The sequence below is a fragment of the Salvelinus fontinalis genome, chromosome 9 (genome assembly GCF_029448725.1).
Source record: "Salvelinus fontinalis isolate EN_2023a chromosome 9, ASM2944872v1, whole genome shotgun sequence".
Classification (NCBI taxonomy): domain Eukaryota; kingdom Metazoa; phylum Chordata; class Actinopteri; order Salmoniformes; family Salmonidae; genus Salvelinus; species Salvelinus fontinalis.
The window spans coordinates 60,431,342-60,575,520 of record NC_074673.1 but is presented as its reverse complement, the minus strand read 5'-3'; the positions used below and the strand labels follow the sequence as shown (position 1 = coordinate 60,575,520).

Genomic DNA, 144,179 nt, shown 5'->3' with positions numbered 1-144,179 from the left:
ACAACAGGTCTAAATATATGTGTCATGACAGAGTTATGACCATATTATAACAGCTTATGCATGAAAAGTTATCTCAGCTGTTTTGACATATTATGACATGGTTAAGACCATGTCATAACGTGTTATGAAGCTGGGTGTCAAGTAAAGTGGTACCCAATTTTGTTTTGCTCATTTCAGTTATATCGTTTGTCCCTCCTCTCTTATTAAGAGATGGCGTCCATAACAGGCTACTTTAGGAAACTTTCTGAATGGACATGGAGAGAATTAGCTAACTTCCACACACACAACCACCCTAAAAGGACCCGTCAATCAAAGCCACCAGAGCATCTCAGACACACACGAATCACATTTCTTAAAAACGTGTTCAAAAACGGTCTCACCTTCAAATCTGTTGTCCATCAGAAAGTAGGCCTTGGCTACATTAAGCACAATGCAGCCAGGGTGATATTAGAGAACTATACATTTTTATTGCACATTTAAGTAAACTGACGCATTTGGTGATGTTCAACTTCAATTAATTGGCTCATATGTTTTTGTCCCTGGCTTGCATAGCACAAGTGATGGTCGCCTAAATTCACAATAGTAGGCTAGCATACAAATGGTGGATGAATAGTCCAGCCTATGAATCAATTCCTAATTTACACGTGTCTTCATTGTTCCCTGCCTGCGTTATTCATGCATCTCCACTGGCCTCTCTATCTTCCATCCTCTCTCTATTCCTCTTATAGCTCTTGAACCAACCTAGCTGAATTTCATTTGACCAGGCAAGCCTGTTAAGAACAAATTCTCATTTACAATGACGGCCTACACCGGCCAAACCTGGACGACGCTGGGCCAATTGTGCACCGCCCCATGGGACTCCCAATCATGGCAGGTTGTGATACAGCCTGGATTCGAGCACTGAGATGCAATGCCTTGGACCCGCTGCGCCACTCGGGAGCACCTACAGTGTGTGTGTCCCAGAAGTAGCAATATGGCAACTAACTTTGAGCAATTAAAAAAAATATATATATTCCAGGAAAGAAGCACCTTGCTCTTGCTTGCTGGATATAAAATAGGCCACAGCCTTCACAATGAACTGTCAGGGAAGTTTGAATGGCGAGAGCTTCTCTGGCTTGATGTGATCACATTGACTGGTGGTAAAAATGCAATAAATGGGAATCCTATTTCCCTGTGCCCAATATATAGGATAAAGCAATCCTTCTGACCCCTCCCCCCCCCCCCTTAAAAGATTTAGATGCACTATTGTAAAGTGGCTGTTCCACTGGATGTCATAAGGTGAATGCACCAATTTGTAAGTCGCTCTGGATAAGAGCGTCTGCTAAATGACTTAAATGTAAATGTAAATATACAATTAATGTATTACGTCAGAATGCCCAATTTTAGAATGTTTCCAATCAAATGTATGAATTTATCAGTCTAATTTGCATAAACACGGTGATTGATTGATAGCTGTGAGGGTTCTCAAATCAGGATCAAGTCCTTAGATGTTCCTATTTGAAGATTGACAAAAGGCCAGCCTCTTTGGCAAATGACAGGAGTTGCAAGGAGTGGAATGTAACAGCAGAGACGGCAACCAGGCTATTCCAGACCTGCATTTTTTTGTTGAATTGCCAGAATGATCACAATAGGGAACCTGACAATAATGCTCTAAAAGAATGCTGTATTTGAGTTCAACAGTAACTGCACTTAGTTGCTTTACACTGTTAATTCAACACTTTCCTTGGAGTTCCAGTATGACCTCAGCGAAGCCTTTGAAGTTTTGCCCATGCGGTGTGGTCACATTTGATGGAAATTCCTCTAAAGTTTGGAAATTCAATATGGAGCCTTTCCTGTTTCACAGTGTGAGCCACCCCAGAAGTCCATCACGGTGTGCAGCACGCTGGGAATAGTCTCTTATTCACTCCGATCACCCCTTCTCACCTCTCTGACTCAGAGGGGTTGGGTTAAATGCAGAAGACACATTTAGGTTGAACGCATTAGGTTGCGCAACGGACGAGGTATCCCTTTTTCCCTTTCCCTTTCAACGCGTGTGTGTTTGTTAGAGAATTACTGACTGAGTCAGGTGAGTTCAGCTAACCACGCTCATCGTGTCTCGTGTCCTGGCTCTAGTCACAAGCTATCTGTATCCACCAGCAGCCATCCCCATATGACTCTGCCCTCCCTTCAGCCCACTGATGCCCAACATCAGTATCAATGGGTAGTTTAGTTTTCTTAAAGAGCGTGGTCACTGTGTTTACTTCATATGAGGAAGAGCGAGAAGTATCTTTAGAATTTTCTCGTGGCACGAATGGTTGTTTTGTTTTTCTGTATCTGACATAATGCCAGAGAGGTTTCGTAATCTGTGCCACCCATCAATGACTGGGCCCAAAGTTTTAAGCACATGGCCTGTTTTTGATGAGGAAGTGAGAGTGTGTGTCCCTCGCTTGCCAATGCCACCAACTTGCCCAATACACTTTTTTAGCTGTTTGGGCAGAAAGAATGTCCATTGTGGTGAATGCATGAGATGCCACCATTGTTACCTGCGCAACACAAATGTTATCTGTACCACACAAATGTTACCTGCGCCACACAAATGTTATCTGTGCCACACAAATGTTACCTGCGCCACACAAATGCAGACATTAAGTATTTTGATTCATTTTCTCTATTCCATGGATAAATTCAGTTTTGTTGGAAGCTGTTGTGTTATGAATTGGCCAAGGAACCTCCTGTCTGTCTGTCTGTCTGTCTGTCTGTCTGTCTGTCTGTCTGTCTGTCTGTCTGTGTCTTTGTGTGCAGCTGTACTCTGCTTGAAATGTGTCAGGCCATATTGAGACCATTAACATTATTCTATTGTCTTTATAGGTTTCTTATGTTTTATATAACAGCTATTCTGAGCTTTCATTCTGTTTTTAGTGTTTTGTGCAGTTCAGCAGATGTACACGGCTACATGGCTTCCATTGGAAGACCAGCAGTGGCCTTGTGAATTTGAAAAGCGTTTAAATACTTGTACATTGTAAAACTTTGTCTCTCTCTCTCTTTCTGGACTTTGATATTTACTTCTGTTTGATTGAGATTCCAGTTTTGTTTTTTTGTATCATAAAAAGGCTGAACAAGACAGACAGAGTAAAGCAGGAACAGTTGGTTTAGCTGCATGTCGGTTCGTTGCGCGCGGTGTCGCTTCTATTGTCTTATTATGTGTTGACCGGGATGAAGAATGAAATGATTAAACTGCATCATTTCAAATGACAAGGGGAAGTTAGACAGAGGCCATAAGATGATCATCTCATCTACAGTACAGAATGCGTTGGAAAACCCTGGTCCAGAGCCAAATCATTTCTAAGCCTATATCAAAGATTGCAGAATGAAACGGATATTCCACCATGGTCTAACAACCTTTTTGTTTGGATGTTGCCTGAGTGTAAGTCAGCCTTACGGATAGATGGCTGGTTATTACCGACCTATGATGTCATGGAAAGATGTGCCGCTCGCCTATGGTGGAAAATAGTGCCAAAGTCTGTCGTTTAATGAGGATTTATAGAGTGTGGGGTATCCCTGGTGATACAGGAGGACAGTAACATGTATGGTGTTGGTGGTGCAGGAGGTGTGGGTTAATGGCAGCAAGGTGATGGATGCAAAGATATACGTTTACTCTCGTCTCTTCTCCTCTCCTCTCTGCTCCTCTCCCCTTTCACTGTTAACGGAAAGCTTAAGGTCTCTATTAAGATACTGTATGTAAGTTGTAAACATTGACAATGTTCTCCCTTTTTTTCCTAATGCACGCATAATTTCATAGACACAAAAAATATTGCCCTTTGCCTATATATCATGAAAATGTAGCTTTATGTCAAACTGTTTGAATTACTTATTTGAAGGGAAGCAGTGAAAGGACAGTATAAAATGTGCTTTTATTTCCTTACAATCTGTGCCGTGTAAAGAGACACGCTGTATCGCAGACTATTCATGTGACTAAAATGAACAAATAGAACATAAGATAACGTAAGATTTCTATAAGACAACAGGGAAACCATTCCTTCTAAGTTTGGAAAAACACAAAGAGCTTCATGGTATAATGCCTTAGAATAACATATAGAAATGAATGGGATCTCTGTCCCATTTACATAAAAAAATACTAATGGACTCATGAGGTGAGCAAATAACAAGCAACATTGATCTATCATCCATCTCCAACAATGAAAGAAAAAGAGAGGGTCAAATGACAGATAATTTCAGTGTGCTCTTTAAAGGGGGAGTAAAAATGAGAAAGTCTTGGTATTAAAGCTACACTACTCACCCTCACTTACCACTCTATTACCCCCCCCCTTTCCCACTACTCTATCTCTTTCTCTCCATGAAAACATTCCCTCCCCCTCTATTTCTCTCTCCCTCACTATCTCGCTCACTCTCTCTTGACCGCCCTCGATCCCTCTTTAACTTCCCCACTCTCTCTACCCCCTTCCTTCCTTCCTTCCTTCCCTCACTCTCTCTACCCCCTTCCTTCCTTCCTTCCCTCACTCTCTCTCTCTTATCGCCAGATTACCAGATGCTGCCAGTTTCACACTCCATTAATCCCGGTAAGATTGGTCAATCAAGTGGACTGAGAGCCATTTAGCAGCGGGGGGCGGATGACAATAAAATCCCTTAATTGGTTGCTGTTCCCAGAGACGGGGGTGCCCCCGGGTGGATCCAGACCTCTGATTGGTCCAAGAACAAGTAAGTGAGTGATGGGGGGAGAGGGGTTGGGTGGAGGTGGGGGTGGGTCATACACTCTTAGAAAAAAAGGGGCCAAGTAGAACCATATAGAGTTCTTTGGTTTATCCCCATAGAGGAACCCTTTTTGGTGCTAAGTAGAACACTTTAGAGTTTTTTGGTTTGTCCCAATAGGGGAACCCTTTTTGGTAATGGGTAGAACCATGTAGAGTTCTTTGGTTTGTCCCAATAGGGGAACCTTTTATGGTGCTGGGTAGAACCATATAGAGTTATTTGGTTTGTCCCCAGAGGGGAACCCTTTTTGGTGCTGGGCAGAACCATATAGAGTTTGCAGGGTTAAACCAAAACTTAAAGAGTTAATTTTAATACTATCTCAGAGTACATATGGTCCCACTCTACAGAGTGTAAAAAGTACTCTGATTATAGTGTTACATTTTGAGTGTTAATGTAACACGCCATAGTTTTAAAAAATGACCACTGCATTACACTTGCCAGTGTTACTCAAATGTATGGGGTAATTAACACTCAGTGTTATTTGTATTCAACACTAGTATTGATCTAGAGTTAACTCCTATTAGTGTTAAAAAAAAAACACTGTTACCGTAAGTCATTTTGGGGATTGTTTTAATTTTAACACTGTATGTTGTAAAGCCTAATTTGCATATTTCCAATGGTTCCTTTTCTTTTCGAATGATATGTAGAGTTACCACCCATGACTGTATAAGTGAGTGACAGAGACATGGTGTGACGTCCCTCCCACTCAGTCTGCTGGGTTCTCCTGTTCGGTAGTGTGCTTGTTGCAGGAGGCCAGTGGGCAGACTGTTTTCACCATACAACACCCTCTCTACATACGGCACACACTATGCTATGGATGGTGCTATGGATACTATGGATGTCCACAAGTCATGTTACATTTTTGTATTTACTATTATTTGTTAAATAAATGTACAGTTGAAGTTGGAAGTTTACATACACCTTGGCCAAATGTATTTAAACTCAGTTATTCACAATTCCTGACATTCAATCCTAGTAAAAATTCACTGTCTTGGGTCAGTTAGGATCACCACTTTATTTTAAGAACGTGAAATGTCAGAATAATATTAGAGAGAACTATTTATTTCGTCTTATATTCATCTTTTGGCGAACACCAAACGTGTTTGCTTATTTTTTTCTTTAAGCAATGGCAATGGCTTTTTTTTGTCCCCTCTTCCGTAAAGCCCAGCTCTGTAGAGTGTACAGCTTAGTGGTCCTATGGACAGATACTCCAATCTCTGCTGTGGAGCTTTGCAGCTCCTTCAGGGTTATCTTTGGTCTTTTTGTTGCCTCCCTGATTGATGCTCTTCTTGCCTGTGTCGTTAGTTTCCCTCTCTTGGCAGGTTTGTTGTGGTGCCATATTCTTTCCATTTTTTAAATAATGGATTTAATGGTGCTCCGTGGGATGTTCAAAGTTTCTGATATGTTTTTATAACTCAACCCTGATCTGTACTTCTCCACAACTTTGTCCCTGACCTGTTTGGAGAGCTCCTTGGTCTTCATGGTGCCGCATGCTTGGTGGTGCCCCTTGCTTAGTGGTGTTGCAGACTCTGGGGCCTTTCAGAACAGGTGTATATATACTGAGATCATGTGCCAGATCATGTGACACTTAGATTGCACACAGGTGAACTTTATTTAACTGATTATGTGACTTCTGAAGGTAATTGGTTGCACCAGATCTTATTTAGGGGCTTTATAGCAAAGGGGCTGAATATACACTGCTCAAAAAAATAAAGGGAACACTAAAATAACACATCCTAGATTTGAATGAATGAAATATTCTTATTAAATACTTTTTTCTTTACATAGTTGAATATGCTGACAACAAAATCACACAAAAATTATCAATGGAAATCAAATTTATCAACCCATGGAGGTCTGGATTTGGAGTCACACTCAAAATTAAAGTGGAAAACCACACTACAGGCTGATCCAACTTTGATGTAATGTCCTTAAAACAAGTCAAAATGAGGCTCAGTAGTGTGTGTGGCCTCCACGTGCCTGTATGACCTCCCTACAACGCCTGGGCATGCTCCTGATGAGGTGGCGGATGGTCTCCTGAGGGATCTCCTCCCAGACCTGGACTAAAGCATCCGCCAACTCCTGGACAGTCTGTGGTGCAATGTGGCGTTGGTGGATGGAGCGAGACATGATGTCCCAGATGTGCTCAATTGGATTCAGGTCTGGGGAACGGGCGGGCCAGTCCATAGCATCAATGCCTTCCTCTTGCAGGAACTGCTGACACACTCCAGCCACATGAGGTCTAGCATTGTCTTGCATTAGGAGGAACCCAGGGCCAACCGCACCAGCATATGGTCTCACAAGGGGTCTGAGGATCTCATCTCGGTACCTAATGGCAGTCAGGTTACCTCTGGCGAGCACATGGAGGGCTGTGCGGCCCCCCCAAAGAAATGCCACCCCACACCATGACTGACCCACCGCCAAACCGGTCATGCTGGAGGATGTTGCAGGCAGCAGAACGTTCTCCACAGCGTCTCCAGACTGTCACGTCTGTCACATGTGCTCAGTGTGAACCTGCTTTCATCTGTGAAGAGCACAGGGCACCAGTGGCGAATTTGCCAATCTTGGTGTTCTCTGGCAAATGCCAAACGACCTGCACGGTGTTGGGCTGTGAGCACAACCCCCACCTGTGGACGTCGGGCCCTCATACCACCCTCATGGAGTCTGTTTCTGACCGTTTGAGCAGACACATGCACATTTGTGGCCTGCTGGAGGTCATTTTGCAGGGCTCTGGCAGTGCTCCTCCTGCTCCCCCTTGCACAAAGGCGGAGGTAGCGGTCCTGCTGCTGGGTTGTTCCCCTCCTACGGCCTCCTCCACGTCTCCTGATGTACTGGCATGTCTCCTGGTAGCGCCTCCATGCTCTAGACACTACGCTGACAGACACAGCAAACCTTCTTGCCACAGCTCGCATTGATGTGCCATCCTGGATGAGCTGCACTACCTGAGCCACTTGTGTGGGTTGTAGACTCCGTCTCATGCTACCACTAGAGTGAAAGCACCGCCAGCATTCAAAAGTGACCAAAACATCAGCCAGGAAGCATAGGAACTGAGAAGTGGTCTGTGGTCACCACCTGCAGAACCACTCCTTTATTGGGGGTGTCTTGCTAATTGCCTATAATTTCCACCTGTTGTCTATTCCATTTGCACAACAACATGTGAAATTTATTGTCAATCAGTGTTGCTTCCTAAGTGGACAGTTTGATTTCACAGAAGTGTGATTGACTTGGAGTTACATTGTGTTGTTTAAGTGTTCCCTTTATTTTTTTGAGCAGTGTATATGCACACACCACTTTCCATTTGAATTTTTTTTAATTTTATTTCACTTCACGAATTTGGACTATTTTGTGTATGTCCATTACATGAAATCCAAATAAAAATCAATTTCAGTTGCAGGTTGTAATGCAACAAAATAGGAAAAATGCCAAGAGGGATGAATACTTTTGCACTGTATCTGGGCAAAGTGGTTGGTCAGGGTGTAGTTCGCCCAGTGCATGTCAAAGTTGAAGCAGTGTCCGCCTCCCATGACTAATAAGGAGCTAATGCACTTTCTTGGTATGGTTGGTTATTATCGAAGATTCTGTAAGAACCTCTCCTCAGTGGTAGCACCCTTGACCAACTTGCTTAAGGCTCAGGTGAAGTATATTTGGTCGGACAGATTTCAAGCTGCTTTCGAGTATGTAAAGTCTGTTCAGCCCCAGTGCTTGTTGCTCTTCATTTGAGTGATCCGTTCATACTCCATGTAGATACTAGTAATGTAGGTGTTGGTGCTGTTCTGTTGCAGGAGGTCCAATTACTTACTTCTATAAGAACTTTAACTCGTACCAGCTCAATTATTCTGTGTGAGAGGAGGAAGCGCTTTTGGTTATTTGGGCTCTCCAACATTTTGATGTGTATGTTGATTCAGGTGGCACCTCTCTCTTGGTGTACACAGATTATAATCCCCCGATGTTTCTGCGGTCCTTGCAGAACCCAAATCAGAGGATATTGAGGTGAGCGCAGCCGTACCCCAAAAAATATGTGTTCTGTCCAATGTTTACCCAAATTAGTTTGTTTTTAACCCAGCATGTTTTAGAGTGTGGAGAAGACCATGGTGGGAACCCGGTGTAAATCAGTGAGCCCTCACAACATGTCAAACCAATCAAATGCCTTGCTTGGATGATGGGTTTTCAAAAGCAGTATGTGGTTCCTGTCACACATATAAAAGAAGTGCCAATGACGTGGGAAGAATTGGATGTTTTATGAGGGAAAGAGCAAATTCTAGAGTTATAACGAAAAGATGTGTCTGTCTGGAACCCGAGATCCCCAAATCCTATTGAATGTATTTAACTGTCAAGTTACAAGCTTGTGACAATTATTAAATCTTTCAAACAGCATGATATAAGCGTACGAAATAAAATTACACATTTGCAAATCATACTTGCAACCACAAATATCAATGTGTGACCACAAAATTCAAAATACAAGAAAGAAAGACAATAGTTGAACATTTTTGAAACGTATATAAAAGTATAAAAGTAGCAGAGAGACAGAGAGAGATGTCGTTGTATTTTTTCTCTCACTTTCATTTACACTAGTTACTGCAGCTCAGTTATTTAAGTGACTTTTTCAAACTTTTCTTTTGTGTTTATGACTGTACGTTTGTTTATGTGTAACTCTGTGTTGTTGTTTTTGTCGCACTGCTTTGCTTTATCTTGACCAAGTCGCAGTTGTAAATGAGAACTTGTTCTCAACTGTCCTACCTGGTTAAGTAAAGGTGAAATAAAATAAAACAATTTTTTCAAATCATCATTAGTCACATCATGCAGTCTCACAATGTATTACAAATCTAAACATATAGCCCAACATTTTAGAACAACTAAAGTTACATTAATAACTATTTGTTAACCACTCAACACAGAATAGCCGCATGTGCGCACTCCCTTAAATCGTTTAGAGAAAATATCCTTTCTATTTTATTCAGTTTTGTTCAGCTTTGTTCGTGTGTCTGCTAAATGAACTAGTGTAGCCCACAGCCATATAGCATAGCCAGATCAGGACCTAACATAAGGACAACTCAGACTATGCTATTCTGTTCTTCTAAAATAGACTACATTTTCTTCATATCATGTTTCTTTAGACCTGTCAAAAATAAATAGATTTATTGTGAAGGTGTAGGCTATATTACATGGATTTCTAAGACTTTTTAAATTGATTTTATTTTTATTTAACCTTTATTTAACTAGGCAAGTCAGATGCAGTGCCTTAAACGCTGCGCCACTTGGGAGCCCGAAGTAGCTGTTCCAAAGGTCTGCATCAGCGGCTTGTAGGTGTGGAAGCCAGGAGATGCAGAATGTGTTTATGTTAATGAACAGTCAGTTACCATTAGACCGACAGTTATTTGCTTGACAATCACCGACTGACGAAATTTCATGAAGGCCACAGCCCTAGCCCCACCCATCTCTTTAAGGATTCACATGTGAGGCCATGTGCTAAACAGAGTGAGAAGTGTAGTAAACAACCAAAGATTATTAAGACTTAAAGTGGTTAAAGTAGTAGCTTACGATAAAGAAAAACTCCAGGTAAAACTACATTTTATCTAGTCCTTGGCCTAGATCCTAATCTGACTATGTTGTAGGTCACATTGTTCTTCACATTACCGTCTTTGGTAAATACACACTATATCAAATAAAATCTACGTTTATTTGTCACATGCACAGGATGCAGAAGGTATAAACGGTTGAGTAGAATGGTTACTTGCATATTTGCATAGTAGCAATATCAAAAACAAAGTGTCCAGATAAAAATATTAGATGACGCTTACCCAGACACACTTGTTTAAATTGATGGGTCATGTGAAAGAAATGCTATAATCCCCAGCCACATCTAACTAAGTGGATGGGTCTCTACAGAAGGTGGAAACGGTACAGTCAAATGGTTACTTACATATTAGCATAGTAGCAATATCAAAAATAGAAAGTGTTAATATAAAAAAAGAACAAAAACTGTCAGTAGAGAAAAAACTAAATGATATACAGTATGTACAAGAACAATATAAAAACAATATCAGTGATACTGGAGATAGACATGGTAGTTAAACTCAGTAAAAAAAGAAACGTCCTCTCACTGTCAACTGCGTTTATTGTCAGCAAACTTAACATGTGTCAATATTTGTATGAACATAACAAGATTCAACAACTGAGACATAAACTGAACAAGTTCCACAGACATGTGACTAACAGAAATTGAATAATGTGTCCCTGAACAAGGGGGGTCAAAATCAAAAGTAACAGTCAGTATCCGGTGTGGCCACCAGATGCATTAAGTGCTGCAGTGCATCTCCTCCTCATGGACTGCACCAGATTTGCCAGTTCTTGCTGTGAGATGTTATCCCACTCTTCCACCAAGGCACCTGCAAGTTCCTGGACATTTCTGGGGGGAATGGCCCTAGCCCTCACCCTCCGATCCAACAGGTCCCAGATGTCCTCAATGGGATTGATGTCTGGGCTCTTCGCTGGCCATGGCAGAACACTGATATTCCTGTCTTGCAGGAAATCACGCACAGAACGAGCAGTATGGCTGGTGGCATTGCCATGCTGGAGGGTCATGTCAGGATGAGCCTGCAGGAAGGATATCACATGAGGGAGGAGGATGTCTTCCCTGTAACGCACAGCCTTGAGATTGCCTGCAAATGACAACAAGCTCAGTTGGTCCAGCGACCAGATTTTTGCGAATTATCTTTGAAAGACAGGGTCCTGAAAAGGGATGTTTCTTTTTTTGCTGAGTTTATATGCATACAATAAAGGTTAATGTGGCTGAGCAGCAGGATAAAAAAAATAATAGTAGCAGCAACGTATGGTGTGTGTTTTAGGAGAGAGTCATGTGAATGTGCATAGAGGCACTGCAGATAGTCTGGATGACTGGGAACTCGCCCCCAGTGATGAACTGATTTGTTCGCACCACTCATGAACAAGGGAATAAATATTCGGAGAGCCTATTTCGATCCTGCCCTTAATTTTGGTGCAGTGCATGTGATGTCCACGGCCTCTTCGTCGCAAAACTCCCTTCTCAAAAAGATACGTTTGTCTATTTGTCTCCAGTCCAGGTGGTGCTTGAACAGGCAGACCATTTATGGGAAGAAGGACGTCAGCCTTGCACAGCAGCTGAAACCTGGTCCTGACTGAGTCCGAACGCTTCTTGGTGTCAACAGCACCAGGTTACAGAGCATCGACGACGCTGTAAAACAGGAAAATATATATAAAAATTGAGAAGACATTACAACCTTGCATAACATCAATTGACATCCCAAGTTCAGATAATAAGATTAACCTCATACAATGCAATGAAAATGATATATGCTGGTACTGCTTGATCTGTGGTAGCGGTCTGAAGTAGGTAGTCAGGTGTTGTTGCCAGCCATAGCTTTCCACTAGCACTGTACAATCCTCCAGTCCCAACCAGCTGTGGGATGTTGAGCCCTGTCACAGTGCTGTCTTTCACCACACCAGCATTCTCTCCACAGATTCCTGACAGAAGACAGCTTGACTACACGTACCTTTGAAAAATAATGTGAGATCAATAAAAAAAAGTAGTGCCAATCGTGTCTGAGGTAAGTTCAATAATCAAAAGATGTGTTGTTTATGCTTTACATAGCAAGTGTCATTGATTCCTTGCAGATACGCCACTCAGCTGCTTTTGTCACATGAGATGGCAGCAGCTTTCCACCAAAGTGTTTCTGTCCTGGTGACGTCCTGGTAATACTATTACATTATCCTCTGCATAGATGTTGATGAAGTCCCCGTGCATCAAGTGTACCAAAATTGGGCCAAAATTCACCCAACTTATTGTGGGAAGCGTGTGGAAGGCTACTCGACGCGTTTGACCCAAGTTAAACAATTTAAAGGCAATGCTACCAAATACTAATTGAGTGTATGTAAACTTCTGACCCACTGGGAATGTGAAGGAAAAAAAGCTGAAATAAATCATTCTCTCTACTATTATTCTGACATTTCACATTCTTAAAATAAAGTGGTGATCCTAACTGACCTCTAACACAGGGATTTTTTACTAGGATTAAATGTTAGGAATTTAAGCTGAGTTGAAATGTATTTGGCTAAAGTGTATGTAAACTTCCGACTTCAACTGTAGCTATATTAGGCCATAGATACATTTGGTGTAGTTGGCAGGCTTAGCTGGGGCTGCAGGTAGCCTAGTGTTTAGAGCGTTGGACTAGTAACTGAGAGTTTGCAAGATTGAATCCCCCGAGCTGACAAGGTAAAAATCTGTCGCTCTGCCCCTGAACAAGGCAGTTAACCCACTGTTCCTAGTCCGTCATTGTAAATAAGAGTTTGTTCTTAACTGACTTGCCTGGTAAAATAAATAATAAAAGAATGTTCATCAGTAAATCTCATACATCAATTTTGTTAAACAAAATAGGCTGTCTACCTCCCCTCTCCTATGAGTGTGGGAAAGCCCAGCGACATGTTTGTTGGCAGTAAGAGTTGCAGTGGCTCCTTACCTCTGGAGATCTGGTGTGGTGTACCATACTGTTCAGTCGATATGCAACTTTCAACACTGATGCAGCAATTGGAATATAAATGATACACCAACTGAAAACAAAAACAGCCTTTCTACTTTTCTTATCCTGTTTTACTCCCATGAGTGAAATAAACAAACAAAACATGCAGTGAAATGTCAAATAAAATCAATGTGTATTTGTCAAATGCGCCGAATACAACAGGTTGAATACAATACCTTACAGTGAAATGCTTACTTACAAGCCCTTTACCAACAATGCAGTTTTAAGTAAAATAAGTGTTAAGTAAAAAATAGATAAGTAATTTAAAAAATGTCACAAAAAATTAAATAACAGTAGCAAGCCTATATACGAGGCTCTATGTATACACTGGGTACCGGTACAGAGTCATGGTGCCGGGGCACCGGTTAGTCGAGGTAATTGAGGTAATATGTACATGTAGGTAGAGTTATTAAATTGACTATGCATGGCTAATGAACAGAGAGTAGCAGCAGTGTAAAGCGGGGGGCAATGCAAATAGTCTGGGTAGCCATTTGATTAACTGTCTTATTGCTTGGGGGTAGAAGCTGTTCAGTAGTCTTTTGGATCTAGACTTGGAGCTCTGGTACCGCTTGCCGGGCGGTAACAGAGAGAACAGTCTATGACTAGGTTGGCTGGAGTCTTTGACAATTTTTAGGGCCTTCCTCTGACTCCGCCTGGTATAGAGGTCCTGGATTGCAAGAAGCTTGGCCCCAGTGATGTACTGGGCAGTACGCACTACCCTCTGTAGTGCCTTGTGGTCGAAGGCCGAGCAGTTGCCATACCAGGCAGTGATGCAACCAGTCAAGATGCTCTAGATAGTGCAGCTGTAGAACTATTTGAGAATCTGAGGACCCATGCCAAATCTTTTCAGTCTCCTGATGGGATATAGGCTTTGTCGTGCCCTCTTCACGACTGTCTTGGTGTGTTTAGACCATGATAGTTTGTTGGTGATGTGGACACCAAGGAACTTGAAGCTCTCAACCTGCTCCACTACAGCCCCGTCGATGAGAATGATGGTGTAATGGTGGTGCCTGGCCATGCAGTCGTGAGTGAACTGGGAGTACAGGAGGGGACTGAGCATGCACCCCTGAGGGGCCCATGTGTTGAGGATCAGCGTGGCGGATGTGTTGTTACTTACCCTTACCACCTGGGGGTGGCCTGTCAGGAAGTCCAGGATCTAGTTGCAGAGGGGTCCTTAGGGGTCCAAGGTCCTTAGCTTAGTGATGAGCTTCGTGGGCACTATGGTTTTGTACGCTGAGCTTTTGTCAATGAACAGCATTCTCACATAGGTGATCCTTTTGTCCTGGTGGGAAAGGGCAGTGTGGAGTGCAATAGAGATTGCATCATCTGTGGATCTGTTGGAGCGGAATGTAAATTGGAGTGGGTCTAGGGTTTCTGGGATGATGGTGTTGATGTGAGCCATGACCAGTCTTTCAAAGCACTTCATGGCTACAGACATGAGTGCTACGGGTCGGTAGTCATTTAGGCAGGTTACCTTAGTGTTCTTGGGCACAGGGACTATGGTGGTCTGCTTGAAAAATGTTGGTTTTACAAACTCAGTCAGGGACACGTTGAAAATGTCAGTGAACACAATTGCCAGTTGGTCAGCGCATGTTCGGAGTACATTTTTGATGCTCTCATGCATGTTTCAGTGTTGCTTGCCTCGAAGCGAACATAGAAGTGATTTAGCTCGTCTGGTAGGCTCGTGTCACTGCGGCTGTGCTTCCCTTTGTAGTCTGTAATAGTTTGCAAGCTCTAACACATCCGACGAGCGTCGGAGCCGGTGTAGTATGATTCAATCTTAGTCCTGTATTGGCATTTTGCCTGTTTGATGGTTAGTCGGAGGGCATAGCGGGATTTCTTATGAGCTCCCGGGTTAGAGATCCGCTCCTTGAAAACGGAAGCTCTACCCTTTAGCTCAGTGTGAATGTTGCCTGTAATTCATGGCTTCTGGTTGGGGTATGTACGTACAGTACAGTCACTGTGAGGAGGACGTCACCGATGCACTTATTGATGAAATCAATGACTGACGTGGTATACTCCTCAAAGACATCGGAAGAATCCCGGAACATATTCCAATCTGCAGAGGTGGGACCAAGTCATTGTTTTACAAGTCACAAGTCTCAAGTCTCAAGTTTTAGCACTCAAGTCCCAAGTCAAGTCCCAAGTCAAGACCGTCAAGTATCAAGTCTCAAGTCCTAAACTTTGAGTTTCGAGTCCTAAACAAGTCATAATGTGCTCTTCACCAAATGTAATACCATTTCACATTTTTAACAACAGTAATAGTATTTTACACTTATGTGACTCGAGTCCACACCTCTGCCAATCCGTGCTAGCAAAAATGTCCTGAAGCTTAGCATCTAATTCATCTAACCACTTTTTTATTGACACGAGTGCTTCCAGCTTTAGTTTTTTCTTTGGAATCAGGAGGATAGAATTTTGGTTAGATTTGCCAAATCGAGGGCAAGGGAGAGCTTTGTATGCGTCTCTGTGTGTGGAGTATAGGTGGTCTAGAGTTTTTTTCCTTCTGTTTGCACATTTAATATAGTGGTAGAAATTAGTTTCCCTGCATTAAAGTCCTCGGCCACTAGGAGCGCCGCCTCTGGATGAGCGTTTTCCTGTTTGCTTACGGCCGTATACAGCTCATCGAGTGCGGTATTAGTGCCAGCATCGGTTTGTGGTGGTAAACAGACAGTAACGAAGAATATAGATGAAAACTCTCCTGGTAAATAGTGTGGTCTACCACTTATCATGAGATACTCTACCTCGAACGAGCAAAACCTTGAGACGTCCTTACTATTAGATTTTGTGCACCAGCTGTTGTTTACAAATATAAACTCAGCAAAAAAAGTAACATCCCATTTTCAGGACCCTGTCTTTCAAAGATAATTCGTAAAAATAAAATAAAAATTCACAGATCTTCATTGTAAAGAGTTTAAACACTATTCATTGCTTGTTCAATGAACCTTAAACAATTGATGAACATGCACCTGTGGAATGGTCGTTAAGACACTAACAGCTTACAGACGGTAGGCAATTAAGGTCACAGTTATGAAAACTTAGGACACTAAAGACGCCTTTCTACTGACTCTGAAAAACACCAAAGGAAATATGCCCAGGGTCTCATCTGCACAGGGAGACAGGACGGACAGCTGATCTTCCTCACAGTGGCAGACCTCGTGTAACAACACCTGCACAGGATCGGTACATCCAAACATCACACCTGCGGGACAGGTACAGGAAGGCAACAACAACTGCCCGAGTTACACCAGGAACGCACAATCCCTCCATCAGTGCTCAGACTGTCCGCAATAGGCTGAGAGAGGCTGGACTGTGGGCTTGTAGGCCGACAACAACGTCACCTATGGGCACAAACCCACTGTCACTGGACCAGACAGGACTGGCAAAACGTGCTCTTCACTGACAAGTCGCGGTTTTGTCTCACCAGGGGTGATGGTCAGATTTGCGTTTATCGTCGAAGGAATGAGGGTTACACCGAGGCCTGTACTCTGGAGTGGGATAAATTTGGAGGTGGAGGGTCTGTCATGGTCTTGGGCGGTGTGTCACTGCATCATCGGACTGAGCTTGTTGTCATTGCAGGCAATCTCAACACTGCGGTTACAGGGAAGACATCCTCATCCCTCATGTGGTACCCTTCCTGCAGGCTTATCCTGACATGACCCTCCAGCATGACAATGCCACCAGCCATACTGCTCATTCTCTGCGAGATTTCCTGCAAGACAGGAATGTCAGTGTTCTGCCATGGCCAGCGAAGAGCCCGGATCTCAATCCCATTGAGCACGTCTGGGACCTGTTGGATCGGAGGGGGAGGGCTAGGGCCATTCTTCCAAGACGGCGTAGCAGTGTAGACGTCTTTGTCCTGTCGTGTCCCGTGTCCCTTGTATATATCTTTTTACATCTTTTTCTTCGCATATCTTTTAAAAATACTTTCTTAAACCTCAACTTCTAAATACTCAACTGCAACCCGCCTCACCCAATGTGGCGTGGATCTGCTTTTTTCTAAAGTATTTCTATTTACTTCTGATCTGGAATCCATCTACTGAAGATAGCCAGCTAACTGCCTACCAGCTATCAGTTAGCAAACCATTGCTAACGGTCATCAGCTAATCTTTAGCTCGGAAAGCTCTCGCTAGTTCGAACAACGTGACTAAAACCAGAGCATAACGGACCTATTTCTCTCCATATCCCCGGATTCCTACCGCAAACTCTGAACATTTTCATCTGGATCTTCGCAACTAGCTAACCACAATCCCGGGTGACCACTCCTGGCTAGCGTCTCCATCCCGGAGCAGGCACCGGAGCAGGCACCAATTAGCCTGAAGCTAATTAGCCTGAAGCTAGGGCTCCTGTGCTACCACTGAAGCCCACTCCTGGGCTACAAGACCCGGATCCATTTACTGCCGGTACGGAGCACGGAACCCCGCCTATCCTCTACGACTGGAATACCGACATAATCTGCCCGGGGACTCCAACAGGCCCCTCAGGCGTGACGCCCGCTGAAGGCCCATTCTGCTAACCTACTAGGCCTGTTAGCTACCTAGAGCTACCTGGAACCCTACTAATTCCACGACTGGTCTATCGACGTCACCGCACGAAGAGGCAAAAACAGACTTCCCCCCCATCGCGACGTCCCCCAAAGGCTAACTTGCCTGCCCCGGTCTGCTAACTGCTAGCTTATCTTGCAGCTAGCGCAGCCAGGAAGCTAGCACCAGTTAGCAAACACAATTCTACAATTCACAACCTCTCTTTCGCCATCGCTATCCGGCTTGGATTCTCTGTCGACACGACCACGTCTGGTTTGCAGACGTGCCCTCAACCGGCCTCCGTCTGAGCAGACCCCCTCCGTCTGAGCAGACCACCCCCCCGGGCTACTAACTTTGAACGCGTGCTAGCTTAGTGGAGGCCTCACTACTCCATCTACGGCTGCCCCCTGGACACTATGATCACTTGGCTACATAGCTGATGCCTGCTTGACTGTCCATTAATTCACGGTACTCCATTCTGTTTATTTGTGTTTTATCTGTCGGCTCTGTGCCTTAACTCAGGATCTGTGTGTAGTTAATCCGACCCTCTCTGCCCAGTCGTCGCCATTTTTACCTTCTGTTGCTGTGTTAGCTGACTAGCTGCTGTAATTTCACCTGCTGTTTTAGCTAGCTCTCCCAATCATGACCTGCAATCACTTTATGCCTTATTGTATGTCTCTCTCTAATATCAATATGCCTTACATACTGTTGTTCAGGCTAGTTAACATTGTTTTGGTTTGCAATGGACCCCGTAGTTCCACTCTCCGTACCTCTGATACCTCCTTTGTCCCACCCCCCACACATGCGGTGACCTCACCCATTGAGACCAGCATGTCCAGAGATACAACCTCTCTTATCATCACCCAGTGCCTGGGCTTGCCTCCGCTGTACCCGTGCCCCACCATACCCTGGTCTGCACATTATGCCCAGAATCTATTCTACCACGCCCATAAGTCTGCTCCTTTTATTCCTTGTCCCCAACGCTCTAGGCGACCAGTTTTGATAGCCTTTAGCCGCACCCTCATCCTACTATTCCTCTGTTCCTCGGGTGATGTGGAGGTAAACCCAGGCCCTGCATGTCCCCAGTCACCCTCATTTGTTGACTTCTGTGATCGAAAAAGCCTTGGCCTCATGCATGTCAACATCAGAAGCCTCCTCCCCAAGTTTGCCTTACTCACCGCTTTAGCACACTCTGCCAACCCTGATGTCCTTGCCGTGTCTGAATCCTGGCTTAGGAAGGCCACCAAAAACTCTGAGATTTCCATACCCAACTATAACACTTTCCGTCAAGATAGAACTGCCAAAGGGGGAGGAGTTGCAATCTACTGCAGAGATAGCCTGCAAAGTTCTGTCATACTTTCCAAGTCTATGCCCAAACAGTTCGAACTTCTAATTTTAAAAATTAATCTCTCCAGAAATAAGTCTCTCACTGTTGCCGCCTGCTACCGACCCCCCTCAGCTCCCAGCTGTGCCCTGGACACCATCTGTGAATTGATCGCTCCCCATCTAGCTTCAGAGTTTGTTCTGTTAGGTGACCTAAACTGGGATATGCTTAACACCCCGGCAGTCCTACAATCTAAGCTTGATGCCCTCAATCTCACACAAATCATCAAAGAACCCACCAGGTACAACCCTAAATCCGTAAACATGGGCACCCTAATAGACATTATCCTGACCAACTTGCCCTCCAAATACACCTCTGCTGTCTTCAATCAAGATCTCAGCGATCACTGCCTCATTGCCTGTATCCGCCACGGGTCCACGGTCAAACGACCACCCCTCATCACTGTCAAACGCTCCCTGAAACACTTCTGCGAGCAGGCCTTTCTAATCGACCTGGCCCGGGTACCCTGGAAGGATATTGACCTCATCCCGTCAGTTGAGGATGCCTGGTCATTCTTTAAAAGTTACTTCCTCACCATATTAGACAAGCACGCTCCGTTCAAAAAATGCAGAACCAAGAACAGATATAGCCCTTGGTTCTCTCCAGACCTGACTGCCCTCGACCAGCACAAAAACATCCTGTGGCGAACTGCAATAGCATCGAAGAGCCCCCGTGATATGCAACTGTTCAGGGAAGTCAGGAACCAATACACGCTGTCAGTCAGGAAAGCAAAGGCCAGCTTTTTCAAGCAGAAATTTGCATCCTGTAGCTCTAACTCCAAAAAGTTCTGGGATACTGTAAAGTCCATGGAAAACAAGAGCACCTCCTCCCAGCTGCCCACTGCACTGAGGCTAGATAACACGGTCACCACTGATAAGTCCGTGATAATCGAAAACTTCAACAAACATTTCTCAATGGCTGGCCATGCCTTCCACCTGGCGACTCCAACCTTGGCCAACAGCCCCGCCCCCCCCGCTGCTACTCGCCCAAGCCTCCCCAGCTTCTCCTTTACCCATATCCAGATAGCAGATGTTCTGAAAGAGCTGGAAAACCTGGACCCATACAAATCAGCTGGGCTTGACAATCTGGGCCCCCTATTTCTGAAACTGTCCGCTGCCATTGTCGCACCCCCTATTACCAGCCTGTTCAACCTCTCCTTCGTATCATCTGAGATCCCCAAGGATTGGAAAGCTGCCGCTGTCATCCCCCTCTTCAAAGGGGGAGACACCCTGGACCCAAACTGTTACAGACCTATATCCATCCTGCCCTGCCTAGCTAAGGTCTTCGAAAGCCAAGTCAACAAACAGATCACTGACCATCTCGAATCCCACCGTACCTTCTCCGCTGTGCAATCCGGTTTCCGAGCCGGTCACGGGTGCACCTCAGCCACGCTCAAGGTACTAAACGATATCATAACCGCCATCGATAAAAGACATTACTGTGCAGCCGTCTTCATCGACCTGGCCAAGGCTTTCGACTCTGTCAATCACCATATTCTTATCGGCAGACTCAATAGCCTCGGTTTTTCTAATGACTGCCTTGCCTGGTTCACCAACTACTTTGCAGACAGAGTTCAGTGTGTCAAATCGGAGGGCATGTTGTCCGGTCCTCTGGCAGTCTCTATGGGGGTACCACAGGGTTCAATTCTCGGGCCGACTCTTTTCTCTGTATACATCAATGATGTTGCTCTTGCTGCGGGCGATTCCCTGATCCACCTCTACGCAGACGACACCATTCTGTATACTTCCGGCCCTTCCCTGGACACTGTGCTCTCTAACCTCCAAACGAGCTTCAATGCCATACAACACTCCTTCCGCGGCCTCCAACTGCTCTTAAATGCTAGTAAAACCAAATGCATGCTTTTCAACCGTTCGCTGCCTGCACCCGCACGCCCGACTAGCATCACCACCCTGGACGGTTCCGACCTAGAATATGTGGACATCTATAAGTACCTAGGTGTCTGGCTAGACTGCAAACTCTCCTTCCAGACTCATATCAAACATCTCCAATCCAAAATCAAATCTAGAGTCGGCTTTCTATTCCGGAACAAAGCCTCCTTCACTCACGCCGCCAAACTTACCCTAGTAAAACTGACTATCCTACCGATCCTCGACTTCGGAGATGTCATCTACAAAATAGCTTCCAATACTCTACTCAGCAAACTGGACGCAGTTTATCACAGTGCCATCCGTTTTGTTACTAAAGCACCTTATACGACCCACCACTGCGACCTGTATGCCCTAGTCGGCTGGCCCTCGCTACATGTTCGTCATCAGACCCACTGGCTCCAGGTCATCTACAAGGCTATGCTAGGCAAAGTGCCGCATTATCTCAGTTCACTGGTCACGATGGCTACACCCACCCGTAGCACGCGCTCCAGCAGGTGTATCTCACTGATCATCCCTAAAGCCAAAACCTCATTTGGACGCCTTTCCTTCCAGTTCTCTGCTGCCTGCGACTGGAACGAATTGCAAAAATCTCTGAAGTTGGAGACTTTTATCTCCCTCAACAACTTTAAAAATCTGCTATCCGAGCAGCTAACCGATCGCTGCAGCTGTACATAGTCCATCTGTAAACTACCCACCCAATTTACCTACCTCACCCCCATACTGCTTTTATTTATTTACTTTTCTGCTCTTTTGCACACCAGTATCTCTTCTTGCACATGATCGTCTGATGATTTATCACTCCAGTGTTAATCTGCTAAATTGTAATTATTCGATTTATTGCCTACCTCATGCCTTTTGCACACATTGTATATAGATTCTCTTTTTTCTACCATGTTATTGACTTGTCTATTGTTTACTCCATGTGTAACTCTGTGTTGTTGTCTGTTCACACTGCTATGCTTTATCTTGGCCAGGTCGCAGTTGCAAATGAGAACTTGTTCTCAACTAGCCTACCTGGTTAAATAAAGGTGAAAAAATAAAAAAAATTTAAAAAAAATAATTCCCCCCAGAAATGTCCAGGAACTTGCAGGTGCCTTGGTGGAAGAGTGGGGTAACATCTCACAGCAAGAACTGGCAAATCTGGTGCCGTCCATGAGGAGGAGATGCACTGCAGCACTTAATGCATCTGGTGGTCACACCAGATACTGACTGTTACTTTTGATTTTGACCCACCCTTTGTTCAGGGACACATTATTCAATTTCTGTTAGTCACATGTCTGTGGAACTTGTTCAGTTTATGTCTCAGTTGTTGAATCTTATGTTCATACAAATATTTACACATGTTAATTAAGTTTGCTGACAATAAACGCAGTTGACAGTGAGAGGACGTTTCTTTTTTTGCTGAGTTTACATAGACCGCTACCCCTTGTCTTACCAGAGGTGGCAGTACAAAATAAGTTACAAATAATGTGAAAAAATACAATAGCACAATTGCACAATTGGTTAGGAGACCGTAAAACGGCAGCCATCTTACGTTCGGCGCCTCCTTACCTCCTGGTAAGTGGTGCACCCTGTGGGTTTCATGTTCCTCTACTCCATTAAATATTCATTAAATAGTCCTAATAAAACTGTGTGACAGCAATTAACCCTGAATTAACAGCTGTGTTCATTTATTCATGATGGTCCGAGGATCTATTGTAGGTCTGGCAGTGAGAGACACAGACTGTTTCATAGCCAAGTTTCGCACACAACGTCCTACTACGTGAGCTACATACTGTGAGGTGTTGCATTTGGTAGTGCTGTGTAGTGCTATATCGGTGTTACAAACTGTTGGTGTATGAAGCGACCCCTACCAACAATTCATTAGCTTTGCAAGAGCACAGCCTGCACAGGGAAGCACAAGCCCACTTTTTAAACCACTCTGCTGTACATTAACGTCATCAACGTCACTCTTGCAAACAAAATAACAGGCATTTTGGCACATGCCTCTTTTGAATCACATTAAAAGGACCTTCATAGTTTCACAAAGCTGTGCTTTGTTCTCCATTTAGCTAGAGTGTATTTTTCACAGCCCGTCGTAGGCCAGAGAGACGTGGGCACACATTCATCACCAGTCCCCTGGGAATCAGATGGAGGATGTATGTCACTTAGTAGGTGGACAGAGTTGTTTCTGAGCACACATACAGTGCATTCAGAAAGTATCCACACCCCTTAACTTTTTCCACATTTTGTTGTGTTATAGCCTGCATTTAAAATTGATCAAATTGAGATTTTGGGTCACTGGTCTACACACAATAATCTATAATGTCAAAGTGGAATCATGTGTTTAGAATTTTTTACAAATGAATCAAAAATGTAAAGCTGAAATGTCTTGAGTCAATAAGTATTCAACCTCTTTGTTATGGCAATTTAAAAATATGCTTAACAAGTCACATAGTAAGTTTCATGGACTCACTCTTTGTGCAATAATAGTGTTTTTTTTAATGAATACCTCATCTCTGTACCCCACACATACAATTATTCGAGCGGTGAATATTTTTTATTTATACTTTTATTTTATTTTTACCAACTTTTTCTCCCTAATTTCGATCTTGTCTCAGGGAAAGGTGAGTCATGCGTCCTCCAAAATATGACCTGCCAAACCGCGCTTCTTAACTTCTCTAGGATAGGGGGCAGCATTTTCACATTTTAAGAAGTTAAGAAGCCCAGAGTAAACTGCCTCCTACTCAGTCCCAGATGCTAATATATGCATATTAGTATTGGATAGAAAACACTCTGAAGTTTCTAAAACTGTTTGAATCATGTCTGTGACTATAACAGAACTTATTTGGCAGGCAAAAGCCCGAGGACAAACCATTCAGAATATTTGTTTTTTTGAGGACACTCTCTTTTCAATGATTTTTCATTGGGAATCCAGATTTCTAAGTGACCTTCCTGCAGTTCCTATCGCTTCCACTGGATGTCAACAGTCTTTAGAAATTGGTTGAGGTTTTTCCTTTGAGAAATGAAGAAGTAGCCATGTTCAGAATGAGGCTCCAGTGAAGTGTACTGTTTGTTAGAGGCGTGTGACCAGAAAGCATGCTACACATTGTTTTCCTCCGGTATTGAACACAGATCATCCCGTCTTCAATTCGACCGATTATTTCACATACAAAAATACCTAAAGTTGTATTACAAAAGTAGTTTGAAATGTTTTGAGATATTTTGTAGTCACGTTGTGCGAGTTGGAACCGGTGTTTTTCTGGATCAAACACGCCAAATAAATGGACATTATGGATATATATTGACGGAATTAATCGAACAAAAGGACCATTTGTGATGTTTATGGGACATATTGGAGTACCAACAGAAGAAGCTCGTCAAAGGTAAGGTATGAATTATATCTTTATTTCTGCGTTTTGTGTCGCGCCGGGAGGGTTGAAATATGATGGTCTGTGATTGTTAGCTGGGGTGCTATCCTCAGATAATAACATTGTTTGCTTTTGCCGTAAAGCATTTTTGAAATCTGACACGTTGGCTAGATTCACAACAAGTGTAGTTTCAATTTGGTATATTGAATTTGTGATTTCATGAAAGTTAAATTTTTATAGTAATTTATTTGAATTTGGCGCTCTGCATTTTCACTAGATGTTGGCCAGGTGGGACACTACCGTCCCACATATCCCAGAGAGGTTAACACCCGCCACTTAACCCAGAAGCCAGCCACACCAATGTGTCTACATCCTTTTATAGTCCCGTATGTTCACTAATGTGTCAGAGGATACACCGTTCACCTGATGAACGAGGTCATCCTGCAGGCGCCCAGCCCGCTACAAGGAGTCGCTAGAACATGATGAGCAAAGTTTTAAAAAACCTGGCCAAACCTTCCCCTAACCCGGACGAGGCTGGGCCAATTGCGCCACCCTATGGGACTGCTGATCACGGCCGGTTGTGAAACAGCCCATGACATGGATATTCAGCTAGCGGGATATACGCTGCACCGGCAAGATAGAACAGCACACTCCGGTAAGACGAGGGGGGGAGGTCTGTGTAAGGAAGTCTCTAGATTTTGCTCGCCTGAAGTAGAGTATATTGTGATAAATTGTTAGGCAAATTGTCTAGGCAAGTGATAACTTGCCTAGAGAGTTTTCAGCTATACTTTTCTTGGCTGTTTATTTACCACCACAGACAGATGGTGCCACTAAGACCTTTAACCAGGTCAACATACACAAGGCTGCGGGGCCAGACAGATTACCAGGACATGTGCTCCGGGAATGTGCTGACCAACTGGCAGGTGTCTTCACTGACATTTTCAACATGTCCCTGAATGAGTCTGTAATACCAACATGTTTCAAGCAGACCACCATAGTCCCTGTGCTCAAGAACACAACCTGCCTAAATGACTACAGACCCGTAGCACTCACGTCCGTAGCCATGAAGTGCTTTGAAAGGTTGGTAATTGCTCACATCAACACCATTATCCCAGAAACCCTAGACCCCCTCCAATTTGCATACCACCCAAACTTATCCACAGATGATGCAATCTCTATTGCACTCCACACTGCCCTTTCCCACCTGGACAAAAATAACACTTATGAATGCTATTCATTGACTACAGCTCAGTGTTGAACACCATAGTACCCTCAAAGCTCATCACTAAGCTAAGGATCCTGGGACTAAACACCTCCCTCTGCAACTGGATCCTGGACTTCTTGATGGGCCGCCCCCACATCTGCCACGCTGATCCTCAACACTGGAGCTCCCCAGGGGTGCGTGCTCAGTCCCCTCCTGTACTCCCTGTTCACCCACGACTACATGGCCAGGCACGACTCCAACACCATCATTAAGTTTGCAGACGACACAACAGTGGTAGGCCTGATCACCGACAACGACGAGACAGCCTATAGGGAGGAGGTTAGAGACCTGGCCGGGTGGTGCCAGAATAACAACCTGTCCCTCAATGTTACCAAGACTAAGGAGATGATTGTGGACTACAGGAAAAGGAGGGCCGAGCACGCCCCCATTCTCATCGACAGGGCTGTAGTGGAGCAGGTTGAGAGCTTCAAGTTCGTTGGTGTCCACAACAACAACAAACTAGAATGGTCCAAACACACCAAGACAGTCGTGAAGAGGGCACGACAAAGCCTATTCCCCCTCAGGAAACTAAAAAGATTTGGCATGGGTCCTGAGATCCTCAAAAGGTTCTACAGCTGCAACATCGAGAGCATCCTGACTGGTTGCATCACTGCCTGGTACGGCAATTGCTCTGCCTCTGACCGCAAGGCACTACCGAGGGTAGTGCATACGTCCCAGTACATCACTGGGGCTAAGCTGCCTGCCATTTCTCTGTAAAGTGAACCTGTTGTATTCGGCGCATGTGACAAATAAACTTTGATTTGATTTGATTGATCCAGAGTCTGTAGTGACATCTGTAGTGACAGTGCCTTGGAAAAGCTGTGCCACTTGGGAGCCCATCGAGATGTGAATTTCAAATACAGATTCACCACAAAGACCAGGGAGGTTTTCCAATGGCTCGCAAAGAAGGGCACCTATTGCTAGAAGGGGTACGCAGCTGGAGGTTGAATGTTTGAAGGGGTACGGGACTATAAAGAGTTTGGGAACCACTGTTTTAGAGAATTTGACAGTACGTCCAACCAGCCTCACAACCGCAGACCACGTGGAAGCCCACCAGCCCAGGACTTCCACATCCAGCTTCTTCCCCTGCGGGACTGTCTGAGACCAGCCACCCGAACAACTGATTTAACTGTAGGTTTGCATAACCAAAGAATTTCGGCGCAAACTCTCAAAAAACGTCGCAGGGAAGCTCATCTGCGTGGTCGTCATGACCTGACTGCAGTTCGTAACCAACGTCAGTGGGAAAATGATCCCCTTCGATGGCCAATGGCACGCTGGAGAAGTGTGCTCTTCACGGATGAATCCCAGTTTCAACTGTACCAAGCAGATGGCAGATGGCGTGTATGGCGTCGTGTGGGCGAGCGGTTTGCTGATGTCAAGGTTGTGAACAGAGTGCCCCATGGTGGCAGTGGGGTTATGGTATGGGGCAGGCGTAAGCTACGGACAATGAACACAAAAGGATTTTATCGATGGCAATTTGAATGCACAGAGATACCGTGAAGAGATCCCAAGGCCTATTGTGGTGCCATTCATCCACCGACATCACATAATGTTTCAGCATGATAATACATGGCCCCATGTCGCAAGGATCTGTACAAAATTCCTGGAAGCTGAAAATGTCCCAGTTCTTCCATAGCCTGCATACTCAGCAGACAATGTCACCCATTGAGCATGTTTGTGTGCTCTGGATTGATGTGTGTGACAGCATGTTCCATTTCCCGCCAATATCCAGCAACTTCGCCTAGCCACAATCAACAGCTTGATCAACTCTAGGCGAAGGAGATGTGTCGCGCTGCATGAAGCAAATGGTGATCACATTATATACTGAATGGTTTTCTGATCCTTGCCCCTACCTTTTTTTAAGGTATCTGTGACCAACAGATTCATATCTGTAGTCACAGTAATGTGAAACCCATAGATTAGGGCCTAATTTATTTATTTAAATTGACTTGATTTCCTTATATGAAGTGTAACTCAGCAAAATCTTTGAAATTGTTGCATGTTGTGTGAAAATAATTGTACAGTGTATATGTGAAAATGAACATACCAAAATGAAGTGCAAAGAACACTGGGTGTTATTATTGGACTTGGTTCGGGGTCAGGTCTAGATGGGATATAGTTCAACTGAATTCTCCTCACCTACAATGTTAATTGTCCTAACCTACTGTATCCTAAATCTGCTGGGAAATGTCCATTTTGACAAAAGCTGTGTACTTTCTAGACAAAACCTTGTTTTGGGGAAGAGCTCATTATAATAATACTCAGCATGCTTTGCTGCTCTCCATTTTTATATACACATTTATATTTAGTTAATTTAGCAGATGCTCTTATCACACCATAGTGCAAACAGACTTCTGATACCAATGCAGGGTGAAAGGGGACCCCAAAATGGTGAACCACTATAAAAAAAAGTATTCTGTTACAAAATGAATTGGAGTGGAGTTTAGCCCTATGTAATACAAATTGCAATATTGCTCAGAAGTAATTCAAATAAATATTTCAAACACATGTAACAGAAATACTGCGCATCTCTGATACTGTGTACATGGTATAGAGGGATCTGCCAAACCAGCCTCGAGCCTCTCCCCTTGCCTGCCAAGCAAACACCCTCATGGGATCTCTGGGTGTGTAAGGCTGTCTGCTCCCTGTCCCATGACCTTAACAGTAGCAGCACCAGACCTGTTAGGGCTTGTCTGGGTGAGGAGGGATCCCTCAGCAGTGAGCAGGGACCTTCCTCTGGGTTTTCCAACCTGCACTTAAACAGCATCTTTGAACACTTGTACGGAAGACTCACAGCTGGTTCCAAAGCTCCAACTCCCCAGTCTGTGTTTCATCCCAAATGGCACCGTACTCCCTTTGTAGCGCACTTCTTTGGACCAGGACCCATAGGGCTCTGATCTAAAGTAGTGCACTATGTAGGGAATAGAGTGACATTTGGGATATAAATGATGTGTGCATTGCATAGTTACTTTACTGTGTCTATGAGAACTGTAGCCAACTTCTCCGGTATCGCACTAACTAAATAACTAACTGACCCCTTCCCCCAATTATAATTGTTATCATGATGTAATTATTCCTATTTATTTACTTTTAAGGTCACCCTACAGGTGCTAGATACCATGGAGGTCATCCTGATGCTCACAGCTTGAAGATGGATAATTTCACCAAGATCGATGTCTGCTCTGTTCTCTCTCCTTTCGCTCTTCTGAAAGTCAGCAGCCTGCTAATTCTTGCTCCACTAATTTACGCTCCATCAGGGCTTAAAGCAATAAAACATATGATCCATAGTATACGTTGCAATTTTTATATACATAATGCATTTTTTTGAAATGCATTTTCTTATACACACAATACTGTAGGTCTTATGCGATCACTACAGGGGTATTTTCTGAGTTTGCACACTTTTCAATGTCCTTAAGTTGCCCCAAATGGTAACTGCATGTGTTGAATGTTTTGGCACGTTTCATTTAAAATAGATTCTAACTGTGCATTTTTTAGAACAAACCCTCCATGTCTCTTTGAGCTCTCTCTGTGTGTGAGAGTAAGGGATTCTAAATGGTTCTGTTGTTGATGCTAGACTAAGTGCTCGGATGTTCTCTGCGAGATGAAGCCCTGGGCTGTGGGTGTGTTTGTGTCATGATTTCCATGGTTACCCCCAATGATGATCAAGAGTTTGACATTTGTGTCGCGTTGACAAATTCTTCATGAGCCAATTAGAGACTGGAAAGAGAGAACTGTGAAAGACTCAAAATAATGTATTATTGTAATATTCTGAGTCGCATATCCACTCCATTCTATCTCATCTTTCCTTTAGGCAGCCTCACATCTGACTCCTTTTACTTTTCCATGTAACGGGAATGTTTTACAGGAGGTAACCATTTTAGAATATACTAGATTGCTCATGTCCTTATGCTCTTGAGGCAACGGAATGAGAACCAAATGGCTACTTCAGTCCCACAGACCACCGTTTACCCTGGTTGCCTGCTTTCTTTCATTCTGGTGGCCTATACAGCAAATGTATATGCCACCAGTGTCAACCTGTAGATGAAATAGTAATACACAAGGAGTTCACCATGAGATGTAAAGTCATTCACCGAGGTAATTGCAACAGCAACAGTTGAAGTGCAACATCCTTTCGTGAAAAAGTCTTCCCGCTATCAAAATCAAAATACTTCTCTGAAGATATTCCTTAGGGAAATTCACATGATTTCACATGACATTTGAGTGTTTTGCACATGTGAAATCATGTGAAACCATGTGTTTTTGGAACACGTGTGATGATATTTCACATGATGTTTCACGTGGATTTCCACATGTGATCATATAACCTTTGACATGTGACTTCATGTGAAACCATGTTGTTTTGGAACATTTCACATGAAGTTTCACATGTGGACTTTCACCTTTGATCTCAACCTTTCACATATGGATTCGTGACAATGTGAATATTTTTCACGAGATTTCATGCAGCAGGTGATGTCCTGCAAACAAAAAGGAGCCGTTACGATGTTCCTGGAACATCACAAAATATTTGCAGTGTTTTCAACAAACAGGATTACATTGTTTATGTTTATTTATACAGTAGTTATTTTTCAACATGTCCTTACCTTACCACTTTCTCAGCCCTCTTCTGTACTCCCTGTTCACCCACGACTGCGTGGCCATGCATGCCTCCAACTCAATCATCAAGTTTGCAGACGACACTAAAGTGGTAGGCCTGATTAACAACAACAACGAGACGGCCTACAGGGAGGAGGTGAGGGCCCTCGGAGTGTGGTGTCAGGAAAATAACCTCACACTCAACGTCAACAAAACAAAGGAGATGATCGTGGACTTCAGAAAACAGCAGAGGGAGCACCCCCTATCCACGTCAATGGGACAGTAGTGGAGAAGGTGGAAAGTGTTAAGTTCCTCGGAGTACACATCACGGACAAACTGAAATGGTCCACCCACACAGACAGCGTGTCAGGAGGCTGAATAAATTTGGCTTGTCAACTAAAACACTCACAAAGATGCACAATCGAGAGCATCCTGTCGGGCTGTATCACTGCCTGGTACGGCAACTGCTCCACCCACAACCGCAAGGCTCTCCAGAGGGTAGTGCGGTCTGCACAACGCATCACCGAGGGCAAACTACCTGCCCTACAGGACACCTACACCCACCGATGTCACAGGAAGGCCAAAAAGATAATCAAAAACTGTAACTCGATTAGCAACTCCAATGTATATTTGGCCTTGTGTTTTAGGTTATTGTCCTGCTGAAAGGTGAATTTGTTTCCCAGTGTCTGTTGGAAAGCAGACTGAACCAGCTTTTACTCTAGGATTTGGCCTATGCTTAGCTCTATTCCATTTCTTTCTATCCTCAAAAACTCCCTAGTCCTTGCTGATGACAAGCATACCCATAACATGATGTAGCCACCACCGTGCTTGAAAATATGAAGAGTGGTACTCAGTGATATGTTGTGTTAGATTTGCCCAAAACATAGCGCTTTTAATTCAGGACATTACATTTATTTTTTTGCCACATTTTCTAAAGTTTTATTTAAGTGCCTTATTGTAAACAGGATGCATGTCTTGTAATATTTTTATTCTGTGCAGACTTCCTTCTTTTCACTCTGTCATTTAGGTCAGTATTGTGGAGTAACTATAATGTTGTTGCTCCATCCAGTTTTCTATTGTCACAGCCATTTTACTGTTTTAAAGTCACCATTGGCCTCACGGTGAAATCCCTGAGTGGTTTCTTTCCTTTCTGGCAACTGAGTTTGGAAGGATGCCTGTTTCTTTGTAGTGACCAAAGGGTAATTAATAACTTCACCATGCTCAAAGGGATATTCATTGTCTCTTTTTTTTAACCTTTCTAGCACCAGGGTCAGCGCACTCTCAAATGTTGTTTTTTGCCATCATTGTAAGCCTGCCACACACACACTATACGATATACATTTATTAAACATAAGAATGAGTGTGAGTTTTTGTCACAACCCGGCTCGTGGGAAGTGACAAAGAGCTCTTATAGGAACAGGACACAAATAATAATAATCAATCTTTTAGCTCTTTATTTAACCATCTTACATATAAAATCTTATTTGTTCATTAAAAAGGATAATATTGAAAATGTTGAATAACTCACCACAGGTTAATGAGAAGGGTGTGCTTGAAAGGATGCACATAACTCTGCAATGTTGGGTTGTATTGGAGAGAGTCTCAGTCTTCTCTGGGTGAAAATCCAGTGAAAATGCAGAGCGCCAAATTTAAATAAAATGTAACTTTCATGAAATCACACATGCAATACATCAAATTAAAGCTACACTTGATGTGAATCCAGCCAACGTGTCAGATTTCAAAAAGGCTTTACGGCAAAAGCAAACAATGCTATTATCTGAGGATAGCACCCCAGCAAACAAACACAGACAATCATATTTCAACCCTCCAACCCACAAAACGCAGAAATAAAGTTGATGGAGGATGCACAAATTTGGACTAAAGGAACGTGTTATCAGTTTGGTGCCACCTGAGTCAGCTCCCCTTACTCGTCCTGAGAAGTGTGTTAAAGTTCCAGCACCATTGATGCCGGCTATACGCACCAGGTCTCCAGTACGTCTACACAGCCCGGTACGTCCTGTGCCTGCTCCTCGCACTCTCCTTCAAGTGCGCTTTCCCAGTCAGGTGCGACCTGTTCCTGCTCCTCCTCGCACTCTCCTTGGAGTGCATGTCCACAGTCCAGTACGTCCTGTGCCGTCTCCCCGCACTCGCCCTGAGGTGCGTGTCACCAGCCCGGTGCCACCTGTACCGGCCCCACAAATCAGGCCTCCAGTGTGCCTCCACAGTCTGGTACGTCCTGTGCCTCCTCCCCGCACTCGCCCTGAGGTGCGTGTCACCAGCCCGGTGCCACCTGTACCGGCCCCACGCATCAGGCCTCCAGTGCGTGTCCCCAGTCCAGTACGTCCTGTGCCTGCTTCTCACGCTCGCCATGAGGTGCGTGTCACCAGCCCGGTGCCACCAGTGCCGGCCCCACGTACGAGGCCTCCGGTGAGGAGTCCAAAGCTTCCTGAAACGGTCCACAGTCCGGAACTCCTGAGACGGTCCGCGGTCCGGAACCTCCTGAGAAGGTCCGCGGTCCGGAACCACCAGCGACGGTCGGTGGTCCGGAACCTCTAGTGACGGTCTGCGGTCCGGAGCCACCAGCGACGGTCTGCGGTCCTGAGCCTCCAGCGACGGTCTGCGGTCCAGAGCCTCCAGCGACGGTCTGCGGTCCAGAGTCTCCAACGACGGTCGGCAGTTCAGAGCCTCCAGCGACAGTCGACGATCCACGGTCCGGTTCCTCCGGCGACGATCCACGGTCCGGTTCCTCCGGCGACGACCCACGGTCCGGTTCTTCCGGCAATGATCCACGGGGGGGGGGGGATACTGTCACGCCCTGACCATAGAGAGCTTTTTATTCTCCATGTTGGTTAGGTCGGGGTGTGACTAGGGTGGGTCATCTAGGTGATTGTATTTCTATGTTGGCCTTGTATGGTTCCCAATCAGAGGCAGCTATTTATCATTGTCTCTGATGGGGATCATATTTAGGCAGCCATTTCCCCTTTGTGCTTTGTGGGATCTAGACTATGCATAGTTGCCTGTGAGCATTATTATAGCGTTTTGTTCGTTTATTGCTTTTTTTAAAAGTTTCACTTCATAATAAAGAGGAGGGAACCATACCACGCTGCATCTTGGTCCACTTATTATAACTATCGTGACATCTATCCAAATCTACTAATAATATGCATATCTTAGCTTCTGGGCTTGAGTAACAGGCAGTTTACCTTGGACACGCTTTTCATCCAGACGTCAAAATACCGCCCCCTATCCCAAAGAAGTTTTTTAATAGTTTTCCACACACAGTCTGTGCCTGCATTTAGTTTTCATGCTAGTGAGGGCTGAGAATCAACTCTCACATAGGTACGTGGTTGCAAAGGGCCTCAGTGATTCAACAGCGCAATTTGCCAAGGCTTGACATTCTGAGCGCAGCGCAATCCAGAAATCTGGAAGTGGCTTCTGATTAAATTCAATTTTCACAGAACCGCTTGTTGTAATTTCGATGAGGCTCTCTTGTTCAGATATCGGTAAGTGGACTGGAGGCAGGGCATGAAAGAGATAACGAATCCAGTTGTTTGTGTCATCCGTTTCGGGAAAGTACCTGCGTAATTGCGCACCCAACTCACTCAGATGCTTCGCTATATCACATTTGACATTGTCCGTAAGCTTGAGAACACAAAAAATCACACAATGATGGAAAGACCTGTGTGTTGTCCTTGTTAATGCAGACAGAGAAGAGCTCCAACTTCTTAATCATAGCTTAAATTTTGTCCCACACGTTGAATATAGTTGCAGAGAGTCCCTGCAATCCTAGATTCAGATCATTCAAGCGAGAAAAAACATCACCCAGATAGGCCAATTGTGTGAGAAATTCATCATGCAAGCGGTCAGACAAGTGACAATGATGGTCAGTAAAGAAAACTTTAAGCTCCTATCTCAATTTCAATAAACGTGTATTTTGCCCCTTGATAACCAGCGCACTTCTGTATGCTGTAAAAGCATCACATGGTCGCTGCCCATGTCATTGCATAGTGCAGAAAATACACGAGAGTTCAGGGAGCTTGCTTTAACAAAGTTAACCATTTTCACTGTAGTGTCCAAAACGTCTTTCAAGATGTCAGGAATTCCCTTGGCAGCAAGAGCCTCTCGGTGGATGCTGCAGTGTACCCAAGTGGCGTAATGGCTTGTGCGCCATCAGTACACATACCAACATGAGCAGCAGCTACATTTGGCTACATACGTACCGTTAGCGGAATTCCTTGAAGAGAGTAACGGTTCATGTGATTGGATGTTAATTATTTGACTAGGCTACCTGTATTTGACATTGTGTTGTTATTTCGCTGAACACTAGATGGTTCAATTTTATTTTTGGCAGTGAAACGAGGCTACTCAGGCGCTTAAAAAAACCTCACCCAAACGTATAGACCCCTTGGAAAATATAAATGGACTGTTTGAAAATGTGAAGGAAAAAATGTAAAAAAATAAAATAAATACATTGCATTTTTATTTCAAAATCAAATCTAATTGTATTGGTCACATACACATGGTTAGCAGATGTTAATGCGGGTGTAGCGAAATGCTTGTGCGTCTAGTGACACAATGTAAGGGGATGGAATAAGAATATGTACATATAAATATATGGATGCGCGAGTGGCATAAGCCAGATGCAGTAGATGTTTTTTTTATTTATTTACATTTATTCAACTAGGCAAGTCAGTTAAGAACAACTTCTTATTTTCAATGATGCCCTACAAACAGTTGATTAATTGCCTTGTTCAGGGGCAGAATAACAGATTGTTACCTTGTCAGCTCAGGGATTCGATCTCGCAACCTTTCGTTTACTAGTCCAACACTCTAACCACTAGGCTACCTGCCGTATAAAATTCAGTATATACATATGAGATGAGTAATGTAGGATATGTAAACATTAGAAAAGTGGCATTATTTAAAGCTACTAGAGATACCTTTATGAAATCCATTTATTAAAGTAGCCAGTGATTTGAGTCTGCATGTTGGCAGCAGCCTCTCTCTGTTAGTGATGGCTGTTTAACAGTCTGATGGCCTTGAGATAGAAGCTGTTTCTCAGGCTCTCGGTCCCAGCTTTGATGCACCTGTACTGACCTAGCCTTCTGGATTATAGCGGGGTGCCTTCTGGATGATAGCGGGGTGAACAGGCAGTGGCTCGGGTGGTCGTTGTCCTTGATCTTTTTGGCCTTCCTGTTGCGCCTTCTTCTGTGTGAATGGACCATTTCAGTGTGTCCGTGATGTGTACGCCGAGGAACTTGACGCTTTCCACCTTCTCCACTGCAGTCCCGTCGATGTGGATAGGGGGTTGTAAACAATCATATTTTACAGTATAATGGGATAGTCCTGTGAAAAAACAATTATGTTTGGGAGGGGGGTGCATTTTCTTATGACACCTCGAGATGAACTGATCTGTTCTCCCCATTCATTCTATGGGCCTGTGTATATCACATATATATCTACCCTGTTGTTGTTTGTGTGCTATATTTGGCATGTTATTTGTGGCTAGAACGGGTTCATCTATTCTGCTCTTTTTTCTGAATGATTTCCACACAAAAAAGTGTCCTTAGAAACCACAATAAGACAGAGCAGACAGAGCTGACTGTACAGAAACATAAATGATCTGATAAGTTAGCTTTGACATGGATAATCATTGAACCAAACGTCATTAGGCAGATCAGTAATGAAATAAAGAGGATTATGTAAGGATTTGTTGGTGCGTCATGGACTTATCTTCATGTCCTGGTAAGACCGAGACAGAAGCCATCGGCATATCTTGTGAGTACAAGCTGTACAGAGTAGCGAGCCCGAGGGTAAAGACTACCTACTGTAACGGGCTTCTTCCATCTCTTCATCCGAAGAGGAGTAGCAAGGATTGGACCAAAGTGCAGCGCGGCTAGTGTTCAACATGTTTAATAAAATAACAAGTGAAACACTACAAACAACATACAAAATATCAAAATGTGCAGAAACCGAGACAGACCTATCTGGTGCAGACAATCACAGAGACAGGAAACAAACACCCACAAAATCCCAACACAAAACAAGCCTCCTATATATGAGTCTCAATCAGAGACAACGACTACCATCTGTCTCTGATTGAGAACCCACACTAGGCTGACATAGAAACAGACAAACTAGACACACAACATAGAATTCCCACCCAGCTCACGTCCTGACCAACTAAACACATACAAAACAACAGAAAACAGGTCAGGAACGTGACACCTACAGAGCAAATTGGCCAGTGTTACTGGTTTTTCAGTGTAACATTTCTACTGTTGATTCGGGTGTTAAATTAACTCTGAAGGTGTTAAATTGACACTCATTGGGGTAAAACAACCTAAGTGTTGGTGTTGATAACCAGTGTTAAACCAAAACAACACCATCATTATCATATTCCCAGCATGCTCTACTGCTGGTTGATTTTTAGAATTGTTTGTTTCTATATCCATGTGTACATTGCTACTCAAACATAAATGTTTGTCACGGATCCCTCCGGAACTTTCATTATGCACACCTGGCCCCTATTCCCAGTGTTTAGTAATTGTTTAAGTGTGCCCTTGGTTTACCATTGTCCGGTCGATTATTGTTCCAATGTCCGTTGGTTCGTGGGAGTACCTGTGCTGTGTGTTTTGGCTTTTATGCCATTGTGGATTATGATTACGGGTCTCGTCCCGTGTGTTAATCATTGTGCGCTTGTGTTATTTGTTTGAAGTACTCCTCGCTCTTTTGTTTGGGTTTCAACCCTGTGTTGTCTATAGTGTTTGTTTGGTCTTCGTCCCTGTGCCTTTACACGGCACGCCGTAATTGGGTATAATAAAAAAAACTATTACGCATTCCTGCGCCTGTCTCCCGACCCTTTATACCGACGTGACAATGTTTCTGAACTAATCCAATCTGTGACGTGGACTTACTGCACCCGTTAGCGAAGTGGTTGTTCTAGTTTAGCCGCCTCCAACGTCATTTTAGAGCAGGTATTCACAAACTGGGGTAAGCGCAATGCCATTGTGGGTACGCCAAATATTCTCTGTTTCACGGAAACATGGATCATTCGGGATATGTTGTCAGAGTTGGTACAGCCACCGGGTTTCTTCATGCGTTGCACCGAAAGAAATAAACATCTCTCTGGTAAGAAGAAGGGCGGGGGTGTATGCCTCATGATGCCTCATGATTAATGACTCATACTTCTACACCTGCATTGCTTGCTGTTTGGGGTTTTTAGGCTGGGTTTCTGTACAGCACTTTGAGATATCAGCTGATCTAAGAAGGGCTATATAAATACATTTGATTTGATTTGTGTAATCATAACAACATACAGGAACTCAAGTCCCTTTGCTCACCTGATCTAGAATTCCTTACAATCAAATGCTGACCGCATTATCTCCTAAGAGAATTCTCGTCGATCATAGTCACAGCTGTGTATATCCCCCCCAAGCAGATACCTCGACAGCCCTGAAAGAACTTCACTGGACTATGTAAACTGGAAACCATATATCCTGAGGGTGCATTTATTGTAGCTGGGGATTTTAACAAAGCTAATTTGAGAAAAAGGCTGCCTAAATTCTACCAGCACATTGATTGTAGTACCCACTCGAGCAAAACACTGGACCAGTGCTACTCTAACTTCTGTGATGCATGCAAGGCTCTCCCCCTGTCACGATCGCGTTGACGTGAACGAGAGGACCAAGGCGCAACATGATTTGAATACATCTTCTTTCTTTCCCAAGACGAAGATGATCACCAAACACTTATACAACACTAACAAAACAACAAACGATCGTGAAACTTCAAAACGTAAATGCACACACAAACTACTTACGTCGACATATACATATACATAAACAATGACCCACAAACAGCTAAAGCCTATGGCAGCCTTAAATATGGCTCCCAATTAGAGACAACCGAAATCAGCTGTCTCTAATTGAGAACCCATTCCGGCCACCATAGACTTTCCTAGAAAACTACACCCAACATAGACACAGCTAGACGCATACACTCAACACAAAACCATAAACTACAACCAACACCCCCTCTACCATATAATACCCCAAAATACACACATAACCCATGTCACACCCTGACCTAACTAAAATAATAAATAAAACCAATAATACTAAGGCCAGGGCGTGACATAACCCCCCCCCTTAAGGTGCGAACTCCGGACGCACCAGCACATAGTCTAGGGGAGGGTCTGGGTGGCCTTCCTTCCACGGCGGCGGCTCCGGCACTGGTCGTGGTCCCCACCCCACCATAGTCATAAGGGGCAGCACCGGGATAAGGGGCAGCACCAGGATAAGGGACAGCACCAGGATAAGGGGCAGCACCAGGATAAGGGGCAGCACCAGGATAAGGGGCAGCACCAGGATAAGGGGCAGCACCAGGATAAGGGGCAGCACCAGGATAATGGGCAGATCCTGGCTGGATGACGGCTCCGGCGGATCCTGGTTGGACGGCTCATGGCTGGCTGACAGATCTGGTTTCTCATGGCTAGCTGACGGATCCGGCTTCTCATGGCTGGCAGACGGATCTGGACGCTCATGGCTGGCTGACAGATTTAGACGCTCATGGCTGGCTGGCGGCTCTGGCAGATCCTGTCTGGTTGGCGGCTCTGGCAGATCCTGTCTGGTTGGCGGCTCTGGCAGATCCTGTCTGGTTGGCGGCTCTGGCAGATCCTGTCTGGTTGGCGGCTCTGGCAGATCCTGTCTGGTTGGCGGCTCTGGCAGATCCTGTCTGGTTGGCGGCTCTGGCAGATCCTGTCTGGTTGGCGGCTCTGGCAGATCCTGTCTGGTTGGCGGCTCTGGCAGATCCTGACTGACGAATGGCTCTAGCGGCTCCTGACTGACTAATGGCTCTGACGGCTTGGGACAGACGGGCGGCTCTAATGGCTCTGGACAGACGGATGGCTCAGACGGCACTTTGCAGACGGTTGGCTCAGATGGCGCTGGGGAGACGGATGGCTCAGACGGCGCTGGGGAGACGGATGGCTCAGACGGCGCTGGGGAGACGGATGGCTCTGGCCGGATGAGGCGCACTGTAGGCCTGGTGCGTGGTGCCGGAACTGGAGGCTCCGGGCTAAAGGCACGCACTTTCAGGCTAGTGCGGGGAGAAGGAACAGGGCATACTGGACCCTGGGGACGCACATTAGGCCTAGTGCGTGGGGCCGGAACTGGTGGTACCGGACTGGGGACACGCATCTCAGGGCTCGTGCGGGGAGCAGCAACAGGATGCACAGGACTCTGGAGACGCACAGGAGGCTTAGTGCGTGGTGCCGGAATTGGTGGTACCGGGCTGGAGACACGCACCATAGGACGAGTGCGTGGAGGAGGAACAGGGCTCTGGAGACACACTGGAAGCCTGTTACGTGGTGTAGGCACTGGTGGAACTGAACTGGGGCGGGGAGGTGGCGCCGGAAATACCGGACCGTGCAGGCGTACTGGTTCCCTTGAACACCGAGCCTGCCCAACCTTACCTGGTTGAATGCTCCCCGTCGCCCGACCAGTGCGGGAAGGTGGAATAACCCACACCGGGCTATGTAGGCGAACCGGGGACACCATGCGTAAGGCTGGTGCCATGTATACCGGCCCGAGGAGACGCACTGGAGACCAGACGCGTTGAGCCGGTATCATGACACCTGGCTCAATGCCCAATCTAGCCCTACCAGTGCGGGAAGGTGGAATAACCCGCACCGGGCTATGAACACGTACAGGAGACACCGTGCGCTCTACTGCGTAACACGGTGTCCGCCCGTACTCCTGCTCTCCACGGTTAGCCTGGGAAGTGGGCGCAGGTCTCCTACCTGCCCTCGGCCCACTACCTCTTAGCCCCCCCCGAAGAAATTTTTGGGTAGTACTCGCGGGTCTCCAGCCTTGCCTCCGTGCTGCCTCCTCATATCGCCTCCTCTCGGCTTTCGCTGCCTCCAGCTCTTCACGAGGGAGGCGATATTCTCCCGGTTGCGCCCAAGGTCCCTTACCATCTAAAATCTCCTCCCATGTCCATGAGTCCTTAATGCCTTCATCCTGTTGCCGCTGGTCATGTTGCTTGGTCGCATATTGGTGGGTCATTCTGTCACGATCGCGTTGACGTGAACGAGAGGACCAAGGCGCAACATGATTTGAATACATCTTCTTTATTTCCCAAGACGAAGATGATCACCAAACACTTATACAACACTAACAAAACAACAAACGATCGTGAAACTTCAAAACGTAAGTGCACACACAAACTACTTACGTCGACATATACATATACATAAACAATGACCCACAAACAGCTAAAGCCTATGGCAGCCTTAAATATGGCTCCCAATTAGAGACAACCGAAATCAGCTGTCTCTAATTGAGAACCCATTCCGGCCACCATAGACTTTCCTAGAAAACTACACCCAACATAGACACAGCTAGACACATACACTCAACACAAAACCATAAACTACAACCAACACCCCCTCTACCATATAATACCCCAAAATACACACATACCCCATGTCACACCCTGACCTAACTAAAATAATAAATAAAACCAATAATACTAAGGCCAGGGCGTGACACCTCCACCCTCCCTTCTGCAAATCTGACCATGACTCCATCTTTTTACTCCCCTCCTATAGGCAGAAACTAAAACAGGAAGCGCTGGTGCTTAGGTCTATCCAATGCTGGTCTGACCAATCGGATTCCACGCTTCAAGACTGCTTTGAACACGTGGACTGCGATATTTTCCAGGTACCCTCAGACAATAACATCAACGTATACACTGAATTGGTGAGTGAGTTTTTTAGGAAGTGCATTGGAGATGTTGTACCCACTGTGACTATTTAAACCTTCCCTAACCAGGAACCAGGGATTGATGGCAGCTTTCGCACAAAACTGAAAGTGCGAACCACCTCATTTAATCATGGTAAGGCGACTGGAAACATGACCGAATACAAACAGTGTAGTTATTCCCTCCGCAAGGCAATCAAACAAGCAAAGCGTCAGTACAGAGACAAAGTAGAGTCGCATTTCAACGGCTAAAACATGAGACATATGTGGAAGGGTCTACAGACAATCACGGACAACAAAAAGAAAACCAGCCCAGTCGTGGACATCAATGTCTTGCTCCCAGATAAATTAACTTCTTATGGCTGCAAGGGGCAGTATTGAGTAGCCAGTTAAATGGTGCCCATTTCAAATGGCCTCGTACTCAATTCTTGCTCGTACAATATGCATATTATTATTACTATTGGATAGAAAACACTCTCTAGTTTCTAAAACCGTTTGAATTATTTCTCTGAGTGAAACAGAACTCATTCTGCAGCACATTTCCTGACCAGGAAGTGGAATGTCAGAAATCGATGCTCTGTTCAACTTCCTGCCTATACATAGGCATGATACGTAAGAGTCTACGTACACTTCATACACCTGGGTCCTACTTTTGTTGAGCTTCCATCGGAATCTTGCACAAGGGGTCCTTCATCCAGAACAATCGTTGTTTGGTTCTCGAATTAGCAAGCAAAACTTGCCAAGTGGCGCGAAGCTGTCCATCGTGAACAAACGCAGAGAACGGAACACGCCAAAACTCCCGAAAAAAAATTCAATATTCTGATAAAACTATATTGAAAAAACATACTTTACGATGATATTGTCACATTTATCAAATAAAATCAAAGCCGGAGATATTAGCCGTCTATAACAAAAGCTTTTCAGAAGCCAATGCTGATGTACTTCCTGCGCCTTCCTGAACAAAGGAATTTGGGGTCATGTCATTCCAAGCTCTCTCTTTTGACCATAGAAATAGCTATACACTCAATTTCACCTCTCACAGCCTATTGACATCTAGTGGAAGGCGTATGAAGTGCATGTTTACTAATAGATTTCAAGCAAATGATTAGGGAGGCCCTGGAACAGAGCCTCGATTTCAGATTTTTCACTTTCAGACAGGAAGTTTGCTCAAAATGAGTTTCGTTTTACTCACGGATATAATTCAAAAGGTTTTAGATACTTGAGAGTGTTTTCTATCCAATAGTAATAATAATATGCATATTGTACGAGCAAGAATTGAGTACGAGGCCATTTGAAATGGGCACCTTTCATCCAAGCTACTCAATACTGCCCCTGCAGCCATAAAAAGTTAACTATCTAAAGTTAGCTGGCTGGCTGGCTTGTTAGCTAACGTGAAGTGACGTGTGTGATCTTACACGTTGTTTACCTAGCTAGCTAGCTACATCTCTTAAGCTAAATATGAATATGGCCTGTATGAAGTAAACGTCTGCAAAAAAGCGTAATGAAATTGTTGCCAGCAGAGCTGGTTAGGCTGTTTTCATGTTATCCAGAGGTAAACAAATCATTGGCCAGAGTGTCAAGTGTGCGCTCTGAGAGCAAAATGAGATGGTTGGGGCTAAAGCTGAAGAGGGTGTGAACGATGCTGAATTGGTGTAGACAAAGAGGAGCTCTTCACTAGATACCAAAACATTCAAAGGCCATTTTCTCAAAAGTGAGTTTACAAGTTTATCAACTTTCAAAGAGGAATTACTTTCCAATTGTTCCTCAAAACTGCTACTTTTAAAATGCTACTCTACTTTTAACCAATGTAAAAAACACTATTTCAAATGTATCTACGTAAGACCAAATCCAGGAGGGCAGGTAGTTTTGAAGTAGCCTAATCAGATTAAAACATTGTGACTGGTTGGGTTTATGCCGCATATAAAAGGTAATGCATTTAAAAAATTCAATGACAAATAATTTCTCTATATTGAAACATTAGATTCTAGGTGCGCTAGTAATAGCCGCTCTGATTGGAGAGAAGGCAGATCCCAGAATAACTTGGCCTTCCTGGAGGCTATGTGTCCACATTATTATAGGACTTGGGAGAATGATGATCTGCAACAGACAGCGCCGTATCAGTACTAAAAATATAGCCAGACTGGCCTGCTACTGTGCCTTTCTAGACCTTCTAAACTTTTGTGAATAGACCCATCTACAACTGTCTGACAACAGTCTCAGGGTCAGGCAGTCTCAGGGTCAGGGCAGGCAGGCAGGGGTCAATAATCTAGAGAGGTGTGGCAAGGTATAGAACGGCAGGTTCAGGGTCAGTGCAGGCAGAAAGTTCAAAACCGGAAAAGACTAGAAAACAGGAACAAGAACAGGCAGGAGCAAGGGGACAAACACTGGTAGGTTTCACAAAAGAAAATGAACTGGCAACAGACAGAGAACACAGGTATAAATACCTGCAAACAGGAGACAAAGGGCTGTGAGACATGCGTTTAACCTCTCTTGGGTAGGGGGCAGTATTTTCACGTCCGGATGAAAAGCATGCCCAAAGTAAACTGCCTGTTACTCGGGCCCAGAAGCTAGGATATGCATATAATTGGTAGATTTGGATAGAAAACACTCTAAAGTTTCTAAAACTGTTAAATTATGTCTGTGAGTATAACAGAGCTGATATGGCAGGCAAAACCCCAAGGACAAACCATCCCAAAAATGACTCCAATTTTCAGCCTACCACTGTTTTCAATGGCTTATTATAAGGAGAAATCCTCCCAGATTGCAGTTCCTAGGGCTTCCACTAGATGTTAACAGTCTTTAGAAAGAGTTTCATGCTGTGTTTTGGAAAAATTTGCCAGAAATTGTAGTTTTTCTAGCTGGCTCCCATTTTGGCTGTAGTGTTTCCAAGCGTGTGGAAGAGAGCGCGTTCTTTGGTATTTTTCTCCGGTAAAGACAATAACGATTCTCCGTCTTAAATTTTATAATTTATTTACGTATTAGGGTACCTAAGGTTTGATTATAAACGTTGTTTGACTTGTTTGGAAAAGTTTATTAGTAAAGTTTGGGATTCATTTTGTATGCATTTTGATGGAGGGAAACTGGGTGGATTATTGACTGAAGCACGCCAGCTAAACTGAGTTTTTATGAATATAAAGAAGGACATTATCGAACAAAAGGACCATTTGTGATGTATCTGGGACCTTTTGGAGTGCCAACAGAAGAGGATCATCAAAGGTCAGTGATTTATTTTATCGTTATTTCTGACTTTCGTGGCGCACCTGCCTGGTTGAAATATGTTTTTCATGCTTTTGTATGCAGGGCGCTGTCCTCAGATAATCGCATGGTGTGCTTTCGCCGTAAAGCCTTTTTGAAATCTGAGACAGTGGCTGAATTAACAAGATGTTAAGCTTTATGTTGATGTATTACACTTGTGATTTTATGAAAGTTAAATATTTATAATTCTGTTGTTAGAATTTTGCACTCTGCAATTTCACCGGATGTTGACCAGGTGGGACGCCAATAAGAAGTTAACTCTGGACACATGAAAAGTGTAATGTATGCGGAGGGTACTGGGCAACAGAAGACAAACAGCAGAGGGGCTAAGGACCTTGGAGATGGGAAAAGGGCCGATAAACCGGGTGGAGAGTTTACGGAATTCCATCCAGAGGGGCAGATCCCGGGTGGACAGCCATACCTTTTGCCCGAGACGATTCCGGTGAGCCAGGGTCCGGTGGCGATCTGCTTGTCATCGATACCTGGAGGTGGTCATGAGAAGGGTCAAAACCACAAGGGGACAAGGGGACTGGCTCTCCTCCAGGTACGACGACAGCGGAGAACAAACATCTGGGCCGAAGGTATGTCGAATTCTTCCTGGAATAGTGAGGCCTACTACCCCAGGGAGCACTCAAAGGGTGATAGTCCCGTGGCAGAGGGAGGAAGGGTGTTGCGGGCATATTCATCCCAGACAAGTTGCTGGCTCCAGGTGGTGGGGTTGGCAGAGCCCAGGCAGCGCAGAGTAGTCTCTAGGTCTAAGTTGGCTCGCTCCGACTGGCCGTTGGACTTGGGGTGGAACCCGGAAGACATGCTGGCCAACGACCCAATGAGTGTGCAGAACACCTTCCAGAACCGGGGCGAGAACTGAGGACCCCGGTCGAAGACCATGTCTACTGGCAGCCCATGGATCCGGAAGACGTGCTGCACCATGAGCTAGCCAGTCTCTTTGGCAGAGGGTAGCTTGGGGAGAGGAATGAAATGGGCATCTTTGGAAAACCGATCCACTACGGTCAGGATGGCGGTGTTGCCATCAGACGGGTGAGACCCGTGACAACGTTCAGGGAGATGTGAGACCAGGGACGGTGAGGGACAGGCAGAGGTTGGAGGAGACCAGCCGGAGCTTGCCGAAGAGTCTTGTTCTGTGCACAAACCGTGCAAGTGGTGATGAATGCGGAGAAGTCAGGAACCATGGTAAGCAACCAAAAGCATTGTCGCACAAAGGCCAGGGTCCGACGGGAGCCCGGTGGCAGGCAAGCCTGGAGGAGTGGGCCCACTCCAGGACAGAGGAGCAGACCGCGTCAGGAACAAACATCCGGTTATCTGGGCCCCCTTGGTGTTCGGCTGGGAACGCTGCACCTCACGAATGTGTTTCCCTTTTCCCCAGCTGAGTGCCTTCGCCAGGCATGAGGTGGGAAGGATGGTCTCAGTTTCCGGGGAAGTAGCCATGTGGCTATAGTGGCGTGACAGTGCATCCGGCTTGACATTCTTGGATCATGGCTGGTATGAGAGGGAGAAGTTGAACCGGGTGAACATTAGGGCACACCTAAGTTTCCTGGAATTGAGGTACTTGGTGGTGCAGAGGTAGTCTAGTTTCTTGTGATCGGTTCCACACAATGAACAGATTTTCTGCCCCCTACAGCCAGTGCCTCCACTCCTCCAATGCCATCTTCACTGTGAGAAGCTCACGGTTCCCTACATCGTAGTTCCTCTCCGTAGCGCTGAGAAAGTGGGAGAAGAAGGTGCAGGGATGTAACTTGAGGTCCAGGGCAGACCCCTGGGACAGGACATCCGAAGCATCGGCCTCCACCACAAACTGTCGGGACAGGTCAGGATGAACCAAGATGGTTCATTGGTGGAACAGTGTTTGAGATCCCGGAAAGCCCAGTCAGCAGCTGGGGTGAACGGAACCTTGGGAGAAGTGAGTTCAGATAGGGGGGAAGCCAGGGTGCTGTAGCCCCGGATAAAGCGGCGATAAAAGTTAGCGAATCTCAGGAATTGTTGCAGCTGTACCCTGGACGTAGGCTGGGGCCAATCCACCACCGCTCTCAACTTCCCAGAATCCATCTGTACACTCCCTGCAGCGATAATGTAACGCAGAAAGGAGATGGTGGAGCGATGGAATTTGCACTTTTCTGTTTTTACATAATGCTAGTTCTCCAGGAGGCGTTAGAGAACCTGTCGGAGGTGGAGCACGTGTTCTTGGGTGGAGCGGGAGAGGATGTCATCGAAGTAGATGAAGATGAACCAGTTCAACATGTCACGGAGAACATCATTAACCAGAGCCTGGAAAACAGCAGGAGCGTTGGTAAGGCCAAATGGCATGACCAGATACTCGTAGTGACTGCGGGCCATACTCGTCCCCTTCCCATGTCTGCACCAGGTGGTAGGTGTTCCGTAGGTCCAGCTTGGAGAACACAGTGGCCCCCTGGAGCGGCTCGAAGGTGGAGGAGATGAGAGGTAGCAGGTAGCGGTTCTTCACCGTGTAGTTGATGCACGGGCGTAGGGTTTGTCCTTCTCCACAAAGAAGAACCCTGTGCCGGCGGGGGAGGCAGAAGGATGGATGAACCTTGCAGTTAGTGAGTCCTCAATGTACAGTCGTGGCCAAAGGTTTTGAGAATGACACAAACATTAATTTTCACAAAGTCTGCTGCCTCAGTTTGTATGATGGCAATTTGCATATACTCCAGAATGTTATGAAGAGTGATCAGATGAATTGCAATTAATTGCAAAGTCCCTCTTTGCCATGCAAATGACTGAATCCCTCAAAAACATTTCCACTGCATTTCAGCCCTGCCACAAAAGGACCAGCTTACATCATGTCAGTGATTCTCTCGTTAACACAGGTGTGAGTGTTGACAAGAACAAGACTGGAGATAACTCTGTCATGCTGATTGAGTTCGAATAACAGACTGGAAGCTTCAAAAGGAGGGTGGTGCTTGGAATCATTGTTCTTCCTCTGTCAACCATGGTTACCTGCACGGAAACACATGCTGTCATCATTGCTCTGCACAAAAGGATATTGCTGCCAGTAAGATTGCACCTAAATCAACCATTTATCGGATCATCAAGAACTTCAAGGAGAGCGGTTCAATTGTTGTGAAGAAGGCTTCAGGGTGCCCAAGAAAGTCCAGCAAGCGTCGGGACCGTGTCCTAAAGTTGATTCAGCTGCGGGATCGGGGCACCACCAGTACAGAGCTTGCTCAGGAATGGCAGCAGGCAGGTGTGAGTGCATCTGCACACACACAGTGAGGCAAAGACTTTTGGAGGATGGCCTGGTGTCAAGAAGGGCAGCAAAAAAGCCACTTCTCGCCAGGAAAAACATCAGGGACAGACTGATATTCTGCAAAAGGTACAGGGATTGGACTGCTGAGGACTGGGGTAAAGTCATTTTCTCTGATGAATCCCCTTTCCGATTGTTTGGGGCATCCGGAAAAAAAGCTTGTCCGGAGAAGACAAGGTGAGCGCTACCATCAGTCCTGTGTCATGCCAACAGTAAAGCATCCTGAGACCATTCATGTGTGGCGTTGCTTCTCAGCCAAGGGAGTGGGCTCACTCACAATTTTGCCTAAGTACACAGCCATGAATAAAGAATGGTACCAACACATCCTCCGAGAGCAACTTCTCCCAATCATCCAGGAACAGTTTGGTGACGAACAATTCCTTTTCTAGCATGATGGAGCACCATGCCGCAAGGCAAAAGTGATAACTAAGTGCCTCGGGGAACAAAACATTGGTTGCTCCTTGCAGGGAGACAGCACTGTGGAGCTGGTCTGAGTCTGCTGGGTCAGTCATGGCCAATTCATACTATGAGGTTTCAGGTATGACCCAGAAGTGTCGAAGTAATAAAAGTTTATTTCTAGTACAGGGGCAGGCAAATGACCAGTCAACGGTAGGCAGAGGTCAGTAAACGTAGAAATAAAACGTGAACAGCTTTTTAATTGTATAAGGGTAATTTAGAAAAGGCATACGGAACATCAGAACTGTATTTAGTGTAATTGACATGAAGTCAAATTCCATTATTTTTGAAACATTGAAAAGTTGAACTATTTGATGAACTTCTTATGGCTGAGATCCCGTTAACAGGATCGATTTGACAACAGCCAGTGAAAGTGCAGGGCGCCAAATTCAAACAACAGAAATCTCATAATTAAAATTCCTCAAACATACAAGTATTTCACACAATTTTAAAGAAAAACTTGTTGTTAATCCCACCACAGTGTCCGATTTCAAAAAGGCTTTACGACGAAAGCACACCAAACGATTATGTTAGGTCAGTAGATAGCCACAGAAAAACACAGCCATTTTTCCAGCCAAAGAGAGGAGTAACAAAAAGTAGAAATAGAGATAAAATGAATCACTAACCTTTGATGATCTTCATCAGATGACACTCATAGGACTTCATGTTACACAATACATGTATGTTTTGTTCGGTAAAGTTCATATTTATATCCAAAAATCTGAGTTTAGGCGGGACGCTACTGTCTCACTTGGCAAAAAGCCAGAGAAAATGCAGAGTGCCAAATTCAAATTAATTACTATGAAAATTACTATAAAAATCAAACTTTCATTAAATCACACATGAAAGTTATCAAATGAAAGCTACACTGGTTGTGAATCCAGCCAACATGTCAGAATTCAAATAGGCTTTTCGGCGAAAGCAACCAATGCTATTATCTGAGTTAGCACCATTGTAAACAAAGAGAGAGAAGCATATTTCAACCCTGCAGGCGCGACACAAAACGCAGAAATAAAAATATAATTCATGCCTTACCTTTGACGAGCTTCTGTTGTTGGCACTCCAATATGTCCCATAAACATCACAAATAGTCCTTTTGTTCGATTAATTCTGTCGATATATATCCAAAATGTCCATTTATTTGGCGCGTTTGATCCAGAAAAACACAGCTTCCAAATTGCTCAAACGTGACTACAAAATACCTGTAAACTTTGCCAAAAAATGTTCAACTACTTTTGTAATACAACTTTAGGTATTTTTTAACGTTAATAATTGCTAAAATTGAAGACGGGATGATCTGTGTTCAATACAGGATTAAAACAAACTGTAGCATGCTTTCTGGTTACGCGCCTCTAACAAACGGTCCACTTCACTCGTCCGTCGTTCTGAACAGGGCTACTTCTTCATTACACAAAGGAATAACCTCAACCAATTCCTCAAGACTGTTGACATCCAGTGGAAGCGGTAGGGGAAAAAAACCCTCAATGGTTTGTCCTCGGGGTTCGCCTGCTAAATAAGTTCTGTTATACTCACAGACATGATTCAAACAGTTTTAGAAACTTCAGAGTGTGTTCTATCCAAATCTACTAACAATATGCATATCTTATCTTCTGGGGATGAGTAGCTGGCAGTTGAATTTGGGTATGCTGCCCCCTATCCTAGAGAAGTTAAAGAACCGCTCTCGTGGTGCCCCAGATCCTAATGAGTTAATTGTTACATGATTAATTTAATTGGTTAACAATTAAACATAGTTACTTAACCTCTCTGGGATCGTTCGGGATGCTAGCATCCCACCTCGCCAACAGCCAGTGAAATTGCAGGGCGCCAAATTCAAACAACAGAAATCTCATAATTAAAATTCCTCAAAAATACAAGTATTATACACCATTTTAAAGATAAAGTTCTTGTTAATCCAGCCACAGTGTCCGATTTCAAAAAGGCTTTACGGCGAAAGCACACCATACGATTATGTTAGGTCAGCGCCTAGCCACAGAAAACCATATAGCCATTTTCCAACCAAGGAGAGGTGTCACAAAAGTCAGAAATAGCGTTAAAATTAATCACTTACCTTTGATGATCTTCATCTGATGGCACTCCCAGGTCTCCATGTTAGACAACAAATGTTTGTTTTGTTCGATAAAGTTCATCTTTATGTCCAAATACCTCCTTTTTGTTCACGCGTTTAGTCCAGTAAGCCAAATGCACAAAGTGCGCGCACAAAGTCCAGACGAAAAGTCAAAGAAGTTCCATTAATGTTCGTAGAAACATGTCAAACGATGTTTCTAATCAATCCTTAGGGTGTTTTTATCATCAATATTCAATAATGTTTCAACCGGACAATACTGTTTCCATTAGAAAGGAAAGGGAACGGAGCTTGTGCTCACGGCCGCGTGCGATCAACAACTAAAGGCTTTCAGCCAGACCACTGGTTGAAACAGCTCATATTCTCTCCACGTTCACAATAGAAGCCTGAAACAACGTTCTAAAGACTGTTGACATCTAGTGGAAGCCTTAGAAAGTGCAGTCTGACCCCATTTACACTGTATATTGGATAGGCATTCACTTAAAAAAACTACAATCCTAAGATTTCCCACTTCCTGGTTGGATTTTTCTCAGGTTTTTGCCTGCCATATGAGTTCTGTTATACTCACAGACATTATTTTAACAGTTTTGGAAACTTTAGAGTGTTTTCTATCCAAATCTAACCAATTATATGCATATCATAGCTTCTGGGCCTGAGTAACAGGCAATTTACTATGGGCACGCTTTTCATCCAAACTTCCCAATGCTGCCCCAATGAAGTTAAGTTAATAGAGAAATAACAGTCTTCAAATTAATGTTAAAGTCAAGTCATGACATGGGGTTGGCAGAGACGAGGCAATGAAGAATTGTCACCAGGTCCTGATTGGCTCGCTCCGAATGGCCATTAGATTGGGGATGAAACCCGGAGGACAGGCTGGCCGATGAACCAATGAGGGTGCAGAACACCTTCCAGAATCGGGACGAGAACTGAGGACCACGGAAGTCCATGGATCAGGAAGACCTGCTGTACCATTACCACCAGTCTCCTTGGCTGAGGGTAACTTGGGAAGGGGAATGAAATGGGCGGCTTTGGAAAACCTATCCACTATCATAAGGATGGTGGTGTTGCCATCGGACGGAAAGAGACCAGTGACAAAGTCCAGGGGTATATGAGTACCAGGGATGGTGAGGAACAGGTAGTGGTTGAAGGAGGCCTGCCGCAGCTGCCATTGAGTCTTATTCTGTGCACACACATTCCAGGTCCGGGGACAGGGTAGAATCTGGGACAAACAACCAGTTAGCTGAGCCCACTGAAGGGTGTGATCGAATCCTCTCAAAGTTCTAGACTGGCCCTGTGATGTTCATCAGGTATCTGGCAGGTCACAAAAAGAGTTGTCCCCAAAAGAGGGGACAACATGCAGCTCGACGCCACAGAGATGTGATGTCTCCCATCACAATGGAGGTCCCCTTACTCTCCATTTTCCATCTAGAAGAAGAAGACGATTAAAAATAGGATTTAATTCAGCCTACAGTAACTCCTCGAGTGAATATTTTCTTTCATAGAAGACTGTGTGAAATATTACATTTACAAACTCTTTTTTTTCATTGCCCTTGCCTTAAATAGCCGGCATACTGTGTAGTCTACGAGAGCTGGCTGACATGGATCTATTTGCCAATTTCAGACAACGGCGTGACTGGGAGATTCAGCCGACTGACATAAAATCACCATTGTCTGTCTGAGGGAGAGACCCAGACCTAGGTTCAAATACTATTTGAAATCTTTCAAATACTTTTCATGTTTGCTCTAGTCTGCCTGGAGTGCTAGTTGGGCAGGGTTTGGATTTTGGGGACTTTTTTATTAGTTCCATTGTGTCAGGCAAGCTCAAACAAGGCCAGATAAAGTACCCTATTCAAAATGAGGTCTGGAACGAACGTTCTCAGTCAGCCGTCCCAGCAACCAGGTCTGACGGCCGCAAAAACATCCCTCTCAAAAAAGAGAGGAGAAGTCCGTATGTTATTACGAAAAAAGGGGGAGGAGGAGTGGAGATGAAGAGAGGGGAAAGGAAGATTTAGGTCTCAATTTAAGAAAGAAAGAAAGAAAGAAAGAAAGAAAGAAGAGAGCGGTAGAAAGGACTCTGATGGAGAGGGACAGCGAGTGAAGAAAGGGAGAAGTGGATGGATAGTCATCTCTGTCTGTTTCCCATTTCCATCCCTGCTATCACAGTCCAATGTCTCCTCCTCTAGGGCCCTAAGATTTGTATTGATTAAATATAGAACATATTTCCTTTATTTTACAGGGTGGAAGAGTTCACATTTACATTTACATTTACATTTAAGTCATTTAGCAGACGCTCTTATCCAGTGCATTAACAACAACAACCTGTTTTAATTTTTAATTTTAATTTATTTTAAATTTTACCTTTATTTAACTAGGCAAGACAGTTAAGAACAAATTCTTATTTTCAATGACGGCCTAGGAACAGTGGGTTAACTGCCTTGTTCAGGGGCAGAACGACAGATTTGTACCTTGACAGCTCAGGGATTTGATCTTGCAACCTTTTGGTTACTAGTCCGACGCTCTAAACACTAGGCTACGCTGAAAGTGGAGAGGAGGATGTGGTGACCACAGTAAGTGACCATGGTAAAATGTCTGACCTTTTGCTTCCTTACATTGATTAACATTAGTCTTCCTGTTTCACTTTGTTCAAAACTCTTCAAACAAAGTGATATTTTGTCAATTGACAGGCCAGAAGTCCCGTTCCACTTATTTCTCCACTTTAAAATCTTTCCTGTCTATTGGTTTCTTCTGTCCAGCTCAATGTTAAGAGAACCATCAATATGTTGAATCCAAATGTTGCAATACACCTGCAGTAGTTTGGTTAAATAAGTATTGTTAACTATACTACAACTTTAAGACGCTTATTTTGAAATAGTCCGAATCAGAGACACCAACATGGTCTCAGAGAAATTCACATTATTCTGTACAAAATCTGTGCCACTCAATTTAGTTTGTGTAAAGGCGTCTGTGTGTAGCTGGTGAGAGGAGTGAGGCGCAGGACAGCAGATATGAGTAATAAAATACTTTACTCCAAAATTCAAACATAACACGTAATATACACGGCCACACAATACGACCACAACACAACAATCACTCACAAATACAACATGTAGAACAGGGGGTTAAATAATAAACAAGTAATTGATTAAGTGAAGCCAGGTGTGATAAGACAAAGACAGAACAAATGGAAAATGAAAAGTGGATCGGCGGTGGCTAGAAAGCCGGTGACGTCGACCGCCGGACGCCGCCCGAACAAGGAGAGGGACCGACTTCGGCGGAAGTCGTGACAGTATGATAGGTAACATTACGCTAGTTTACATTATGAATGGATTAGCGGTCGTACAATATCATACGAACTAGATGACGTATAGTATCACAAGTCTTACCTGGTCGTACAATATGGAGGATGTAACTTATCATACATCTTGAATTTACGTAGCACGTTAGGGGAATTGGGTTAAGTTTAGAATAAAGTTAAAATGCTACAATTGTCCCCAAACGACTCGAACATGCAACCTTTCGATTGCTACCCATCTCCCTACTTTCGTTTCTGTTTCAAGTAACTAGACTATTAGTAGGTATCATACGTCTTGGATGTGCTCAGAAATATGTAAAGTATATTTTGTATGGCTCTGAGGCCAGGCTGGAGAAGCAGACACAGTGCCGATTTCCAGATTGCCTGTACTGTATAGGGCCAGTGTGCTATATGGGTGGTCAGAGAGGAGAGCCAGTCATACGGTCTGAATAAGATGAAAAGTGGCATGTTGACAGTCAGTGTGTCAGAAGGATGTGGTGTGTGTGTGTGTGCGCGCGTGCGTGTGTGTGCACGTGTGTTTCAGAAGTATGTGTCACGAGTGAACTCCTTTGACTTCTTAGGAGTTGATAGCTCTTCATTTCTCCTTGGGTGAGGAAACATAGAGGCCCTCTCTCTCACTCACCACCGCCATTAAGTCTAGACCTGAGTCTAAACAACACAGGTTATAATGTGGCCTGGAACGCCACCTACAGACAGACTACAGCTATAACACATTGTACTAAACAGCCTGTTGACATACAGTATTTTATACAGAATCTAAGAATAGAAAGACAGAGATACAATCCAAAGTTCATGTACACTTAGCATTCAACAGACGGTAGAGGGAGAGTGGGGTAAGTTAAGTCATTTTTTTACATTCAGCATCACTCCATTAAGCGAAATATAGTATTCTTTCTAACAAAGATATCTACATATATTCCAAACACAATTCAATACAATCACGGTCACTTTTTGTCTTTGAATCATTTTAAGCATATTTTAACACAGGTATAACACCTAACAAACACTTCGTACTTTAAAAAAAACACTTTTAACATAGACCAGGCCCCGTTGTTACCTCATATCCCAGTGATGATGCCTTGCATCACGCCACGGAAGAAAACACTTCAATTTACTCAGCTTGCCATTGGCTCAACCATTGGCTCAACTCATTAGCCCACACAACTACAAGGGTGCACTTTAATGCTAGGATTAGGAACTCATATCGAAGCTTATGGAGACCCAGCTGATGAATCTAAACCAAAGTATCTACTTTACATGCTGACTGCAGGAAGGTCCACCAGAGCTGTTGCTATAAGCTGCCTCCAACATAATTTTAAAGAATTTGGCAGTACGTCAAACCACAACCACAGACCATGTGTATGGAGGCGTGTGGAGGAGTGGTTTGCTGTGAACAGAGTGCCACATGGTCGCAGTGGGGTTATAGTATGGGCAGGTATAGGCCAAGCCTATCTCCAACCTTTTTAACCTGTCTCTCCTTTCTGGGGAGGTTCCCATTGCTTGGAAGGCAGCCACGCCTCGTCCTTTATTTAAAGGGGGAGATCAAGCTGATCCTAACTGTTATAGGCCTATTTCTATTTTGCCCTGTATATCAAAAGTGTAGGAAAATATTGTCAATGATCAACTGACTGGCTTTCTTGATGTCTATAGTATTATCTCTGGTATGCAATGTGGTTTCCGCTCATGTTATGTATGTGTCACTGCAACCTTAAAGGTCCTCAATGATGTCACCATTGCCCTTGATTCTAATCAATGTTGTGCTGCTATTTTTATTGACTGGGCCAAAGCTTATGATACGGTAGACCGTTCCATTATTGTGGGCCGGCTAAGGAGTATTGGTGTCTCTGAGGGGTCTTAGGCCTGGTTTGCTAACTACCTCTCTCAAAGAGTGCAGTGTATAAAGTCAGAAAATCTGCTGTCTCAGCCACTGCCTGTCACCAAGGGAGTACCCCAAGTCTCGATCCTAGTCCCCACGCTCTTCTCAATTCACATCAATAACTTAGGTCAGGCAGTAGGAAGCTCTCTCATCCATTTATATGCAGATGATACAGTCTTATACTCCGTTGGCCCCTCCCCGGATCTTGTGTTAAATGCTCTACTACAAAGCTATCTTAGTGTCCAACAAGCTTTCTCTACCCTTAACCTTGTTCTGAACACCTCCAAAACAAAGGTGATTTGGTTTTGTAAGAAGAATGCACAAGTGTGATTACTACCTCTGAGGGTTTAGAGCTTGGGGTAGTTACCTCATACAAGTACTTGGGAGTATGGCTAGACGGTACACTGTCCTTCTCTCAGCACATTTCAAAGCTGCACACATTTAAGTTAAATCTAGACTTGGTTTCCTCTATCGTAATCGCTCTTCTTTCACACCAGCTGCCAAACTAACCCTGATTCAGATGACCATCCTACCCATGCTAGATTACGGAGACATAATTTATAGATCGGCAGGTAAGGGTGCTCTCGAGCGGCTAGATGTTCTTTACCATTCGGCCATCAGATTTGTCACCAAGGCTCATTATAGAACACATCACTGCACTCTATACTCCTCTGTAAACTGGTCATCTCTGTATACCCGTCGCAAGACCCACTGGTTGATGCTTATTTATAAAACACTCTTAGACCTCACTCTCCCCTATTTGAGATATCTACTGCAGCCCTCATCCTCCACATACAACACCCGTTCTGCCAGTCACATTCTGTTAAAGGTCCCCAAAGCACACACATCCCTGGGTCGCTCCTATTTTCAGTTCACTGCAGCTAACGACTGGAACGAGCTGCAACAAACACTCAAACTGGACAGTTTTATCTCAATCTCTTCATTCAAAGACTCAATTATGGACACTCTTACTGACAGTTGTGGCTGCTTTGCGTGATGTATTGTTGTCTATACCTTCTTGCCCTTTGCGCTGTTGTCTGTGCCCAATAATGTTGGTACCATGTTTTGTTGGTGCCTTGTTGTTGTCATGTTGTGTTGTTACCATGCTGTGTTGTCATGTGTTGCTGTCTTGCTATGTTGTTGCCTTTAGGTCACTCTTTATGTAGTGTTGTCTCTCTTATGTGATGTGTGTTTTGCCCTGTATTTATATTGTCACGGCACCTCTGCAGTGCAGGGGGCGGTTCCCCCTGCAGGGAGAGGAGGGTCGTTAGTGATTGGAGCCACCTGGGCTCAGGGTATAAAACTGCTTCACTAGTCATTGCTCTCTCTCTCTCTGCTCCTCCAGGTATGATCCTGTTTTGTTTGTTCCTTTGTAGTTTTGCATAGTTTTCACTCAGTCATATTCACACACACAGGTTCATGCACCCATGCACTTTACATACACCTTACATTATGATACATCCACACCTCATTCCTGTTTCTTAGTTTAAGTTAATAGTTTGTTTAATAATAAAGAACATTTTTAATTGGCCTATACCTGTTGTTCGTGTCCCCTCATTTTTGTCACAGGCTATGAGCCGGCCTGTGACAATATACACTGCTCAAAAAAATAAAGGGAACACTAAAATAACACATCCTAGGTCTGAATGAATTAAATATTCTTATTTAAATACAATTTTTTTTACATAGTTGAATGTGCTGACAACAAAATCACACAAAAATTATCAATGGAAATCAAATTTATCAACCCATGGAGGTCTGGATTTGGAGTCACTCAAAATTAAAGTGGAAAACCACACTACAGGCTGATCCAACTTTGATGTAATGTCCTTCAAACAAGTCAAAATGAGGCTCAGTAGTGTGTGTGCCCTCCACGTGCCTGTATGACCTCCCTACAACGCCTGGGCATGCTCCTGATGAGGTGGCGGATGGTCTCCTGAGGGATCTCCTCCCAGACCTGGACTAAAGCATCCGCCAACTCCTGGACAGTCTGTGGTGCAACGTGGCGTTGGTGGATGGAGCGAGACATGATGTACCAGATGTGCTCAATTGGATTCAGGTCTGGGGAACGGGCGGGCCAGTCCATAGCATCAATGCTTTCCTCTTGCAGGAACTGCTGACACACTCCAGCCACATGAGGTCTAGCATTGTCTTGCATTAGGAGGAACCCAGGGCCAATCGCACCAGCATATGGTCTCACAAGGGGTCTGAGGATCTCATCTCGGTACCTAATGGCAGTCAGGCTACCTCTGGCGAGCACATGGAGGGCTGTGCGGCCCCCAAAGAAATGCCACCCCACACCATGACTGACCCACCGCCACATCAGTCGTGCTGGAGGATGTTGCAGGCAGCAGAACGTTCTCCACGGCGTCTCCAGACTCTGTCATGTCTGTCACGTGCTCAGTGTGAACCTGCTTTCATCTGTGAAGAGCACAGGGCGCCAGTGGCGAATTTTCCAATCTTGGTGTTCTCTGGCAAATGCCAAACGTCCTGGGCTGGAAGCACAACCCCCACCTGTGGACGTCGGGCCCTCATACCACCCTCATGGAGTCTGTTTCTGACCGTTTGAGCAGACACATGCACATTTGTGGCCTGCTGGAGGTCATTTTGCAGGGCTCTGGCAGTGCTCCACCTGCTCCTCTTGCACAAAGGCGGAGGTAGCGGTCCTGCTGCTGGGTTGTTGCCCTCCTACGGCCTCCTCCACGTCTCCTGATGTACTGGCCTGTCTCCTGGTAGCGCCTCCATGCTCTGGACACTACGCTGACAGACACAGCAAACCTTCTTGCCACAGCTCGCATTGATGTGCCATCCTGGATGAGCTGCACTACCTGAGCCACTTGTGTGGGTTGTAGACTCCGTCTCATGCTACCACTAGAGTGAAAGCACCGCCAGCATTCAAAAGTGACCAAAACATCAGCCAGGAAGCATAGGAAATGAGAAGTGGTCTGTGGTCACCACCTGCAGAACCACTCCTTTATTGGGGGTGTCTTGCTAATTGCCTATAATTTCCACCTTTTTTCTATTCCATTTGCACAACAGCATGTGAAATTTATTGTCAATCAGTGTTGCTTCCTAAGTGGACAGTTTGATTCCACAGAAGTGTGATTGACTTGGAGTTACATTGTGTTGTTTAACTGTTCCCTTTATTTTTTTGAGCAAGATATATATTTATTTTTAATCCCCAGTCCCCGCAGGAGACCTTTTGCATTTTGGTAGGCCATCATTGCAAATAAACATTTGTTCTTTACTGACTTGCTTAGTTAAATAAAGGTTACTTAAAAAAAAGCTAACAACAATGAACACAATTGCATTTTATTGGTGGAAATTTGAATGCACAGAGATACCCCATGACGAGATCCTGAGGACCATTGTCGTGCCATTCTTCCGCAGCCATCACCTCATGTTTCAGCATGTTAATGCACGTACCCATGTCGCAAAGATCTGTACACAATTCCTGGAAGTTGAAAATGTCCAAGTTCTGCATAATCACCACACACGTCACCCATTGGGCATGTTTTGGATGCTCTGGATCAACGTGTACGACAGCGTGTTCCAGTTCCCGCCATTATCCGGCAACTTCACACCGCCATTGAAGAGGAGTGGAACAACATTCCACAGGCCACAATCAACAGCCTGATCAACTTTATGCGAAGGAGATGTTTCGCTCCATGAAGCAAATAAATGGTGGTCACACCAGATACTGACTGGTTTTCTGATCCACGCCCCAACTTTTTTTTAAGGTATCTGTGACCAGCAGATGCATATCTGCATTTCCAGTCATGTAAAATCCATAGATTAGGGTGTAATGAATGTATTTGAATTGACCAATGTTCCTTATATGAACTGTAACGCAGTAAAATCTTTGTAATTGTTGCATGTTGTGTTTTAGGGATGCAACTTTGGGTCAACGACTAACCGACCCTCACTAACGGCGATTTTTTAAATCCAAAACAGTAAATGACCTACAGAAAATACAAGACAGAGATGCTTTTCATTCAGCACCACGGAGCTCCACTGACCGTATCTGTTTCAGATGAGCTTTGGCACCGCATTTGAAGCGCTGTCCATTCAGAGGTGATGAATCGCGCACCCCAGGCATGGCATTGTATTCGGTGATGTGGCATTCAAAGGCGGCCTTGTTGTGACTTGATAACCTATATTTAGAGGCTTTAATAGGGCCTACATTTCATTTAGATGTTAAGGCTGTGGTCTTGATTTATGGACAATATTCGTTTGATGCATTTGATTTATCAACACATAATTACTTTGTAATAAGAGACTTTTCGTTTCACATTTTTACTCCTTTTCAGCAACCATAGCAGATAAACTTGACCAAATAAAATAATGGTCCCCCTGATAACTTCTGATTCCTGTGTGAGTTGCATACGTACAAGGAACAGCCATTTTCATTAACTGCTTTATTAAAATGAAGCAGCCAAATGTAAAACCTTTAATTTAAGTCTACACTGTACAACAAATATTGTACCAAATAAACAACAAAACAGTAACAAAAACCACAATTTATTATTTAGCATTTCCATTTCATTTTCAAAACCGTTACAAAAATTATATCTTTCGATTAACAGTAGGCCCATCGAAGTGGACTATGGCCCAGATGCGGCAGCCGTAACTCAGCTAGAATTGACCCACCTTGTAAACGCATTTTAGCCAACAACTCAGCAAAGGTTCCCTTATTCTAGTTGGAACAAGGCTATACTGCAATAAGAAAGACTCATTTGGGCCGCAAATTCCAAGAGACACTTTCTCTGGGCTAGATGCCCTAGTGGAAAAAATCTACAACAATATAGACAGGGTTGGACTGTGACTTTTACATTTTATTCACAAGCAAAAGATTGTACGTAAAATGATAAAACTACAATGTGACTATTCTTGAGCTACAACCCCACATTTGGTTGGTCCGGACAGGACCAAGTAACAATCTGATTCACAAGTTGTGAAATCAAATTACAGCAGGTGAAGCACAATTTCAGTATTTAGGACACTAATCTGTATTTATGATATAAATACCATGTTATACACTTTAAAAAAATATATCACTAGGTTGAGTAACTTACTTGAAGCAGTGTTCGTTTTCTTGAGCATCTTCTGGAAATTTGGTGTACGTTGGCAACACGAACAAAGGTTTAAAAAACTCACACATACGTACTTTACAAGCTGCAAAGATCTCGTTATCATGGTGCAGGTCTGTATATTTTGTAGAAACAAAAATTGTGTCACTTGAGACTTTGCACGTTCATGTGCAAACATGGATGCCTTTGTATGTATGTCAGATATTGTCACAAGACGACAAAACTTACTGGCATAGTGTTAGCTATAATATTGTTATAATGCCTTCATTATTAAAGCAGACGTGGTTGTAACACTTTGCTGCACCCCACAGATGAACCAGTTCTGCCTGTGCCAGATACTAACCTTACTCCCACACACACACACAGAGAGATGGCTGACACAAACCATTTATGAGCTCTGACCTCAGGGGGGCGCTCTGACCTCAGGCGCCAGTTGCTGGTGTCTGCTTCAACATCTTGTCAATACAAGAGACAACCCAGACCGGCATGGCACTCAACGAGCATGCGCATGCATACACACACACACACACACACACACACAAACCCCTGTTTCAGGCGGGAGTTCCAAGGACAAAGAACACTACTGAGAACCAATGGAACATTGATATCAGCCTGAAGGGGACCGCCCTCCACTCACAGCGACCAGTCAGGAGAGCAGAACTACTAGAATCTAACTACGTCATTTCACTGTATAAAATGTATTGCACAATATGAGTCGGGGCTCCTCCTGCTAGCTCCCTCTGAGCTAAATGGACGAGCCCGTGCACGTGTTGTCAGATATCTTTGCAACTTATTAAACTGCCTTAAATATCATACCTTATCCACCTGGTCTAGCGTCTCAACTTGGTCTCTCTCTTCTAGTAAATATCATCAATCTTTAACATGGTAGCAGAGGGCGGTTTTCTAAGAACCTGAATTCGGTCCATAGGAGGATGATGAGAAGAGAGAGAGAAGTTGGAGACAAATCCAAAGAGACGGGTGACCTGAAAAGGAGCTGCCGGGGATTCATCTCACCTCAGGAATCTGATCTAAAAGTCGACTAAACAAAAGGTAAGCAGAGCCGGTTAAATCAAAAATCTGCATATTGTATTATAGAGATAACCAAATTTAAGATCAGTGACTGAGTGTGAGTATGAATTTCCGTTAAATTTATTATATAAGTTGCATACTAAGGCATTGATGCAAAGATATTTGTCATATAGTCTAAGAATGAAAAGAGATGAAATGAGTAATGAGAAATGAGAAATGATTGACCACCGTAGAAGCGGGCCTAGTTGCTAGAACTAGAAGGATCCTGCACGGTTGAAGTGTCTGTTCAAGTTGTATCAGTGTCCGGGACTAGAAGTTAGTGTAAGTTGAAGATGTAAGTTGTTGGCAACCTCGTACACGCCTCGGACACCCTTCTAGGTAGCATCGGAATTAAACTGAGCTTGATCATTCGGGAGCTCGTGCTGAATTGGCAAATCCGGGTAAGGTTAATAACTATTTTTTAACTGGTCGCCGCTCGGTACCTAAGTCCAAGCCTGAGCTTTAATGTGGTGAGGACTTAATCCTCTTGGCCATGTTTTAAATTCTTGTGACAGGTATAACTATGTAATTATGTTTTGTTTGTAGTAAACGTTTGGGTTAAGGGGATTTACATGTTCCCAGAGACAAGGTATCTTAAAGGGGCACACTCATATATGGAATATTCTGAGTTTTATTTTCTGAGTTTTAATTAGACAAGGACATTTTTAATTTTTAAAGATAAGGGGTTCTTTAATAGGTCTAGACATGGTATGGAACACGAATGTAAGGGGGTGTTGTAACCTTTGACCTGCATCATGGCTGTCTCTTGAAGTCTGATCAGCTTCGGGGGAGGGCCATGTAGATAATGCATTTGTGGTCATTTGGTGTACTGGTTTTGAGGTAAATTAATATGTAAGGACTCTAGAAATTGCCACCATAGACATGTTTTTCTAAAAATCCATGAGTTTAGATGAAGCCAAACAGTGAGACATTTAGTTAAAATTTGGAAACAAAACAGTTGTTACAGACAGATAAGGGAAAGGGCAGACAGACAGGCCCTCCCTACACTGCTGAGACCTTGAAGGTTTGAGAGCAGAGAGGGGAGTTTCGGAAGGGGCGCCAGGACATGGATAACAGAATGGGTAGATAACAGTTACTGAAAGGAGACATGAAAGGGGCGCTCCTACAATGATAATGTAGAACATAAGAATATTTTACTATTCTTACCTAAGTCATTATTTAGAATAGGTAAGGTTGTTACCTGGCTAGAGCCAGGTATCAAGAGGGGGATGGGTACATTGTGGTCTAGGATAGGATGGGGCCTATTGGATAATAAACTAATTATTAAAAAAATAAAATAATAATAATAAAAAAAAAAAATAATAATAATAATTAAAAAATAAATAATAATAATAATTATAGCTAACAAATAGGTATAGAAGTTAAATATATAATCAGATAAAACAAATGAGAAACTGGTGGTTAACCGAACCTGTATGTCCAGGATTTTATGCGTTACAGATGAATTAAAGGAGAAGGTGATTCACTTGACCTGGGGGCATATCGCACTTGGAGGGTGAGACACACTGGCACTGCCGAATGATCACAGAGTTAAGGAGAAGAACTGTTGCTAATAAAGCTCAGGGGTCAACTCCTTAATGAAGAATTCCCTGACCCCGACCTGTCATCACTGTGAACGTTCATATAAGTGAAAGTGTTGCTTGATCTCTGGCTGATGATGTGTTCTCTGGGAGAGGATGGGGTTTTTCCAGGACTGCTTGTGGTCCTGAGCTGTCTGATTAGGATACGATGGGGATGTTACCATCACAGTACTGCCAGAACAACCACCAGTTCCAACGGACCAGGGTTCAGCCGGCCTCCTCCACCACTTCAAGACCAACTCCCACACCACCACCTAAGCTCTCCAATCTGGTACAGGTAATAAATGTAAAAGACATCTCAGATAGTGACCAATTGGGGACTTAAACTGAATATGAGGAAAGGGAGAATATGTGGTTGGCCTACAAAACAATAAATAGAAAGGACTGTGTCGTATGTGGACATGCCAGACCTATTCTGGCTGCTCACCCATTTGCCCTAAGTAATGGGGAAGGTTGGATGTGTACATTGGAAAGTTTAAGCCAAATTCAACCCTGTGTAAAACTCTGAGTCTTGTGTTCCCAGAAGTCCCTCCCCAGAAGGTACCGTGGGGAGTTAAGGCATATGGGGGATATTACAGCTGTATCACTGGTACAGGTAGGGGTATAGACTATGTGAGGCTCCCTACTACTGCCTGCATCACTAATGTCACTATTAACTAGAGGTGTTGCTGATGTATGGTGGGTGTGTGGACCTGCCAGGCAGTTGACCCCCATTTTGAAAGGAAATTGTCGTTGCACATGTGTTTTGGCCAGTCTGATAACACCATTGCCTATTATTGAGGTTACAGCTAATCAACTTCTGGGAGCTGCACATGACACAGAGGCTCGGAACCAACCCAGGAGACGGCAGAGCCGAGACGCTACTTGGTCCGAGGGTACAGATAACATCCACACCAACCTCTTGGGGGTCCTAATAGGGGTCCCCCCACGAATTCCAGGCATTAAACAGAAATGATGGTCTGTGGCATCTGATGCCCACCATTCTTGGTCCAGCTATTGTTGATACTAAACAAAATGCCTGGATCAATTATATCTACTATAATCAACAATGATTTGTCAACTACACCCACACTGCACTTAGGGGGATGGCTGAACAATTGGATGCCACCTCTCGAACTGCTAGACAGAATAGGCTAGCACTAGACATGATACTGGCCAACCAGGGAGGTGTATGTAAAATGATTGGAGAACAGTATTGCAAGTTTGTCCCTAACAATACTAGTCCGGATGGGAGCATTTAAAAAAAAAAGCTCTGAGTGGGTTGGTAAGGTTATCGGTGGAGATGGAGGGTCTTGCAGGTGTGGAGGAGAGTGGACTGTTCCCCTGGCTGGGTGGTTGGTTTGGTAAGTACACTACAATGATGAATACTGGATTTCGGTGTCCCTAGTTGTTGTTTTTCTTATGCTCATGTGCTGTGCTGCCTGTATCATACCTTGTTTGAAGAAGTCTGTTACAGATGTGGCAAGGACCTCTGGTATGATGCCGTTGCTTGATGCTCCAGTTGGAGAGGCTGATACGGAATCAAGCTTTCGCAGGAGAGAGGGCCTGACAGAGGAGGACCCTTGGTTTGCTGCAATTGATGTTGTCGAATGAATAAAAAGTGATGTTTGTCCTCCCTGTTGTGAAGGTTTGAAGTTCCCGGGTGGCGACGAGCCCACCTGGTACAGGTTGTATAGAGGGATGGACCTGAGGGTTTAACATTCATTTTCTCGTTTTTTGGTTAATAATGTGGGATTTTGGACTCAACAAGGCTTCGAGGCGGTCCATGGCCAATTGGCCGCTACATCCCTGATGGCATTTCAGAATAGAATCGCAGTAGATATGTTGTTGGCTGAGCGCGGAGGTGTTTGTGCCATGTTTGGGGAGCAATGTTGTACTTTCATTCCCAAAAATACAGCGAATGATGGAAGTCTTACCGCCGCCCTAGAGGGTCTTCGCACGCTTAATGGGAAGATGAAACAGCACTCCGGAGTGGACACTACTATGTGGGATTCTTGGATGGATGCTTTTGGCAATTATAAAATGCTTGTTTCCTCTATCCTTGTCTCAATTTCTGTTTTTGCCGCGATACTTGTGCTTTGTGGTTGCTGTTGCATTCCATGTGCTCGCACTCTGATACCCTATCTGCTATAGACCCAAAGCAGACCGATAGGGGTCAGATGTACCCACTCCTTGCTATTGAGGAAGCTGAGCCTGGGTATCAATTTGATGACTAGTGATGGCTAGAGGATTTACTATTGTCACGTCTCTGGTGAGACGTGAAGAGGGGGAATAAAAAATAAATAAATAATGTTTGCTGACAAATTTTACTGTGGTCACGTCTTTTAAGACGTGAAGAGGGGGATTTGTTAGCTATAATATTGTTATAATGCCTTCATTATTAAAGCAGACGTGGTTGTAACACTTTGCTGCACCCCACAGATGAACCAGTTCTGCCTGTGCCAGATACTAACCTTACTCCCACACACACACACAGAGAGATGGCTGACACAAACCATTTATGAGCTCTGACCTCAGGGGGGCGCTCTGACCTCAGGCGCCAGTTGCTGGTGTCTGCTTCAACATCTTGTCAATACAAGAGACAACCCAGACCGGCATGGCACTCAACGAGCATGCGCATGCATACACACACACACACACACACACACACAAACCCCTGTTTCAGGCGGGAGTTCCAAGGACAAAGAACACTACTGAGAACCAATGGAACATTGATATCAGCCTGAAGGGGACCGCCCTCCACTCACAGCGACCAGTCAGGAGAGCAGAACTACTAGAATCTAACTACGTCATTTCACTGTATAAAATGTATTGCACAATATGAGTCGGGGCTCCTCCTGCTAGCTCCCTCTGAGCTAAATGGACGAGCCCGTGCACGTGTTGTCAGATATCTTTGCAACTTATTAAACTGCCTTAAATATCATACCTTATCCACCTGGTCTAGCGTCTCAACTTGGTCTCTCTCTTCTAGTAAATATCATCAATCTTTAACAATAGTGATGCCATCTGTTGGTAAATGTTAATCACTGCAACACCAGTGTTTTTACCGGTGTGCTTGAGATACCCGGATGTATAGTATTGCAATGTACTGAACAAGACGGGTTACTCGCATCAATGCCTCTGTCTCATCATTTAACATCCAAACATGGTGTTAGAGAGGCGGATAACTAACCATGATTTCCGCAAATTAGAGTGAACTGTTCTGGTTTCCCCAAAAAATGCTTCCTTGAGAAAAATTAGCCGGACTTAGCTAGAGTGAGTTCGCTAAACTCAGCAAAAAAAGAAACGTCCTCTCACCATCAACTGCATTTATTTTCAACAAACTTAGCATGTGTAAATATTTGTATGAACATAACAAGATTCATCAACTGAGACATAAACTGAACAAGTTCCACAGACATGTGACTAGTGAAAGAGATTTGCGTCAGTTCAAATCTGGTATCAGGACAAAATGTGATTCAGAGTCACCGAATAAATTGTAAGTATTTTAATTAAACTCAAACAATAAATGGTAAATGCAATTTTCGTATATACGGGTTCACTGTATCACCACGCAGGGTAAAGCAGGGAACTGGCAGGAAGTACGTAAACAGCTGTTCTTATACCGTGATGATGTAGTTCCAACGCGTCTGTTGGCCTATCACAGTAGAGGCTGAGCGCGATTTAGCCTTTGCCCAGCCTATCACCGTTACTCAGACTGGTCCCCTTCTTTCAGATGTCCGCAGTAATCTACCCTCCCTGGTTGGCCTAGAGAGATGCACCCCTCCCCTCTCCAGATTGACCACAGCTTTTATGGCCTGTGTTGGTCAGTCCTTACACACATCTGTATTGTTTGTGTGTGTGTGTAACAAAACAATATGCTAGCAAGCTATAGTGCATAAACATAAATCCTAACACTAGCAGAAATTGAATAATGTGTCCCTGAACTAAGGGGTGGGTCAAAATCAAAAGTAACAGTCAGTATCTGGTGTGGACACCAGCTGCATTTAGTACTGCAGTGCATCTCCTCCTCATGGACTGCACCAGATGTGTCACTTCTTGCTGTTAGATGTTACCCCACTCTTCCACCAAGGCCCCTGCAAGTTCCTGGACATTTCTGGGGGGAATGGCCCTAGCCCTCACCCTCCGATCCAACAGGTCCCAGACGTGCTCAATGCGATTGAGATCCGGGCTCTTCGCTGGCAGAACACTGACATTCCTGTCTTGCAGGAAATCACGTACAGAATGAGCAGTATGGCTGATGGAATTATCATGCTGGAGGGTCATGTCAGGATGAGCCTGCAGGAAGGATATCACATGAGGGAGGAGGATGTCTTCCCTGTAACGCACAGCTTTGAGATTGCCTACAATGACAACAAGCTCAGTCCGATGATGCAGTGACACACCGCCCCAGACCATGACGGACCCTCCACCTCCAAATCGATCCCGGTCCAGATTACAGGCCTCGGTGTAATGTTCATTCCTTTGACGATAAACGCGAATCCGACCATCACCCCTGTGAGACAAAAAAGCGACTCGTCAGTGAAGAGCACTTTTTGCCAGTCCTGTCTGGTCCAGCAACAGTGGGTTTGTGCCCGTAGTCAACGTTGTTGCCGGTGATGTCTGGTGAGGACCTGCCTTACAACAGGCCTACAAGCCCTCAGTTCAGCCTCTCTCAGCCTATTGAAGACAGTCTGAGCACTGATGGAGGGATTGTGCATTCCTGGTGTAACTCGGGCAGTTATTGTTGCCATCCTGTACCTGTCCCGCAGATGTGATGTTTGGATGTACCGAACATGTGCAGGTGTTGTTACACGTGGTCTGCCACTGCGAGGACGATCAGCTGTCCGTCCTGTCTCCCTGTAGCTCTGTCTTAGGCATCTCACAGTACGGACATTGCAATTTATTGCCCTGGCCACATCTCCAGTCCTCATGCCTCCTTGCAGCATGCCTAAGGCACGTTCACACAGATGAGCAGGGACCCTGGGCATCTTTCTTTTGGTGTTTTTCAGAGTTAGTAAATAGGCCTCTTTAGTGACCTACGTTTTCATAACTGTGACCTTAATTGAGTTTATTTATTTATTTGAGTTTATTTTTCCAGGGACAGTGCACATTAATCAACGTTTCAGTTGAACTACCTCAGGCGAGCAAAACCTCGAGACGTCCTTAGATATCGTTCACCAGCTGTTGTTAACAAATATACATAGACTGCCACCCCTTGTCTTACCAGAGGCTACTGTTCTATCCTGCCGATACAGTGTATAACCTGCCAGCTGTTTGTTATTCATGTTGTTGTTCAGCCACGAGTCGGTGAAATAAGATATTACAGTTTTTAATGCCCCGTTGGTAGGATATACGTGCTTTTAGTTTGTCCACTTATTTATCCAGCAATTGTACATTGGCCAATAGTACCGAGGGCAAAGGCAGATTAGACACTCGTCGCCGGATCCTCACAAGGCACCCCGATCTCCTTCTGTGAAACCTCTGTCTCTTTCTCCCCGGAATGACAGGAATTAGGTGGGAGGCACGTAAAATGGGAGGTATTTTACGGAAATAAAAAATTATGTAATATAAATAAGAAAGCCTTTTTTTTTAAACTGGCGATTCGCAATGTTTAAATCATTTCTATTTTTTATGATGCATACCATATTTGGTGTTTGCGAAGCGATGCACTCCTATCTTCAACATTTCAATCGGGATAAGGACCGGGGAATTGTTACATCTTTACTCAGCACAATCCCTTAGTGCAAAACAAATACTCACAGTTGTTCACTTCAGTGGTTTGTGGTCCTTTGCGTTGAGTTAAGTTTCTTCCAGACATTGGGTGGGGAAGTAATCAAGAGACTCGGCAGAGGCATTACTAGTTGTTAACCATCTGGACTCCATTCGCTCAGACCTACTGAACATTCAAACATTCATAAACCTGTTTCATTTGTATTGGTACTGAATTACTGTTATGCTATAAAGAAACATCCCTTGTCGTCCCTACTGCCTCTGATCTGGCGGACTCACTAAACACAAATGCTTCGTTTGTAAATTATGTCTGAGTGTTGGTGTGCCCCTGGCCATCCGCCAATAAATCCAAAAAATAAAATTGTGCCTTCTGGTTTGCTTAATATAAGGAATATGAAATGGTTTATACTTGTACTTTTACTTTTGATACTTAAGTACATTTTAGAAATTACATTTACTTTTGATACTTAAGTATATTTAAAACCAAATACTTAAGAAATATTTTGCATTCATTGAGCCATAATAAAACTATGGTTATTGCGGGGAATGGAAGGCTCTTTGTAATTCATAAGAACATGTTATTATAAGAGGTCTTATTATTATGTGATTATTATTCTAAGAACAAGTGCATCTGTAGGATCTTAATTTGAGCCAGTTTGCTACAGCAGAAAAATAATCCTGCAGCAACAGGAAATGTGAATTGTTATGTAGATTATAATTAATGGACATTTTATAGGGGTTGATACATTTTTCTCAAGGGAAAATCAAATCTGAAATTTGTAAATGAAAATTACAAACTTCCCGAGGCTTTTTTATACCTCAAACACACTACACGTTTTAAACATGCCCACAGAAAAGTTATCCTGCAACGGGGTGGTCAAATTAAGATCCTACATCTGTAGCAGTGTATTTACCCAAGCAGCATGTGCACCATGGTTTTACAAACCCCTATTTCGTGGTTAGATTACATAACCAGTTTGCAGCCAGGCAGAGAGTTTGCGCACTTTAAAATAATTATGTGTATAAACCATAGATAACGCACAGGGGCGCTGTATTGAAGCCACGGTGCAGCCATTTTGATACTCCTCCTCCGTAGTATAAAAGATTTTGGAAGCTATAGAAATGCATTTATCAATGTCTACATTCGTTTTGCGAAGTATATTCTTTTACAGACACCTTAACGCACGCTTTTAATTTATATTATGTGAACTAAACATAAACATGTTAAATACATAAAAATATAAAAACATATTCCTTAAAGTATTTATTTTTTAGAGAGTACTAATGTTACTGTCCCAACTACAACAAATACATACCTAAATACGTTTTGTCATTGAAAGTTTTTATTAAAATACTTTAGAATTCCTTTAATTCCTATTGAAAACTGCTCTTTCTGGGGAGTACCAATATGGCGGCCGTTGGCTTGAAAGCCTCTCACTGGCCATTATATAATAAGCAATTCAGGGTTTATAAACATCACATGACACAACCCACTGGCGGAGATTCGCCAGATTGAAGTTTCCTCTCTCCCCTACTCCTGCTCACAGAATATTTTTTTATCAAGCCTTCGTCATTCCGAATCCAAGGAATGTTACTCTGTTTGTTGTTTGTTGCGTTGCGACAAATGTGTTTTCCGTTATAGGTCTCTATCCTAACTCCAGACCTAACTTCAGTTGTCTAACTGAGGGAGTTTGTCATGGATATTTTTGCGATAAAGGAGAGGTTTATTTTTGCTCGGCTCTTTATCAACTCCATTGAACTTTTACATCCAGCTATCATCTGCCGTTTGGGATAACGTTGAGGAATTTAAACGTAAGATTTCCCAAAAATGTTTTTACCTTGCATTACTTGAACAGAATGCCCAACACAATGTCTTAGCCTCGAAAATAAGCGCCTATGCATGAAGGGTACTGATTTTCATATTTTTCAACTTCTGATAAGGAAACAAACACTGCAGAATTGTCAGGCCGTTACATAAAAATAATATCCGATATGATTGCCTTGGGTTATTATTAGTAAGGCTTAGCACGTCTAAATTGTATAGCCTATATGCAGTATTATAATTATGTAGTAAAGTATTATAATTATTACTTGTGTTAATTACATTAATGTGTTAATTACATCTCATAAAATTCATCATCCTTTGAAATGAAGGGCACATTGACTTTGTCAAGATTTGCTATTTGCATTATTAAATAGCACTATATTGTGCCTTCAGAAAGTATTCACACCCCATGACTTTTAATTCATTTTGTAGTGTTACAATGTGGAGTTGAAATGGATTTAATTGTATAAAACAATTTATCTACAAAAAATACTCTGGAATGTCAAAAGTGGAACAAAAAAGTAAAAAAATGTAAACACTTAAAAAATGAACTTAAACTTAAAAACGAATATTTTACCTGCAAACAGCTCTTGGCTCATCCTCAGGTAAGGTCCCCTCTTCATTAGGTGTTTTGGCGCTTCTCACTACACTGTCCGACGGGATCGGCGATCGGGTTGATCAGGCCTGATATGAGCCAGGTTGGTTTAACCACTGCTCCTCCCTCTTCAGCCACATCCATTGTGATGTCCTCTCTGCCTCCTGCCCAGCTGTGCAACATATCTTATTCCTCTGTGCTCCCTTTCCTCCGAAGATACTTAGTGCCTTGCACAGAGACTGGCCTGGGAAGCCTCTTGCCCCAACCTCCACGGGTAAACACTTGTCTGTACATTCATCCACTGCCTGGTACTTCAACAGCTTCCTCTCGTAGACTTCCTCAATCCTCTCCTCCCATGGATCGGGCATGATGATGTTCTTTGTACTCCTCAACCAGATCAGCAGGTCTGGTCTGAGCGATGAGTTGATGATATTCTGGTGGAAGTTAAGGCGTTTTCCGAGGTCAGCTCGTAACTCCCAGTCCGCAACTTTCATGGGGTGCCAGCTGATTTCTTTCCTCACTGCTGACAAAATGGATGAAGCCTGGTCCTTTCTGTTTTGGCCTGATCTTTTTGGCTGCGTCCTCCAGCTGGGATGTTATTGCTGTCAGGACCTTGTCGTGTCTCCACCTGTACCTTCCATCAGTGCTTTCCTGCAGGATTATAGTATGTGCTCGAGGTTGGCTGGTCTTCCACACAAAGCTCAGTTTGGGTCTTGTTTTAGTTCCCACACAACAAGGTTTGTCAGGCTTGGCAGTACATCGTACATGCTGCGGAAAACCAACTTTATTCTGCTGGTCCTATCGTCCAGATGTCAGCCCATATTAGAAAATAATATGGGCTCCTTCTCCGCATGTCAACTTGCCCTGCTGCCTCCGCCCAACTGCTCTGGTTTGCCCTCCCTCCTCCACCATGTACCTTATCTCTGTCAGCACAAGGTCCCTTCTCTTCCATGTACTTGCTCTAGTCCAGGACACCTGTTGCACACAGCCAATACCCAGGCATCCTGAGGCCACGTTTCTGACAATGTCTTCGTGGTGTAGTCTTGCTTCCAACTCTTTCACTGCTGATGTTGCTGACCACTTCCTCCCAGTGCGGCCCTCAATCCCAGCTTTCCTTACTTTCTCGTCCTTGCATTCCCGTAGCATTAGGACCTGCCTTGCTTTGGTCACCTGGAATTCCACAGGCAGGCCTCGGAATGGCAGCTGTAGCTTTTTACCCCTGCTGTAAAGGCTTGTTACTGAAACTCTGGCGTACGCCAAGCCTTCTTCTCAGGTAACCACTGATCTTCCTTTCCGTTGATTCCACCGTTGTCATTGGGATTTCGTACACCAGGAGGGGCAAGAGTAGTTTGGACAGAACTTCAAGCTGGTAGCAGCAGGCTTTGCACTTTCCTGGGAGACCACTTTTCCCACCCTCTGCATCCAATCATTCGCCTGGTCAGTTGGCCTTTTAACACTTTCTGTGTCACAGAGTTGTCAAAGCACTTCCCTAGGCTCATGACTAGTTTTTCTGTCAGCGTTGGAATTCGCTGCCATTCCACCTTGAACCGGTGTCGTCCACTTTGCCTTTTTTCAGTACCAGGCTTGATTTGCTTGGTTTACAGGTCATCCTAGCCGACGTGACGAGTTTCTCTGGATCTTCAAGCATCCATCTTCTTTCTATTGCTGACCGAGTTCTAATGGTCATGTCATCCATGAAGGCCTGCGTCGGTGGTTGTCGTACCTTGGACTTCACGGTGGGTCCTCTGCTAGGTCTTTCAGCCAATTTAACAAGGAAATGGATTGCTGCAGCAAACATTATGACAGATATTGTACACCCGGTGACAATCCCCACCTCCAACCTCTGCAAATTGGGGGTGTAGTCCCCGACAGTGAGTCTCATCATGAACTCGTCAAAGTAGTCCTGTAGGAGCCCTTCTAAGGCATGGGGTATTTTTGTGTTATAGTTACCTATTTAAAATCAAATTGTATTAGTCACTTGCGCCGAATACAACAGGTGTGAAATGCTTACTTACAAGCCCCTAACCAACAATGAAGTTTAAAAAAATATGAATAAGAAATAAAAGTAACAAGTAATTCGAGAGCAGCAGTAAAATGACAATAGTGAGACTATGTACAGGGGGTACCGGTGCGGGGGCACAGATTAGTCAAGGAATTGAGGTAGTATGTGCATGTAGGTAGAGTTATTAAAGTGACTATGCATAGATAATAACAGAGTAGCAGCGGTGTAAAAGAGGGTAGTCTGGGTAGCCATTTGATTATATGTTCAGGAGTCATTTGGCTTGGGGGTAGAAGCTGTTTAGAAGCCACTTGGACCTAGACTTGGTGCTCCGGTACCGCTTGCCGTGCGGTAGCAGAGAGAACAGTCTATGACTAGGGTGGCTGGAGTCTTTGACAATTTTTAGGGCCTTCCTCTGACACCGCCTGGTATAGAGGTCCTGGATGGCAGGAAGCTTGGCCCCAGTGATGTACTGGGCTGTACGCACTAGACTCTGTAGTGTAGTTGCCATACCAGGCATTGATGGAACCAGTCAGGATGCTCTCGATGGTACAGCTGTATAACTTTTTGAGGATCTGAGTACCCATGCCAAATCTTACCAGTCTCCTGAGGGGGAATAGGTTTTGTTGTGCCCTCTTCACGACTGTCTTTGTGTCTTTGGACAATATTAGTTTGTTGGTGATGTGGACACCAAGGAAATTGAAGCTCTCAACCTGCTCCACAACAGCCCTGTCGATTAGAATGGTGGCGTGGTCGGTAGTCCACAATCATCTCCTTTGTCTTTATCACGTTGAGGGAGAGGTTGTTGTCCTGGCATCACACAGCCAGGTCTCTGACCTCCTCCCTATAGGATGTCTCGTTGTTGATCAGGCTTACCACTGTTGCCATCGGCAAACTTAATGATGGTGTTGGAGTCGTGCCTGGCCATGCAGTCATGAGTGAACAGGGAGTACAGGAGGGGACTGAGCACGCACAAATGAGGGGCTCCTGTGTTGAGGATCAGTGTGGCGGATTGTTGTTACCTACCCTTACCACCTGGGGGTGGCCCGTCAGGAAGTCCAGGATCCAGTTGCGGAGGGAGGTGTTTAGTCCCAGGGTCCTTAACTTATTGCTGAGCTTTGAGGGCACTATGGTGTTGAACGCTGAGCTGTAGTCAATAAATAGCATTCTCACCTAGGTGTTCCTTTTGTCCAGGTGGGAAAGGGCAGTGTGAAATGCAATAGAGATCATCTGTGGATCTGTTAGGGGGGCATGCAAATTGGAGTGGGTCCAGGGTTTCTAGGATAATGGTGTTGATGTGAGCCATGACCAGCCTTTCAAAGCACTTCATTTAGGCAGGTTACCTTAGTCCCTGTGCCCAAGAACACTCTGGTGTTCTGCTTAAAACATGATGGTATTACAGACTCGGACAAGGAGAGGTTGAAAATATCCGTGAAGACACTTGCCAGTTGGTCAGCTCATCACGTCCTGGTAATCCGTCTGGCCTTGTGAATGTTGACCTGTTTAAAGGTTTTACTCGCCCAAGGAGAGCGTGATCACACTGTCGTCCGGAACAGCTGATGCTCTCATGCATGTTTCAGTGTTATTTGCCTCGAAGAGAGCATAGAAGTAGTTTTGCTCGTCTGGTAGGCTCGTGTCACTGGGCAGCTCTTGGCTGTGCTTCCCTTTGTAGTCTAATGGTTTACAACCCTGCTTTATCCGACGAGCGTCGGAGCCAGTGTAGTACGATTCTATCTTAGTCCTGTATTGATGCTTTGCCTATTTGATGGTTGGTCGGAGGGCGTATCGCGATTTCTTATAAGCTTCCGGGTTAGAGTCCCGCTCCTTGAAAGCAACTCTAGCCTTTTGCTCAGTGCGGATGTTGCCTGTAATCCATGGCTTCTGGTTAGGGTATGTACATGCAGTCACTGTGTGGACGACGTCATCGATGCACTTATTGATGAAGCCAATGACTGATGTGTTATACTCCTCAATGCCATAGGAAGAATCCCGGAACATATTCCAGTCTGTGCTAGCAAAACAGTCCTGTAGCTTAGCATCTGCTCATCTGAGCACTTTTTTATTGACCAAGTCACTGGTGCTTCCTGCTTTAATTTTTGCTTGTAAGAAGGAATCAGGAGGATATAATTATGGAGGGCAAGGGAGAGCTTTGTATGCGTCTCTGTGTGTGGAGTAAAGGTGGTCAAGAGTTTCTTTTCCCTCTAGTTGCACATTTAACATGCTGATAGAAATTTGGTAACTGATTTATTTTTCCTGCATTAATGTCCCCGGCCACTAGGAGCACCGCCTCTGGATGTGCGTTTTCCTGTTTGCTTAAGGCGGAATACAGCTCATTGAGTGCGGTCTTAGTGCCAGCATCGGTCTGTGGTGGTATGTAGACAGCTACGATAAATACAGATAAACTCTCTAGGTGATAGTGTGGTCCACAGCTTATCATGAGATACTCTACCTCAGTCGAGCAAAACCTAGAGACTTCCTTAGATATCGTGCACCAGCTGTTGTTTACAAATATAGATAGTCTGCCCCCCTTGTCTTACCAGACTCCGCTGTTCTATCCTGCTGATACAGCGTATAACCAGCCAGCTGTATGTTGGTATTGTCATCGTTCAGCCACGTGAAGCATAAGATATAAAAATGTGTAATGTCCCGTTGGTAGTTTAATCTTCCTTCGTCCTCCTTTTTCTCCGTCTTCTCTTCACGCAAATTACGGGGATTTGCACCTGTTCCCGGGAAAGCAGTATGTCCTTCACGTCAAGCTCGTCGGACTCATTAAAGGAAAAAAAAGCTTCTGCCAGTTCCTGGTGATTAATCGCTGTTTTGATGCCCAGAAGTTATTTTCGGTCATAAGAGACGGTAGCAGCAACATTTATGTACAAAATAAGTAATAAAAAAAAAGAAGTTATAAACAATGCCATATGTGTTGGTACAGATGGCAATGTCGTGGATAGCAGCCATCTTACAGGCTCCTGACCAGTTCTGTCACTGCATTGTTAGTCTACACCTCTTGTTTATGAAAAAAGTGACAAATAAAATGTTATTCAATTTGAAAGATCAAGCCACAGGACAGCTACTTGTAGGCTTCCTTTGTTCTCTGTTGCCTCTGTGATGATTCGTGCTCCTGTGTGTTCTAGGCACCCTTATATTTCCAGGATTCCTCCCTTCTGCACTGTATTCCGGTACTTGTTGTCCAGCATGACGTTGGTCATTCTTCTTCCTACGATGGCAAAGAAAATATTTCCCTCCATATTCAAAAGAGAGAAGCTGTGAGATTTTGTGTGGACTCCCCCTTTGGGATGAAGCATCCCTCTGCTGACTTCAAGCCCTCTGGCATTCTTTCTTTCTTCCACACAACCCTCAACAGCTTACAGAGCCTTGTTTTTAGTCTTGGGCAGTTCTTATATACTTGGTATGGGATCCCTCCTAGTCCTGGTCCTGATGCTGACCCTGCCCGTGCCTTCCTGATGATGTCTTTCACTTCTATCAGCCTAGGTTCCATCATGTCAAATTCCACCTGGTGTTCGGGAGGGTTAAGGAGTTGTATTCTTCCAAATCCTGTTCTTGGTGTGGGTCGGTGTGTGTTTTCTTCAGGTGGTCTTCCACCTCCTCCTTGGGGCATTGCAGTATTCTACTGTTCTTGTCCCCTAGTAGTTTGTTTGAACTTGTAGGGGTTACATTTCTGCACTTTTCTGAGCTCTCTCCCTCGTGTTCCTGCAGGGGTTTTCAGCACACCTCAGGCTGCATAGTTGCTCTCATAGTGTGTATTGTAGTTTTTGTAGCTCTGCTCTCTCTTCTTCCTCTGCTGCTGTTGACCTTTTCTTTAGTCTTCTATTATTGCCGCTATCTCCCTCTCTTGCCTGTTTGGTTGTTCTGCTGTGCATGTCATTTTTTGGCATGGGTCCCAAATCTACCTTGCCCCATGTTGCACATGATCGCTGCAAGGGCTTCCAACTTGCTTTCTCCGCTCCCAGAAAGTGTTGTCTCAAGCACCATGTCTGTGTCACTGTCATAATGTGTCCAGCTGTTCTTGTTCACTCTCTTGGGCCACTGTATCCTCTTTTTAATTTCCTGCTGTTGAATGCTTTCGGATCGGCCTCTGTTCACTGGCCCTCTCTGTGCTGTCTGTGATTCCTTCAACCGGCTCTAACTCTGTGGTTTGTGTCCTGGTTTGGTTCCTTCTCCGTCTCACCAAGGTCTTGCCTTGTTCGTGTCGCCTGTTGTTGGGTCGTTAAACAGACCATTTTGGTACGGTGGATTTTCAGCCCTCTCGTTCTTAAGGACTTTTCCACAACTGCATGTTCTAGAGTCCATGTCCTCTCTCGTTGTCTTTTGTTCAGGAAAAGTCGTCATCTGTGTCTGGCCAGTGAGCCGTTCATCCTCCCCTCATTGGGCGAAAAGGATCAAAATCAGGGTATATCTTTATCTAGATATTTCCGGATATCTGACATTTTATCTCCCTCACTAACTTTAAGCACCAGCTGTCAGAGCAGCTCACAGATCACTGCACCTGTACATAGCCCATCTGCAAATAGCCCATCCAACTACCTCATCCCCATACTGTTATTTTTATTTTTCTCCTTTGCACCACAGTATCTCTACTTGCACATGCATCTTCTGCACATCTATCACTCAGTGTTTACAGTGTTTAATTGCCATATTGTAATTATTTTGCCACTATGGCCTATTTATTGCTTTACCTCCCTTATCCTACCTCATTTGCACACATTGCATATAGACTTTTTCTATTGTATTATTGACTGTATGTTTGTTTATTCCATGTGTAACTCTGTGTCGTTGTTTGTGACGCACTGCTTTGCTTTATCTTGGCCAGGTCGCAGTTGTAAATGAGAACTTGTTCTAAACTGGCCTACCTGGTGAAAAAAAAAAATATGTATATATATATAAGAAGTAGACATGCTCCAGATATGCATGTCTTTGATTTCATATATTTTCAAAATCTCCCTACCTCCGTATGAGTCCAGGGAGATATCTAAGGTGAGATACATTGAGTTCAACTTACTTACATTGTCCAATCTTCCTTGTTTTTACCGCCATTAGTTTCAAGTGCACCACTTACTCCAGCTTCTGCCATCTTTCCGAGTTGCCTGTCCAGAACTGAACATTTACGAATTCAACAGTCGTGTCTCTGTCACTAACAAATGCAGTCATGGGTGGTAACTCTACAATTCTATCGAAAAGGCAATGCAAATCAACTTATTGGTCGCATACACATATTTAGCAGATGATATTGTGGGTGTAGCAAATTGCTTGTGTTCCTAGCTCCAGCAGTGCAGTAATACCTAACAAGTCACAACAATACACACAGATCTAAAAGGATGGAATTAAGAAATATATAAATATCAGAACGAGCAATGTTCGTTTCCGGAGTATAAATATATATATATACACGTGATGGGATTTATAGACATTATGGGCAGTATGCGGATAGAATATTTAGTTTACCTGTAGGATAGAGTATGAAAGAGTAAAACACTATGTAACATTAAAGTGACCAGTGATTCTATGTATGTAGGGTATCAGCATTTAAGGTGTAAGGTTCAGTAGCTAGGTGGTAGCCAGCTAGTGACAGTGACTAAGTTCAGGTCTGGGTACTAGGTGGAGGCCGGCTAGTGATGGCGATTTCACAGTCTGATGGCCTTCAGATTGAAGCTGTTTTTCAGTCTCTCGGTCCCAGCTTTAATGCACCTGTACTGACCTCGCCTTCTGGATAATCGCGGGGTGAGCAGGCAGTGGCTCGGGTGGTTGATATCCTTGATGATTGTTTTGGCATTCCTGTGACATCGGGTGCTGTAGGTGTCCTGTATGGCAGGCAGTGTGCCCCCGGTGATGCGTTGGGCAGACCGCACCACCCTCTGGAGAGCCCTGCGGTTGCGGGCAGTGCAGTTGCCGTACCAGGCGGTGATACAGCCTGACAGGATACTCTTAATGGTGCGTCTGTACGAGTTTGTGCGGGTCTTAGGGGCCAAGCCAAATGTATTCCGCCTCCTTAGGTTGAAAAGGCGCTGTTGCACCTTCTTCACGACAATGTCTGTGTGGGTGGACCATTTCATGTGGACGCTGAGGAACTTGAAGCTTTTCACCTACTCCACTTTGTCTTCATTTTGTTGATGTTAAGGGAGAGGTTATTTTCCTGGCACCACTTTGCCAGGGCCCTCACCTTTTCCCTGTAGGCTGTTTCGTCATTGTTGGTATTCAGGCCTACTATTGTTGTCTGCAAACTTGATGATTTGAGTTGGAGGCGTGCGTGGCCACACAGTCATGTGTGAACAGGGAGTACAGGAGGGGGCTGAGCATGCACCCTTGTGGGGCCCCTGTGTTGAGGATCAGCATAGTGGAGATGTTGTTTCCTGCCTTCACCACCTGGGGGTGGCCGGTTAACAAGTCCAGGACCCAGTTGCTCAGGGCGGGGTTCAGACCCAGGGCCCCCGAGCCTTATGAGCTTTTCATCCGGACGTCAAAATACCGCCCCCTATCCCAAAGAAGTTAACTAGCCTGTCACTGGGAAATTATATTGGCTTAGTGGGGGCATTACTTAAAATGTTAAAGCTGATACTATTCATATCTAGTTGGTTTCTGTCAGCACGTGGTCCTGTGTGACAACAAATGTTGTAGTTCTTAATGGATCCCTATTTATTTAAATATCTAAATTTGTAGCGAATGTTAAAATTGTTCAGTGGGGATCAAACTTAATCATAGTGAACTAATTTTTAGAACCCAAAATTGAAGAGTATATTTTTCTGGGGGGGGGGGGGGGGGGGGGGGTGTTCTGGTGATCTTAATTATTTATTTACAAACATTTTCTAGGGCAGACCAGGGCTTTTGGCACTGCTCGGTTGCTGCGCAGTATTCGACCAGCAGAGTTCATTACTTCACGCTCCAAACTAGACACCGTGGGCCTGCATCTATCCAGTGGCAGTACAGTTGTCATTCCTGTCTGAACCTCATATAGTCTCCCTCTTCTCTCTCTCTTTCCCTCTCACTCTTTCACCAACTCCCTTTCTTTTCTCTCAATCTTTCTCTTTCTCTCTTTCTCACCAGGGATCACCACACAGAGAAGAGGTGGGACGATTAACACTGCTGGTGTGAACCTGGATATTATCCATCAACAACAGAGCTGCTGATGTCGATATAAAAAGCAATAAACTTTTGAGAAGAAAAAAAAAGTAAAAATTGGGTGGTCATCGTTGTGTCTGGTCACTGAGATATGGCTTCTAGCCTAACAAGTGCGGGCGTGGTGTGGGCCCTGCTTTCCTTCCTGTGTGCTGCGGCCTCTTGTGTGGGTTTCTTCATGCCCTACTGGCTCCTAGGGTCCCAGATGGGTAAACCGGTCTCCTTCGGGACCTTTCGGAGGTGCTCGTACCCAGTGCGTGATGAGGCTCGCCAGGCCACGGTGATGCTGGAGCAGTGTGGGCGCTACGCCTCATTCCAGGGCATCCCTAGTCTGGAATGGAGGATTTGTACGGTGATAATCGGGTTGGGCTGTGGCCTGCTACTCCTGGTGGCGCTCACGGCCCTCATGGGATTCTGTTTGTCTGATCTCATCTCCAGGACCATTGGACGTGTGGCCGGGGGCATCCAGTTTTTGGGGGGTAAGTTAAAATCAGCAAGTCACAGCCTGCTGTTGCTTTTTAAGTGATTTGAAAATTGGATAATGATGGATCGATTGGTGGATGAATGGGTGGGTGGGTGTCACGTTCCTGACCTGTTTTCTCTTGTTTTTGTATGTGTTTAGTTGGTCAGGGCGTGAGTTGGGGTGGGCATTCTATGTTTTTGTGTTTCTATGTTTAGGTCAGGTGTAATTAGCCTTATATGGTTCTCAATCAGGGACAGGTGTTTGACGTTTCCTCTGATTGAGAACCATATAAAGGTAGGCTGTTCACACTGTTTGTTTGTGGGTGGTTGTCTTCCGTGTCTGTGTATGTTGCACCACACGGGACTGTTTCGGTTTGTTCGTTCGTTTGTTGTAGTCTGTACCTGTTCATGCGTTCTTCGTGTTTTATGTAAGTTCTCATGTTTTAGGTCAGTCTACGTGCGTTTGTTATTTTTGTAGTTTGTTGAAGTGTTTTCGGTTTTCGTATTTACTTTAATAAACTTAATTATGTCTACATTCCACGCTGCGCTTTGGACCAATCCCTACTCCTCCTCTTCGGAAGAAGATCCATCTATCCCCGACCCACTGTAACGGACAGCCGTTACAGTGGGTCGGGGATAGATGGATGGATGAGTGGTTCAAGTTCTCCATAGATTTTTTTTTACATTTTAAAATGTAAAAGGACTGGAATTCATCAAACTAGTAGTTAAACACACGTACAAAATTATCATCTTTCCCTAAAAGCATGACGGTCATTACTTTTTTACATGAAAGGGCAAGTTAACGTGGCTCCACTGACAATCAATCTGAGATTAACTTAAATTTCATTCATGGGATTATAATTTTTTTGCTTAAAGAATGAGTACCCTCTTATAATTAGTGGTGACTCGAGGAACCCTGGAGTTCCTCAAGGAGCCAATGCCAGTCAATGGTTCATATTTGCACCTTCAGTTAGTTGAGGGGTTCTTGGAGGATCTTTTAATGGTTCAATGTAGCAATGGGTTTCTGGAGGAACCCTGGAGTGTTGAGGTGACAGTATTAATGTCACACCGGCAGTCATGATCTGCTCTTACAAAAAAGATGTCATTTAAATAATGATTGTGCCGTTGTGCAATACATAGCCTACCACATATTACGCACGGCAGAAAAACATAAAGCTGATTTAACATGTTTTTGGTACAGTGCCATCAAAGTATTCCTATCCCTTGATTTATTCCACATTTAGTTGTTACAGCATTGAATTCAAAATTTATGAAATCGTATTTTTTTGGCCCTCACCCATCTACACAAGATACCCCGTTAAATATATCTAATTTACATACGTATTCGCACCCCTGAGTCAATACTTTGTAGAAGCACCTTTGGCGGCGATTACAGCTGTGAGTCTTTCTGGGTAAGTCTCTAAGAGCTTTCCACACCTAAATTGTGCAAAATTTGATCATTATTCTTTTCAAAATTCTTCAAGGTCAGTCAAAGTGGTTGTTTATCATTGCTTGACAACCATTTTCAGGTCGTGCCATAGATTTTCATATAGATTTAAGTCAAAACTGTAACTCGGCCACTCACAAACATTCACTTTCTTCTTGGTAAGCAACTCCAGTGTAGATTTGGCCTTGTGTTTTAGGTTATTGTCCTGCTGAAAGGTGAATTAATCTCCAAGTGTCTGGTGGAAAGCAGACTGGACCAGGTTTTCCTCTGGGATTTTGCCATTGCTTAGCTCCATTCTGTTTCTTTTTTATCCCGAAAACTTCCCAGTCCTTAATGATTACAAGCATACCCATAACATGATGCCGCCACCACTATGCTTAAAAATATGGAGAGTGGTACTCAGTAATGTGTTGTATTGGATTTGCCCCAATCATAGCACTTTGTATTCAGGACACAAAGTTAATTGCTTTGCCACATTTTTTGCAGTATTACTTTAGTGCCTTGTTGCAAACAGGATGCATGTTTTGAAATATTTTTTATACTGTACAGACTTCCTGCTTTTTACTTTGTCAATTAGGTTACATTTACATTTACATTTAAGTCATTTAGCAGACGCTCTTATCCAGAGCGACTTACAAATTATGGTGCATTCACCTTATGACATCCAGTGGAACAGCCACTTTACAATAGTACATCAAGATCTTTTAAGGGGGGGGGGGGGGGGGGTCAGAAGGATTGCTTTATCCTATCCTAGGTATTCCTTAAAGAGGTGGGGTTTCAGGTGTCTCCGGAAGGTGGTGATTGACTCCGCTGTCCTGGCGTCGTGAGGGAGTTTGTTCCACCATTGGGGGGCCAGAGCAGCGAACAGTTTTGACTGGGCTGAGCGGGAACTGTACTTCCTCAGTGGTAGGGAGGCGAGCAGGCCAGAGGTGGATGAACGCAGTGCCCTTGTTTGGGTGTAGGGCCTGATCAGAGCCTGGAGGTACTGAGGTGCCGTTCCCCTCACAGCTCCGTAGGCAAGCACCATGGTCTAGGTTAGTATTGTGGATTAACTACTATGGTGTTGATCTATCCTCACTTTTCTCTTGTCACAGCCATTAAACTCTAACTGTTTTAATGTCACCATTGGCCTCAAGGTGGAATCCCTGGGCGGTTTCCTTCCTCTCCGGCAACTGAGTTAGGAAGGACGCCTGTGACTTTGTAGTGACTGGGTGTGTAGATACAGCATCCAAAGTGTAATTAATAACTTCAACCTTGCTCAAAGGGATATTCAGTGTCTGCTTTAAAAAAAAAATGTGACTCATCTACCAGTAGGTGCTCTTTGCAAGTCATTGAAAAACCTCCCTGGTCCTTGTGATTAATTTGTGTTTGAAATACACTGCTCGACTGAGGGACTTAAAGATCATTGTACGTGTGGGGTACAGAGATGAGGTAGTCATTAAATACTCATGTTAAACACTATTATTGCACACAGAGTGAGTCCATTTTGTACTCTAGCTCATCCAATGTAATTGGAGAATCCAATTAGTTCTGGTAATCATTAATAACTGACTCTAAGTTTGGTCAATTATATTCTATGTTTTTGGTTGGATAGGTTTCAATTTTTTAAATCATTTGTGTTGCATTCTTTATCAAACCATTTGGCATTGTTAGTTTTCTTAGGTTTTATACTTGAATTTAAATTTGATATGTTAGCTGATAGGTCAAATATACTGTTCATGCTTCCTACTGCTAAGTTTACATCTTAACCATTACAGTGAAATATTTTACCCAGGAAGTTGTCTAGGAGGGATTTGATTTGTTTTTTGGACAAAAAATGATTGGTAAGCTTCTGCATTACCCTCCTTCTATCTATAGCATTTCTTAGCAGCATGCCGTTTGTTTGGCTTCGATGCTTCATAAGTATTGCTCTGTTCAAGTAGATTGTAATTATTATAGTTATATATTTATTATTATCTAGTATTGTGGTCTGATAGGGGTGTTAGTTGGCTAAATGTGAACGCCCTGACTTGTGGTCAGTGATAAAGTAGTCTACAGTACTAATGCAAAGAGATGAGCTATAGGTGTACCTACCGTAGGAGTCCCCTCGAAGCCTACCATTGACTATGTACAGACCCATCGTGCGACAGAGCTGCAGGAGTTGTGACCGTTTTATTTTGTCAGTGTTGTGTCTAGGGTGACATATTGGGGAGGAAATGCTGTCACCTCCCAGTCAGGTTTCTATCCCCCTGTGTACTGGGAGTGTCAGGTTCTTGTCCAGTTCTTGCATTTAGGTCACCACAGACTAGTACATGTCCCTGGGCCTGGAAATGGTTGATGTTCCATCTAGGGTGTAGAAGCCGTCGTCATTAAAATATGGGGATTCTATTTGAGGGATATAGGTAGCACTCTCTCTCTCTCTGATCCTGTAAAAAGCCTGCTGAAAAGGAAGGTTTGATGTTTCCCTGCACCATTACTGTTTCAGACTTCTACAGGTTGACACAGTCTGTCTCGATGTCCTGTATTCTGGGCTAATACCCTCTTTCTTGACAGAGGGTAACTGTACTTTGATGGCCTCTGCATAGTGGTGTGAGGCCGCTTCCTTTGGGAGGGGGAAGCAGGCTTTTGGTGCTCTGCTGCCATTCTTTTATTCAAGGTAATTCACACCTCTCACTTCACACCTCAGTGAAAATTGAATTTGCTGCCGGGAGACTGTCATCCTAAATTCTGTTCTCTGGTCTGCTCTAAATTCTATTCTATGGTCCGTGCACTGGTTCTTACATGCCAGTGATGTGCGTTGAGGCCAGATCTACTCCCAAATACACTCTGAGTTGCTCTAAAAAGTCGAATTTTTTTCTATGCAAATGACAGCCGACGCATTATAGCATATAGCCCGCCTCATTGGGCATTTTTTCAGGATGAATCAGCTAGGAAACATGCTAATATAGGGATTTCTAGTTGTTTGAAAATGAGGCGGAGAGTAAACTGTAGTATTTCTTCCACATGAAGAAGGCTACGTCTCGAGCACGTCTGTCTTTGTTCCGTTGCACAATGACGCACATGGCCTCTCCGCTGACCCAGTTTTCCCCTCGAGTCTTTTGGAGTTCCAGGAAAATGCTGAAGTTTGTTTATTGAGATGTGTTTTCTTTAGTCTACTAATAGCCTATTGGAAGAGAGATGCTTGCTTGCTGAACGTAAAATAGGCTACAGCATTAAGAACAGGCAGGGAGTTGGAAAGAAGCCCTTATATTCCTATAATTCAATCGTAACACTGGGCTACATCCTGACAGAATACATTATATGAGTGGCCTGCTAATGTACCTTTCTGGATTATTTTTTTTAACTGTCGAGAATAGACCCAAACTGATCCAAATGGTTGCATAATCAAGCATAGATTGTAGGCCTATGTAGTTCTTTCGGCATGATACAAAACAGGACGTTTGAGCGGTTATTCAAATTAGCCTATATAACTGCATTATACAGCCAATAATTGCGCACTCACTTGATAACAATGACACATTCATCATTGTTATAACCCAGATAAAAAAACGTAGGCCTTAGGCCTAATCAATAGTAGGGCTTTGAGCGCCCAGGGACCACGCGCCTGGAGGAACGCACTGCAGATCTGCCATTTTCATAATCTGTTCACTTTGTTTCTTGCGTTTTGACTGGTAAATATTGATGTGTATCCCAAATATCTAGCTCATATTTAACTTCTTACTTTGGCTACACATCACAAGACTCTCTCTTCCAGCTGTTCCTTTGCGCAACTGGCTATAGCAGGGGTAGGCAACCCTGGTCCTGGAGTGCCAAGCAGGCTCTTCATGTTTTTGATTTAACCGACCTGGAAGACCTGGTGTGTTGAATTTGGGCAATCACCGAACTGATCAATTAGCTCAGTTGGTGTGGTGCCTAGTTGGAACAAAATCCTGCAATACCTGCGGCACTTCAGGAACAGTGACCCCTACCCCCGGGCTATAGACTATGCAAGCCTCTCTGCAATAGGCCATTTCTCTTTTTTGTGAAATCCCAGCAATAGCTATAGGACATTTATTTGTATAATTTTTTTCATACATCCTAATAGCCTATTCGAGGAAATAGTTACAATAATTTTAATGCCAATGTGCTGTGGCAACGGATCAAATGTTTCCAGTGCCAGTGTTAGGTTAATTGACCCCCTCTCTCCACCGTGTAATTCAAATATCCTGTTTGTCTATATAACAGGTTCCACGGGTGAGCAGAGCCGAGTGCAGCTTGACGGGTGCTCCTGCCTGTTATTTGTCCGTGAGGCGAGTACACAGCCGTATTGACCTCGAACAAGAGTCGATGGACATTTGGATGTATTCTGTCATGAAGTAGTCAGAGAAACAATACCCCTCTCATACTCGGCACACACCTTTTCAACATGACGGGATGATGCTTTATCAATAGCCAGGCTATATCCCGAACCAGTGGTCATCATTATCAATATGCTAAGATACGGTCAATTCCTTTCGAACCCTTCCATGCCACTCCTGAACAATACACGTGATTTCAAAATGTCATTCAAACAAATTCCACAACCTTGGATTGTCAGTAGAATGTGAAATGGGAGAACTCACTTTCTCCAGGTCCCCTGGTCGTTTGCAAATAGCAACCACTTGGTTCTCCCAATCCACTTCAGAAATAATACAATTCCTTTCCTTCTCAGTCCCGCCGTCCACCGTTACTCTACCACTCTTCCACTCTGACGTTGCAAACGAGGTGTTATATTATTTCAACCTGGACAATTGTTTCAGGTGCAAAAGTGTCCATTTATTAGGTAACAGGTTGTTTTTTTTTGCTCACTATCTAGCTTTGTTCAGTTCAAAGGGGGATGCGCCCACCAAGTTATGTAGACACACCCAAATGTACACTGTTTACCCCAGGGCAATACCCACACAACATGTCTAGGCAATACGAATGCGCAAAATATGAAATTGGCTCGAATGAAGCTAGGCAAAGCAGAAATGTGTATGCTGACCCTTTGCATTAACGTTCAAACTACCGACTGGGGTCACTTTGAACCAAGAGGAATATTTTTTTTATCATAGCCCAAAGTTGGTTTATTCAATTCTTCCAATTTTTCATGATGTTGTCAATCAACTTGTTCTTAATACATAACAGTGCATTAAGGAAGGTGTTCAGACCCCTTGACTTTTTCCAAATTCTGTTCTGTCACAGCCTTATTATAAATTGGATTAAATTGTTTTTTTCCCTCATCAATCTACACACAATATCCCATAATGACAAAGCTAAAAACAGGTTTTTAGTCGTTTTTGCAAATGTATAAAAAAAACTCATATCACATTTACATAAGTATTCGGAGCCTCTACTCAGTACTTTGTAGAAGCACCTTTGTCAGCGATTGTAGCCTCGAGTGTTCTTGGGTATGACGCTACAAGCTTTGCACACCTGTATTTGGGGAGTTTCTCACATTCTTCTCTGCAGATCCTCTCAAGCTCTGTCAGATTGGATGGGGAGTGTCGCTGCATAGCTATTTTTAAAGGTCTCTCCAGAGATGTTCGATCGAGTTCGGGTTCTGGCTGGACCACTGAAGTACATTCAGAGACTTGTCCCGAAGCCACTTCTGTGTTGTCTTGGCTGTGTGCTGTTGTACTGTTGGAAGGTGAGCCTTCACCCCAGTCTGAGGTGCTGACTGCTCTGGAGCAGGTTTTCATCAAGGATCTCTCTGTACTTTGCTCCGTTCGTCTTTCCCTCGGTCCTGACTAGTCTCCCAGTCCCTGCCGCTGAAAAACATCCCCACAGCGTGATGCTGCGACCAACTATGATTTACGGTATCCTCAGAGGGTGGAGTGATCTTGACCTTTATAGGTCAAGTGGTATAAGTAATTGGTAGAACTGTAATACAGAAACCAGCTACCATCTGAATGTGTTATATAGTTTTCTATGGAACATTTTATAAATACCAAAAGTACATATGCACTTAGTACTAATGTGGATTGTGCTTTGGAAAAAATCTGAACATTATAAAAAAAGAAGTGTTTTTGTTTTAACCGAATATTCTATATAACTCTTTTGGTTGGAAAAAAAATCAGATAACTATATTTACATGTCTAATGATGTTTTTGATAAGAACTAAGTATATAATTTGCTGTGATTTGTTTCTTTTTCAAATAGTTTTTTCTTGGGGTCAAACTGACCCCAGTTGGTATTCCATGTATGTAAAACATGTTGGTAATTTGAGGGTTAACAGCAACTGGAGTCAGGAAAGCCTGCAAAGGATTTGAATGGCTTTGGATGAATGTAAAGAAAGGCATGAATAGCCCGGCGCCTTTCCTGAGGTTTAGTATGGTTTTAGAAAATGTCGAGATTTTGAGCATAAAAAAACAACAATCATTGAGGAAAAACATTACATTACTTTTTTTTTTTTTTGCTTTTCCTAAAAGCTTTTTAATGATATTATCACAGGGCAAGCACTTCCCACCCTGCCTGACCTAACTGCACGTCACTGTTACATGATTCAAAATACACTTTACACATGTGTTGCCAATTATGTACATATCTGATGCGTATCTGATTTTCCCTAATGTGTAAAGAGCAAAGAACCACATGGAATCTGATCTTTTGATTTCCGATTTATACCATCTCCATATGTAGATCTGAATCATGATACAAACCCGATCCTCCATATGTGACCCCTATCTGGACACTCGGATCAGATTTTTTTGTTGTTGCTCTGAAGTGTTTTTTCCCTGTTTGTTTTGCACATTATCTGACGTTACCATGGCAACCATATCGAAATTTAAAGGAACAGTGACAGGGAATTAGTGTTGCATCTGTGTGCTACTTTAGAGGCTATATCAGCATGAATGTGCAAATCTGATAAAGGTCACATGTAAAACTGAGTCTGAAAAGTCTGAAGAAAGATTATATATAGAAATAAAATCTGATTTGGGTTCTTAGGCTGATTGTGTAAACACAGCATTTGTGGTTTAGTGCTCTGGGATATTTATCTTATGTTATCGCTGACCGTGATTGTGATGGTGGCTCTACCTCTAAGTGCTAGATAGGATTTTGTTATTTCATGAGGTGCTGGTTTTCAAGCACAGCACCACACAACACAGCAGAATACAACACAACACACTGCGCTACCCTGTGTCTGGATAGGTTAGGGCTGCCTATTTTTGTTTTGCATGCTTTTAATCATGAAGGATGAGGTTCAGATGAAGCCTTACATAGGTCATTTTTCACTGTTTCAGACTATTTACGAGTTAACCAAATATCCAGCAGCCAACAGCAAAAGCTAAACCAAAGCTGTGAAATTGATTTTATTCTCTCGAGAGGCTATATCACCGTCTGGTGAAGCACAAATTGTGTGCTCTTCAGTATTTCTGCTTTTCGAAATGAGAGAGAGGAAAGAATATTCTTCTTCATGGTAATAACAAAGTTTTCAAAAACTTTTTTTAAATCCTTCATTACATATTATTTTACACATTATTGCGCATATCTGTTCTGTCTGTCCGTCTGTCTATTTATATGTCTCTCTGTCTCTTCCTCTATCCATCTATTGCATCGTACACATCCACAGGTGCCAGGTAGTACTTGTCTGCTCATCTCACACTGAATCCCTCTAGTTTCTCTTTCCTTTTCCCATGGGGTTTCTCTTTAATTCTCCTTTTGAAATATAGCACTCTCCTCTCTGCAACCAGGCTCCCATTTGTTTCCCACACAGGGTCCTAATGTACAGTATGTCCCTGTAGTTCATCAAGTGAGGAGGAGGGGAGCGAGGGCGGAGGGGAGGGGAGCGAGGGTGGAGGGGAGGGGGGGAGGGGGGGGGGGGAGTGAGGTGAAGAGACAAAGGGGAATGGAATGGAAGGGGAGGGAAGGCAAGCAGGAAGGAATAGCAGCAGAGTGACAGGGTAGACAGAACTGGGTCAACATTTGGTTTCACCAATAGAGTCTGAATGTACTGCTGTGGAAATGATACAATTCTCAATGCGACACTCACTCGAGCAAATGTGTAAATTATCCTCCTATAGACGTCTTCCTTGACGAAATAAAGGTAGACTTGATAGAAAACAAAAATGTTCACATTAATTGCGGTAGCGGCAACATTATGTACAAAAATAGATCACAAATAAGTTACAAACGAGGCACGTAAAACGTCTGCCTTCTGCTCCGGTGCCATTTTACAACTAATGTCGTTAGTAAAGATAGAAAAAAGTAGGTGGCCTAGTTTTTATTGTTGGAGAGGCTTCCATTTAAAGAACACCCTCTGTGTTATGTTAGACTGGGAACTCTTTATCCACAATGTAGCAGGGGGTATAAATTCAGAACATATATGTTTTTTTCAAGCAACAGACTATGATCAGTATAATCAAAAGCCTCATTGAAGTCCAACAAAACAGCCCTCACAATCTTTTTATCATCAATTTCTCTCAGCCAATCATCAGTCATTTGTGTAAGTGCTGTGCTTGTTGAATGTCCTTCCCTATAAGCATGCTGAAATTCTGTTGTCAATTTGTTTACTGTGAAATAGCATTGTATCTGGTCCCCCAAAAAATTTCCCAAAAAGTTTACTAAGGGTTGGTAACAGGCTGATTGGTCAGCTATTTGAGCCAGTAAAGGAGGCTTTCTAGTAGGCTTAAATTGAAGATATGGCAAATAGGAGTGGAAATATAATCCGGTATTATCTGCAGTAATTTTCCATCCAAGTTGTCAGACCCCGGTGGCTTATCATTGTTGATAGACAACAATACTTTCCCCCCCTCTTCCACACTTACTTTACTGAATTCAAAATTGCAATGCTTGTCTTTCATAATTTGGTCAGATATACTTGGATGTGTGGTGTCAGTGTTTGTTGCTGGCATGTCATGAAGAAGTTTGCTAATATGCCAATGAAATAAATCATTAAAGTAGTTGGCAATATCAGTGGGGCTTGTGATGGATGAGCCATCTGATTCAATGAATGATGGAGCAGAGTTTGCCTTTTTGCCGAAATTGTCATTTAAGGTTCTCCAAAGCTTTTTCTATCATTTTTTATCATTTTGCTTTGTTTCATAGTGTAGTTTCTTTTTATTCAGTTTAGTCACATGATTTCTCAATTTGCAGTACGTTTTCCAATCAGTTCTACAGCCAGACCTATTTACCATCTCTTTTGCCTCATCCCTCTCAACCATACAATTTTTTTAATTCCTCATCAATCCACAGGGGATTTAATGTTTTTTAGAGTCATTTTCTTAATGGGTGTATGCTTATTAGTAACTGGGATAAGCAATTTCATAAATGTGTCAAGTGCAGCGTATATTTTCTCCTCATTACACACCACGGACCAACAAATATTCTTTAAATCAACAACATAGGAATCACTGCAAAACATATTGTATGACCTCTCATACACTATATTAGGCCCAGCCTTTGGAGCTTTGGTTTTCCTAGATATGGCTACTATATTGTGATCACTATAGCCGATGGATTTGGATACTGCTTTCAAACAAATATTTGCAGCATTAGTAAAGATATGATCAATAAATGTTGATGATTTCATTCCTGTGCTGTTTGTAACTACCCTGGTAGGTTGCTTGATAACCTGAACCAGGTTGCAGGCACTAGTTACAGGCACAGCGTGATGAAAGCCAGTCAATATTTAAATCACCCAGAAAATATACCTCTATTGATATCACATACATTATCAAGCATTTTACACATGCTATCCAGATACGGACTATTAGCACTTGGGGTCTATAGCAGCTTCCCACCAGAATGGGATTTAGGTGAGGCAGATGAACCAGTAGCCATTTTGCTTCAACAGTATTTAACTTGAAATCCTCTCTAAACTTTACAGGAATGTGGTTCTGAATATAAATAGCCACACCTCCACCTTTTGAAGGTCACCAAGAACACAATGGCCTCCATCATTCTTAACCTCTCTGGGATTTGTGGGACGCGTCCCACCTCGACAACAGCCAGTGAAATTGCAGGGCGCCAAATTCAAACAGAAATCTCATAATTAAAATTCCTCAAACATACAAGTATTATACACCATTTTTAAAGATAAACATCTTGTTAATCCAACCACGGTATCCGATTTCAAAAAGGCTTTACGGCGAAAGCACACCATGCGATTATGTTAGGACAGCGCCTAGGACAGCGCCTAGCCACAGCCACTAAACAGTATATTTGACCTTTCAGCTTCCCTATCAAATCTAAAAATGTCAAGCAGACAACCTAAGAATATTTAAAACAATGAGAAATGGTTTGATGAAGAATGTAAAAACCTAAGAAAGGTTTCTCAATTTCTATCTAAACAAAAACATAGAGACCCAGAAAACTATTCTGATTGACCCAGGTTTTCAGCTGTGCTAACATAATTGCAAAAGGGGTTTTCAAATGATCAATTAGCCTTTTTAAAATGATAAACTTGGATTAGCTAACACAACGTGCCATTGGAACACAGGGGTGATGGTTGCTGATAATGGGCCTCTGTACGCCTATGTAGATATTCCATTAAAAATCAGCCATTTCCAGCTACAATAGTCATTTACAACATTAACAATGGCTACACTGTATTTCTGATCAATTTGATGATATGTTATGGACAAAAAAATGTATTTTCTTTCAAAAACAAGGACATTTCTAAGTGACCCCAAACTTTTGAACGGTAGAGTACATTGAGTGAACTACAGCACAAAATACAAACCCTCCAACCCAAAAAGGCCTTTGGTGTTGATTGTATCCTAAATGAAATTGTAAACTATACAGACCACAAATTTCAATTGCATTTACTTAAACTCTTTAACATCATCCTCAGCTCTGGCATCTTACCCAATATTTGGAACCAAGGACTGATCACCCCAATCCACAAAATTGGAGACAAATTTGACACCAATAACTACTGTGGGAAAATCCTCAGCATTATCATTGACAGCAGACTCATACATTTCCTCAGTGAAAACAATGTAATGAGCAAATGTCAAATGTTTTTTTTAAACCAAATTACCATACATCAGACCACGTATTCACCCTGCACACCCTAATTGACAAACTAACAACCAAAACAAAGGAAAAGTGTTCTCATGCTTTGTTGATTTCAAAAAAGATTTTGACTCAATTTGGAGTAAGGGTCTGCTATACAAATTGATGGAAAGTGGTGCTGGGGGAAAAACATCCGACATTACAAACTCCATGTACAAAAAACAAGTGTGCAGTTAAAATGGGCAAAAAACACACATTTCTTTCCACCGGGCCGTGGAAAGAAGACAGGGATGCAGCTTAAGCCCCACCCTCTTCAACATATATATCAACAAATTGGCGAGGGCACTAGAACAGTCTGCAGCACCCGGTCTCACCCTACTAGAATCTGAAGTCAAATGTCTACTGTTTGCTGATTATCTGGTGCTTCTGTCCCAAACCAATGAGGGCCTACAGCAGCACATAGATCTTCTGCATAGATTCTGTCAGACCTGGACAGTAAATCTCAAAATAATGACAAAAATAAAGACAAAATTAACGGTGTTCCAAAAAAGGTCCAGTTGCCAGGACCACAAATACAAATTCCATTTAGACACCGTTGTCCTAGAGCACACCTCAAAACATACCTACCTCAGCCTAAACAACAGCACCACAGGTAACTTCCACAAAGCTGTGAACGATCTGAGAGACAAGGCAAGAAGGGCCTTCTACGCCATCAAAAGCAACATAAAATTTGACATCCCAATTAGGATCAGGCTAAAAATACTTGAATCAGTTATAGAATGCATTGTCCTTTATGGTTGCAAGGTCTGCTCACCAACCAATAATTCACAAAATGGGGAAAACACCAAATTGGGACTCTGCATGCAGAATTCAGCAAAAACATCCTCTGTCTACAAAGAAAAACACCAAATAATGCATGCAGAGCAGAATTAGACTGATGCCGGCTAATGATCAAAATCCAGAAAAGAGCCATTCAATTCTACAACCACCTGAAAGAAAGTGATTCCCAAACCTTCCATAACAAAGCCATCACCTACAGAGAGATTATCCTAGAGAAAGTCCGCTAAGCAAGCTGGTCCTGGGGCTCTGTTCACAAACACAAACCCCACAGAACCCCAGGACTTACCAAAAAACCAGAGCTTACTGGAATGTTATTTGGCCCTAAACAGAGCGTACACAGTGGCAGAATACCTGACCACTGTGACCAACCCAAAATGAAGGAAATCTTTGACTATGTACAGACTCAGTGAGCATAGCCTTACTATTGAGAGAGGCTGCCGTAGGCAGACCTGGCTCTCAAGAGAACACCGGCACACTGCCCACAAAATGAGGTGGAAACTGCGCTGCACTTCCTAACCTCCTACCAAATGTATGACCATATTAGAGACACATATTTCCCTCAGATTACACAGACCCACAAAGAATATGAAAACAAATCCAATTTTGATAAGCTTCCATATCTATTGGCTGAAATACCACAGTGTGCCATCAGCAAGATTTGTGACCTGTTGGCATGAGAAAAGGGCAACCAGTGAAGAACAAACACCATTGTAAATAACTATATTTATTTATTTTCTCTTTTTGTTTATCTATTTCTCTTGCCTTGGCCATGTAAACATATGTTTCCCATGCCAATAAAGGTCTTAGAGAGAGAGAGAAATAACATAGTTCAGAGCTATAGTGCGAATAAAATCATGTTTTATTTGCCACATGCGCCGGTATTGAGGTAATATGTAGGTAGAGTTATTAAAGTGAATATGCATAGATAATAACAGAGAGTGGCAGCAGCGTTCAAGGCGGGGGGGGGGGGGCAATGCAAATAGTTGCCATACCAGTGTAACGGCTTTCCTCCTCCTCTTCATCCGAAGAGGAGGAGCAGGGATTGAACCAAAATGCAGCGTTGTGTGATGACATGATTTATTTAAACAAGACGAAAAAACGAACTACACTTGAATAATTAACAAAACAAATAAACGATGTAGACAGACCTGGACTACGAACTTACATGAAACACGAAGAACGCAATAACAGGAAAACTGACTACATAAAACGAACGAACAAACAAACAAAACCGAAAACAGTCCCGTGTGGCGTAACATACAGACACTGACACAGGAGACAACCACCCACAACAAACAGTGTGAAAACACCTACCTTAATATGACTCTCAATCAGAGGAAATGAAAACCACCTGCCTCTAATTGAGAGCCATATCAGGTCACCCTTTAAACCAACATAGAAACAGAAAACATAGACTGCCCACCCAAACTCACGTCCTGACCAACTAACACATACAAAAACTAACAGAAAACAGGTCAGGAACGTGACAACCAGGCAGTGATGCAACCCGTCAGGATCTGAGGACCCATGCCAAATCTTTTCAGTTTCCTGAGGGGGAATATGTTTTGTCGTGCCCTCCTTCATGACTGTCTTGGATTGCTTGGACCATGTTTGTTAGTTGGTGTTGTGGACGCCAAGGAACTTGAAGCTCTCAACCTGCTCCACTACAGCCCTGTTGATGAGAATGGAGGCGTGCTCGGTCCTCCTTTTCCTGTAGTCCACAATCATCTCCTTTGTCTTGATCACGTTGAGGGAGAGGTTGTTGCCCTTGTACCCCACGGTCAGGTCTCTGACCTCCCTATAGGCTGTCTTATCATTGTTGGTGATCAGGCCTACCACTGTTGTCTTATCAGCAAACTTAATGATGTGGTTGTGCCTGGCCATGCAGTCATAAGTGAACAGGGAGTACAGGAGGGGGCTGAGCACGCACCCCTGAGGGGCCCCCCTTGTTGAGGAACAGCGTGGCGGATTTGTTGTTACCTACCCTTACCACCTGGGTGCGGCCCGTCAGGAAGTCCAGGATCCAGTTACAGATGGAGGTGTTTACTCCCAGGGTCCTAAGCTTAGTGATGAGCTTTGAGGACACTGGTGTTGAACGCTGAGCTGTAGTAAATTAATAGCATTCTCACATAAGTGTTCCTTTTGTCCAGGTGTGAAAGGGCAGTGCGAGATTGCATCATCTGTGGATCTGTTGGTTCGGTATGCAAATTGGAGTGGGTCTAGGGTTTCTGGGATAAAGGTCTTGATTGGAGCCATGACCAGCCTTTCAAAGCACTTCATGGCTTGAGTGATACGGGTTGTTAGTCATTTAGGCAGGTTAACTTAGGGTTCTTGGGCACAGGGACTATGGTGGTCTTCTTGAAACATGTTGGTATTACAGACTCAGACAGGGAGAGGTTGAAAATGTCAGTGAAGACACTTGCCAGTTGGTCAGCGCATGCTCGGAGTCCACATCCTGGTAATCCGTTTGGCCCTGTGGCCTTGTGAATGTTGACCTGTTTGAAGGTTTTACTCACATCGGCTGCGGAGAGTGTGATCACACAGTCGTTCGGAACAGCTGATGCGCTCATGCATGTTTCATTGTTACTTTCCTCGAAGCGAGCATTTAGCTCGTCTGGTAGGCTCGTGTCACTGGGCAGCTCTCAGCTGTGCTTCCCTTTTGTAGTCTGTAATAGTTTGCAAGCCCTGCCACATGCGACGAGCGTCGGAGCCGGTGTAGTACAATTCGATCTTAGGCCTGTATTGACACCTTGCCTGTTTGATGGTTTGTCGGAGGGCATAACGTGATTTCTTATAATCTTCCGGGTTGGAGTCCCGATCCTTGAAAGCGGCAGCTCTACCCTGACTGATGTGGTGTACTCCTCAATGCCATCGGAAGAATCTCGGAACATATTCCAGTCTGTGCTAGCAAAGCAGACCTGTACTTTAGCATCTGCTTCATCTGACCACTTTTTTATAGATCAAGTTACTGGTGCTTCCTGCTTTAATTTGTGCTTGTAAGCAGGAATCAGGAGGATAGAACTATGGTCCGATTTTCCAAATGGAGGGCGATGGAGAGCTTTGTACGCGTCTCTGTGTGTTGTAAAGGTGATTTTGATTTTTTTTCTCCCTCTGGTTGCACATTTAGCATGCTTGTAGAAATTAGGTAAAACCGATTTAAGTTTCCCTGCATTAATGTCCCCGGCCACTAGGAGCACCGCCTCTGGATGAGCGTTTTCCTGTTTGCTCATGGCGGTATATAGCTCATTGAGTGCGGTCTTAGTGCGAGCATCGGTCTGTGGTGGTATGTAGACAGCCACCGAAAAATACAGATAAACTCTCTAGGTAGACAGTGTGGTCTAGAACTTATCATGAGATACTCTAACTCAGCCGAGATAAGATATCGTGCACCAGCTGTTGTTTACATAAAAGCATAGGCCCCCGCCCGTGTCTTATCAGAGGCTGCTGTTCTGTCCTGCCGAAAGAGTGTTTAGCCCGCCAGCTGTATGTTCTTAATGTTGTTGTTCATCAGTGAAATATTACAGTTTTTCCCATCGATTGAACATTAGCTAGCAGGACAGAAGGCTAGGCCAGATTAGCCACTCGTCGCCTGATCCTCACAAGGCACCCTGATATTGTTCCACTAAATCTCCAGTGAATCACGGGGAACTAGGCCTGGTCGGGTGTCTGTAGTAGTATATCCCTCCCGTCCGACTCATTGAAGAACTCTTCGTCCAGTTTGAGGTGAGCAATCGCAGTTCTGATGTCCAGAAGCTCTATTCGGACGTAAAAGACGGTATCAGCAACATTATGTGCAAAACAAGTTACGAACAACGCGAGAAAATGAACAAAATAGCATGATTGGTTAAGAGCCGATAAGACGGCAGCCTTCCCCTCCGGCGCCATCAGTTGGATTATTTTTTATATTTAATTTTTTCAAGTAGTCCAAATGTCAAACAAACTAAAATGCCTTAACAAAATCACGTGTTCATGCAAGTCATTTGTTTAGTGGATAAAAATGCTCACCTTAAATCCATCTATGATTATCAAAAAGCATAACTTGTGTGTCCCAAACTTCATGTTACTTTCCCTTTGGTCTTCCTACAACATGCGGGAGAACATGAATAGGCTATGTTCGGTAGCCTATATCCCCGGTATAGCTCTCGTCTTCCCTAATCTACATTGGATTCGCGCAGTCATAAATGCGCTACTACTCACAGAATGTCTCAGAGATATCAAGTTATGGTACTGCGTGCATTTAATCAAATGTTTGCAGCGCCACTAGTTCTTTGCCTGCGTTTGGTCCGGACTGCGTTCTCACCTGCAGCAAACTGCAACACATTTTTTGAGCAAACCACAGTACATTGTTTAGTGCACCCCCGAGCGCTGATAGAGTGAGGGACTAAGGGGGGGAAATTTGGTGTGAAAGCCCCCTTACAATGTCAGTAAGCAGGACATTCTAAACCCCCCCCCCCCCCCCCCCGAATATAAAGCCCATGGAGCAGCCACTTTTCATGGCAAAATAAGAGGTTCTGCTCCCTAAACCGTGAGGAAGTGAGGGCAGGCCATGCTCAAGTGTTTAGAGCGAGCTTCAGTGTGCTGGTCTGGTTGGCTGGCTGCTCTCATTTTCACTATCTGACGTGAGATCTTGTCAATTCATTAATGTGTGCAGGGAAAGCTGATGTAGCTATGGGTAAACTCACAATACCACATTCAGAGAGTATTTAGCTTTGCAGTTCAGCGGGCAAGAACAAACGGATCTGCTGTGCTGATAAGATCTTCCATTACAGGTTTTTATATCCCTGTGATTTAGCCATTGTGGATCTGTTTCATCTGAACATATCCATCCCACAGACAACATCTTGCATTCGCTAATACCCTCATTCCTGAGCGGAATTACTGTAGCATTACTGAATTACTGTCTGAAAGTTTGAAGATATCACCGCAACACAAAATACCCAAGGTTTAGATTCCAATCCACCCTTTTATCAACAGTCTTTATATGAAAGCATCAGCAATGAGGCCAACTTGTAGCAATCATGGAAATGGGAGACTCTCAGATTTTCTTATATTGCATCATCACAATTTGCATAAAATCCAGTTTCTTGTAGATAGTAAAACAAATATCACAACTTGGGAAGTTTAGAACAATCTTAACAAGTAAAATACACAGTAAAAGGGGTTAATTCCAGAGAAAATGACAAATGTGTACAAATTTGGGGCCAGCCTGTTGAGTTCAGGGGTGCAGTACAGGCAGGCTGGATGCAGCCCAGAGACCCTTGAAAGCTCTGCTACATAGAGTCTCCTTTGTTCTCCAGCTTCACAGACGTGACAGAGGCATTGCCTCGTCTGACCAACCGCCTACGGAAAATGAATTGGCTTTCGTTATATTATAGCTCACGAATCCAGACACAACTTTACGTCAGTTGATCCGTTACTCTCTGTAGCTGCCGAAATTAGTCTCAGACATCATTCATAATCCTGACCCCATACACACACTCGCAGGCACTCCGGCACACACACACACACACACACACACACACACACACACAGTAGAACAGTCATTTAGACACAGACACATATCCAATCTGTAGTAAATCACTGACTCTCAGTCAGGTTGTTAAATATGCAGAGCAGGTGCGATGCGTAAATTAACAGCTGTAAATTGCCTATATTTCCTAACGTTCATCTCATCTCGTCTGTCTGTCTGTCTGTCTGTCTGTCTGTCTCTGTCTGTCTCTGTCTGTCTGTCTGTCTGTCTGTCTGTGTCTGTCTGTCTACACTGCTGCTGCATATACTGTCCTGCGTTTAGAAGCCAACCCCGGTAGACGTTTTCTTCTCCTTGGTTATAACAGCTGGGTTGGTAGCTGTCTGCTATTCTTTACTGTGTGGTCAGGGTTCTGTAGGTGTAGGGGTGGGACGGTCGACCACTGTGCTGTTCTGTGTGGCCATTGGTCAAGGTGTGTTTAGGTGCTCTAGAAGGCCAAATGTAATTGTGTCACCATGACAACCTGGCAGAACATATGGCTCTGAACACACACACAGTCACCACAAACAACACAGACGTTAACACAAACATGGCACCCATTTGCTGTTTGTCTTCCTATTGTTTCTTCTCCCACTCCCGATTCCTCTGAAGCTCTTCTTTTGCAGCCGTTTCAATCCCACACAATTGACATCCCTCCCTCACTCTCAAACCTACAACCATAAGTCAAGCACTCACTTTTTCTTAGTCTCTCTTTATTAATTGTTGCCGTGCTTGTGCAGCTCTAGACTTTCCCCTCAAAGCTAAATTACAATGAACTGCACGTTGATCTTACAATGACTAAGGTACAGTGAATAAATCAACTTATCAAGCTGTAACTTCTCAGCTACATATTGCGTGCGTAAGTCGAATCATGTTCATGAATAAAGAAAACAAATAACTTTCCACAACATGAACAGACACAATATCACGTCACTGATATTCACTCTTTCATTCTTTTTTTTTACACCAATCTTTTTCCTTGTATCTTTCTTTTTCACTCTGCGTTACAGATTGCTAACCAGGTCTGCCTGTTCTTATAATGTATCTGTTACCACAACACTGTAACCCAGCTCCTCCTCCGGTCCTGTTTGTGTCCATCGCCTCTCCTCCACTGAACTTCCCTGACCAGGCAAGGAATATGGGATGATTGTTATGAAAGAGCAGAGGCATGGAGTCTACAAGGTGTCAAAAGTGTTCCACAGGGATGCTGGCCCATGTTGACTCCGATGCTTCCTGCAGTTGTGTCAAGTTGGCTGGATGTCCTTTGGGTGGTGGACCATTCTTGATACACACTGGAAACGGTTGAGTGTGAAAAACACAGCAGAGTTGCTGTTCTTGACACACTCAACCCGGTGAGCCTGGCACCTACTACCATACCCCGTTCAAAGGCACTTAAATCTTTTGTCTTACCAATTCACCCTCTGAATAGCACACACACAATCCATGTCTCAATTGTCTCAAGTTTTAAAAATCCTTCTTTAACCTGTCTCCTCCCCTTCATCTACACTGATTTGAAGTGGATTTAACAGTAGGCATCAATAAGGGATCATAGCTTTGACCTGAATTCACCTGGTCAGTCTATGTCATGGAAGGTGCAGGCGTTCCTAATGTTTTGTACACTCAGTGTAAACTGTTGCCATCAAGTTAGACGCAAAGAGTCGTCTAGAATGTCATTGTATGCTGTAGTGTTAAGATTTCCCTTTACTGGAACTAAGGAGCCGAGCCCGAACAATGAAAAACAACCCCGGACCATTATTCCTCCTCCACCAAACTTTACAGTTCAAATCAAATTTTATTTGTCACATGCGCCGAATACTTACAAGCCCTTAACCAATAATGCAGTTCAAGAAATAGAGTTAATCAAATATTTATTAAATAAACTATTGTAAAAAATAAAGTAACACAAGAAATGTACGAGGCTATATATATATTTTTTTTTTCTTCTTTTTTTTTCTTTATTTAACCAGGTAGGCTAGTTGATTTTCAGGTAGGCTAGTTGACTTCTCATTTGCAACTGCGACCTGGCCAAGATAAAGCATAGCAATTCGACACATACAACAACACAGAGTTACACATGGAATAAACAAAACATACAGTCAATAATACAGTAGAACAAAATAAATCAAAAAGTCTATATACAGTGAGTGCAAATTAGGTAAGATAAGGGAGTTAAGGCAATAAATAGGCCATGGTGGCAAAGTAATTACAATATAGCAATTAAACACTGGAATGGTAGATGTGCAGAAGATGAATGTTCAAGTAGAGATACTGGGGTGCAAAGGAGCAAGAAATAAATAAATACAGTATGGGGATGAGGTAGGTAGATAGATGGGCTGTTTACAGATGGGCTATGTACAGGTGCAGTGATCTGTGAGGTGCTCTGACAGCTGGTGCTTAAAGCTAGTGAGGGAGATATGAGTCTCCAGCTTCAGAGATTTTTGCAGTTCGTTCCAGTCATTGGCAGCAGAGAACTGGAAGGAAAGACGACCAAAGGAGGAATTGGCTTTGGGGGTGACCAGTGAAATATACCTGCTGGAGCGCGTGCTACGAGTGAGTGCTGCTATGGTGACCAGTGAGCTGAGATAAGGCGGGACTTTACCTAGCAGAGACTTGTAGATAACCTGTAGCCAGTGGGTTTGGAAACGAGTATGAAGCGAGGGCCAACCAACGAGAGCGTACAGGTCGCAATGGTGGGTAGTGTATGGGGCTTTGGTGACAAAACGGAATGCACTGTGATAGACTGCATCCAGTTTGTTGAGTAGAGTGTTGGAGGCTATTTTATAGATGACATCACCGAAGTCGAGGATCGGTAGGATGGTCAGTTTTACGAGGGTATGTTTGGCAGCATGGGTGAAGGATGCTTTGTTGCGATATAGGAAGCCGATTCTTGATTTAATTTTGGATTGGAGATGCTTAATGTGAGTCTGGAAGGAGAGTTTACAGTCTAACCAGACACCTAGGTATTTGTAGTTGTCCACGTATTCTAAGTCAGAGCCGTCCAGAGTAGTGATGCTGGACGGGCGAGCAGGTGCGGGCAGTGATCGGTTGAATAGCATGCATTTAGTTTTACTTGCGTTTAAGAGCATTTGGAGGCCACGGAAGGACAGTTGTATGGCATTGAAGCGCGTCTGCAGGTTAGTTAACACAGTGTCCAACGAGGGGCCAGAAGTATACAGAATGGTGTCGTCTGCGTAAAGGTGTATCAGAGAATCACCAGCAGCAAGAGCAACATCATTGATGTATACAGAGAAGAGTCGGCCCGAGGATTGAACCCTGTGGCACCCCCATAGAGACTGCCAGAGGTCCGGACAACAGGCCCTCCGATTTGACACACTGAACTCTATCAGAAAAGTAGTTGGTAAACCAGGCGAGGCAATCATTTGAGAAACCAAGGCTATCGAGTCTGCCAATAAGAATGTGGTGATTGACAGAGTCAAAAGCCTTGGCCAGGTCGATGAATACGGCTGCACAGTAATGTCTCTTATCGATGGTGGTTATGATGTCGTTTAGGACCTTGAGCGTGGCTGAGGTGCACCCATGACCAGCTCTGAAACCAGATTGCATAGCGGAGAAGGTACGGTGGGATTCGAAATGGTCGGTAATCTGTTTGTTAACTTGGCTTTCGAAGACCTTAGAAAGACAGGGTTGGATAGATATAGGTCTGTAGCAGTTTGGGTCTAAAATGTTAACCCCTTTGAAGAGGGGGATGACCGCGGCAGCTTTCCAATCTTTGGGAATCTCAGACGATACGAAAGAGAGGTTGAACAGGCTAGTAATAGGGGTTGCAACAATTTCGGCAGATACTTTTAGAAAGAGAGGGTCTAGTCCAGCTGATTTGTAGGGGTCCAGATTTTGCAGCTCTTTCAGAACATCAGCTATCTGGATTTGGGTGAAAGAGAAATGGTGGGGGCTTTGGAGGGTGCTGGGCAGTTGACCAGGGTAGGGGTAGCCAGGTGGAAAGCAGGGCCAGCCGTAGAGAAATGCTTATTGAAATTCTCAATTATAGTGGATTTATCGGTGGTGACAGTGTTTCCTAGCAGTGGGCAGCTGGGAGGAGGTGCTCTTATTCTCCATGGACTTTACAGTGTTCCAGAACTTTTTGGAGTTAGAGCTACAGGATGCAAATTTCTGTTTGAAAAAGCTAGCCTTAGCTTTCCTAACTGCCCGTGTATATTTGTTCCTAACTTCCCTGAAATGTTTCATATCACTGGGGCTATTCGATGCTAATGCAGACCTTCACAGGATGTTTTTGTGCTGGTCAAGGGCAGACAGGTCTGAAGTGAACCAAGGACTATATCTATTCCTAGTTCTAAATATTTTGAATGGGGCATGCTTATTTAAGATGGTGAGGAAGGCACTTTTTAAAGAATAGCCAGGCATCATCTACTGATGGGATGAGGTCAATGTCCTTCCAGGATACCCCGGCCAGGTCGATTAGAAAGGCCTGCTCGCTGAAGTGTTTTAGGGAGCGTTTGACAGTGATGAGGGGTGGTCGTTTGGTCGCAGACCCATTTACGGATGCAGGCAATGAGGCAGTGATCGCTGAGATCTTGATTGAAAACAGCAGAGGTGTATTTGGAGGGCGAGTTAGTTAGTATGACATCTATGAGGGTGCCCGTGTTTACGGATTTGGAGTTGTACCTGGTAGGTTCATTGATAATTTGTGTGAGATTGAGGGCATCAAGTTTAGATTGTAGGATGGCCGGGGTGTTAAGCATGTCCCAGTTTAGGTCACCTAGTAGCACAAGCTCAGAAGATAGATGGGGGGCAATCAATTTACATATGGTATCGAGGGCACAGCTGGGGGCAGAGCGAGGTCTATAGCAAGCGGTAACAGTGAGAGACTTGTTTCTGGGAAGGTGGATTTTTAGAAGTAGAAGCTCGAATTGTTTGGGTACAGACTTGGATAGTAATACATAACTCTTTGGCAGTTCTATTTATGTGGAAAATGTTATAGTTAGCGATGGAGATTTCAGGGTTTTTGATGGTTTTCCTAAGCCAGGATTTAGACACGGCTAAGACATCCGGGTTGGCAGAGTGTGCTAAAGCAGTGATTAAAACAAACTTAGGGATTAGGCTTCTAATGATAACATGCATGAAACCAAGGCTTTTACGGTTACAGAAGTCAACAAATGAGAGCACCTGGGGAGTGGGAGTGGAGCTAGGCACTGCAGGACCTGGATTGACCTCTACATCACCAGAGGAACAGAGGATAAGTAGTATAAGGGTACAGCTAAATGCTATACGAACTGGCCGTCTAGCACGTTCGGAACAGAGAGTAAAAGGAGCAGGTTTCTGGGCAAGATAGCATAGATTCAAGGCATAGTGTACAGACAAAGGTAATACAGGGTGTACCGGTACTGAGTCAATGTGCAGGAGTACAGGTTAGTCGAGGTAATTTGTAAAGTGAGGGGGCGCGGGGTCAATGTAAATAATCTGGGTGGCGATTTGATTAGTTTAGTTGTTCAGCAGTCTTATGGCTTGGGGGTAAAAGCTGTTAAGGAGCCTTTTTGTCTTAGACTTGGCGCTACGGTACCGCTTGCTGTGCGTTAGCAGAGAGAACAGTCTATGACTTGGGTTACTGGAGTCTTTAACACTTTTTTGGGCTTTCCTCTGACACCGCCTAGTATATAGGTCCTGGATGTCAGGAAGCTTGGCCCCAGTGATGTACTGAACTGTACGCACTACCCTCTGTAGCGCCTTATGGTCAGATGCCGAGCAGTTGCCATACCAGGCGGTGATGCAACTGGGCAGGACGCTCTCGATGGTGCAGCTGTAGAAACTTGAGGATCTGGGGACCCATGCCAAATCTGTTCAGTCTCCTGAAGGGGAAAATGTGCTGTCGTGCCCTCTTCACGACTGTCTTGGTGTGTTTGGACCATGATAGTTTGTTGGTGATGTGGACACCAGGAAACTTAACTCTCGACCCGCTCCACTTCAGTCCCGTTGATGTTAATGGTGGCCTGTTCGGCCCTCCTTTTACTATAGTCCACAATCAGCTCCTTGTCTTTCTCACATTGAGAGGTTGTCCTGGCACAACACCACCAGGTCTCTGACCTCGTCCCTATAGGCTGTCTCATTGTTGTCATTGTTGTCGGTGATCAGGCCTACCACTGTTGTGTCAACACTTCATGGCTACTGACGTGAGTGCTACGGGGCGGTAATCATTTAGGCAGGTTACCTTTGCTTTCTTGGGCACAGGGACTATGGTGGTCTGTTTGAAACATGAAGGCATTACAGACACGGCCAGGGAGAAGTTAAAAATGTCAGTGAAAAAACTTGCCATTGTGTCCACTCATGCTTTGAGTACACGTCCTGGTAATCCATCTGGCCCCGAGGCTTTGTGAATGTTGACCTTTTTAAAGGTCTTGCTCACATCAGCTACGGAGAGCGTGATCACACAGTCATCCGGAACAGCTGGTGCTCGCATCCATGCTTCAGTGTTGCTTGCCTCAAAGCGAGCATAAAAGGCATTTAGCTCATCTGGTAGGCTTGCATCACTGGGCAGCTCGCGGTTGGGTTTCCCTTTGTGGTTCGTAATAGTTTACAAGCCCTACCACATTCGACGAGTGTCCAGAGCCGGTGTAGTAAAATTCAATCTTAGTCCTGTACTGACACTTTTCCTGTTTGATGGTTCTTCTGAGGGCATAGCGGTATTTCTTATACGCTTCCGGATTCGTATCCCGCTCCTTGAAAGCGACAGCTCTAGCCTTTACATCGATGCGCATGTTGCCTGTAATCCATGGCTTCTGGTTGGGAAATGTACGTACGGTCACTGTGGGGACGACGTCGTCGATGGACTTATTAATGAAGCCGGTGACTCAATGCCATTGGATGAATCCTGGAACGTATTCCAGTCTGTGCTAGCACAACAGTCCTGAAGCGTAGCATCCGCTTCATATGACCACTTCCATACTGAGTGAGTCACTGTTACTTCCTGCTTTAGTTTTTGCTTCTAGTCAGGAATCAGGAGGATATAATTATGGTCATATTTGCCAAATGGAGGGCGAGAGAGCTTTGTTTGCGTCTCTGTGTGTGTAGTAACGGTGGTCTGTGTGTTGAGTAACGGCGTTTTTTCCCCCCTCTGGTTGCACATGTGACATTTTAGGTAAAAAAGGATTTAAGTTTGCCTGCATTAAAGTCCCCGGCCACTAGGAGCCCCGCTTCTGGAATAGCGTTTTCTTGTATGTTATGGCCTTATACAGCTCATTGAGTGCGGTCTTGGTGCCAGCATCGGTTTGTGGTGGTAAATAGACAGCTACGAATAATATAAATGTGAACCTTCTTGGTAGAGAATGTGTTCCACAGCTTATCATGAGGTATTCTACCTCAGGTGAGCAATACCTCAAGACCTTTTTAATATTAGACATCGCACTACAGCAGTTATTGACAAATAGACACACACCCCCGCCCCTCGTTTTACCAGACTTAGCAGCTCTGTCCTGCCAAAACACGGAGAAGCTAGCCAGCTCTATATAATCCCTGTCGTCGTTCGGGAAAGTCTCAGTGAAAAGAGATTACAGTTTTTAATGTACCGTTGGTAGGATAGTTTTAATCGTAGATCGTCCAGTTTGTTTTCCAATGATTGCACATTGGCCAATAATACAGAGGGTAGTGGTGGTTTACTCACGCCGACAAATTCTCACAAGGCACCCAGATCTCTGCCTCCTGTATTTTTGTCTTTTCTTCACGCGAATGACGGGGATTTGGGCCTAGACTCCGGGAAGCAGTATATCCTTTGCGTTGGACTCATTAAATAAAACATCTTCGTCCAGTTCGAGGTGAGTAATCACTGTTCTGATGTCCAGAAGCTATTTTCCGTCATAAGAGACGGTAGCAACAACATTATGTACAAAATGCGTTACGAACTATGTGAAAAAACCTAACAAAATTGCACAGTTGGTTATGTCACCCCCTGATCTGTTTCACATGTCTTTGTGATTGTCTCCACCCCCCTCCAGGTGTCGCCCATCGTCCCCATTATCCCCTGTGTATTTATACCTGTGTTCTACGTTTGTCTGTTGCCAGTTATTTTTGTTTTGTCAAGCCTACCAGCATTTTCCCCTGTGTTCCTGTCTCTCGATTGTTCCTGTTTTCTAGTTTTCCCGGTGTTGACCTTTTACGCCTGCCCTGAGCCGGCCTGCTGTCCTGTACCTTTTCACCACCTATCCGGATTACTGACCTCTGAGCCTGCCTGCCGTCCTTTACCTTTGCCCCACCTATCTGGATTACTGACCCCTGCCTGCCCTTGACCTGTCTTTTGCCTGCCCCTTTTGGATTAATAAACTGTTGTTACTTTGACGTTGTCTGCATCTGGGTCTTACCTGAAATGTGTTAGGTTAGGAGCTCGTAAAAAGCAGCCATCGGGGGCAGGTAGCGTTCTCCTGGCATCCGCCAAACCCAGATTTGTCCGTTGTACTGCCAGATGGCGAAGCATGATTCATCACTCCAGAGAACTAATTTACACTGTTTCAGAGTCCAATTGCAGCGAGCTTTACACCACTCCAGCCGACGCTTGGCATGGTGATCTTAGACTTGTGTGCGGTTGCTCGGCCATGGAAAGCCATTCCATGAAGCTTCCAACAAACAGTTCTTGTGCTTTCGTCCTTTCCAGAGGCAGTTAGGAACTCGGTAGTGAGTTTTGCAACCGAGGAGAGATTATTTTTATGTTCTATGCACTCAGTAGTGAAGACATCAAAACTATGAATTAATATGTATGAAATCATGTAGTAAGTAAAAAAGTTTTAAACAAATGCAAACATTATTTTGAGATTCTTCAAAGTATCCAAACTTTGCCTTGATTACAGTTTTGCACACTCTTGTCCTTATCTTAACCAGCTTCATGAGGTAGTCACCTGGAATGCATTTCAATTAACAGGTGTGCCTTGTTAAAAGTTAATTTGTGGAATTTCTTTCCTTAATGCATTTGAGCCACTCCATTATAGACAGAATACCAGCTGACTGCTTCTTCCCTAAATAGTTCTTGCATAGTTTGGAGCTGTGCTTTAGGTCATTGTCCTGTTGTAGGAGGAAATTGGCTCCAATTATGCACCTTCCACAGGGCATGGCGTTTGCAAATGATAGTGAGTGAAAGCCTTCCTTCTTCAAGATCCCTTTTACCCTGTACAAATCTCCCACTTTACTATCACCAAAGCACCCCCAGACCATAAAATCTTCCACCATGCTTGACAGATGGCGTCAAACACTCCTCCAGCATTTTTTCTGCGTCTCACAAATGTTTTTCTTTGTGATCCCACACCTCAAACTTACGTAGATTTGTCTGTCCATAACATGTTTTTCCAATCTTCCTCTGTCCAGTGTCTGTGTTTTTTTGCCCATCTTAATCTTTTCTTTTTATTGGCCAGTCTGAGATATGGCTTTTTCTTTGCAACTGCCTAGAAGGCCAGCATCCCGGAGTCGCCTCTTCACTGTTGACTTTGAGACTGGTATTTTGTCGGTACTTTAATGAAGCTGCCAGTTGAGGTCTTGTGAGGCGTCTGTTTCTCAAACTAGACACTAATGTACTTGTACTTGTTCTTTCAAAAACAAGGACATTTTTAAGTGACCCCAAACTTTTGAACAGTAGTGTATATATATTTATATATTCCGGACTCTGGCATTGCTCGTCCTCATATTTCTTCATTTCATTTGCCTTTTGGGGATTATTTGTGCATTGTTTTGGATCGCTAGGTATTACTGCACTGTTGGAGCTAGAAAAAAATAATTTCCCTGCACCTGCAATAAAATCTGCAAATCTGTGTACGTGCCCAATAAACTTTGATTTGATTTTGATTTGATCCGAATAGGAAGAGACCAATTATAACTCAAAGATTTCCCTTTGTTATAATTGGCCATACTTAGAGAAAAGCGATCTGTGATCACAGAATCCAGGGAATCAGCAGTGTGTTGTTCTGTATCTCCAAGGCAAAGGAGTGGAGGGAATGTAAGGTTTTTTATATATCGTTCGCTAAGTCATTGGTATGATTAAAACCACAGCTGGAACAGCAGACAAAATACTCAGTGGAGACAATACCAACGTCAAATGAGTATAGGGATTGCTGCTACTAAAGGAAGGGACCACAATGGGGGAGAAGGGCACCGCGATGGGGGAGAAGGGCACCGCGATGGGGGAGAAGGGCACCCAAATGCGGGAGAAGCGCACCCAAATGCGGGAGAAAGGCACCACAATGGGTGAAATGTCAATTCAGACAAAGTGAAAGAAATAATAATAAGACACATATCCAGAGGCACAATAATGAAGAATCCTTGCAGGGAGTGTCTTAAATAAAGCATCTGTAGGAGCTAAGTGAGAGGAGGAGAGGAGTTAGGAATACCAGACCGACTGAAGCACAACTTCTATTTATACTCCACCACTGTTAAACCTGCAACATTTTATTCAGTGGTAGGTGTTTATCTTTAGGCCGGGATTTAATATGACCGCACCGTTGGAGTCGACATCTGCAACGTTTACCTTGAATGCAATCTCCCCAAACACAGGAACGTTAGCCTTTTATTGTTGACAACGCACGATCGTATTGAATCCTGGCCCCAGTGTTAGGTCAGTGTTGTGTGCACAGTACCCATATCTGAACTGAGAGAGATAAAGAGAGATTTATACGGTAAGCAATGCTCTTGCTTTAGTAGAACGGATACCATATGATAGTATAAGAATTCTTATACAGTGCCAGATCGAAGACCAGAATATGCTCCTGGCAATATTTATTCTGTTGTTTTGTGGCCTATGGCACTTCAGAGATTTGTAGTATATAGGACATCAACACATGCTGTGCTCTGTGCTGCTGCGGCTGCTGCTCAGAAGTTCAGTCAGTCAGTCTTGACCTCATTTCCCCATTCCCACTCACACGTATCTAATCCAGCCCAGCCTCTATTACCATTGTCACAGCCTCACTGTACTCCGTATAACTTCACACTACATTCCTTTCCTGCATCATTACACAACCCTTTCACTCTCTCACTCACTCTCTCTCTCACTCACTCACTCACTCACTCACTCACTCACTCACTCACTCACTCACACACAACTCCTCTATAAACACCATATTAGCAGTACACACTGAAGTTATCATCTCCAACTCGTCTCCTCTCTCTGACACTGTTTTTGGCGTTTCCAGTAGAACAAGGACACAGTCAGTTATATTTTTTCACCAAAATATCTCCATTGTGGTTTGGTAGTGAACATGTTTACATACACTGTGATCAAATGAATATAACATAAAATAAATACAGCTATCAAGTACACTGACTATACTGTTGATGTCTGCAATAGTCGGATTTGTAGGATTATCACCCCTCTCTGCTCCTCTCTCTCTCTTCAGAGCTGCGGTAGAGTGTAGTCTCTCTGGTGTTTTAGGTGTTGAAGTCGTGAGTCCCTGGGCTTGTCCCAAATGGCCCTCTATTCCCTAAATAAAGGGAATAGGGTGTTCATGTGGCAGTCAATAGAGCCCACCTTGGCTTTGGCTGGCTGCTCCTCTGTGACCATATGGCCTGCCTGCTCCCTTGCTGTCTCTTTCATGCCTCAACACTGACGAGGCGAGGGAAGGGGGATTAATATTTATTTATCTGAGCCGGTCTCTTTCCCCCGGTCCTCTGCTTCCTGCGCAGTCAGGCCAGCAGGGTTAGGATGTGGGGCCTGCATCCACAGTCAGGAGATAGACGGGGAGCACTTGGCATGCTCTGACTGCTGCAGTAGAGAGGTAAGCTCCAAGATAACCAAGACCATACCGTAGATGAGAGAACTGTTTTGTCTTGGTGTTAGCAAAATAGAATTCATGAATCAAGCCTACATCTATCTAGATTAAATTAAGATTTTGGGTCACTGACCTACACACAATACCCCACAATGTCAAAGTGGAATTATGTTTTAGACATTTTTACAAATTAATACAAATTGAAAAGCTTAAATGTCTTGAGTCAATAAGTATTCAACCCCTTTGTTATGTTAAGCCTAATACGTTCAGGGGTAAAATGTGCTTCACAAGTCACATAGGTTGCATGGACATGGTCTGTGCAATAATAGTGTTTAATATTATGATTATGACACATGCAATGATCTGTAAGGTCCCTCAGTCGAGCAATGAATTTCAAACACAGGTCAACCACAAAGGCCAGGGAGGTTTTCCAAAGCAGACATTGAATATCCCTTTGAGCATGGTGAAGTTTTTAATAACTCTGTGGATGGTCTATCAATGCACCCCATCACTTCAAAGATACAGGTGTCCTTCCTAACTCAGTTGCCGGAGAGGAAGGAAACCGCTCAGGGATTAACACCATGAGGACAATGGTGACTTTAAAACAGTTAGAGTTTAATGGCTGTGATAGAACTGAGAATGAGTCAACAACATTGTAGTTACTCCACAATACTAACCTAATTGACAGAGTGAAAAGAAGAATAAAACATATATAAAGGCACTACTACTGCAAAAAATGTGGCAAAGCAATTCAGTTTTTGTCCTGAATACAAAATGTTATGTTTGGGGCAAATCCAATACAACACATTCATTTGTTTTTTCAAGCATAGTGGTGGCTGCATCATGTTATGGGTATACTTGTAATCGTTAAGGACTGGGGAGTTTTTCAGTATAAAAAAGAAATGGAGTGGAGCTAAGCACAGGCAAAATCCTAGAGGAAAACCTGGTTCAGTCTGCTTTCCACCAGACACTGGGAGATAAATTCACCTTTCAGCAGGACAATGTCGTAAAACACAAGGCTAAATCTACACTGGAGTTGCTTACCAAGAAACAGTGAAAGTTCCTGAGTGGCCGAGTTACAGTTTTGACTTAAATCTACATGAAAATCTATGGCAAGACCTAAAAAGGGTTGTCTAGCAATGATCAACAACCAATTTGACAGAGCTTGAAGAATTTTGAAAATAACAATTGGCACAATCCAGGTCTGGAAAGCTCTTAGAGAATTACTCAGAAAGACTCACAGCTATATTCAAAATACCCCATAACTTTGTCATTATGGGGTATTGTGTGTAGATGGGTGAGAGAAAAAAACATGAATTGAATTCAGGCAGTAACACAACAAAATGTAGATCTATGAACAAAAATATGAATGCAACATGCAACAATTTCAAAGTTTTGACTGTGTTACAGTTCATATGAGGAAGTTCATATCAGTCAATTTAAATAAATTAGGCCCTAACCTATGGATTTCATATGACTGGGAATACAGATATGCATCTGCTGGTCACAGATACCTCAAGATCTCGTCACGGCATTTCTGTGCATTCAAATTTCAATACATTTCATCAATAAAATGCAATTGTGTTCGTTGTCTGTAGCTTATGCCTGCCCAAACCATAACCCCAATGCCACCATGGGGCACTCTGTTCACAACAATGACATCAGCAAACCGCTCATCCACACGACGCCATACACGTGGTCTGCGGTTGTGAGGCCGGTTGGACGTACTGCCGAATTCTTTAAAACAACATTGGTAGATGGTAGAAAAATGACCAATCAATAATCTGGCAACAGCTCTGGTTGACATTCCTGCAGTCAGCATGCCAATTGCGGGCTCCCTGAAAACTTGAGACATCTGTGGCATTGTGTTTTGTTACAAAACTGAACATTTTAAGTGTGGCCTTTTTATGGTCCCCATCACATGGTGCACCTGAGTAATGATCATGCTGTTTAATCGGATTCTTGATACGCCACACCTGTCAGGCTGACAAATTATCTTGACAAAGGAGAAATGCTCACTAACTGCAATGTAAACACATTGTGTGCACAACATTTGAGAGAAATAAGCTTTTTGTGGATATGGAACATTTCTGGGATCTTTTATTTCAGCTCATGAACCATGGGACCAACACTTTACATGTTGCGCACATTTGTTCATTGTAATTACATGTTGAACCAATGAGCATTTTAATGTGAATCTCATTTCATCCTCAGTCGTACTACATCCAAGTTATTTTACTGGCTTTGAAAGTGGAAAAAGAAGGATTAAACCTACATATCATTCTGATGCGTTGAGACTTGTCGGCGGTGTAGGCTACACAGACCTCACCTTACAGAGACACAGACCTCCCCTTACAGAGACACAGACCTCCCCAAGCACAGGAACAAACCCACTGTAGATGTCGTTAGGTTGTCACAAACAGAGCAACCTGACGGTATACTGTTACAACACATATTATAATAAACCCACCATCCACCATACAGTTTATGCAATGTTTCACACAAGGCTACCGCTTGGCTCACTGTCTTTGTGACTGTGTGTGTCTGTCTCTGAACCACAACCAGATCTGTTGTATCCACAGCTCCATGTCCCAAGGGACCATGAGAAAGAAGAGGGAAGGAGTAACATACAGTAAAACTGGTTATATTGGTGTCTGTCTCTGAACCACAACCAGATCTGTTGTAGAGCATTTACAATCTCTAGATATAACTGAAGGGAGCCTATCTATGACTCATTTACCCCTTCCTTTATCTGTGAAGTGGCTGGGGCCTGGCAGGAATGTCTGTCTTGGCATGGGACGCTGTGCTGTTGTAGTGTCCAGCATTTCCATATGAGCAGGACGGAGTGTGTTTGTATGTGTTTGGGCACATGCCTGCTTGTGTGTGTGTGTGTAGATTCGGAATAGACTAGCATCCTGTTTAACACAGTCAACCATAGATCTTTGGAGCTTATTGGAGCTGTTTGTGACTGAGGCTTATAAAAGTGTGTCTCAAACAATGTATCGTTGTGATTGCTAGGCATACAAATAAGATACTTTTTTCATACCTTTGAAATGAGGTCTAGTTACGGCCACAACCAGACTAGATTGTGAACTACTCTTCTCAATCAATCAATCAAATGTATTTAGAAAGCCCTTCTTACATCATCTGATGTCACAAAGCGCTGGACAGAAACCCAGCCTAAAACCCAAAACAGCAAGCAATGCAGGTGTAGAAGCACGGTGGCTAGGAAAAACTCCCTAGAAAGGCTGGAACCTAGGAAGAAACCAGGCTCTGAGGGGAGACCAGTCATCTTCTGGCTGTGCCGGGTGGAGATTATAACAGTACATGGCCAAGATGTTCAATTCATCATAGATGACCAGCAGGGTCAAATAATAATAATAATAATAATCACAGTGGTTGTCGAGGGTGCATCAGGTCAGCACCTCAGGAGTAAATGATAGTTGGCTTTTCATAGCCAATCATTCAGAGTATCTCTACCACTACTGCTCTCTAGAGAGTTGAAAACAGCAGGTCTGGGACAAGGTAGCACATCCAGTGAACAGGTCAGGGTTCCATAGCTGCCGGCAGAACAGTTGAAACTAGAGCAGCAGCACGACCAGGTGGATTGGGGACAGCAAGGAGTCATCAGGCCAGGTAGTCCTGAGGCATGGTCCTAGGGCTCAGGTCCTCCGAGAGAAAAAAAAGAGAGAGAATTAGAGAGTGCATACTTAAATTCACACAGGACACCGGATAAGACAGGAGAAATACTCCAGATATAACAGACTGACCCTAGCCCCCCGACACAAACTATTGCAGTATAAATACTGGAGGCTGAGACAGGAGGGGTCGGGAGACACTGTGGCCCCATCCGATGATACCCCGGACAGGGCCAAACAGGCAGGATATAACCCCACTCACTTTTCCAAAGCACAGCCCCCACACCACTAGAGGGATATCTTCAACCACCAACTTACTATCCTGAGACAAGGCCGAGTATAGCCCACGAAGATCTCCGCCACGGCACAACCCAAGGGGGGGGGGGGGCGCCAACCCGGACAGGAAGATCACATCATTGACTCAACCCACTCAAGTGGCGCACCCCTCCTAGTGACGGCATGAAAGAACACCAGTAAGCCAGTGACTCAGCCCGTCAAGTCATTATGACTTGACGCGAGGGAGATAAGCGTGCACCATTTGCGGACTGCAGCATCCCCCCCAAACAATTTGTTCTGGAATTTTAGTTTGTTGAGCAGAGGCAAGCTGTGGAGGGTGTGTTTTTATTATACAAAGCTGTGTCCACCCGATAACATTCAATAATCAATTATTGAGACAATTTATCAGTTCTAGACATCTGTTTCTTCTCTATGCTGCATGCTGTAACATCTATTTTTCTGCCCGCACATATGATAGACCGTTGGGGGTGGGTGCACATCTCTTGAGCCGCATAGCCAGAGAATTACAGTTTTTTTTTTTACAATCGCTAGGACCCATTTCTCAATATTTAGGCCACTTTTTTAAAACTCTTCACACAGTTCTCCGAACCAACTTTCAGCTTGGCACAGCAGTTAATTTCACATCCAAAATACACTAAAACTACCAAAACACTTCATGCACGTCTCAAATCAGCTCATTCTTCCATAACACTAGCAAAGGTTGTCACCCAACAAGCAGACTTTGTCACTCATAAAACAATGACCTAAAAACAATGACCTAAAAAACACTAACAACAGGTAGCATTACACTGTTTTCTTTTGTAAAATGTCTTTACTAAACAAGAATGACACCCCTCTACTGTTTAGAATTCACTGCAGTATATGTTACAGGAATGTATCAGACATGATGCAATGTGCTTCAGCATGTTTTATGTAATTTTTTGACATTGAGTGATTCCAAAAGACAATCATTTGTATATACACCATCTGCAGATACAGTAGCAATACTAGTCAACCCTGTCTTTTGCATTTTGCCACAGGTTCTCATCCACATCACATCTTATGTCATCTTGGGCAACACACCTAAGAAAGAATATCTTGGCATTCCTGGTACATCCCTGGCAATCTTCTGCAGATATGTCCAGGCATCCAGAATTCATTGCATCCAGGAGGGACATTTGATCATATGGATGGTGGTCATAAACATTCCACCTCCATGAGGAAAATAATTCCTCTATGGAGTTGAGGAATGGAGAGTAAGGTGGGAGAAAAAGTGACACCATCCTGGGATGGGCTGCAACCCGCTCTGTGACTGCACGGGAGTGGTGAAATGCCACATTGTCCCATACAATTACAAACGTTGGCCGATTTCGCCTCACTGCATCTCTTTCCTCACCTGGCACAACCCTTCCATTGAGGTCCTCCAGGAATGAAATGAGACGCTCGGTGTTGTATGGCCCAATTAGCTGTTTGTGTAACAGCAATCCATCAGAGGATATTGCTGCACACATTGATGTTGGCACCCCTCTGGCCCGGGACATCCACTGTGGCTCTTTTCCCAATCACATTCCTTCCTCGCCACCGTGTTTTGACCAAGTTGAAACCAGCCTCGTCCACAAAGATGAATATGTGGGGTGTTTGCCTGGCTTCAATCTCCATGACTCTCTAAAATATATCCACAAGACAACATAAGAGTTAGGCTATTACGGTAGTTTACATTATACCTAATAACATGCCATTGTGTGCCTCTGCCCTGTTTGGTTTTGTTCAAAAACAGTTCTGTATTTTAAATCAAATCAAATCAAATGTTATTGGTCACATACACATGGTTAGCAGATGTTAATGCGAGTGTAGCGAAATGCTTGTGCTTCTAGTTCCGAAAGAGCAGTAAAATCTAACAACTAATCTAACAATTCCCTAACAACTACCTAAACACACAAATCTAACCTCTCTAGGGTACGTGGGACGGTAGCGTCTCACCTTGTCAACAGCCAGTGAAACTGCAGGGCACCAAATTCAAAACAACAGAAATCCCATAATTAAAATTCCTCAAACATAAGTATTTTACACCATTTTAAAGATACACTTGTTGTAAATCCAGCCACAGTGTCCGATTTCAAAAAGGCTTTACGACGAAAGCACAACAAACGATTATGTTAGGTCACAGAAAAACACAGCCATTTTTCCAGACAAAGAGAGGAGTCACAAAAAGCAGAAATAGAGATAAAATGAATCACTAACCTTTGATGATCTTCATCAGATGACACTCATAGGACTTCATGTTACACAATACATGTATGTTTTGTTCGGTAAAGTTCATATTTATATCCAAAAATCTGAGTTTACATTGGCGCGTTATGTTCAGTAGTTCCAAAACATCCGGTGATTTTGCAGAGAGCAACATCAATTTACATAAATACTCATAATAAACATTGCTAAAATATACAACTGTTATCCATGGAATTTTAGATCCACTTCTCCTTAATGCAACCGCTGTGTCAGATTTTTTTTAAACTTTACAGAAAAAGCACACCATGCAATAATCTGAGTACAGCGCTCAGAGACCAACACAACCCAAAGAGATATCCGCCATGTTGTGTAGTCAACAGATGTCAGAATAGCATTATAAATATTCACTTACCTTTGATGATCTTTATCAGAATGCACTCCCAGGAATCCCAGTTCCACAATAAATGTTTGTTTTGTTCGATGAAGTCCATCATTTATGTCCGAATAACTTATTTTTGTTAGCGCGTTTAACATGTCAAACGATGTATAGAATCAATCTTTAGGATGATTTGAACATAAATCTTCAATAATGCTCCAACCGGAGAATTCCTTTGTCTTCAGAAATGCAATGAAACACAAGCTAACTCTCTCACATGAACGCGCCTGGTCAGCTCATGGCTCTCTGGCAGACCTCTGACTCATTCCCCTCTCATTCGCCCCCACTTCACAGTAGAAGCCTGAGACAAGGTTCTAAAGACTGTTGACATCTAGTGGAAGCCGTAGGAAGTGCAATATGACCCCGTTTCCACTGTATCTTGGATAAGCAAAGAGTTGCAAAACTACAAACCTCAGATTTCCAACTTCCTGGTTGGATATTTTTCTCAGGTTTCTGCCTGCCATATGAGTTCTGTTATACTCACAGACATCATTCAAACAGTTTTAGAAACTTCAGAGTGTTTTCTATCCAATAATATGCATATCCTAGCATCTGGGCCTGAGTAGCAGGCAGTCTACTCTGGGCACGCTTTTCATCCGGACGTGAAAATACTGCCCCCTACCCAAAGAGAGGCTAAAGGGGTGAATGAGAATATGTACATGTAAGTATATGGATGAGCGATGGCCGAGCGGCATAGGCAAGGTGCAATTGATGGTATAAAATACAGTATATACATGTGATATGAGTAATGTAAGATATGTAAACATTATTAAAGTGGCATTATTTGGCATGGCATTGTTTAAAGTGACTAGTGATCCATTTATTAAAGTGGCCAGTGATTGGGTCTCAATGTAGGCAGCAGCCTCTCTGAGTTAGTGATGGCTGTTTAACAGTCTGATGGCCTTGAGATATAAGCTGTTTTTCAGTCTCTCGGTCCCGGCTTTGATGCACCTTTACTGATCTCGCCTTCTGGATGGTAGCGGTGTAAACAGGCAGTGGCTCGGGGGGTTGTTGTCCTTGATGATCTTTTTGGCCTTCCTGTGACATCGGGAGCTGTACGTGTCATGGAGAGCAGGTAGTTTGTCCCCAGTGATGCGTTGGGCAGACCTCACTACCCTCTGGAGAGCCTTGCGGTTGTGGGCAGAGTAGTTGCCGTACCAGGCGGTGATGCAGCCCGACAGGATGCTCTCGATTGTGCATCTGTAAAAGTTTGTTTTTGGTGACAAGCCAAATTTCTTCAGCCTCCTGAGGTTGAAGAGGTGCTGTTGCGCCTTCTTCACCACACTGCCTGTGTGAGTGAACCATGTCAGTTTGCGTGAGATGTGTACGCCGAGGAACTTAAAACTTCCCATCTTCTCCACTGCTGTCCCTTCGATGTGGATAGGGGGTGCTCCCTCTGCTGTTTCCTGAAGTCCACGATCATCTCCTTTGTTTTGTTGACATTGAGTGAGAGGTTGTTTCCCTGACACCACACTCCGAGTGCCCTTATCTCCTCCCTGTTGGCTGTCTCGTCGTTGTTGGTAATCAAGCATCCACTGTAGTGTCGTCTGCAAACTTGATGATTGAGTTGGAGGTGTGCATGGCCACGTAGTCATGGGTGAACAGGGAGTACAGGAGGGGGATGAGCACGCATCCTTGTGGGGCCCTAGTGTTGAGGGTCAGCGAAGAGGAGATGTTGTTTCCTACCTTCACCACCTGGGGTCGTCCTGTCAGAAAGTCCAGGACCGGGCTGGGTTGAGACCCAGGGCCTCCAGCTTGATGATGAGCTTGGAGGGTACTATGGTGTTGAATGCTGAGCTGTAGTCAATGAACAGCATTCTTACATAGGTATTCCTTTTGTCCAGAAAGGATAGGGCAGTGTGCAATGTGATGGTGATTGCGTCATCTGTGGACCTGTTGGGGCGGTATGCAAACTGAAGTGGGTCTAGGGTGTCCGGTAAGGTGGAGCTGATATGATCCTTTACTAGTTTCTCAAAGCACTTCATGATGACAGAAATGAGTGCAACGGGGCGGTAGTCATTTAGTTCAGTTATCTTTGCTATCTTGGTACAGGAATAATGGTGGACATCTTGAAGCAAGTGGGGACAGCAGACTGGGATAGGGGGCGATTGAATATGTCCGTAAACACACCAGTCAGCTGGTCTGCGCATGCTTTGAGGACGTGGCTAGGGATGCCGTCTGGGCCAGCAGCCCTGCGAGGGTTAACATGTTTAAATGTTTTACTCACGTCAGCCACAGAGAAGGAGGGGGGGGGGGGGGGAGTCCTTGTTAGCGGCGGCGATTGTGGCACTGTATAATCCTCACCGCGGGCAAAGAATGTGTTTAGTTTGTCTGGAAGTGTGACATCGGTGTCCGCCACATGGCTGGTTTTCTTTTTGTAGTCCGTGATTTTCTGTAGACCCTGCCACATGCGTCTCGTGTCTGAGCCGTTGAATTGCGACTCCACCTTGTCCCTGTACTGGCATTTTGCTTGTTTGATTGCCTTGCGGAGGGAATAGCTACATGGTTTATATTCAGACAAATTCCCAGACCTCTTTCCATGGTTAAATGCGGTTGATCGCTCTTTCAGTTTTGCGCGAATACCGCCATCCATCCACCGTTTCTAGTTAGGGTAGGTTTTAATAGTCACAGTGGGTCAACATCTCCAATGCACTTCTTTATAAATGCACTCACCGAGTCAGCGTTATAGGTCGATGTTGTTCTCTGAGGCTTACCGGAACATACTGACATGGTAAAAATCTGTCGTTCTGCCCCTGAACAAGGAGGTCACCTGGCCAGAACAAGGCAGTTAACCCACTGTTACTAGGCCGTCATTGTAAATAAGAATTTGTTCTTAACTGCCTAGTTAAATAAAGGTTAAATTAAAAAAGTAAAACATTTAACCTGTTTGGGCTGCAAGGGGCAGTATTGAGTAGCCAGATAAAATGTGCCCATTTCAAATGGCCTCGTACTCAATTCTTGCTCGTACAATATGCATATTATTATTACTATTGGATAGAAAACACTCTCTAGTTTCTAAAACCGTTTGAATTATATCTGTGAGTCAAACAGAACTCATTTGTCACAAACCTCCTGACCAGGAAGTGGAAAGTCTGAAATCGATGCTCTGTTCTTCTTCCTGCCTATAAATGGGCACAATACTTATTTTTTATTTATTTATTTTTTTTGGGGGGGGGGGTGGATCAGCTTAATACTGCGGAAAGAATGTTGCTTCCAATGTAATTGTCTGCATCATTTCCAATCCCCCATATTTTTGGGGGTAAATATATATATCCATTCACGTATGCATACATATACACATATATACATACACATACCTACATAGACATACATACTTTTTTTAAAGAGTATACCTTTATTATTATTCCCCGCAAACCCTACCACCGATCCCCCAATTGGAGTAAACTGATAAATATTTCTGTTTTTACCTTCAATTTATACATCTTATACACATTTTACAGACACAGTCTACTTTATAATAGTTCTCTCTTGTTTGTTCTTAGTCCTTCCTCTATTTCTGTTGTCCATCCAGTTTGATTTCCACTTGTAACTGTGCTATTTCACAATAGCTCCGCACCTATACACATTTCACAGATCCCGTATGCCCTACATTGTTTATCTTGTTATTAGTCCCACCCTTCAGCTCCACTCAACCTTTCCCATCTATCTTCCAACATCATCCATTTCGGTTTTTTATTTGCCATATATTTTTCAACTGTGCTGTGATGCTTCACAAAAGATTTGAATCTTCCTATTCTCATAGCTTCCACGGATTGTAAATTAAAAATAAACATTTTTGCTAAAATAATTATTATATTATTGATTGATTGACTATGGCTTTTCAAATCCCCCAGTATTGCTATCTGTAGCGTTAGTTCTACGCAAATGTTGCAATTCTTCAACCATTCCTGGACCTGTGACCAAAAACGAGCTACATGCGGACAATACCAAAATAAATGGTCTAATGACTCTGCCTCCTCACAGCAGAATCTACAGAGCTGGGAAGATTGTATCCCCCATATATATAACATTCTATTAGTTGCAAGAATTTTGTACAATAATTTAAATTGAAAAATTCGAAGTTTTGAATCCGGCGTTGTTTTGCGTATCAATTCATAAACCATGTGCCATGGAATGGGTACATCGAAAATCTCTTCCCAACTATTTTGCAATTTATATGGCACAGCTGTAAGTTTTTTGGTCCTTAAATGAAATTGGTATATGTTTTTATTTATCACACTTTTTTTTAACCATTTATGTTCTTTAATATAAGGCCGACATACAAGTTCCTTACTTTTATCCCCTTCCACCTGCCTCTTCCATTTTTGTGGTAATGCTGCAATTAATTGGTTGTAATTTTGGGTAGAGCAGACATTTCCATATGTCTGTGTTAGCTGCATGTGTGACATTACTCCACCAGTCCTATTTATGATATCATTCACAAAAATTATACCTTTTTTAAACATTTCTTCGATAAATACAGTTTTTTTATCAATTACTATATTTGAATTTAACCACAAGATTTGTTGTACTATTTGTTCCGTCCTTTCAGGTGGATTAAACTGAAATTGCAACCAACTTTCTAAGGCTTGTTTAAAAAATAAAGATATTTTGGAGATTATTTCCTTTTCAAGCAACCGAAAGTGAGCAGGTGTAATCTGAATAAAGGGAAAAAGGCCCTTCTTGTACATAGGATGAGACATTCGTACCAATCTACTAGAGAACCAGTTTGGATTTAAGTATAACTTTTGTATGACTGATGCCTTTAGTGAGAGGTCTAATGCTTTAATATTTAATAATTTCTGCCCTCCGAATTCATATTCGTTATATAAATAGGCCCTTTTAATTTTATATGGCTTGCCGTTCCAAATAAAATTGAATATTTTTTGTTCATATAATTTAAAAAGCAGGTCACTAGGTGTAGGCAAAACCATAAGCAAATAGGTAAACTGTGATATGATTAAAGAGTTAATCAGGGTGATTTTCCCACAAATAGACAGGTATTTTCCTTTCCATGGTAGCAAGATCTTATCTATTTTTGCTAACTTTCTATAAAAATGTATTGGAGTGAGATAATTTCTTTCTTTTGGGATTTGTATACCGAGTATGTCCACATCACCGTCAGACCATTTAATTGGTAAACTACATGGCAATGTAAAATGTGTATTTTTTAGTGATCCAATATGTAATATGGTACATTTATCATAATTTGGTTTTAATCCAGAGAGGATAGCAAATGTATCTAGATCCTCTAAGAGGCCGTGGAGAGATTCTAGTTGTGGTTTTAAAAGAAAACATGAATCATCAGCGTACAATGACACCTTAGTTTTTAGGCCCTGGATTTCTAATCCCTTAATATTAATGTTTGATCTAATTTTAACAGCTAACATTTCGATGGCAATAATAAATAGATATGCCGATAGTGGACAACCTTGTTTTACTCCTCTAGATAGTTTAAAACTTTCTGAGATGTAGCCATTATTTACTATTTTACACCTAGGGGTACTATACATAATTTTTACCCATTTTATAAGAGATTCCCCAAAATTGAAATATTCTAGGCATTTATATATAAACTCCAGTCGTACTTTATCAAAAGCCTTTTCAAAATCAGCTATGAAAACCAGGCCTGGTGTCCCCGATATTTCATAGTGTTCTATTGTTTCCAGTACTTGCCTTATAATATCTCCAATGTATCGTCCATGTAAAAAACCTGTCTGATTAGGATGAATAATATCTGACAAAACTTTTTTTATTCTATGCGCCAAGCATTTTGCTAGGATTTTTGCATCCCAACACTGAAGTGTAAGAGGTCTCCAATTTTTTAAATGGACTGGATCTTTATATATACCACTTGGGTCCTGTTTCAGTAATAATGATATCACACCTTCTTGTTGCGTGTCTGATAATCTATCATTTATATAGGAGTGGTTAAAACAAGCTAATAATGGTCCTTTGAGTATATCAAAAAAAAATTGTATACTTCCACTGGTATGCCATCCAGTCCTGGAGTTTTCCCATCCTTAAAGGCCCCAATTGCATCAAGTAGTTCCTCCTCTGTAATTAGGCCTTCACATGAGTCTTTCTGTACAGATGTTAATTTTACATTATTATTAGGGAAAAAATCCATACAATTAGTTTCAGTTAGTGGAGATGGAGGAGCCTGAAATGAAAATATATTCTTAAAGTACTTTACTTCCTCTTTCAAAATATCATTTGGTGAATCATGCGTGACTCCATCATTTGTAACAAGTTTTAATACGTTTTTTTTGGTAGCATTTCTATATTGAAGATTGAAAAAGAATTTGGTGCATTTTTCCCCATATTCCATCCAGTTCGCTTTATTTTTGTAATATATTACACTGGATCTTTCTTGAATAAGTTCCTCCATTTCTTTTTGTTTTTCCTCTAACTTATTCTGTGCCTCTATGGTACCGTTTTTATTGTTATCTAACTGTACTGTTAGTCCTTCAATTTCCTTTGTTAATATGGACTTTGATCGAAATTGCTTTTGTTTTATAGATGAGTACTGAATTGCATGGCCTCTAAAGGCACACTTAAAAGTGTCCCATACAATATGGGGATCTGCTGTACCTATGTTATGTCTAAAAAAGTCAGTTATAAATTCTTCTGTCCTAGTTCTAAACAATTTATCATCTAGTAGGCTTTGATTAAATTTCCAATATCCTCGCCCACGTGGAAATTCAGTAAGAGTAATATATATGCCAATTATGTGATGGTCCGACCGCATTCTGTCCCCTATCAAACACTTTTAAAATTTTGGTGCCAGAGAGAATGATATAAGAAAGTAGTCAAGGCGACTAGCTTGATTAAGCCTCCGCCATGTATATCTCACTAGGTCAGGGTATTTAAGTCTCCATATATCCACTAATTCCAATATATCCATGACATTCCTGATTTCCTTAAGTGCCTGAGGGTGATAGTTTGTAGTGTGATTTCCTTTCCGGTCCACTTATTAGTATACATGCACGTCATACACCTTCCTCTGGGTGTCAAGAGGCTGTGAGAGAAGAAATTAGTTGATTATCTTGGTCTGAGATGGAACACATCATCTTGGAATGACGTGTCAACCATTTTCGGTACTCTGAAGAGCGCGAGCTGGACAGTCAGATTGCCTTTTGTTTAGCTGCCGTTATAGGCGACTACAATCTCCGGCTTTGATTTTATTTGATACATGTCACCATATCATCGTAAAGTATGTTTTTTCAATATGGTTTCATCAGATTATTGACATTTTTTCGGGAGTTTTGCCGTGTTCCGTTCTCTTCCGTTTGTTGACATGGAGAGTGTCGTGCCACCCGGCTAGCGCGCTTGCTAAATGAAAAAGGAAAGTGTCCGTTCTGAATCCAAACAACGACTGTTCTGGACAAAGGACACCTTGTCCAACATTCTGATGGAAGATCAGCAAAAGTAAGACCCATTTTATGATGTTATTTCATATATCTGTCGTAGTCGCCGGCGCCCAAGTGTTTCTGGCTATTGTGCTAAGCTAATATAACGCTACATTTTCTTTCCGCTGTAAAACACTTAATAAATCAGAAATATTGGTTGGAATCACAAGATGCCTGTCTTTCATTTGCTGTACACTATGTATTTTTCAAAAATGTTTTATGATGAGTAATTAGGTATTTGACGTTGGTGTCTGTAAGTTTTATGGCTGCTTTCGGTGCAATTTCTGACTGTAACTGCAATGTAAACTATGATTTATACCTGAAATATGCAAATTTTTCTATCAAAACATATGCTATACAATAAATATGTTATCAGACTGTCATCTGATGAAGTTGTTTCTTGGTTAGTGGCTATTTATATCTTTATTTGGTCCAATTTGTGATAGCTACTGATGGAGTAAAAAACTGTTGGAGTAAAAAAAGTGGTGTCTTTTGCTAACGTGGTTAGCTAATAGATTTACATATTGTGTCTTCCCTGTAAAACATTTTAAAAATCGGACATGTTGGCTGAATTCACAAGATGTGTATCTTTCATTTGGTGTCTTGGACTTGTGATTTCATGAACATTTTATTATATGATATCCCTGTGGCTTTAGGCTAGGCTATGCTAGTCAGCTTTTTTGATGGGGGTGCTCCCGGATCCGGGTTTGTGAGGCGTTAGAGGTTAATAGGCTATAGACTAAATTTGTAACAGTTTAATAGGCCTTACTCATTCCAGAAATACGTCCCTCACTGTTGCCGCATGTTATAGACCCCCCCTCAGCTCCCAGCTGTGCCCTGGACACCATATGTGAATTGATTGCCCTCCATCTATCTTCAGAGTTAGTTCTGTTAGGTGACATAAACTGGGATATGCTTAACACCCCGGCCGTCCTACAATCTAAGCTTGATGCCCTCAATCTCACACAAATCATCAAGGAACCCACCAGATACAAACCTAAATCTGTAAACATGGGCACCGGCGTAGATATTATCCTGACCAACTTGCCTCCAAATACACCACTGCTGTTTTCAATCAGGATCTCAGCGATCACTGCCTCATTACCTGCATCCGTTATGGGCCCGCGGTCAATCGACCATCCCTCATCACTGTCAAACGCTCCCTAAAACACAGCCTTTCTAATCAACCTGGCACGGGTATCCTGGAAGGATTTTGACCTCATTTCGTCAGTAGAGGATGCCTGGTTGCTCTTTAAAAGTAAGTTCCTCACCATCTTAAATAAGCATGCCCCTTTCAAAAAATGTAAAACTAAGAACAGATATAGCCCAGACCTGACTGCCCTTGGTTCACTCCAGACCTGACTGCCTTCGACCAGCACAAAAACATCCTGTGGCGTGCTGCACTAGCATCGAATAGAGAATAGCATCGAATAGTTCTCTGCTGCCAATGATTGGAACGAACTGCAAAAATCACTGAAGCTGGAGACTCATATCTCCCTCACTAGCTTTAAGCACCAGCTGTCAGAGCAGCTCACAGATCACTGCGCCTGTACATAGCCCATCTGCAGAATACCCCATCCAACTACCTCATCCCCATACTGTATTTATTTATTTATGTTGCTCCTTTGCACCCCAGTATCTCTACTTGCACATTCATCTTCTGCACATCAGTCACTCCAGTGTCTAATTGGTATATTGTAATTACTTCACTACCGTGGCCTATTTATTGCCTTACTACCTCCCTTATCTTATCTCATTTGCACACACTGTTTTTAGATTTTCTTCATCTGTATTACTGTATTATTGTATTGTTTATTCCATGTTATTCCTCTGTGTTGTTGAATTGCTTTGCTTTATTCTTGTCAAGGTCGCAGTCGTAAATGAGAACTTGTTCTCAACTAGCCTACCTGCTTAAATAAAGGTCAAATAAAATAAAAATTACTGAACATTTTGAAGGTTTGGTTGTACGGTCGAGCGACTCAGACAGAGGAGGGCTGTCGACAGCGTGCCATCTGTTCTATACTGAGATCAGTGTGCTGTCGGTAGGAACTCTGTCTTGGAAACAGCAAGGGCTTGACGTTTGAACACACTCACTGCCGAGAGGGCAGCTGTTCTCGCGAGTCGTCGAGCAGTTCTCTTTCCAAGACTATTCTAAGGGGTGTAGGCTGTATACAGTACACCTGCCTGCCCAGATAAAGACTCAATGTTACTGCATGAAGTGAGGGTTTAAAGGGACAGTCAGCATTGAGATGGAAGTTTAAAATATGATTAACTTAAGGTTACAGGTCAGTGAATGAGATCAATGAGCGAGAGAGTTCCCAGGGGAGAGGGATGATGATGGGAACCCAGCGTGTGCGTGTGTGTGTGTGTGTGTGTACGTGTGTCTGCTGGAGCTCGGGTTTCTCATTACAAACTGAAGGGTGATAAAATGAGGTGACATATGTAAGCTCTTGATGAAAGTGCCATCTCAGGAATGTTAACTTTTGTGGTATCTTTCTAGCTTCAGTACATCAAAAATGGTTTTGAATAATGCAGGCTGCACTATTCACTGTATTATGTACTGTCTGAGTTTGTTATGCTCAGCTTAGCACACGCATGCTGTAAAGCATTTCTAAAGAGTCTCTCTCTGTCTCTCTCTCGCTTTCACTCTCTGTCTCTCTCTTTCTCTCTTTCTCTGTCTGTACAGCGTTGCTGATTGGGTCGGGGTGTGCGCTCTACCCTCTAGGTTGGGACAGTGACGAAGTCCGACAGACCTGCAGCAACAGATCCAACCAGTTTGAGCTTGGTATGGATCAAACATCTGTACAGTCACATCCACACAAGAACACCATCATATGCAAGTCACACGTTGATAATCAACAAGTCATTCAAATTGGTCACAGCTCATTATGGTATGTTGGCTCTGATTCTAATTCACTGTGTGTGTGTATGTGTGTGTGTGTGTGTGTTTGTGTCTGTGTCTGCATCTCTGTGTGTGTCCAGGTTCTTGTGAGATTGGCTGGGCGTTCTACTGTACCGGAGCAGGGGCAGCAGCAGCCATGATGTTATGCACCTGGATGGCCTGCTTCGCTGGGAAGAGACAGAAGCAGTACCCCTACTGATGTCATCAAGGCGGGACAGCCACAGAGACCATGATGTTATGCACCTGGATGGCCTGCTTCGCTGGGAAGAGACAGAAGCAGTACCCCTACTGATGTCATCAAGGCGGGACAGCCACAGAGACCATGATGACCACCTCCCCCAACACCCCCAACACCTGTCATCACTGGCAATTGAAGAGACTCAGAGCAAAGGAGAATATCAGGGGGACAGAGTCTGTGGGCGCATTCGACATTGCAGCTGACTTTAAAGGCGAGTCGAGACTGATCTACAAATCACCATCATAAATAACTACTCAAATATTATTTGTAGTTCAGTCAGTCACAATTTACCCATGGAACATCACAATTTTGATGCTCTTGAACACGGCCTGTATGCCATAGGCTAGTTATGCACTCTGTCATCATAAGTGAAGCAGAGTAGACGAGCGGGCCACCTTGTGGTGCATTTGATACTGAGGCAGAAAAGAATACAACACAATGCAACACATTCGCAATTACACTCCGTTGTCCAACAGAGCACTTCAAAAGAGTGGAGTCTGCATACGTGTTGTTCTTGCTGTCAATGAATACAAACTGTTTCTCTATTTTCCTTGGTTTGTATGGTTGCTTCTCTATTCCTCCTCTATTCTATTCTGTCATGTCCCTGTACTATAACTTTGTGGTAACTGAGTGGCACAATCAGTGGTAAAGAGATATTAAATTACTATACTGTTGATATTACTTTGTTATTGTATTTTACATCCTGTATTTAATAAATATGTTATGTACCCCCACATTGGCCTAGTATTGCCTTAAAGACCCATAAAGGCCCGTCAAAAGCAAATTCTCGTGGCATCGATATGAGTCCCAAACATTTATTGTAGCGTCAAAATGTACTACAAAGTGTAAATAGGATAATTTTGGTCATAAAGTCAGTCTTGTCCAAAAGGGAGATTTGCAAGATTATAGGAAAAAATGATATGTCACATAATGAAGGGTACCGTAAGAGTTTTCCTTGGGTTGGGTTTATTTAAATCCTGCCCACAGCTGGCAGCACCCATGTAATCATCCATTTGGAGCGCAGCTGCACACAACCTGATACAATGGTCAATTTGGTTTGACAATCAATATCCCTATGGGGCTAGTTAGGGACCATCAGTAAATGACACAATGTACATGGGACAATGTTTTAAAAGGTCAATAGCTACACATTTCAATGACTTAAAAATCTCAAACCAACTATAAATTAGAGAAATTCATGTACAAATATTTAAAGCAATATTTAAAGCTAAAAAAGATGTGCAACATGACAATATTGAACCATACATTGTGTCATTTATTTGTCCCTAACTAGAGCCAGAGATAGGCTATCCAATGTCAAACAAACTTTGTCACTGTGGTACACCAGTGGGCTGAAGCTAATTGGTGAAATACGTTTGCTAGCACTAGCTAGCCTAGACTTCAATACCTGGTTAGACTGTTTCAAGTTATCTAGAAGGTTGAGTGACTAACTGTGTACTGTTTTGGCAGAGTGATTATACACACATGAGACACCCACATTAAACCACCACTCCAAAACAACTCTTGTTTGGCTTCAGTCATGACCGCTGCATTTCTTAATGGCCAAGCCGAATAACGAGGCCAAAAGTTCAGCCCCCCTTTAAATATATCAACTCTTACTGGTATCTTGCAATCATTTTTAACTGTTATCATGTCAGTAACTATTTACAGTATAGCTATAAACAGGGAATGTTGAAGTCCCTAATCGTGTATGTCTGTCATATGTTTGTGTTTTTGTGTGTGTTTGATGTACAGTATATTCTATTATCTAACATTACATTTGAATGAAACACAATAGATTGTCTTATTTGACCCTGTAAATAATTTGTTAATAAATGTTCACAAACCTTTCAGAAGTGGAGGTTCTAAAACTATAGCCCCACTGAGTTGAAGTACTTGGCATGAGACTATTGGTCTTTCTTGAAACCTTAACAGCAATTTGTTTCTCATCTGTTCAGATTATTGTTGAATCAATCAATCAATCAATTAAACGTATTTATAAGGCCCTTCTTACATCAGCTGATGTCACAAAGTGCTGTACAGAAACGCAGCCTAAAACCCCAAACAGCAAGCAGTGCAGGTGTAGAAGCACGGGGGCTAGGAAAAACTCCCTAGAAAGGCTGGAACCTAGGAAGAAACCTAGAGAGGAACCAGGCTCTGAGGGGAGACCAGTCCTCTTCTGGCTGTGCCGGGTGGAGATTATAACGGAACATGGCTAAGATGTTCAAATGTTCATAGATGAACAGCAGGGTCAAATAATAATAATCACAGTGGTTGTAGAGGGTGCAACAGGTCAGCACCTCAGGAGTAAATGTCAGTTGGCTTTTCGTAGCCGATCATTAAAGAGTATCTCTACCCCTCCTGCTGTCTCTAGAGAGTTGCTATGCTTGGTTAATCTGTGTTAAAACCATCTGTCGTGTTTATCTTTATTGATGGTCAGCTCAAACGACAATACCTGACTGTTATTTGGGTTTTAAAACCCATCAGGATTGACTATGAACAGAATAGCAAGGAGGGAGGGGAGTTAACCTGTCAACAGATGCTGCTGGAGGTAAATCATTAGTCAGGGTTAACACACACACACCAATTCCAAATGTCATTGGTCCACTGCCAGACCCGTAAGGCATCCGCATGCTTCCCATCCGAAACAGTTAGGAACAGTTCATGTATATATTATGACAACATTTTGTGACGTTTTTGTTCATTTGGTCTTCGGCAAGGTTTTTTTGTTCGTGCACACCCCAAAAATTCTCGAGGCAAGCCAAAGTCGATCACCAAAGTCTACGCCCCTTCCTTGGTGATTGGTCAACGGTAGAGATTCTTCAATAGTAGGGATTGTTCAATTAAGTGTTTGTTGTCATTCAACAAGAGACAAATCATTTTTATGTAATCTTTTTCACTTGAGAAATACTGCACCAAGCGTCTTAGTTAGATGTAAAATGTGCAACTAAGATCTCTGTACAGAGAGGGCAAAGATATGAACGCCCAATCGTTGGCAAATTTGCTTCCTTTAAAGATAAAATAATGGTTAAAAGCCTGGGTAAAATATTTGCTGGGACCAAAATTGGCATGAATAATCAGTTCCCGAAGGAAATTGCAGAACGGCGTAAAGTTCTATATCCAATTTTCAAAGAAAATAGATTAAAAGGGAAACGAGTAGCTCTCGTCATCGATAAACTATATATTGATAACCAGTTGATAACCAGTTCAGAGACACAAAAAAAAAAAACCCTGGGGTTCGATCGAACCCAGGTTAAGAACCACTGTGTTAGGCACTGTGTTGTCTGGTACAGAGAACATGAGTAAACTATAACAACATATTTTTTTAACACTCCATTTTGTCCTGGTGTTGATCTCTACTCCTGGGTCTTGGAGGTGGCAAGGACACACTCAAGAACACCCACATCAAACCACACCCCCAAGCCAATTCACGTTTGGCTTCTGTCATGGCCGCTTGAGGAGCAATCCAATAATGACGAGGCCAAATCAGCGGGTGCAGTTATGGACATATGCCATCTATGGCAAAAAAAGAGGCCTCTTAAAATGGACAAACTTATACAAAGATGCTATATGTCATTGTGTATGGTGGCTGAGATTGATTGTGAGATAGTGGTCTTTGTGCACCATGCTCGACCAGCTCCACCTCCTTCTGCAACCCCTTTACTTTCCATCAAAGCCCAGGGATCCTCTTCAAATGTATGTGCGTGTGGAGTTGTGCTACGTCCCTCATAACGCTTCTTAGTCGTAGTCTATGACCTACCCTCTAAGTAACCTGTAGTTAACCTGAGGTCACCCTCCCCGGTTCTGTCCCTCTCCATATCTCCTGGAGGGCCTGCTCCAGACCGTAATCACAGCCAACCACCCAGAGCTAATACCTGCCATCCTACCTGACTTCCAAAGGAATATGAAGGAATATGTAGAATGCAGGACATTTTGCCACATTTAACATAAAAATCTCCACCCACAGACCAATTAGGCATTGGAAAGATTGTGAGTAGTAAGACACACATTTCTGCTCTTTAGAATCAACAACTAGATACCGTAAATGGTCACACTAATCAAGTTTCCATCCAAACGTTTACTGCGAGTACAGTACATGGCGGATAAAAAAATATCACGACAGGCCTGATGGAAACAGGAAATTTGTTGGTCAACTTTCCAAATGTCGTCAAAACAAAATACACTACACAAGGTTGAATCTTATTGTGTTGGTAAAATTGCCCCCACCCCCCCAATGGACATGTATCATTGCTACAGTTGTAAATGTATGTAACAGTACTCTTCTTGCGTTGTGTACAATCAATCCTCGACACGAACTCCAACGTGTAGCACCAGTCATGGAGATTTATTCTGATAGGAACAGCACAAAATTGCACGTCATGCAATGCACGGCTCACCATCCAACTCTGCACTCACGCACGTTGGTTTGGTGCTTGTTCACTGGGCATGTAGTTACCAAAATAAAACAATTACAATATACAATATAATATCTTCAACAATGTACCTGATAGGAACAGCACAAAATTGCACGTCATGCAATGCACGGCTCACCATCCAACTCTGCACTCACGCACTGTACAAAATATATGAACCCCCCACCAGACACAGTAAGTTGCTAGCTAGTACTGGCGGGAATTCTTTACAACAAAATGCACAACCAATATTCTCCAATAAACACTGCATCTTATGTGTGATGTTCGAATAACTTTTACAAACCGGTTGATATAAATTGTACATTTAAATCATCACTTGGGAGTATAAAAATCACTTTTGACGTACAGTGCTTTGCAACCAACAACTTACCGTTGGTTTGGTGCTTGTTCACTGGGATGATTCTAACTGAAACATTCCCCCTCGTAAGCAAGCTACGCAAACCAGCCAATAAGATTCCATGTTGAGTAGGTGAAGGCAAGACAAAACTAAAACCAAAAACCCATTGGCTTAACAATAAAGTGGCAAGGGGAATCACCAATATAACCCTGTTACATGTATATATATATTAGTATTATTATTTTATATTTTTTATACAGTACCAGTCAAATGTTTTGACATACGTACTCACTCCAGGGTTTTTCTTTATTTTTACTATTTTCTACATTGTAGAATAATAGTGAAGACATAAAAACTATGAAAAAAACACATGGAATCATGTACTAACCAAAAAAGTGTTAAACAAATCAAAATAGATTTGAGATTTGAGATTCTTCAAAGTAACCACCCTTTGCCTCGATGACAGCTTTGCACACGATGGCATTCTCTCAACCAGCTTCACCTGGAATGCTTGCAGGGTGAACAAGGTTTTATTGACAGCACTTTCACAGACTCTCCTTCACAACCAGACAACTAACCATTCCAATACTGGAGAATCCTAGCATCATCCAGTTAGTCAATGGGCCTGGAACCAACTGCTGTAGTTGGAAACTGATCACCACACAGCCCTGAATACCCTGCCAGACATACAGGAAGGATACTGCTCCAGAATGACCAGTTAGCTGTACAGCCTGGGCAGGCACCAGAACAACAACCATCAATGGCTACTTTGTCTCCTCATCCTGTTAGGACACACTAATGTCCCGATCCCCTTAAAGACTTTGAATCAGAGCTGTACAAATCAAATCAATCAAATCAAATTGTATTAGTCACATGCGCCTAATACAACAGGTGTAGAGCTTACAGGGAAATGTTTACTTACGAGTCCCTAACCAACAATACAGTTATAAAAAATACAGATAAGAACAAGAGAAAAAAGTAACAAGTAATTAAATTCCAGCAGTGAAATAACAATAGCGAGACTATATACAGGGGGGTACCGATCAGAGCCAATGTGGTTATTTGAGGTAGTATGTACATGTAGGTACAGTTATTAAAGTGACTATGCATAGATGACAACAGAGAGTAGCAGCGGTGTAAAGAGGGTGTGGGGGGGGGGGGGGGGCACTGAAAATAGTCTGGGAAGCCAATTGACTAGATGTTCAGGAGTCTTATGGCTTGGGGGTAGAAGTTGTTTAGAAGCCTCTTGGACCTAGACTTGGTGTTCCGGTAGCGCTTGCCGTGCGGTAGCAGAGAGAACGGTCTATGACTAGGGTGGCTGGTGTCTTTTTTAGGGCCTTCCTCTGACACCGCCAGAGGTCCTGGATGGTAGGAAGTTTGGCCCCAGTGATGTACTGGGCCGTACGCACTACCTCTGTAGTGCCTTGCGGACGGAGGCCCAGCAGTTGCCATACCAGGCAGTGAAGCAACCAGTCAAGATGCTCTCCATGGTGCAGCTGTAGAACCTTTTGAGGATCTGAGGACCCATGCCAAATCTTTTCAGTCTCCTGAGAGGGAAAAGGAATTGTCATATCCTCTTCATGACTGTCTTGGTGTGCTTGGACCATGTTAGTTTGTTGGTGATGTGGACACCAAGGAACTTGAAGCTCTGAAACTGCTCCTCTGCAGCCGCGTCGATGAGAATGGGGGCGTGCTCGGTCCTCTTTTTCCTGTAGTTCACAATCATCTCCTTTGTCTTGATTACATAAATATATTTTCAATTTGAGGTCTTTCCCTGTGTTGAAAATCAAGTATAGTTTGGTGGCAAGGGCAGTGTCCTGTTTTTTTGGGAGCAGTTTTCAGTTGTGTACATTGCATATGTCTTAGTAAAACGCCCTTGATGTTTATTATGATGTTATGGGGGTGGGGAGGGAATGCAACAATATTGTATATTGTTTGGGGAAAAAATATGGGGTCAAATTCACGCCTTAAGTATTGAATTCAAAATAAAATCAATTGTAAACATTAGAAATAAAGTTGAAAATGTGTGAAGAATGAGAGAAGTGATGGATGTTGAGAGAATTGTTTGTAGATTTGTAAACAAAAGGAGCAGAACTAATTTAAAATCAGAACTAATTATTTGAAAACGAATTTAAAAATAGTCTTTCATTTGAACTTTTCAAACAACGAACCCTATTGAATCCATTTCGCTCTTGCCTGCAGTTACTACCTTTGGTTAGATGACTTGGATCTTTGCTTTCACTGCCAGTTTTTTTCGATTGCGAGTTTTGGTGGTTTTATTTTGTCCTACTCAGTTGTGTAATTTTATGATTTCATGTCTATAGACTGTTTAGTGAGGAGCTAAACCGGAAATTGCTTCTGCTACATTTTGAAGTACCATTCCTGAGATGACTAATACAAGAAATGATTGACAGTCATTTTCAGCGATCTATATAACCGGTCTAGTTTCCTGATCATATTGGAGCTCCCTGCTATGTGTTGCTCTGGATGTCTTAGTCTAACATCTGTAACTAGATGCTTAAAAATCTGTAGAATGAGAGTAGTTACTCAATATTTTTCTGTTGTTCAAGGCTCAAACACCTATGGGTCCATTAGGCAAAACCACTCCCACCATCACCGACCAAAGTTGCAGCCATAGTGTCCTTTCCAAATAGCCTATATTTTTTGTATTTAATTACTTGTAAACTTCATACTTTGTATTAGTTCCAATAGGCCTCCAGTGTTGTTGTTTGCTTGAACAGTCACTGAGGCTCTATTTAACGTTAAACGATAGTTATTTCAGATGTAGCAGGTTTAGATACTTAGCTAACTAGCATTGATAGCTTAGCACCAAAGATACAGGCTGAGAGACTAGGATTCCGGTACATTTTTCCTGTAAATGTCTTCTAACAGCCTTAATGTTACATCAGAATTTCTGAACCAAGAGGCGCAACATCACAAGACTTTCTTGAACGCTTGCGAAACAAACCAAGCAGACCAGGGCGGGGTTTAAGAAGTGAAAATTCTTGCATTGGTTGTTAATTTTGTCAATCTAAAGGCACAACCCGAATTCGAGCCAATAATAAGTAGTTGAACATGTTACTCCACAACCTTGTGAAAATGACATGTTTTCATTTGAGTTAAAAACAACTTTATCGAAGGAGTGCCTTTTGATTTGACAGCCTGCGATTTGAGATTCTTGGATCCAACGGCCGTGTCTTTGTGAGACGCAGAGTAGGTGAACAGATTATTTCTGCATGTGTGATTTTCACCGTGAAGCATGGAGGAGGAGGTGTGATGGTGTGGGGATGCTTTGCTTTATTTAGAATTCAAGGCACACTTAACCAGCATGGCTACCACAGCATTCTGCAGCGATACGCCAGCCCATCTGGTTTGTGTTTAGTGGGAGTGTCATTTGTTTTTCAACAGGACAACGACCTAACCCACCTCCAGGCTGTGTAAGGGCTATTTGACCAAGATGAGTGATGGAGTGATGCACCAGATGAACTGGCCTCCACAATCACCTGACCTCAACCCAATTGAGATGGTTTGAGATTAATTGGACCGCAGAGTGAAGGAAAAGCAGCCAACAATTGCTCAGCATATGTGGGAACTCTATCAAGACTGTTGGAAAAGCATTCCAGGTGAAGCTGGCTGATAGAATGCCAAGAGTGTGCAAAGCTGTTATCAAGGCAAAGGGTGGCTACTTTGAAGAATCTCAAATATAAAATATATTTGGATTTGTTTAACACTTTTTTGGTTACTACATGATTCCATATGTGTTTCATAGTTTTGATGTCTTCACTATTCTACAATGTAGAAAATAGTAAGAAATAAAGAAAAACCCTTGAATGAGTGGGTGCATCCAAACTTCTGACTGGTACTGTATAGCTTACACCAAAGGGTAAAATCTATATATTTTGAATAAAATAGTGCGTCTCGGCGTCTGTGGTCTATGATTTATGCTTAATGATGTGGACTGCAAATTACATCATGATGGGAGTAGGCCTGGGCTCACAGAAATAAGAATGAATAGAATGGGCTTGGAACTCTAACCCTGGAAATTGACTGGTAAACTCATGGGTACACTCCCAATGGCTGCCTGGTATTGTGACGCAATAATTTCAATGGTATTTTGGCATTTCTATTCATTCTTATTTCTAAGCCAGTTTAATATTCAGTAGCATTCAAGCTTTGGCGACCTCAGATGAAGTACGATGTTTTACCGGCTCATTTTGGAGACCGAAGTAGGCCTAAACTTGTAGCATGGACGGCGACGAGGCCCGAAAAGTAAGTCAATTTCTATCGCTATAGGCCTAGCCTTGAAATGATTGACTGTAGACAGTTTTTGTATTGATTACACTGAAACATGTATGGAAAAGGGTGCATGTCTGGGGTTATGTGTAAATCCCCTACTCCCAAAAAGGCTCTTACATATTCATTTTTATTTACAAATACAAAAAAAATGCATGGATGGACATTGACAGGAATAAAACCTAGTATTGACGTGGTTGTACTGTCCTAATACACCCTCACATGGCAATTTTGATCCGCATAGATACTAATCATCTAGACCACAGGGATTGGTGGAAGTCATGCAAAACCGTTTTTTCCGCATTCATGTAAAGATGGCACTGAAGCAGACACATTGAGCACACGTTTGGCATGTCAAGGCTTGTTGTACTAATTACATATGCCACCAACAAAGGGGATGGATACAATTTGGGATTTTAACTTCCCTGACCAGGACAGTCACGCAATACTGGAATATAAAAGAAAACCAGAAACCCTGAACATGTGAGTAGATATATTATTAATGAGCTAGCAATGCTGTGTGTGCGCTCATCCGGAAAACGAGTGTGCGTGGCTTTTGACAATTCAGTATGGGGTGCACGTCCAACTGACCGTCAGCTGGCTAGAGATCGTGTGTGTGGTGTAACGTTACGGATTCAAATAACCCATTGAATGTCAGAATACAACTACAAGGATTATATTCATTCTAGGTATAATAGATTGAAGCTAGTATAAACTGCTGATCGTCTCTAATGGGAACATGTAGCACAAATCTATTGCTTCATGCTAATGCTAGCTAGGTAGGTTTGGACCTTTTGGTAGGGGCGCGTCAGTTTTAGCTAGGTGGCTGTCACTGGCTAGAAATCGTGTGTATGGTGTACTGATTCAAAGAAACCATCAGATGAAATGTCAGAATATAATTAATTATATGGCTAATAGATTGACGTTAGTATCAATTGCAGATATTTTATGAGAGCAGGTCGCATTGTTAGTCTATGCTCGCTAGCTTGCTAGCAAATAATTTTGATGTCAGATCTACTTAGCTAGCTAGTTCTTACCAGTGTCTGGATATCGGCGTTTCAGAGCAAGTTCAACCATCATTTCCCCCTGGGAATGCTGTGCCATGGTGTTGTATCCCTAGATTAGCAATGTATGTGTGTGTAGCTGTCAGTCAGTGTCATACAGGTTCGATTGCATCACTATCAGAATAAAATGATATGATACCAAGGTAAAACGCAGTAACTGCAGCCAAGGGCAGGTTGAAACCAAGCTAAAAGGCACTAAGTTCAGTTACTGCCATTTACCTTGGTTTCACAGTAACTTTTTGCAGTTACTGCTAATACGACCCCCATTTTCTCCAAAACACAATACAATAGAGGCAGGAAACTTGTCCACTGACTCGCCAGACATGACCCTATGTGAACCAAGGTCCTCTACTCCACCAATTAATTCACACATAAAACGGTCAACCGAATCGTTTCTAGTCATCTCTCCTCCTTCCAGGCTTTTTCTTCTCTTGATTTTATATTGCGATTGGCAACTTTCATAAATTAGGTGCGTTACCGCCACTGACCTCGTTCGTTTTTCAGTCACCCACTTGGGTATAACCAATGAGGAGATGGCACGTGGGTACCTGCTTCTATAAACCAATGAGGAGATGGGAGAGGCAGGACTTGCAGTGTGACCTGCATCAGAAATAGAACTGACTTCTATTTTAGCACTTTGCTATGTGTAACGGATGTGAAATGGCTAGCTAGTTAGCGGGTACGCGCTAGTAGCATTTCAATCAGTTACGTCACTTGCTCTGAGACATTAAGTAGGGTTGCCCCTTGCTCTGCAAGGGCCGTGGCCTTTGTGGAGCGATGGGTAACGATCCTTCGTGGGCGACCGTTGTTGATGTGTGCAGAGGGTCCCTGGTTCGCGCCCGTGTCGGGGCGAGGGGACGACGTAAAGTTATACTGTTACATATGCAGACGCTCGTTGGCGCGCCCAAGCAGTGGGGGTGCAATAATTGAATAATATAGATTTCTAAATTAATTTGGTGTAGTCAGCCTGTTAGTCGTGATAATGCTTTAAATCCATCAATGCAAATAACTTGACAGTTTCGAAATCGAATACATGTGGATCACATTTTAGGGTTGAGGTATGATTCTGTGGAAGGCTTGGCAACAGAGTGCACCTGTTGCAGCATGCCCAGGCACAACTGGAGCTGTGCTTTATGGAGCGGGCACACCATAAATAAGCCTGTAGACTATATCAATAGGTTAAGGCTACAATATCCTTTCATAGTGTTTATATCAGTACAACAACATAGGTCTATCAGATAGCGGACGTTTGGGGGGCATAGGGCCTACCTTTTCTGGAGACACAGGATAATCAAGTTTCCGTTATGACATCACTTGTTTACAATATTAGTCAATATGCCTACTATGTCAAAAAGTGCGAGCAAAGAAGAAGAAAATGTGAGTAGGCCTAGGATAATGCTTTGTTCGTTCTTCATATTAATGTCGCTTCACATTTGTATAATTCTGAAGATGGATGATAAAAGTCTGAGATGAATATGTAGCCTACAGAATCAGTCATCATGTAGGCCTACGGCTAGTTGACTACTTTAAGAATAGTTTAACAATGTAAACGGATCAAACAAATTTGTTATAGATATGAGCTTGATTCAACATTTTTCATGCAAAGTGAATTGACAAAAGGTGGAATTATTGCAAACCAAGTGACAGTCTACTATCAAAACCCCACGTCTAAAAAGTTTTGTCATGATTGTCTCTGTCTTTGTAGGGGTTACAGGAAGCCCCAAAGAGGACATTCCCTGTATTCTTCAGAGGAAAACTGGGGGAGAAGGTTAGTGTGATAGTATGACATTCCAAATGATCTGAGATCCTCAATTTCATTCAAATGAAATCTTACCTAATTATATATTTTTAATGACTTCCTTCCCATTTCCAGTCCTAATTCCACAACCATTCCCACTGTAGTATCCATTGCCCTGACTTTGAGGTTTGTTAAAACACAATCCACAGCTCCATCAGGAGACCCCCGGGTTTGACCTGTTGGACCCCAACATGAGAGTCATAGATGTTAGTTATAACTGCCTCCACGACAAACACCTGAAGTGTTTTTTCCGCCATCCGGAAAGGAAGAAGCGGCTGGTGAAGCAAGGCCTCATCACCTCAAATGAGAAGGCATGGCAAACCTCCTTTTTCTTTCCAAAATCTAAAAGTGACACTTATATGGAACTGAGAAAATTGGACAGGTGTAAGCAATATGATGGCTAGGTGAAATGTTTGCCATTATGCTTAGTTTACACAAATCCAAATCTACAAGTGCATATGGTCATTGTTAGTGCAGGTTGTAAAAGAAAATGTGTTCTTAATGTCTTACCTGGTTAAATAAAGGCAAAATCAATCAATATTGGGGTAGGGGTTAGAGGTTGATTTGGGATTGGGTGTTTGTACCCATGAACTTCCTCTAAAAATGACCCTTTTGTGGCGCCTCCCTTTCAGGTGCTGTGTACGTGTAAGGAGTACAATCGCTACAGTGGCTACATCAAGTCAGTTCAGGTGCTGTGGGAGAAGCAGTGCTGTGCCCAGCAGGTTAGAGTGGTCTACTTTCTAGATGCACAATTATAAAAACACAAAGCTATATTGTAAGACATACCTTTCCATGCGTTTTATTTCACTGTGTATGTAACTTGCTGTCGCTCATGGATCGGGAAAGGGTTTTCTGATCACGTGACAAGACCAGGAAAAACTTGTGGAAGGCAAGGGTGCAAATTAATCTCTCTCTCTCTCTCTCTCTCTCTATCAGAAAAATCTTTTGAAGCAGTTCATAGTCTTGCAGCAGCAAGGGGAGGTTCCGTCCCACATCTCACTGACGGATATTAGAGAGTGGCTCATTGCCAAGGGTAGAAACTACTTCAAGAACACGTGAGTGTTATTAGAATCTTTTACCCAAATGTGTTAAAAAAAACATAAGCAAAGGTGTGGAATCACGTTGACCTCCTATCTAGCAATAACTTAAGAAATAGATATGGTGGACAGTTTGAGTTGTAGAAAAATGAAGGTAAGTCATGTTTTATGTTCCCTTGTGTGTGAAGGTTTCAGAGTGAAATGGAAGAGGGGAAGAACCTTCACTTGGCCGAACTGGCTTGGGAGGTGAAACGACGCCTCAGGCTTGAGGAGCTGGAAAGAGAAGTGTGCAGGGAGCTGCGCCTGGAGCGCCGAACTGGACAGGTAAGGATGGAACAGCGGCACTCCTAGGGCTGATATCAACTCATAGTTGTTTAAGCAGCAGTAGGACCTCAGTGTTTCTGTTGGTATCTTCATCCATTTGCCTCTCTCTCTCACCCGTCTCTCTTAGCCTGGTAGCCAGGTGGGAGATTGGAGACCCCTGGGCATGGAGACACACACACCTCTGGTAATGGACTCTCCCTTCAGACACTCCACCTCCTCGATGGACACTCTTTCCAGTCAGATCTCGACTGAGAACCTCGAGGTTGCTAGGCTACATACTGCCAGACCACGTTCCGCCAGACCACCAACTGAAAGACCTAGCAGTGACTCTGATCACTCTGGAACCGTGTCTACTGTGATGACCTGCTCACCACATTCAGCTAGCCCGTCAGCGGTAGGTCATTTTGGTCATGAACATGTTCCCAGCTTTCACTCTTTGGGGGCTGTAGACATATTACTGCTTCCCTGTCTCCCATCTCCTGGGAAATCCATATCCAAGTACAGTGGCAGGAAAAAGTATGTGAACCCTTTGGAATTACCTGGACTTCTGTGTAAATTGGTCATAAAATGTTATCTGATCTTCATCTAAGTCACAACAATAGACAAACACAGTCTGCTTAAACTAATAACACACAAATAATTTTACTTTTTCATGTCTTTATTGAACACACCGTGTAAACATTCACAGTGCAGGGTGGGAAAAGTACACTCAGCAAAAAAATAAACCTCCCATTTTTAGGACCCTGTCTTTCAAAGATAATTCGTATAAATCCAAATAACTTCACAGATCTTCATTGTAAAGGGTATAAACACTGTTTCCCATGCTTGTTCAATGAACCATAAACAATGAATGAACATGCATCTTTGGAACGGTCGTTAAGACACTAACAGCTTACAGACGATAGGCAATTAATGTCACAGTTATGAAAACTTAGGAAACTATAGAGGCCTTTCTACTGACTCTGAAAAACACCAAAAGAAAGATGCCCAGGGTCCCTGCTCATCTGCGTGAACGTGCCTTAGTCATGCTGCAAGGAGGCATGAGGACTGCAGATGTGGCCAGGGCAATAAATTGCAATGTCCGTACTGTGAGACGCCTAAGACAGCGCTACAGGAAGACAAGACGGACAGCTGATCGTCCTCGCAGTGGCAGACCTCGTGTAACAACACCTGCACAGGATCGGTACATCTTTGCAGGACGGCCACTCCTAGGGAGAGTAGCAACAGTAGCAACTTGCAGTCATCTTTGCAGGACGGCCACTCCTAGGGAGAGTAGCAACAGTGCTGAACTTTCTCCATTTATCTACAGTTTGTGTGACCGTGGAGTGATGAACATCAAGGCTTTTAGAGATACTTTTGTAACCCTTTCCAGCTTTATGCAAGTCAACAATTCTTAATCTTGGGTCTTCTGAGATCTCTTTCGTTTGAGGCATGGTTCACATCAGACAATGCTTCTTGTGAATAGCAAACTCAAATTTTGTGAGTGTTTTTAGGGCAGGCAGCTCTAACCAACATCTCCAATCTCGTCTCAATGATTGTACTCCAGGTTAGCTGACTCCAATTAGCTTTTGGAGAAGTCATTAGCCTTGGGGTTCACATACTTTTTTCAACTTACACTGTGAATGTTTAAATGATGTGTTCAGTATAGACAAGAAAAATACAATCATTTGTGTGTTATTATTTTAAGCAGAATGTGTTAATCTGTTGTTGTGACTTAGATGAAGATTAAATCTAATTTTGTGACCAATTCACGCAGAAATTCAGATAATTCCAATAGGGTTCATATACTTTGTCTTGCCACTGTATTTGGATGATATGATGTAATATGCGTTTGCCACTTTGGTAAATGTAAAAAGTCTAGATGAGGAAGATGATTAAGTTGCAACAATGGAGACCACACATTTGATATAGAATAATTGCAACAACAAAAAATGAAAGGTATACTTGTTATATTAAATTAAAAAATATTTTGGATATGGATTAACATGTGTTTTGATTTCCAACATACTGTAAATCTGAATCAATTGTGTTGATGTACCTTTCTGTGTTCATATATACAGATTACTGTTAGGGACTTGCTGCTCATGATTGGACACATAACAAGCTCAGTATTGAAGGAGGTTAATAGCATTCTGATCCCTGCCTTGGTTGACCTTATAAGGCTGAGAGCTTCAGAAAGTGCTGCAGAGAGTATGCTCCCCATCAGCAAAGACACCAACCAAGATTCAAGCCAGGGCTCTGTCAGCTGTACCTCCTTACTCTCCAAAGTCAATGTGATCTGTCTCACTCAGAGTCCTGACAGTAGGTCCTCCCCAATCTCCATTGATGAACCAGTCACTGCTGTCCAGACTTGTTGTAGCAGCAGTTCTCTGTCCAGTGAGGAACGAGCACACTCTTCCTCCAGTCAGATCTCTACTAAGAACCTCCTGGCTACTAGGCCACGTTCTACCAGGCCCCAATCTGCCAAACCGCCACCTGCTAAACCACCAACTGCTAAACCACCATCTGAT

The 144,179-nt window shown here is 43.3% G+C and overlaps 2 protein-coding genes across 2 annotated transcripts in view; both read left to right on the top strand.

Moving 5' to 3' along the window:
- The first annotated feature begins 70,278 nt into the window (after positions 1–70,278).
- Positions 70,279–130,283, top strand: LOC129862897 (LHFPL tetraspan subfamily member 6 protein-like). Its single transcript, XM_055934983.1, has 4 exons — positions 70,279–70,619; positions 80,283–80,833; positions 127,930–128,028; positions 128,226–130,283. Exons 2-4 carry the CDS (start codon positions 80,449–80,451, stop codon positions 128,342–128,344), a joined length of 603 nt encoding a protein of 200 aa, XP_055790958.1. The 5' UTR covers positions 70,279–70,619; positions 80,283–80,448; the 3' UTR covers positions 128,345–130,283.
- A 10,483-nt stretch (positions 130,284–140,766) lies between these two features.
- Positions 140,767–144,179, top strand: part of LOC129861850 (uncharacterized) — a 13,066-nt gene continuing 9,653 nt past the window's right edge. Inside the window, exons 1-6 of the mRNA XM_055932989.1 lie at positions 140,767–140,775; positions 140,941–141,030; positions 141,245–141,363; positions 141,534–141,669; positions 141,797–142,063; positions 143,730–144,179. The exon at positions 143,730–144,179 is cut by the window's right edge and continues 207 nt beyond it. Of these exons, the coding sequence (XP_055788964.1) occupies positions 140,767–140,775; positions 140,941–141,030; positions 141,245–141,363; positions 141,534–141,669; positions 141,797–142,063; positions 143,730–144,179 (1,071 nt within the window). The remainder of the gene's footprint in view (positions 140,776–140,940; positions 141,031–141,244; positions 141,364–141,533; positions 141,670–141,796; positions 142,064–143,729) is intronic.

What these genes read in the sequence shown, in the direction of transcription:
- LOC129862897 (XM_055934983.1), top strand. Translation starts at nt 80,449, where the DNA reads ATGGCTTCTAGCCTAACAAGTGCGGGCGTGGTGTGGGCCCTGCTTTCC. An exon ending in GGGCATCCAGTTTTTGGGGG is followed by an intron (nt 80,834 to 127,929) that starts GTAAGTTAAAAT and finishes CTGTCTGTACAG; the next exon opens with CGTTGCTGATTGGGTCGGGG. An exon ending in ATCCAACCAGTTTGAGCTTG is followed by an intron (nt 128,029 to 128,225) that starts GTATGGATCAAA and finishes GTGTGTGTCCAG; the next exon opens with GTTCTTGTGAGATTGGCTGG.